The 111,526-nt window shown below is 42.9% G+C and overlaps 2 protein-coding genes and 1 long non-coding RNA gene across 7 annotated transcripts; 1 reads left to right on the top strand and 2 right to left on the bottom strand.

The window, feature by feature from the left end:
- Positions 1-32,500: 32,500 nt before the first annotated feature.
- Positions 32,501-45,690, bottom strand: BNIP1 (BCL2 interacting protein 1). The gene is made up of 6 exons (NM_001046539.5): positions 45,598-45,690; positions 43,362-43,454; positions 42,023-42,114; positions 38,534-38,635; positions 36,793-36,911; positions 32,501-33,255 (listed from the first exon to the last, which is right to left on the bottom strand). The coding sequence occupies exons 1-6, from the start codon at positions 45,679-45,681 to the stop codon at positions 33,059-33,061; spliced, it is 687 nt and encodes a 228-aa protein (NP_001040004.2). The 5' UTR covers positions 45,682-45,690; the 3' UTR covers positions 32,501-33,058.
- Positions 45,691-45,785: 95 nt separating this feature from the next.
- CREBRF (CREB3 regulatory factor) lies at positions 45,786-110,709 on the bottom strand. Of its 5 annotated transcripts, none has more exons than XM_015459046.3 (10): positions 110,582-110,709; positions 87,300-87,495; positions 85,051-85,176; positions 82,523-83,609; positions 76,044-76,238; positions 73,903-74,092; positions 72,408-72,481; positions 62,642-62,764; positions 55,459-55,594; positions 45,786-45,875 (listed from the first exon to the last, which is right to left on the bottom strand). In XM_015459046.3, the coding sequence occupies exons 2-9, from the start codon at positions 87,306-87,308 to the stop codon at positions 55,479-55,481; spliced, it is 1,920 nt and encodes a 639-aa protein (XP_015314532.1). In that variant the 5' UTR covers positions 87,309-87,495; positions 110,582-110,709; the 3' UTR covers positions 45,786-45,875; positions 55,459-55,478. The 5 variants fall into 5 exon arrangements, with proteins under 5 accessions (XP_015314532.1, XP_059734833.1, XP_002696299.1 ...); XM_059878850.1 differs by lacking the exon at positions 45,786-45,875 and adding an exon at positions 87,583-87,662 and having other exon boundaries at positions 49,927-55,594; positions 109,033-110,662; XM_002696253.6 differs by lacking the exon at positions 45,786-45,875 and having other exon boundaries at positions 49,927-55,594.
- On the top strand, positions 45,874-52,122 carry LOC112442980 (uncharacterized). Its single transcript, XR_003031208.2, has 2 exons — positions 45,874-46,921; positions 48,918-52,122. It is a non-coding gene; the product is annotated as an uncharacterized lncRNA (long non-coding RNA).
- Positions 110,710-111,526: the final 817 nt, after the last annotated feature.

Raw genomic sequence — 111,526 nt, 5'->3', positions numbered from 1 at the left:
TGTGAGCACCCACCTAGAGCCAGACATCCTGGCATGCGAAATCAAATGAGCCTTAGGAAGCATCACTATGAACAAAGCTAGTGGAGATGATGGAATTCCAGTTGAGCTATTTCAAATCCTAAAAGATGATGCTGTGAAAGTGCTGCACTCAATATGCAAGCAAATTTGGAAAACTCAGCAGTGGCCATGGGACTGGAAAAGGTCAGTTTTCATTCCAATCCCAGAGAAAGGCAATGCCAAAGAATGCTCAAACTACCACACAATTGCACTCATCCCACACGCTAGTAAAGTAATGCTCAAAATTCTCCAAGCCAGGCTTCAGCAATACGTGAACCGTGAACTTCCAGATGTTCAAGCTAGTTTTAGAAAAGGCAAAGGAACCAGAGATCAAGTTGCCAACATCTGCTGGATCATGGAAAAAGCAAGAGAGTTCCAGAAAAACATCTATTTCTGCTTTATTGACTATGCCAAAGCCTTTGACTGTGTGGATCACAATAAACTGTGGAAAATTCTGAAAGAGATGGGAATACCAGACCACCTGACCTGCCTCTTGAGGAATTTGTATGCAGGCCAGGAAGCAACAGTTAGAACTGGACATGAAACAATAGGCTGCTTCCAAATAGGAAAAAGAATACATCAAGGCTGTATATTGTCACCCTGCTTATTTAACTTACATGCAGAATACATCATGAGAAATGCTGGGCTGGATGAAGCACAAACTGGAATCAAGATTTCCGGAAGAAATATCAATAATCTCAGATATATAGATGACACCACCCTTATGGCAGAAAGTGAAGAGGAACTAAAAGCCTCTTGATGAAAGTGAAAGAGGAAAGTGAAAAAGTTGGCTTAAAGCTTAACATTCAGAAAACAAAGATTATAGCATCTGGTCCCATCACTTCATGGCAAATAGATGGAGAAACAGTGGAAACAGTGGCAGACTTTATTTTTTTGGGCTCCAAAATCACTGCAGATGGTGACTGCAGCCATGAAATTAAAAGATGCTTGCTCCTTGGAAGAAAAGTTATCACCAACCTAGGCAGCATATTCAAAAGCAGAGACATTACTTTGCCAACAAAGGTCCATCTAGTCAAGGCTATGGGTTTTCCAGTGGTCATGAATGGATATGAGAGTTGGACTGTGAAGAAAGCTGAGCTCTGAAGAATTGATGCTTTTGAACTGTGGTGTTGGAGAAGACTCTCGAGAGTCCCTTGGACTGCAAGGAGATCCAACCAGTCCATCCTAAAGGAAGTCAGTCCTGATATTCATTGGAAGGACTGATGTTCATTGGATGTTGAAGCTGAAACTCCATTACTTTGGCCACCTGATGCAAAGAGCTGACTCATTTGAAAAGACCCTCATGCTGGGAAAGATTGAGGGCAGGAGGAGAAGGGGATGACAGAGGATGAAATGGTTGGATGGCATCACTGACTCAATGGGCATGAGTTTGAGTAAACTCTGGGAATTGCTGATGGACAGGGAGGCCTTGCGTGCTGCAGTCCATGGGGTTGCAAAGAGTTGGACACAACTGAGCGACCGAACTGAACTGATCCATCTCTCCCTGAATCCATGTCCTTTACAATGTGACTTTGCTGCTCCTCTCATCAAGAAGTAGAGTCTATTTCTTTAGCCCTAGAATCTGGGCTGGGCTTGCAGCTTGCTTACTCCAGTAGGATCTCATAAAGTGGTGTGCCAGTTTTGATCTTGTCCTCAGGAGATCTTGACTGCTTCTGCTTGCTCTGTTGGAACCCTATCACTGTCATCAGGGTGAGCCAGAGGTAGCCAGCTGGAGGATGAGAGACTATAAGAGAGCCCAGTTACCGGCTCAGGTCATCCCAAACCGTCCCACAGCCAGGGGGCCCCAAACACATAGTGAGGCCAGCCATGATCACAGAGCTGATAACATTCAGTTGACATGAGTAGGCCCTGCCAAGACCAGAAAACTGGCCAGTTGACTAGTAAACTCAAGAGCAATAATACATGTTTATTGTTTGCAACCATTCTTGGGGTTGGGAGGAGGGCTGTTATGCAGAAACAGCTGGCTGACGCAGTACCGCCACCATCACTGTCTTCTACTCTAAGGAAGCGGATTGACATTAACCTTAGTTTTTCATCCTTCTGAGAACCAATTTTTTCAATGGCTAATGGGAAGGAAACTTTAAATTTAAAAACTTCAGCAGAATATTTGATTGACAAACACTGATTGATTTGTTCTAATTTTTCAAGGTTTTTTATCTTTGATGAGTGAAGCGTTTTTCAGGTGAGAAATGGCCTTCTGCTAGCTCTCTGATTCTTGTTCTGTTCCGAGTTTTCTTTTGTGCTTGTTTCTCTTTCCAGTGCACACAAGCTGTGTCATGACGGGTCTGTGGGGCTTTTCACCATGTTTCCTACCCTCCCCTTCATGGCCTTGCTTCAGTCTTTTTCTCTGTGTTTTGAGAGAATTCCTCTTTAATTCATAAATTTAGTATTTTGTAGTATTCAAATTCCTGTCGCTTCCTCCATGACATTTAAAATTTCTGATCATCATCATTTTCACCCTCTAGAATATTTTTCTGATTCTCAGATTATTTTCTTTTCATTACTGCTCAACCTTGTTTTCCAAAGGCTGTGTCCTTTCAGATCTTACTGAGAAGATAAATGACAACTTGTTACATATATCCCTGTATGAATGTAAAGATGTTACATACATCTTTCTGCTGCTGCTGCTAAGTCGCTTCAGTCGTGTCCGACTCTGTGCGACCCCATAGATGGCAGCCCACCAGGCTCCCCCGTCCCTGGGATTCTCCAGGCAAGAACACTGGAGTGGGCTGCCATTTCCTTCTCCAACGCATGAAAGTGAAAAGTGAAAGTGAAGTCGCTCAGTTGTGTCTGACTCTTAGCGACCCCACGGACGGCAGCCCACCAGGCTCCTCCGTCCATGGGATTTTCCAGGCAGGAGTACTGGAGTGGGTTGCCATTGCCTTCTTCGTACATCTTTCTGACCTTTTAGTGATTACATTTTAAGGGAGATTATTCCTTTCGGACTATAAAGAAAGCTGAGTGCCAAAGAATTGATGATTTTGAACTGTGGTTTTGGAGAAGACTCTTGAGAGTCCCTTGGACTGCAAGGAGATCCAAGCAGTCCATCCTAAAGGAAATCAGTCCTGAATATGCATTGGAAGGACCGATGCTGAAGCTAAAACTCCATTACTTTGGCCACCTGATGTGAAGAACTGATTCACTAGAAAAAACCTGATGCTGGGAAAGATTGAAGGCAGAGGAGAAGGGGACGACAGAGGGTGAGATGATTGGATGGCATCACTGACTCAATGGACATGAGTTTGAGCAAACTCTGGGAGCTGGTGATGGACAGAGAGGCCTGGCATGCTGTAGTCCATGGAGTTGCAAAGAGTCGAACATAACAGAGCGACTGAACTGAACTGATTGCTTTTGGGGTTTTTTTTTTGGCTGCATTGTGTACCTTGTGGGATGATCTTGTTCAGTCCTTACCAGGGATCGAACACGGTCCCCAGCAGTGAAAGCACCATGTTCTAACCATTGAACCAATAGAGAACTCCCAGGTGACTTTAACTTTAATTCCTCCAGGTAGACACTTTCTTTTGATCTGCTGAATCCTTTCCATAGTCTAGGTAATTCTGCTGTTTGTTCATTCTTATAGGAATGGTGGTTTTCTTAACCAGTGGAGTGGTGGTGATGATGGTGGTGGTGGTTGTAGTGGTGGTGGTGGTGGTGATGGTGGTGATGGTTGTGGTGGTGGTCGTGGTGGTGATGGGAGTGATGGTGGTGGTGGTGGTGATGGGGGTTATGGTGGTGGTAGTGGTGGTGGTGATGGTTGTGGTGGTGGTGGTGATGGTGGTGTTGATTGTGGTGGTGATGGTCGTGGTGGTGGTGATGGTGGTGGTCATGGTGGTGGTGATGGTGTGATGGTGGTGGTGATGGTGGTGTTGGTGGTGATGGTTGTGGTGGTGGTGGTGATGGTGGTGTTGGTGGTGGTGGTGGTGGTGGTGGTGATGGTCGTGGTGGCGGTGATGGTGGTGGTGGTGTTGGTGGTGGTGGTGGTGGTGGTGGTGGTGATGGTCGTGGTGGCGGTGATGGTGGTGGTGAGGGCGGTGGTCATGGTGGTGGTGGTGGTGGTGGTGATGGTGTGATGGTGGTGGTAGTGGTGATGCTGGTGGTGGTGGTGGTTATGATAGGGGTGGTGACCTCACCCCAGGGCCTTGTCAATCCTCATTGGTTATATGCAGAGCAGCTTCACCCTGAGTCTATAGGAGAGGTTCCTGAGGGCTGTGGTCACCTGGAATCCGTCTCTAACTGGTCTTGACCAGGGTGGGAGGACCAGCCACATCCTACGCCACAGGCAAGCAGAGCCTGTAACTGACCAGCCCTTAAGGAGTCCCTGTGGGACAGACAAGGACTTGGCTGAGAGAGCAGAGGGCGTTGGAGCAGGGAGGGTAGGGAGGCCTTCCATGGGAGGGCTGTGGGGTAATGGATCAAGCTCTGGTTTAGCACCCACTGCCTTATATTATTATCCCAGCTCTGCCACCGTGAGAGCTTGGGGGGTTTATTCCACCTCACTGAGCCTTGATTTTCTTGACTGTAAAATGGAGTTAATAGTGTACTATTAGTACACTAATAGTAACTCAACAAATGTTACTTCCCTTTCCCATTTTCCATGAGTCTCAGTTCAGGCAAGAGGCTAGGCCTAGATCCATCTGAGATCCCAAAGCTGAGATTCCCCACAGACAATCTCAGGCTGGTGGAATTGGAGGTGGGGTGTCATGGTTAGAGCGAAAACTTTAGCCCCAGACAGCCCTGAGCGCTGCTTCCCAGCTGCGTGACCTTGGCTAATACACGTGCCCCAGCTGCACCTTGGGTCCTTAGGCATTGTGGGGTTGATGCTGTACCACCTCACGGAGCCGCTGTGAGAGGATGCTGGGACACGAGAGCACTCTGTGAACGGTGTTTGTGAAAGGATTTGGCAATCCCTGATGTGGGTTTGTATAATGTAGTTTGAAGAGAAATATTTCAGTGTTGCTGTGTGTGCTCACTGGCCAGGAACCAGCTGGTCTGAATGTTTCTTGCGAGAGAGATTGACAAGGGCACACGTCCACTCTGCTGTCACTGTCCCCGGTCACCGTGGCTTCATTCAGAGCGGGCACGATTGGCCTGGAGAGGGACGAGTCAACAGCCCTCCCCTGGTCATATTTGACCGTCACACAGTCAGAAAGGAGGGCTCAGCAGGCGCTGCTCCCATGCTGTTCTATATTTACCCCTCCCTGGTCTATCCATGGGACCGGGTGTGTGCTGATCCCTGCCCAGCGCCTCCCTGGCTCCCAGGGGCTCGTTATCACGGGACACAGACCCCTTATCTACGTTGAAGGCTCAGGCAGCAATTTGCTTTCAGGTTGAAACCTCCTCAAATCAATTTCGGATGCTTTCTGTGTGACAGCCTGTGGCTGTGGGCACCTCCCTGGTCCCCTTGACTGGTCTCTGCCTCTCGGCAGTGGTTCAAAGGAGCTTTTGGAAACCTTTTACCCTGCCAACAAGTCATCATTCATTCATGCACTCAATCAATGCTTATTGAGACCTTGTGCTGGGGGCTGGGGATATAAGGGCTCATAAGATATATATGAAGACACGACCCTTCCTGCAGCTCATAGTGAATAAAATAATCATGTGGTAGTGAGTGCTGTCTTATGAAGAGCCAGCAGAAAGATAATAAAAAGATTGCCTTTGGATCGTGTGGTAAGCTCCCAACGCTGCTGCGTTGGGTCCCCAAGAGGCACCCCCCCAGGGGAATATCATAGGTGTTCCCCCAAACCTCCACATCCTGCTGGTTCAGAACTTTTAAAAATTATTTCTTTATTGAAGTATAGTTGATTTACCATGTTGTGTTAATTTCTGTTGTGCAACAAAAGGACTCAGTTAATTCATATATACATTCTTTTAAAAATTCTTTTCCAGTATGGTTTATCCCAAGATGGATTGGAAAGATCCCTTGGAGGAGGAAATAGCTACCCAGAATACTCCAGTATTCTTGCCTGGAGAATCCCATGGACAGAGGAGCATTGTGGGCTACAGATACAGGGTCACAAAGAGTCGGACGCAACTGAGCCGTGCACTGTGCAGTGTAGTAGGACCTTGTTGTTTATCCATTCTATATGTAATAGTTTGCATCTGCTGCTGCTGCTGCTAAGTCACTTCAGTCGTGTCTGACTCTGTGTGACCCCATAGACGGCAGCCCACCAGGCTCACCCGTCCCTGGGATTCTCCAGGCAAGAACACTGGAGTGGGTTGTCATTTCCTCTCCAATGCATGAAAGTGAAAAGTGAAAGGGAAGTCACTCAGTTGTGTCCAACTCTTCGCAACCCCATGGACTGCAGCCCACCAGGCTCCTCCGTCCATGGGATTCTCCAGGCAAAAGTACTGGAGTGGAGTACCATTGCCTTCTCCCCCCAAACTCCCAGTCCATCCCTCCCACACTGCCCTCCCCTTGGCAACCAAGAGTTTGTTCTCTATGTCTGTGAGTCTTCCTGTTTCGTAGGTAAGTTCATCTGTGCCGTATTCTAGATTCCACGTATGAGTGATACCACATGGTGTTTGTCTTTCTATCTTGTTTAGTATGGTAATGTATGGTGTCATCTATGTTGCTGTGAATGGCATCATTTTGTTCTTTCTTATGACTGAGTAGTTTTTCATCGTGTATCTGTACCATATCCTCTTTCTCCATTCATCTGTTGATGAACATTTCAGTTGTCTCCATGTCTTGGCTATTGTGAATAGTGTTGCTATGAACATAGAATATGTGTATCTTTCTGAATTAGAGTTTTGTCCAGATACATGCCCAGGAGTGGGATTGATGGATCATATAACAACTTTATTTTTAATTTTCTGAGGAACCTCCGTACTGTTTTCCATAGTGGTTGTGCCAACTGACATTTCCACCAACAGTGTAGGAGGATTCCCTTTTCTCCATACTCTCTCCAGCATTTGTTTGTAGACTTCTTAATGATGGCCATTCTGGCTCAGAAGTCTTATCAACATCCTGGGATCATATCCTTAATTCAAAGGTTGCCCACGCTATAATGGGCTGAACCGTGTCCCTATACAGATATGTTGAGGGTCTCAGCATGTGACCTTATTTGGAAATAGGGTCATTCCTGATATATGGGGTCATTAGGGTGGGCTCTATGGTATCCTTACAAGAAGAAGAAATTGGACACAGAGACAGATGTGCACCAGGGAAGATGATAGAAAGAAGCAGGCCGAGAACAGCCAAGAGACAACATAGACAAGACTGGAGCGAGGCAGCCGGGAGGCAAGGAGTGCCAAAGACCACCGGCTACCACCAGCGGCTGGGGGGCAAGGAAGGCTTCTCCCCTAGAGCCACCAGACGGAGATGGTCCTGCGACCCCTTGATTTCAGACTTCCAGCCTCCAGAGCTCCGAGAATATAGTTCTCTGTTGTTTTACGCCACCTACTCATGTACCAAGTCCTCAGTGAGCAGTTACTCTGTGCAGACACTGTGCTAGATCTAGGGACACAGCTGGGGCCTGGGCCCAGCCGAGGGGTAAGCTGGTGTAGGGCCTGGGGCAGAGGTGCCAGGTCCAGGGCACCATCACGGAAAGGCATCTACGGCTGAGACTGGAACCAGGGCCAGAGGAGGTGTGAAACCACCCTCCTTGGTGAACAGAGCTGGGAGGGGGACTGTGAGATGGGACTTCCGGGGCGACCCCTCCCATCCTCTGGGCTGTGGTCATCACCAGGTTGTGCTCTTGATGGGCCCAACACAGCAGATGAGGCTTCTACTTCAAAAACTCCAGTCTCATCCAATAGTTAGGCCTCCCTGAGACTGCCCCAGATGACACTGGATGGAGTTTGGGGGCATCCCCAAAACTCTCCATTCACATGTACCAGGGTGTTACCAGTCTAACCCACATGTCACTCAGGGCTCACTCAGGGCCGTCGTATCAGCATTCTGTCTGCAAGGCCCCGTGTGTTTGCCCCACGCCACGCCCTCCCCAGACCTGTTCTCGTGTGTTGACCGCATGCCTTGTCCAAGACAGAGCAACCAAGGTTAAGATCCCTGACTTCCTCGGACTATTGATAATGTTCCAGGTATCTGTTGCTGTGGAAGATAGCCAACCTATGCTTAGTGGCATCAAACAACCACCATTTAACTCTTCCATGGGTCAAGAATTCAGACAAGACACAGTGTGGGTCCAGACTGCATTCCACCTGCCTACTCTGGCCCTCTGGGCTCTCCCTGAACTGGCCAAATGTGTGCCAGTTCACACAAGTGTGCCACCCCCTGGCCAGCATGGGCCCGAGGACCCATGACCCTCAAAGGGTGTCACTGAGGCCACAGCTCCTGGGATTATCCCTCCAGAGGCCCTGAGTCCCCAAGGGGACACAGAAACTCACCTGGACCTCTGGATCCTCAGCCTAGAGGTGATGCCCCTCATTCCCCACTAACGACTCAGCCACCTGTCTTCCCTCCTTGAACTCTGCTCCACTTGAAGCGGCACAGATCCCCAGCTGGGGCTTCAAAGGCGTGGGGGACGGGGGGATTGAGTGGCCCTAAACACAGGAATCGGAGCTGCTTGCGATTCTCTAGAGTTCCCGCCCAAACTCATAACTATTCGCAGGCACAGACAGCTGAGCTCTGTCTGCGCTCTTGAAAGGGCTGCCTTTGAAGCTGACAGTGGAGTGCTGAATGGCTCCCCTGAGTGGGCACCACACCCAGAGAGGAGGAGACGGGGCCACCCCTGGAAGGGCCACTCTGTTAAAAGGACCCATGGCCACTTCCAGGAGGCGAGAAGAGCAACAGGAGGAATACACGTCCCTGCCAGTGACCTCTGGTCCCCAGTGATGACCATGGGATCGAAGGGGACTGAGAGCCCAGGGACAAAGCCACTTCTCTTTTCAGCTGACAAGCTCCAGCCCAGCCTTTTCCTGATGGACAGTGAAACTAGAAGAAAAAGCCCTTGCTCTTTGGAAGTGGGGGTTCTTTCCTTCCTTACTCCCTTCATTCATTCATTTGTTCTTTCATTCAGAGTGATTGAGAGCCCACTGTTTACATGGTCCTGCTGGGCTCAGCACTGGAGGCTGCCAGGTGGCCAGGCCAACTCCCCCCGCCCCCAGACTAGATGATCAGACCAGCATAAGTTTACATCCTAGTCCAGTTTCTTGCTAGCTGAGTCTCCCTGAATGGCGGCCCCTCAAAGATACATCCACCTCAAATCTCTAAACCTGTGAATGTGACCTTATTTGGGAAAGGGGCACGCAGCTGGAGCTCAGGAAATGTTGGCCATTTTTCAGTTGTTCTAAGTCCCCCACCCCACTGCCTGGCTGTAAACGGAGTCTTAGTCTCCAGTGAATTTCTAAGTCGGACCCTGAGAAAGATGCAAAACTTGATTTTGATACCATGTAGACCACCCTGAATTGCCTGCATTCCCTGGCATTTTGTGTGAAGGTCCTTGGGCTCCTGGACAAGAATGAACTCTAAGGGGATTAGACAGATCAAATTCACAAGTGTACAAGCTAAATACACTCTGCACTTGAACTCCTGCCCTTGAACACCACTGTGTGATGAAGCATGAGTGAAATGAACCCCAGCAGCCAGGGTGAAGCCTTCTTTATTTATATTCATCTTCAATAACTCCTAATGTTTGGAGGCTTTTTAAACTTTTTGTTTGGAAATCACTACAGATTCACAGGAAGTCACAACAGTGCAAACGATTCAGGGTTCTGTGGCCCCTTCGCCCAGTCTCCCTTAGTGGTGACCACTGCTTATAGAGCAGGAGTCCACTGTCAAAAGGAGACCGACCCGGGTATAATACTGTCAACTATTATTCTGTTCTTGCCAATTTTTTCCATATGTGTTCACTTTTGTGTGTGCGTCTATGTAATTTTATCCCAGGAACAGACTGGTGTCACCACCACTGAAATCAAGACCCAGACCAGATGCATCCCCACACAGGATGCTCCTCATGCTTCCCTTCACAATCACAGGTGTGCATACCTCGTACCCTGGCAACCTCTAATCTGTTCTCCATCTCACTAGCTTTGTCATTTTGAGAGTGTTATATACGTGGACTCGCAGAGTAGGCAACCTTTGAGACCAGCATCATTCTCCTGAGATCCATCCAGGGGGTTGCATCTATGAACAGTTTGATTTCTTTTACCGCTTTTCATTCTATTGTAAGGATGAACCCGATTTTGTTTAGCCATTCATTGGTTAGTCTCATAACCAATTTAAAAAGTAGAGAAGAGACAGCCACTGTACCGCCATTCCACTTACGGTGACGTTGAAACCGGTGGCTGACGTGGTTTTGGTTTCCATTCTGCCAGGCCTGAACTGTCCTAATGGACCTCCCAGGGCTTAGAGGTAGCACTGCCCCAAAAGGGGACACGTTGGCCACGGTGGTAGCAGTGTCTGTGTAGAGACGCAGCCTGGCCTGGGCCTGTCCAGACGCCCGCCTCCATCCTTCCCTCGCACCTCTGTGGGCCCCACTGTGGCCACACCCACTGTACCTGAGCACCCAGAACACAGCGCCTCCAGACACACGGCCCTTCTCACCTCATGCAGCCGGCCCTCTGCCACTGACTACAGTCCAGCATCCCAGAAGACAGCACCTCCTCGGCTGCACCCAACATCCAGCTCAGACCAGGATGTCCCATTGAGGCCTGCCCACCAGGGGCCACCATCCAGCCCACACACTGAGCTGGGCTCCCTATGTTGACTCACAGACCAGGGCCTCCTGGGGCCCAGGAAGAAAGTCAGCCAGAGAAAAAGAACCAACAAGACGAAAGCCATGGTCTTTTGCAACCGTCGCTTTTGCTGTATTTCATTCATATTTGAAGAAGCAACAGAACAGAATGTATAAGAGGACCTTGCTTTGTTTAAAAAAGAAAATAACTTGCCATATCTCATCAAACCTAAGATGCTCTGGTTTGTAAGACGACCACTGCTTTATGTACCACAAAGAAAGAAAATGTGCTTCCATTTAAACCACAACACATGACTGCAAGATGTCTTGAGTTCAGAGATGCTCACAGTAAAGCCATGTGCATCTTGGAATCAGATGAAATTCAGGATACAAAAGTTAAGAAGCACCTCCTGGAATGGCAACAGCTCTTCTCTCTTCGTGGAGCACCCCATGCCCACCCGGGTGACTGCTATTTACTCTAAGAGTTCAGCTCAGATGTCTCCTCCCAGGGAGGATGCCCCAGGACATTTGGACTCTATTCTGCGAGCACAGGAGTTGCAAAATGATGGCCTGTGTGTGTCAGTCTGATGCAGAGATGTGTTTTGTTTGGCCTGAGCAGGGTTTTGTTCTTGTTTTGCCCGTCATCAAAACTTTTTTGAAAATCTGACATCAAAATAGGAGAGAGCTGTTGTATGCCTTAAAATCTAAATATAGCTAAATTAACTACAAAATTAATTAAATACATACTTACGTTATCTTGGTAAAGTAACAAGAATTGCTGAACTGATAAGGCTTTCTGTGATGGAATATAAATTCGGGAAGTTGTGTGGATCATCAGTGTTGCTTTCTTCTAAACAAACACCCTACTGTGAATCTGGCCTTTCTTCCTGTCGGCAAGCAAAACAATGTATCAGATCAGATCAGTCGCTCAGTCGTGTCCGACTCTTTGTGACCCCATGAATTGCAGCACACCAGGCCTCCCTGTCCATCACCAACTCCCAGAGTTCACCCAGACTCACGTCCATTGAGTCAGTGATGCCATCCAGCCATCTCATCCTCTGTCGTCCCCTTCTCCTCCTGCCCACAATCCCTCCCAGCATCAGAGCCTTTTCCAATGAGTCAACTCTTCGCATGAGGTGGCCAAAGTACTGGAGTTTCAGCTTTAGCATCATTCCTTCCAAAGAAATCCCAGGGCTGATCTCCTTTAGAATGGACTGGTTGGATCTCCTTGCAGTCCAAGGGACTCTCAAGAGTCTTCTCCAACACCACATTTCAAAAGCATCAATTCTTCGGCACTCAGCCTTCTTCACAGTTCAACTCTCACATCCATACATGACCACAGGAAAAACCATAGCTTGACTAGATGGACCTTTGTTGGCAAAGTAATGTTTCTGCTTTTCAATATGCTATCTAGGTTGGTCATAACTTTCCTTCCAAGGAGTAAGCGTCTTTTAATTTCATGGCTGCAGTCACCATCTGTAGTGATTTTGGAGCCCAGAAAAATAAAGTCTGGCACTGTTTCCACTATTTCCCCATCTATTTCCCATGAAGTGGTGGGACCGGATGCCATGATCTTCGTTTTCTGAATGTTGAGCTTTAAGCCAACGTTTTCACTCTCCTCTTTCACTTTCATCAAGAGGCTTTTGAGTCCCTCTTCACTTTCTGCCATAATGGTGGTGTCATCTGCATATCTGACAACTGAAAATACTGAGCATGGCTGAAAACCATAGTGATCTTGCAGGAATCTGGACATTTTACATCCATAAGGTAAGCATTTCGGAATTTGAACCAGCCATTTCTTTTTATGTTTTTTTTTTTCTTTTCCTTTTCCAAGGAAAGATGCAGTAAATCTCTAGCCAAATGCATGTTGATCCTTTCACAGGCCTCCCCTGTCTGGATCACTAAGGTGACACCCCTAGCGAGCAGCATGTGACCCAGAGTATGGCATCAATTTCCAGGATCCATGCAGGGTGTTTTTGTTTATCTTTTGGTTTTTTGCTTGTTTGTTTTCTTCTCAATTAGTGGCTAACATTTAAGAACCAAGAGTTTCAAAAAATCCAACTATCTGGCTTTTCTAGGAAAACCTGAACGTGTGACATTCCAGAGCCGGGGTCCCTGCTTGGCCTAAAGACATTTGTGTTATGACCCCTGCCACAGGCAGTAGGAGCACAGAGGGATTCAAGGAGGGTATGGCATGAGCTTCTGAAAGAGGGGCTGATGCCTAGCACTGATTTAATGAGGAAAGACTGATTGGGATCAATCAGAAGCTGCTGGAGTGATTCAGGCAGGAGAGGGGGAGGCCTGAGCTGGCATGAGGCTGCATGTAGAAGTGGGGGCCTCTGTGACTGACCAGGGAGAAGAGCTGAAGACACGAGAAAGGGACTTCCCTGGTGGTCCAGTGGTTAAGACTCCATGCTTCCACTTCATGGGCTCGATCACTGGTCTGGGAGATAAGATTCCACATGCTACATGGCTGAAAAAAAAGGATATAGGAAACGGGTCTGGTTTCTGGCTTTGGCACTAGAGGCCAGGGAGGGTGGAGAGGCTTCCAGGTGGGGATAAAGTTGCAACCAAAATTGGCAACCCTGGGGTTGATAAAGGCTTTGACACCCAGCTTCTGCATCCTCTGTGACTGTCCTATTTAAGCAGGCATCCCTCACCTACCTTCCGCAACCTTCTGGTTTGGTCTTGGGCCAGAGCCCTGTGATGAAGCTGAGGATTGGGCTGAATTTCAAGAAGAGCCAAATCGCAGGCTTTGGGGTAATGGTAATCCCAGCTCTGGGTTAGACCAGTTCATGGTAATGGAACAACTGGTGATAAAAGGGAAAGTAAGCTGCAAAGGCCATTGAGGGGCTGCAATGGGACCTGAGGCGTTTGCAGGGAGAATTTTTGCTTTACGGCCACACTGCTCTTCTCTGAAAGCCCTGCTGGGGAGGGCACTGGCCTTCCAATGTGTGTGCATGTGTATGGGGTCAGTCATGTCCTACTGTCTGTGACCCCATGACCCCATGGACTGTAGCCCACCAGGCGCCTCTGTCCGTGGAATTTTCCAGGACAAGGTACCATTTCCTTCTCCAGGGTGGCCTGCCAATCTCATCCTCTTAATTTCACCCACTTCCAATACCTAGGGGCTGTATCATTAAGGACACTTGGAGTGCAAGTAACAGAAACCCAAAGTAGAAGAAGCTAATTTTTGGCTGACCTACCCAGGGAAGCCAGAGATACACCTGGTTTCAGGACTGTCTGGATCCAGGGACTCAAATGATACCAACAGGATGCTATCCCTCTGTCCTTCAGCTCTCCTTTTGAATAGACTGCCCACAAAGACAGTCAGCCTATAGCTTCAAAATCCCCTCCTTCAAGTTTATTGATCCCAGATGAAGGGAATGCTTCTATCTAGAGAATTCCAGCAAACATCCCAGGGCTGATGCTTGGTGGCCTGGCTTTGGTTATGTGAGCCAATCACTATGACCCCAATTGTCCAACTCTGGCATAGGGGGTTAGGTGAGTGCCACCCTGACCAAGACTGAGAGTGGGAAAGAGTGGTTCCACAGAGGAAAATCCCAGAAGAAGGGGACTGGACGCAGGGCAGGCCCACACACAGGATATCACCACAGAGCATTTGCCTTTCAACCCTGAGGTGAGAGGGAGGAGGAGCTCCTCCCCTGCCCAAGGGGAAAGGGAATTCTCCCAGACCATCTCCTACCGCAACCAAATAACCTCCTCTGTGCTCAGCTAGACCCACTCCCCCTACCCCTAAAGAAAGGGGGGAAGGACCTCTGGATAGCCAGGGAGCCCCCCTCCCCCACCATGACTCTGCTCACACCTGTTTTACATCACAGCAAAAAAACTAGGGAAGGAAACAACTTTGAGTATGTTAAAGTACATAAGGAAAAACATTAACCATGTCAGTAAAGACTTTCAAATCAGAAAGGACTGGATGTATTTGGGTCAGAGGATTGAGAACAGTAAAGACTTTCAAATCAGAAGGGACTGGATGTATTTGGGTCAGAGGATTGAGAAAATTCTGGATCACTAACGTCATCCACTCAAAAGTATCTCTGCTATTGCTTTCCAGGATTTTGGTTTGGAAAATGGTTAATAATTTGGTTTCAGCTGCTGCCACATTCCACACAGGCCTTGGGATTACACAACCCACTTTTGTTCCTGAGAAGAGCTGAGGGTGACGCCTATAACTTGCTGGATAGAAATGTTTGAAGTCAGCATGGTGTGGAGTAACATGAGCAGCAGGGCTGAAAGATGGATGTAAATATTAGCCTTGAAAGCTCACCTTCCCGAGTAAATCCATTTTCCAGAAAGATGATGTCTGAGATGTCTTTTCTGACCTGCGGTGAGTCGGCGCCCCAGGTGGGAGGGAGCTGAGGAGCCCATGAAACGCTCTGCTACCTGGGAAAGATACATGTGGAGGAGCAGCCCTTAGAATGGCTTGCCCCCATACATCACAGCAGGATCCTCTATGACCCACCTCCCAGTATATTGGAAATAAAAGCAAAAATAAACAAATGGGGCCTAATTAAACTTAAAAGCTTCTGCACAACAAAGGAAACTATAAGCAAGGTGAAAAGACAGCCTTCAGAATGGGAGAAGATAATAGCAAATGAAGTAACTGACAAACAACTATTCTCAAAAATATACAAGCAACTCCTACAGCTCAGTTCCAGAAAAATAAACGACCCAATCAAAAAATGGGCCAAAGAACTAAATAGACATTTCTCCAAAGAAGACATACAGATGGCTAACAAACACATGAAAAGATGCTCAACATCACTCATTATCAGAGAAATGCAAATCAAAACCACTATGAGGTACTATTTCACGCCAGTCAGATTGGCTGCAATCCAAAAGTCTACAAGCAATAAATGCTGGAGAGGGTGTGGAGAAAAGGGAACCCTCTTACACTGTTGGTGGGAATGCAAACTAGTACAGCCACTATGGAGAACAGTGTGGAGATTCCTTAAAAAACTGGAAATAGAACTGCCTTATGATCCAGCAATCCCACTGCTGGGCATACACACCGAGGAAACCAGAATTGAAAGAGACACGTGTACCCCAATGTTCATCGCAGCACTGTTTATAATAGCCAGGACATGGAAGCAACCTAGATGTCCATCAGCAGATGACTGGATAAGAAAGCTGTGGTACATATACACAATGGAGTATTACTCAGCCATTAAAAAGAATACATTTGAATCAGTCCTAATGAGGTGGATGAAACTGGAGCCTATTATACAGAGTGAAGTAAGCCAGAAAGAAAAACGCCAATATAGTATATTAATGCATATATATGGAATTTAGAAAGATGGTAACAATAACCCTGTATATGAGACAGCAAAAGAGACACTGATGTATAGAACAGTCTTTTGGACTCTGTGGGAGAGGGAGAGGGTGGGATGATTTGGGAGAATGGCATTGAAACATGTATAAGATCATATATGAAACGAGTCGCCCGTCCAGGTTCGATGCACAATACTGGATGCTTTGGGCTGGTGCATTGGGACGACCCAGAGGGATGGTATGGGGAGGGAGGAGGGAGGAGGGTTCAGGATGGGGAGCACATGTATACCTGTGGTGGATTCATTTTGATATATGGCAAAACCAATATAATATTGTAAAGTTAAAAAATAAAAATAAAAAATGAATGAAAAAAAAAAAAGAATGGCTTGCCCTGATCCCAGTTTGCTCAGCATGAGAACTTTAGAAGTCCAGACCCTACCACTCGAAAAACCTGAAAACCACCTAAATGCCCCCAAAAGAATGGAGGTGGGTGAAACCATCAGGTTCATTCACTTACTCAGCAAATATTCATTGAGTGCCTTTTATGTGCCAGCGATTATCTCTGGGTAAGAGGTTTCCCAATAATTTTTTTTTTCCTTCTGTAGAATTTGTCAGTGTTTTCCCAATTTTCTCAATAAGCCTGTATCACTTTTATCATCAGAAAAAAAAAAATCAATGATCTCATTCAGTAAGCACAAAATCAACAAAAGGAACTCATGCTCGGAGACCACGCTGGCAGCAGGCACCAGTTACCTATTGCCGTGTAACAAATGTGCCAAACGTAGTGGCAAAAACTAACAACACTCATTCATTCGTCGTTATTTTCTCTCATGGTCCTGGGGTTGTCCAGGCTCAGCTATACACTTCTCAGTTTCTCACGTACATTCGACATCAGATGATGGCTGATGCTGGAATCATTTTGAAAGTTTCCCCGCTCGCACGTCTGGTATTTAAGGCTGGCTGTTGCTGGGACCTCAGCCTGGCTGGAACACCAGCAAGTGGGCTCCTCGTGTGGCCTGGCCTTCTTTTTTTTATTTTTTTATTTTTATTTTTTTGGCCTGGCCTTCTTTACAGCATGGTGGCTGTGTTCCAAGGGGGAGTGTTCCAAGAGAGAGCCAGAAGGATGCGATGTTGCCTGATGACCTTGTCTCAGATGTCACACAAAAACACTTCCACTGCAGTCACAGAAGCAAAAGTCACGGAAGTCAGCCTATATTCAAGGGGAGACGACTTAGACTCCACCTTATGACGGGAGGCTTGTCAGGAAATTTGCAAATATCTTTAACAGGGATTACACCGTGTTTTCCTGAATCAAAGCTCCCAAGCACCTCTGTGATCTTTCAACACCAGCAGTCATCCTTCCCACCACTCTGTGAGTTCCTGTCTTATCTGTCTTCTCAGCATCCCTGCCCCCTACTTCAGACCCTCTACTCTCAGCAGGAGACCTGGTCCCCTCAAGAAAGGGAAACCAGACACAGCAGATGTCCCCACGCATACGTACTCTTAGGGCTGAATCTGAACCCCCTTTCCAAGGTGCCCTCTCTCCGCTCAACTCCTCCATGACCTCACCCAACCCACTGGTCCATCCTTTCTCTCCCTTTTCCTTCACATTCTTGGAATGTGCTCTGTTTCTTGACCCTAAATAAGCCAGTTCCTCAGAGCCTGGGGGAGGGAACCATTCAGAAAGTTATTGCAATCAGGCGGCCCAGGTCAGATCAGGGCAGTGGGAAAAGGCAGGAAAGGGTCGGCTGAAAGCAAGCCCCTTTGAACACGGCTTTGAGGTTTCCGGTTTTTTGTCTCATGCATCATGGTATCTTTCTTACTAAATATGTCAGACAGAGTTCCCTCTGTCCTCTTAAGTCCCAGAGCAGCGAGTAGTCATGGATCCTGCTGTGAAGAGGCTGAAAGACAAAGCCTTTCCAGAGAAGCAGAGTCAGGAGGCAGCAGGAGCAGGGTCCTGGGGCTGAGAGTGCCTTTCTCAGAGGCTGAATCAGTTATCCTAGCCTCGAGAAGGAGGGTGGCCGCTGTCACTCCCTGTCTGCAGATTCCCTATGGCGGTGTGCAAAAATGCTCTCTCCAAGCTTACTAGTTAAGTGGAAACTGGCTGTGATGAACCTGCACACAGCGCCAGAGTGACATCAACGCTGCACAGGGACCCAGGGAGAGGACGGAGAGCCTGGCAGTGGTGTTGTAAGGCTGCGGGGTCACAGTTCACACTCATCAGCATATCCAACACCCCATCCAACTGTGTGGAAACGACTTCTGAAAAAGCAGAACAGCTTTGGAAGAAACAATATCACCTAAGAAACCTAGAAGAGAAGTCATAAGTGACAAAGAAAAACAAATCAGGAAGCGGCATTTGTACTGGATACCTTATGGCATTATTTTGCGTTGAATACAAACACACTCACTGTATGTGTGAAACAGTTGTTTAAATGCTGGATATTATGCTGGAATGTCTAACAATCCCAAAATATCTGATAAGCTGTGAGGATAGGAGTCTAAGAGTGTATATTTGCCGTGATGTTTGGGGAAATCAGTTGGGATTTCTGGATGGACTGGATATCAGGATGGTTCTTCTCCTTCAAATCAAGGATGGCGCAGCCTGTTGCCTTCTGAAGTCCACAGCTCAGGATAGGGGTTCAGGACTGGGGTGATGAGCAGTGCTTGTCCCCAGTTCCCCACCCGATGCCAGACCTGGTCATCATAGGTCTTCACGGCTGCCACTCTGCTGGGCAAGACATCATATATGTCTCATTTCAGTTGTGGATCATGGATTTCCAGTTGAGGGAGAGCATTTTTTCATCCTTTATTGGTTGGTTGTATCTCTTGACTCCCATTAACTTCCTGGGCACAGAGAGACCATCTCTGGCTGGTGCCCTGAACTCCCTCCAGTCTAACCTTTAGAAATCCCCAGGGTCTCTGACAGGCTCTCCCACAAGCAGCTTTCTGAACAGGGCAGACAAGCACATTCCAAGAAGCAGGGCTGTCTGAGCTCTGCTGGGAAGGAGTGTGACTCCGGCACCTACTTCCTCTCTGGGTTCCTCTGCCTTCCTCCCAGAAGGGGAGGTTGGGGGCCTTCTAGGCTTTCCTGGGGAAGTGCCCAATTAAACACCAGCTGGTATGGCCAGAGAGTAGACACAGTGTGGGGCACGTGACCAAGGGTGTGTGCCACTCGCTGGGGCTTTGGGAGAGCCTTCCACACCACAGAGCCACTTGTCATTTGGAAATGCCGAAAGGAGCTGGGAGGCACGTTCAGCCAGATGGTCCGACTGTCCTCCATGTGCTCTAAGGCCATGCGGCTCCACACGGCCACAGGCTCCACGACCTGCAGAGTGACCTTCATTACCCAAGGGCACTGATCACCTGCATCTGTACCCTCGGGGGTCCCTGTGGGTTGGCCCTGAGCAGAGGGCTGGGGAAGGGGCCCTGAGTTTTAAACACTGCTGGCCTTCTGACTTGATCGGTAGTGGGTTAGAGAAGATAATGACATTTCAGTGTGTCTTGCTCATTAATTGTTTTTGCGTGAGAGCAAGCCCCCCAGACCACAGAACCAATCATACACAGACACGAACGACTGAGCAAAAATTTTTAAAAAACAAAACAACTGTCCCCTAGATTTACTTTTAATTTACAACATGCCCTCTTATTATTATTTTTTTTTCAATTTATCCACCCTCAAAGCCTGAGTTTTTAGTCTCTTATGGCTGAAAGAAGTTGAGCCTCAGAGAAGTCTAGGAACTTGTTCAGTATCAGAAACAGTAGAGCCGGGGAATGTAAAAACTGTCTGGAAAGCAGTCTGGCAGTTCTTTTAAAGAGTTAAATCTAGAGTTACCCCATGACTCAGCAATTCCACTTTCAGGTACATTTCCAAGAACAATGAAAACATGTGTCCATGCAAATACTGTTACAAAAATTTTTTTTTTAATTTTGAGATGATATATATATAAAAAAAAGACCCATGATAACCAATGTTTGTTCAATACATTTTTAAAATGAGAAGGGAAAAAAACTCTTTCATGAATGTTCATAACATACTCATGATAGCCAAAAAGTGGAGACAACCCTAATGTCCATCAACAGACAAAAAGATAAACCAGACTTCCGTGGTGGCCCAGTGGTTAGATTCCATGTGTCCCGTGCAGGGGGCATGAGTTTGTTTTCTGGTTGGGGAACTAAGATCCCACATGCCATGCAATACGGCCAAAAAACTTACGTTTTTTTAAAGAAACATCAACAAAATGTGGTCAGTCTATACACTGGAAGATTATTCTGCCACGGAAGGAATGAAGCTCTGATAAAACCTACTATAACAACACAGATGGGCCAAAACCATTATGCTCTGTGGAGGAAGCCAGTCCCCAGAGACCACATTTTATATGATTCCAACCACATAAAAGTCTAGAATAGGAAAATCTATAGAGATGGAAGTAGATTAGTGGCTATTTAGGGCTGGGGGTGGGATTGGGGAATGGAGGAGTAATTGCCAACAGGTACCGAGTTTCTCGTTGAGGTGATGAAATGTTCTAAAATTGTGGTGATGTTTGCACATACCTGTGAATATATTGGTACTAAAACCATTGGATTGTTCACTTTAAGTGATAAATTGTACAATATGTGAATTAAATCTAAACAAAGCTGTAAAAAAAAACAAAAACTGTCAAAGCCAAGGCTTGCCATATGAGCTTTTGAGTAATAACTTCATCTCCTCTTTCCACACATCAGGCTGAAGGTCAGTGCATGAAGTGCCTGATTGAGCCCCAGAGGCATCTGCTGGATGGTGAGTGCTGGCAAACAGCCCGATTACACAGCCTAGCCAGGAAGAAAGGATGCATGCTAATAAAAATGGAGGATTTTAACAAAGGACGTATGTTAATACAAATATTAACCAAGCGCTATTGCAGGGGGAAAGTAACTGAGACACCCTTTGAACTATGGGATGGATTAACTGTGTCACGGAGTACAATGCAATCACAAAAAATGATGTACCAAATAAAATCTCCAAGTCCATTAACAGAGAACAGAGTAAATCATTTACAGGGTGTCCCACAGTGGTGTGCCACAGAGCCGTTTGAAAGAATGCGGCAGCTCTATGAAAACTGAAATGCAAGGATCCTAAGAGATACTGATGTAGGTGCAAAACTGCGCATAGGATTCTTCCACTTGTATAATTTTATATACACACGTGTACATATATACACACACACAGACACACACATATACTTGAGTACAGGGACAATATTTAAAATATTTAGCAATTGATAGAGCAGATAAAATTGTGGTGCTGGAGAAGACTCTTGAGAGTTCCTTGGGCTGCAAGGAGATCAAACCAGTCAATCCTAAAGGAAATCAATCCTGAATAGTCATCGGAAGGACTGTTGCTGAGGCTGACGTTCCAATACTTGGACCACTTGATGTGAACAGTCAACTCACTGGAAAAGACCCTGATGCTCGGAAGGATTAGAGCAAAAGAAGAGGGTGGCAGAAGATGAGCTAGTTAGATAGGATCACCTACTTAATGGACATGAATTTGAGCAAACTCCAGGAGACAGTGGAGGACAGAGGAGCCTGGCATGCTGCAATCCATGGGGTCAGAAAGAGTTGGACATGACTGAGCAACTGAACCTAGGGTACCATCCAGTTAGCACGGATGCTGGCAGATATTGCTGCATCCACACTGAATATTAAACCCGAATTTGTGAATGATACATTAGAACATTTCTGGAAGGAGATATAAGAAGCTAATGTCAGTGATTGTGTATTAACTAAGGAGCTTTTGACTGAATGTAAGATTATACCCAATAAATACTCAACTTTTACAACTCAACAATAAGAAAACAAACAACCTAATTAAAAAATTGCCAAAATATTTGAATAAACACTTCACCAAAGAAGATTTTCAGACAGCAAATAAGCATAAAACATCATTAGTCATTGCTGGTAAGTCACCTCAGTCGTGTCCGACTCTGTGCGACCCCATAGACAGCAGCCCACCAGGCTCCCCCGTCCCTGGGATTCTCCAGGCAAGAACACTGGAGTGGGTTGCCATTTCCTTCTCCAACACATGAAAGTGAAAAGTGAAGGTGAAGTCACTCAGTCGTGTCGGACTCTGTGCGACCCCATGGACTTCAGCCTATCAGGCTCCTCCGTCCATGGGATTTTCCAGGCAAGAGTACTGGAGTGGGGTGCCATTGCCTTCTCCGTCATTAGTCATTAGGGAAATACAAATTAAAACCACAATAAATGCTTTCACACACCTACCAGAATGGCTCACGTTTAAAAGGTTGACCATACAAAGTGCGGGTGATGACATAGAATAACTGGAATTTACTCACACAGCTGGTAGGAATTTAAAATGGGGCAAACAGTTTGAAAACACCTTGACAATTCCTTAAAAATGTAAACATACACTTTTTGATTCCAACCACATAAAAGTCTAGAATAGGGAAATCTATAGAGATAGAAGTAGACTAGTGGCTATTTAGGGCTATTTAGTGGCTATATAGACTAGTGGCTATATGATCCAACCAGTGCTTTCCTAGGTATTTCACCACCTACAAATGAAAGCCTAAGTTTATACAGAGATTCTACATGAAAGTTTATAAAAACTTTACTTACAGCAAAAACTGGAAATGACTCTAATGCTCATTATTCAGTTTGGACAAACAGTGATATATTCACATGATGAAATACTACTCAGCAACAAAAAGGGATGGACAATTGATACATTCAACAAATGAATCTCAAAATACTTATCCTGAGTGAAGGAAGCCCATAGTTACACTAAGTGCAAGGAGCCACACTCCCAAAATAGTGTGATAGTGACTGGAAGCAGGTCAGTGGTTACCTGGAGAACACGCAGGGGTGGTGGAGGAACAGGGAGGGCCCATTGGCCACAAAGGGCCGCCCCGCTTCCGGGGGTAACGGGTATGCTTGTCACCGTGGTTGCTACTGTATGCATATGTCAAAGCTCAGTTGTGCAGTTTAATTATGTGCAGTTCATTAATCATCAATTTCATCTCAGTAAAATCATTTTTAAAGTAAAAAAAAAAAAAAACACAACAGTTCTTGCAATCTGAATTAATATATTTTTGAGAAAATAGAAAAGAAAAAATACACAACAATGTACTCCCAAATGTTAATGGCAATTCTCTCTAGACGGGGTTATGACTTCTTCCTATCTTTGAGGGGAGAGTTTTGTTCTGATTAAATATGTGCTCAGTCACTCTTGTTGTCCAACTCTTTGTGACCCCATGGACTGTAGCCCACCAGGCTTCTCTGTCCATGGGATTTTCCAGGCAAGAATACTGGAGTGAGTTGCCATTTCCTCCTGGAGGGGATCTTCCCAACCCAGGGATCGAACCCATGTCTCCTGCATCACAGGCAGTTTCTTTACCTGCTGAGCCATCAGGGAGGCTCCCCTGATTAAATATACTTACTAGTTGTCCTGCAAGTGGCACATCTGGCGTTGCTTTCACTCTGACGAAAGCATGCCTCCACCGACCAGAAACTTCCCACAGACAGCCTTCATTAATTGGGGTGAAACTCCTAGCTAAGGGAATCTGGACGGGGCCGGCCCTTGGGTGGTTGAACACTCAGCTGCACCCCATCACTACATCCCAAGGTTTGGAATCCGCCCTGCACTAGCTACCCCTTCTTAAGCATCCCCATGATTTCCTGGTGGGAACCGACCCCTCCTGCCTTCCATTCTGTGGTTGGTGGAAGCAGGGTTGTCTCCACCCCCGTGCTGGGCCTGACCAGTCAGGACATCTGCCCAATCAGGACATCTGGCCCCCTCGGCTGCAAGAATGAGGGCAGGGACCAACGCAGGGATTTTCGGGAACTCTTAAAGAAAAGGCCCTCTCTTCTGGGGTTCCAAGCTAAGAGGATGTAAGTCTGAAGCTGCCTGTGGAGGAAGAGGGAGACTTGCCACCTCAGGCAAGTCCCCTTGAGAATAAAGCCAACATGGAGAGAAACAGGGAGATGAGTTCCTAACATTGTAATTAGAGCACCTGAATCCAGGTGTGATTAAAGCCACTCTCCATGTTTTATGAGCCAGTGAATTCCCACCTAAGCAAAAGGTTAGGTGACTGCCCTGCTCCTAAATGCCCCTCGCCAACCCCAGGTCAGCAGGGATCCTCACCCCTCAACCCCTCCCTTTAGATCTCTGTGGTTGCTGGGTGGGGTCCGCATCAAGACAGAGCGGCGAGACCCTCTACCCATATTGTTTGGTCTCCCTTATTCTTGCTGTTGAGAGAATTCCAGAGGCCCTGGAGCCCAACTGCCTGATTTGAACCCTAGATCCATCAGTTCCTAGCTGTGTGATCTGGGGTATGTTTCTGGTCCTTTCTGGGTCTTAATCACCTCTGCTATGATAACACTACCTACCTTATAGAATTCCTGGATTAAGTGAAAAAATAAGTAAGCAGTCAGTAAGTTTATTAACATCATCACCACTGCAGAACATAAAAGTAAAAGTCAAGTCACTCAGTCGTGTCCGACTCTTTGCAGTAGCCTACCAGGCTTCTCTGTCCATGGGATTTTCCAGGCAAGAATACTGGAGTGGGTTGCCATTTCCTTCTCCAGGAGATCTTCCCAACCCAGGGATTGAACCTGGGTCTCCCGCATTGTAGGCAGACGCTTTACCGTCTAAACCACCAGGAAATTACAGAACATAAACATAAACACCTGACCAAATATTGTTTTTGGATCTCTTTATAATTGCTTACCATTAATTTTATTTTGACTGCCATTGGCTGTTTCTAAGCAGTCTAAGAGAGTTGTCACTTTGCTCCCAGGGTTTCGGGGGCCCCTTCTAGGACACTCACCACCTGCTACTCTGTCTGGCTCCAGGTCTGTCTCCGACAGGCTGCAGGCTCTGCAAGGCAGGTGGAATCCTACCCTTCAGTCCTCGGCACCCAGAAGAGTGTAGCCAGCATTCACATGCAGGAAGGTTCTGGAATCAACTGGGCGGATGAGGTCATTCAGGAAGGCAGTCAGAGCTTGCAGAGTCTAATGAGACACCTCCTTAGTCCTCAGATACCCTGGTTTCGAAACCTGTTTGGATGGAGGCAGAGAATGCCCGGAAGTGCTGTGGACTGCTAACCAGGAATACCCTTCTGAGAAGTGCTAACACTTCTGTCAGGAGCACTCTGTTTTTCATACCAGTCAAGCTGTCAGATTAAAACTGATGGGCCATTTCCTCAATTTTCAACCCATATTCATTGGCTATTCTATGGATTCATTTCATCCAGGGCAAAAAAAAAAAAAAACACCTCTTGGGGGAGGAGGTGAAGAGCAAAGACTTAATAATAAAAAAGAGAACATTTTACACTGAGTTAATTCTACCCATTGACTTTTGTTTTCTAGATGGATTAGGAAAGATGACGAATTTGCCCTGGTCTGCTCTGTCCCACTCTCAGCCCTTGCCCATTTGAGAAAATCTGCTCCATCCCTGGTCCTGAGTTCCTGTCAATCCCGGCATTCACTTCTTGGCCTAAGCGCCATTTCCCCCAAAATAAAGTCCCAAAGAGAAAAGGGAGTGGATGCAGTGGCCATTGAGGTTATGGTGTGAGCTCTTGGCTTGAGTTCTGTCTTTTAATCCTCCCAGTGCCCCTAAGAGAGGTCTGCGCTGTTGGCTGTCCCTGTGCTCCAGAGGAGGGAACCACAGACGGGCAACCACTGCCAGGGAGAGGGCAGCTCACCTTCTGACCACCCCCACTGTGGTGCACTGACACCGCAGGCCCTGGGGCTTTGCTGCTGGGTACTGAGAAGAGGGTGACAACACCCGCCTCCCCTCACCCCAGCCTGCAGCCCTTCATTCCCGACAGCATGGCTGAGACTCCCGCCTGGTATCTCTTAGATTAGCCCCCAGCTATTTTTATTCTGCCCCTTGCTGAGGGAAGAAACACAAGTTTGGACAAACCCTCAGGCCGGGCCCCAGGGGAGACCACCACTGCCAAGGAAGAAAATGGAGCTGATTTTACATGTTACCATCTTTTTAAAAACATCTCTTTTCCTTAGAAGCATCACCAAATTGAGCCACCCTGCCAGACTGCCTCCAGCAGGGCCTTTTTGACCCCCTAAACTCACTCACACAACGGATGGAGGCCGACTTTCAGAGTCATGGGGACTTGTGCCTGTTGAATTAAAGTCCCATCTCCTGGGCTAGTGGGAAGAGGTGTTCTGGAGAGGCGCTTGCTGATGGGAAAAGGAACTGGAAGGGTGTCAGAAACACAGGGAAGGCTAGAGAGAGCTAGGCTGTGCTGGGAGGGTGAGGTCAGGGCTGGGCCAAGGTGGGGACCTCAGGGACGTCTGAATGAAGGTGACGGGGTCCAGAGCTCACCTGAGTGGAGATAAAGCTTTGAAAACCTTTTTCTACTTTTGAATCTTATTTATTAAAAGTTTAACAAATGTATTTTATTGAGGTGTAGTTGATTTACAATGTGTTCATTTCTGCTGTACAGCCAAGTGACTCCGTTACACATATATTCTTCTTCATATTCCTTTCTGTTATGGTTTAATCACAGGATACTGAGCATAGTGCCCTGTGCTACACTATTTTTAAAGGTTTATTTTGTTGGGGTTGGTTGCAGTGCTGCTTCAGTTCCTGCTGTATACACGACATGTTCTTTTTCATAGTCTGTTTCCGGAATCCTTGATGATGCCCTCTAGACGACAGTGACAGCTCCGAGGACATGGGTGGATGGCCTTGCCTTTGAGAAGAGGTAGCGAACGAGCGTGAGGAAGACCCAAGCCAGCACTTTAGGCTGAATAGAAGATAAAGCAAGAGGAGGCAGGAGTGGCCAAGGAGGGACGAGGAAAATGGAGAGGGGTGTGTCACAGAGGCGGGAGGTCTCTGGGAAGATGCAAGGAGTGCTGGCCAATGCTGAGGAGGTAGGCGGGGCAACACCTTCAGACCAGCAGCCTGGAGATAACCGATGACCTTAGCAGAGCTTGTTTTGGGGAGAATGATGGCAATCAGTTCAGTTCAGTTCAGTTGCTCAGTGAAGTCTGACTCTTTGAGACCCCATGGACTGCAGCACACCAGGCCTCCCTGTCCATCACCAATTCCCAGCACTTACTCAAACTCATGTCCATTGAGTCGGTGATGGCATCCAACCATCTCATCCTCTGTCATCCCTGTCTCCTCCTGCCCTCAATCTTTCCCAGCATCAGGGTCTTTTCAAATGAGTCAGTTCTTCATATCAGGTGGCCAAAGTATTGGAGTTTCAGCTTCTGCATCAGTTCTTCCAATGAACACCCAGGACTGATCTCTTTTAGGATGGACTGGTTGGATCTCCTTGCACTCCAAGGGACTCTGAAGAGTCTTCTCCAACACCACAGTTCAAAAGCATCAATTCTTCATAATAGAAGACAGATCGAAGGAGCCTGGGGAGTGGGAGCTGAGGAGACGTGTCACAGAAGTCTGCAGAAAAGAGAAAGACAAAGCAATGGCTCAAGAGGGAAACCAACTCTTCCATGTCTTTTCCAGAGGGATGCCCTCTGCCTGCACAGGTCCCCCCAACCAGCACCCAGGACACCGGCCTCATTGCCATTCTGTGCTGTCCTGAAGGGCAGGGCCTCCACTCCTGTGCAGTCCTCGGGGCCCTAACACACGCGGGGAGCTCAACAAACAGTAGGTGCTTTGGATGATGCTGACCACAACAGTGACAACAGCAACGGAGACAGTGATGAAAATACAGATTCCCGAAGGTCGGAAGATCTCCTGTTTGGAGGATTAAAGGAATAGGTAGACTCCGAGAAATCTAGCTGGTCAGAGCACCTCCTCTGTCGCTGGTCATCTCTGTCAGTCCCTGTCTGCTGATTCCTCCTTTCTCTTCATCCTTATTTCTTCTCTGTCTGTACTTAGGTCTCTGGGTGATTTCATCCACCCTCATGGCTTTAAATTCTGTGTGCCAGAGATTTCCAAATGGAAGATTTCCAAACCTGCCATCTGTCACTTTGACCTGGGTGTCTTTATGTAGGGCACAACTTTTGAAAGAATGACCTAGTCCAAGGACACAACATGAACTGATTAGAATCAAATGGGACCATGAATGGCAGACAAGCCAAACCTTGATCCGGAATCAGCAAGTGAAATGGCACATCCAGAGGCGCCATGACAGTTCCAAGGCACTGCCAAAAGACTAAGGAGTGGGTGGTGGCCCAAATCCTGGACATCTCCACCCCTTCCCCAAAATAGTTGGAATAACCCTCCCACTCATTACCATATGAAATTACCCAGCCTATAAGAACTAACCCCCCCACATTTTCTGCCGCTCTCACCCGCTGCGATGGAGCGTGCTGTGGAGTGTGCTTCTCTCCCAATCTGAATAACTACACTTCTTACCTATCACTTTGTCCCTCACTGAATTCTTTCTATGATGAGACGTCAAGAACATGAGCTTTATTAGGCCCTGAAACCAGGTACCATGGATTTTGGCTGGGTTCAAGTCCCAGAACATGTGTTCAAGTCCCAGTCTGAGACAAACGGTTTCATTGACACATCTCAACGTGTCCATCTCCTGCCTGCCTTCCTCTTTTGGTTACTCAGGGCCAAAATCTCAGAGTTCTTTGCTCTCCTTCCTTCAAAAATGATATCCATTCCTTCAGGAAACCCTGTCCAGCTGGGTTGGTTCTCCTTTCAAAATACACCCAGAATGTGACCACCTCTCACCACCTCCATGCTGTTGGCCAGGTGCACGCCACTATCACCTGCCCCCAGGGTAGCCGCCATTGGCCACCGAACTGGTCTCCCTGCCCTGCCCGTGTCCCCTTCACTTTTGTTTTTTCAAACAAACATTTAAGATTTATTTGGTTGCAAGGTCCTAGCCGCAGCACACGGATCTTCACTCTTCATTGTAGCATGCGGGATCTTTAGTTGCGGCATGTGGACTGTTATTTGCAGCCTGTGGGATCTAGTTCCCTCATCTGGGATCCAAGGGCCCCTTGCATGGGGATCTGAATCTTAGCCACTGGACCACCAGGGAAGTCCTCAGTATCCCTTTCATTTTGTTATCAACACATAAGTCCTATGAAGCCACTCCTCTGCTCCAAGCCCCATGATGACTCCCCATGTCTCTTCGAGTACAAGGCCAATCCTTCCAGTGACCTACCAAGCAGTCACGATTGTCTCCCCCTGTCTCTCTGACCACCTTTCACTCCGGTCCCTCTCACTCTCTGTTGTAGCCATGCTGACTTCCTTGCTATAGTCACCACATTTGCCAGTCATGGTCCAATTCCGCCCCACCACCCCCCCCGCCCACCCAGATCAAGCAATTCTCCATCAGCTACCCACTCCAGTATTCTTGCCTGGAGAATCTCATGGGCAGAGGAGCCTGGAGGGCTACAGTTCATAGACTTACAAAGAGTCGGACACAACTGAGCACTAACAGTTGCACTTCTTTTTCACCTGGAGATAGCGTCAGATCTCCCGTATTAAGTCCTCTGGGACTCCTCCCGACCCCATCCCACCACCCCCACCTTGACTGCAACCACAAGCCCAGTCCGTCACCTCTGCTTCTGACCAACAGGCTACAGATGGGAGGTTCCCAGGAACCCCTCCTCCTTGGGTCTGACAGTTTGTTAGTGTGGCTCACAGAACTCAGAGAAATACTTAATTTACAAGAGCAGCACCAGTTATTATAAAAGGATGTGGCTCAGGAGCTTCCAGATGGAAGAGACGCAAAGGCCTGGGCGCACCTGAGCTGGAGCGTCCCTGCTCTCCCAAAGCGCACCTCTCCCCTCAGCCTCCAGATGCTCACCAACCTGCAAGCTCTCTGAATCCCATCCTCTGGGTTTATGGAGGCTTCGTTACATAGTCACGGTTGATTAAATCACTGGCAATGGGTGACTGAACTCAATCCCTGGCTCCTTTCCCATCCTTGAAGGTCAGGGGTGGGGCTGAGAGTTCCAACCCTCTGATCATGTGATTTGAGTTCCCTTGGTCACCAACTCCATCCTTAGTGCTTTCCCAAGTCACTTTATGAACATAACAAGACAATTTTATCACTCTCCTTCAGAACACATTCCTATGGTTTTAGGAGTTCTGTGCCAGGAACATGATGAAGATATTCAATATATTGAATATATTCAAATATATTCTGTATCTTATTAAAAATCACAATGTCACAGATGCTCTTACTGTAGTCCTTTGCTCTAGATGGTCCCTGAGTGGTGCCTTCTTCCCCCAGCTGTTCACTCTGCTCAAACCTTGCCTCCTCAGTGAGGCCAACTGTGACCCCCTTGCTTAATATTCCAAACCTTCCCTCCCTCCCCGCTTTCCAAATCTCCATTAGCTAGTGCCACATTTCCCAAAACACTTATTTTCTAACACAATGAATAACTTATCTAGTATGTTTTTTATTGAAGTATGTTCAGATATTAATACTACTAATTTCAGGTATACAGAATAGTGATTCAGTATTTTTGCAGATTACACTCCATTTTATTACAAGGTAACGGCTGTAATTCTCTGTGCTATACACGATATCCTTGTTTACCTACTTCATACACAGCAGTTTGCATGTTAATCCTATACCCCTCCTTTGTGCCCCTCCCTTACCTCTCCTCTTTGGCAACCCCATGCTACAAGTTCCAAGATGGCAGGGAACCTTTGTTTTGTTCACTGAATATCCCTAACACAGTGCCAGGGACAAAGGAGGTGTTCAGTAAATACCTGAATAAACAATCCCTTGAAGATTGTTCTAATACTTTTAATACCATGAGTATCGGCTCAGCAGAGTAAATATAAGCTTGCCTTATATTAAGGACTTTGGGATAGTTAAGGACTTTGGAAACATCATGTACTCACTGCTGTTAAAAATGGATAACCAACAAAGACCTATTGTATAGCACATGGAACCACTCAATACGTGCCAGCCTGGATGGAGGTGGGTTTGGGAGAATGGGTACAGGTATATGTGTGGCTGAGTCCCTTCGCGCTTCACCTGACACTATCACAACACTGCTAATCGGCTACACCCCAATACAAAATGTTTTTGGTGTTTTAAGTTTTTTAATTAAAAAAAAAATTAAAAATTAAAAAGTGAATTAAGGTAATGCGTGAAATGTCTTCCAAAGACTATACAGGTGAACTTTGTTCATCTGCATGTTTGTTTAAAAATATATATACAATAACATTTCATTTGGATGAATGGAAATAGTCTACAGCAAGACCGTAAGCATGAAATGTGAGCACTGCCCCCTCCTGGTTGAACATGGAGACGCGGCCTCCGGCACCGCCAGCCCCACTGGGGACAAGTTAGGCTGGCTGATGGGGGTTGCAAGACATGCTGTCGAAGGCGTTTCAAACTGGGTCAAATTCAACCCTATTTTCAGGAGGCAAGAAGAGGAATAACGTATCAAAGGCAGAATTTTAGGGAGTACACAGCCCACACATTTACATATCGTGAAGAGGATGTTGACAATTAGTGGGAAGGAGTAAAGAAAAACGTTAAGACAAGACAATCCTAAAATGATCACATCCATCTGCTGCACTTACAGCTGGAATCTGAGTGGGAATTTCCCATCTGTGCTTTAGTCTCAGCTTTAATTTGACTATAAATAAGACACACGCGTGCACAACTTACATTGAGCAGCTTCTGGGCCGGGAGCTGTTTAAGGATGATATATATAAACTGTGCACACACTGTAACTCAGAACCCACTCAGTACACTAGTCAGTCTGGGGCGTGCAGCCCATCTCTCATAACTTGGTCCCAGGATGATCTGACACTTCATAACGGAGGCCTTAACGTTGACACCCTCTGCTCAAACAGATGCAAACAGAACTTCTGACGCCCAGGCCAGCCTCCCCTGGAGAACCTAGCTGTTTGCTTCAGGAATTCTCAGGGCCCAGAGGCCTGACAGTGGCTGGATCTGGGAAGCCTGTGGCTCAGTCAGACAGAAGCGGCACTTGCTACTTTGCATTCTTGTGTGATTCTCAAATGGACTCCACAAGCATCTATATGTGGACCATCACCCCCACTGCCCAGGTAGGGAGGTTGAGGCTGAGTGGCCTAAGGCAACTTGCCATGGTCATGTGGTTTCTTAGCAGCATAACCAAGACTCAAAAGGTTCAAATGCACACGTTCTTTCCACTTTCTCCTCTGCCCCCACATTACCCTCCCAGGGCCTCTGGGGCTATAAATAGTGGGGAGGCTGGGATCTTGTGGGTGAGGTCAGCCAGGCCTTTAGCACAAGGAGACACTAACGTCTCCCAGCCGGGCCTAGCTTGGGCCCTGCTACCCGCCAGGTCTCAACAGAACTCAGGCCCAGACAGGCCCCAGCTTATCACTGGCTTCACTCTCCGGGTTATATTTAGCCCTCGCCCTCACACAGAAAGGTGTGGGCCAGCCCCTGAGACGGTGCGCACCCCCAGCCACTGTGCGCAGAGGGGGCGTCCGCCTTGGCCTCTTCAGATGCTGCCGCGAGCCGCCGCCAGCGGACGTGCACCCTCCTTGCTGAGGGCCTGCGCGATCTTGTCTGTCTTGCTCGTTGAGGGACCATGGCAGCCTCTAGAACACTCTGTCTCTGTGTGGCTGTTGCTTAAAAATTCTTTGCTGAGCAAAGAAGTGAATGATCTGAGTTCAAGTTCTAGATAGCTGGACTTCAAGAACAGGCACATGAATTCCCAGAGGAATGCCTTAGAAAACCAAGTGCATTTCATGCTATTAAATACAGTCAACTTTATTCAAGGAATGGATGTTTTCATCCTCCTTCTCCCCCTCTTCTCTTTCCTCCTCCAGATCTGGCATTAAGGCTGCAGGGGAGGGGCATGGGAGGGACACCAAATCCTGGGGGCCGCCTGGGTGTCCCACGTGGCCGCACCCACAGTGCGTGAGGGCTCCTGGTGTCCCTCAGGGTCCCGATGACAGGCTCCCTCCTCGTCCTCTGCTCAGCCCGTCCACCAGCCACCTGCAGAAACTCTCGGGGCTGTGTCTCCATCTCACCTGCTGAGCACCTGAAGCAGGCTGGGGCCAGAGTTCAGGAGTGCGGCCAGACCCTGACAGCAGAGTTCAGAGGGCAGAAGCCGGCAGCTCTCAGATCTCACAAAAACGGAAAGAGCCGTTTTTTCAAAATATAGAGGACTGTAGCAAGAAAGAGCGCCAGTGCAAGGAAAATGAGAAGCTTGTCTGTCAGCTCTCGGCGATTATATTTTGTGATGAGCTTCCGTCCCAACTGGATGGTCCCTGACATGGATTTGAATTCTTCATTTGCATCCAGGATAGTCCGTGAAGAATTAACTGAAACAAGAGGGAGGGAGCATGACTCAGAAACTGTATGGCACCAAACCCAGAGACTTTGCTGGCTGGGTTCCCAGTGTAACACTGCGCTTGGGAGCAAGTTCCCGAGCCAGAGCAAAAGATGTGAAGACAGGCAGTGCAGAGGAGCACAGAACAAGGACAGGGCAAGGAGAGGCAGCTCCCTGGGTTCCATCCAGCTCAGAGAGGGATGAGGTTTGCTGACACACATTGTCACAGGGCCCTAACTAGGGAGGACTCCTAACCTGACACCTTAAACCTCCTCCCAACGTGGACACCAACAGGGAAAAGGGCAGACACCGGTTCCTTTTCTCACCACCAACCTCCACTTTCTGGAGGAGGCAGGCACTGCTGAGAAGAAATGGTGGTCACAAAACTAACCCAGGGGACTGTGGATAGCACTGTGAGGTCTCTGTGGGGACAGGACTTTGCACCTGCGAGGTGCACCCTGCCAGGACGCCTGCTGGTCAGATCTGCTCTTCACAGGATCATGAAAGAGCTGGGGTGTCCTGGGCCCTGCCACTTGCCCTCATACAAGCCAGTCCTTTAGCCCAGGGACGCTGGCTGTAGTGTTAAACACATGATGCCTGTGCTCCAGCCCCCTGGGAAACCTGCGAAGAGGCCACAGGATGCCCATGCTCCAGCCCCTGGGAAACCTGCGAAGAGGCCACATGATGCCTGTGCTCCAGCCCCCTGGGAAACCTGCGAAGAGGTATGCACCCCTTAAGGTTCATTGTACCCATGTGACAAACGAACCGGAGTGCCGGTTACTAGGCCTGACACCTGGGGAAGGCTTACCTGGCAAGACTGCTCTATTAAGCCTAACAGGGCATCATCAGGATATCCCCGGAGTGAAACGCTGTCAAGTGAGAAGGCTGGGTGTGAAGGACAGCGTGTGAGATGTTTCCATTTATGTGACAAAGGAGGGGATAACTAACACCTGCTTGTGCTATGCACGCTGGAGAGTCTCAGAGGCTACGAGACAAACCGGGAGCAGTGGGCGCCTCTGGGGAGCAGGCCGGGAGGTCTGAAGGCAGAGCTGTTCCCGCCTGTGCCGTCCAGAGCTGTGCAGCCGGTGCTGACTGCAACAAGTCACGCGGCCCCTGAGGGAGTCAAATGTGCCCCATCCAAACCGTGATGTCCCTATAGGCAAATACCCACACGATTTCAGAGATTCCGTGTGAAAAAAGAAGAATGTAAAATCTCTCTCAATAACTTCCACTATGAATTGCATATTGAAATAAATATATTACAATCAATATATTTGTAATATATTGCAATCATATACATTTGTAATATATTGCAATATATTACAATCATATATTTGTTTTTACTTTTTTTAATGTGCCTAATGAAAATTTTAAGTATGTGGCTCCCATGATGTTTCTATGGGACAGTGCTGACCTGGAGGGTTTTTCCCTTAACTACATCATTCATATTACCTTTTACAAAATTACAAGCCAGTAAGCAAATAAATTGGAGAAGGCAATGGCACCCAACTCCAGTACTCCTGCCTGGAAAATCCCATGGATGGAAGAGCCTGGTGGGCTGCAGTCCATGGGGTCGCTGAGGGTCGGACACAACTGAGCGACTTCACTTTCACTTTTCACTTTCATGCACTGGAGAAGGAAATGGCAACCCACTCCAGTGTTCTTGCCTGGAGAATCCCAGGGACGGGAGAGCCTGGTGGGCTGCCATCTATGGGGTCACACAGAGTCGGACACGACTGAAGCGACTTAGCAGCAGCAGCAAGCAAATAAATTACGAGAGGAAAGAGAGCAGTAGCTTGACAAGCACAGGGGTACAAACAAACACTCATGCAACAGAAGTCCCCTCATCCTCTTTCTCCATGCCTGCTGCCACGCTGAAAGCCCAAGACTCTCTGAAGTAAAAATCTAACTGGCTTTTCCATTTAAACTTTCTTTACAGAAAACTTTAACCATCACAAAAGCAGACAGAATAGAATCATGAATTGCCATGTGCCACTGCCCATACCCAAGAACCATCAACTCCCTGGTAATCCTGTCCCTGCAAGACCCCCAAACAATTGTGGCCCCCCTACAATTGTGCAGCAAATTCCAGACATCATATCCTTAATGGGCTAAAAAAAAAAAAAAAAAAAAGACAAAAAACTGCAGTCCTAATAGATTTCTAAATCAAGCTGAATTTATGCGTCACAAGGCAAGGATTAATAACCGTTCTTCGATGGCCATCTCACCTATAACGTGTGCCCCAAAAACAACCCTCAACACCCCAGAAACCACCAGGATCTGTACCCCCTTCTCAGCACGTAACTCTACGGCCAGTTTCTGATCCGCCTGCTGGGCTGGGTGCCTGTTACTCACATGAGAGCAGAAAAGCCCTGCACTCCAAGGCCAGGCGGGCTCCTCCCTCTCACATTCTCCTTGGGCCGTGGCCCCAGTGCACTCTCAGAGGTGCCCAGCTGGTTCCGAGCCCAAATGCCCAGAGAAGTTTCAAACACAGGCAGTGACCTCAGGGACAAGCGCCTTGATTTTCTTTTTGCTTCTGCCTGTTAGGATAGTGCACGGAAACAAACAAAAGAGTGGTTCAAAATGCAGATAATTTCTAGGGGTGATGGTGGTATTGTTTTTTTGTTTCTTGTTTCAAAAGTCTCTTATCTTTTAGAAAGATATATGGAAGCATTTATATGGATGGCGTCTGAGATTTGCTTCAAAGTAATCGAAACGGGGGCAGGGTGAGGACAGAGTTGAGGCTGGCCAGGAGCTGGCCACAGCCACAGCTGGGTGGTGGCTCCTGGGACTCGTGTCCCCGGCTCTCTACCTTCATCTCTGTGCGACTCCTCCAAAGGCGTCTCAGAGTAAACCCTCTGCCTCTGTTTTCCTATAGGGAGGATGCTGGGAAAGCTGCTGGGGAGAACCAGATGGTCTCAAGAAGCTCAGCTTCTGACTGTATCTTTCAAAAGGAGCTCACAGGACTTCCCTGGTTGTCCAGTGGGTAAGATTCCACGCTTCCACTGCAAAGGGCGTGAGTATGATCCCCAGTAGGGAAATTAGGATCCCGCATGCTACACAGCACAGCCAAAAAGTAAAAAATATATATACAGATATATAAATAAAAGGAGCTCACAGGAAAAATAACACTGGGGAGTACAATTGTAAGTGGGTGTCCTAGTAGACCAGCAGGCAGCCAATAACTGATCATCTCTCTGCCTCGCCAGAAGGGTCCCCAGAGCCCGAAATGAAAAACAGACTGCCAAGCCCTTCCTCCAGGCCTGTTGGCACCCACTCTCCAGGAGAGCGCCTGGGAGTTCTTCCGAACATTTTGATGGGGTGTGTGGATCTTTCAGTACAACTATAAAAACCAAAAAGGGAAATGAGAGCAGTGCATCCCAAATGGGTAAGACCAAGCTGTCACAGAAGAGAGAAGCCACACAGATCAGTGAAGGCGGGGCAGATGAGGGCAGAGGTGGAGGAGCCCAGGGGTGAGGGCCATGGAGCCCGGCGGCAGCCTCCCACTGCAGGCCTGGCCTGACTTTACCCAGCGTCTGCATGGCTTCCTCGCTCTGCTGGACCTGCTGGGACATCATCCTGCTGATCCCCATGAGGCTCTCTGTGATGGCGCTGGACGTCTGGGCCAGGCTCTCTTTGGCAGTTTTCCTAGAAGTACAGAGTAGGAGGAGGAATGTCAACAAAAGCCCGGCTCAAGAAAGCCCTGGATTCAAACAAGATCCCACTTTTTAATCTATCGAATCAGCACATGTTTTTTAAATGGTCATACTTAATGGTGGCAAAGGACTTCCCCTGATGGCTCAGTGTTGAAGAACCCACTTGCAACACAGGAGACTCAGGAGAAGCGGGTTCGATCCCTGGGTTGAGAAGGCCCCCTCAAGGAGGAAATGGCAACCCACTCTAGTATTCTTGCCTGGGAGAGTCCATGGACAGAGGAGTCTGGCAGGCTATAGTGCATGGGGTCACAAAGAGCCTGATATGACTGAGTGACTCAGCACATACGCAAAATGGTGGCAAGGGCATGGCGAGAGCACGCACTTGAAGACTGCTGGTAGGAACGTCCACTGGTGCTCCTTCTGAGAGCCAACTGGCGATATGTATTAGGAGCCTTAGCGATGTTCATGCCTTTGACCCAATAATCTCATCCCTGGGAATCTCTCCAAAGGAAACATACAGAATGTGGACAAAGCTTTACGTACTGACATGTGCCCTTGTGTGTTATTCACAGTACTGACATAACAAGAAATATAAACACACACAAGCAGAGGATTAGTTATAAAGAGCTTTTTAAAAAAAACAGGCAAGTCTTTGTGAAGATAATAATACTAAGTGAAGACTAGGAGACTATATTTAATGTTCGGTTCAGTTCAGTTGCTCAGTTGTGTCCGACTCTTTGCGACCCCATGGACTGCAGCACACCAGGCAAGCTCAACATGAGTTTGAGCTCATGTCCACTGAGTCGGTGATGCCATCCAATCACCTCATTCTCTGTCATCCCTTTCTCCTCCTGCCTTCAATCTTTGCCAGCATCAGGGTCTTTCCAAATGAGTCAATTCTTTGCATCAGGTGGCCAAAGTATTGGAGCTTCAGCTTCAGCGTTAGTCCTTCCAATGAACATTCAGGACTGATTTCCTTTAGGATGGACTGGCTGGATCTCCTTGCAGTCCAAGGGACTCTCAAGAGTTCTCCAACATCACAGTTCAAAAGCATCAATTCTTCGGTGCTCAGCCTTCTTTATGGCCCAACTCTCACATCCATACATGACTACTGGAAGAACCATAGCTTTGACTATGCAGACCTTTTGACAAAGTAATGTCTCTGCTTTTTACTATGGTGTCTAGGTTGGTCACAGGTTTTCTTCCAAGCATCTTTAACTTCATGGCTGCAGTCACCTTCTACAGTGATTTTGGAGCCCAAGATAATAAAGTCCGTCACAGTTTCTGTTGTTTTCCCATCTATTTGCCATGAAGTGATGGGACCAGATAATGTATGGTACCATACTGACTTTATAAAAAATATGGAAGAAAAAATAATGAAAGGAGGCAATATATCAAAATAGTTGTGAACAACACAATTCGTGCTTTCACTTTGTGATTCACATTTTACCAATTTACTAAAAATAAGAATGTATTTCTTTTATAGTTAAAAAAAATTACTTATAAAATATCAATTTTATGCTGAAAACAAGAGAGGGCTCCCCACAGTAGCTTTTGCACCTTGCCAACTGCTGTCTATTCTGTCATCAAAACCCAGAAAGACAAGACACATACCTTTGCCGGAACAGGTCTCCTCCCTGGAGGAGTTCTGCCTTCTCTAGGTTGTCGATCGCAATTTTGCAAGTGAGGTTAGCCTTCCTCCATGAGGTCTGATTGCTGGAATTATAAAAGCCATGTGTGAGTTTCTCTTGATGCCAACAGGCTGTCAGTCAGTTCAAGTCACAGCAGTCTTCCAGCCAGGGAGTGATGGGGAGGCCACCTGTGTGTAGCCCAGAGTCCATCAGCCCTCCCACCACTTCCTCTTCTTGGTTGCCCCAGAAGCTGTTTCCATTCTCCTACCAACCATAACAGCCCCTTTCCCCCAGGGCAGCCAGAGTGAGAAGCCTGGTCATAGCATCCCTGTGTTTACAGCCTGCAACGGCTCCACTAAAGGTAACATCCAAACTGCCCAGCTGGGCGCACGCGGCCCTGTTCGGTCATCTCCTACACGTTACTGCTCTGCCCGTGCTGCGGCTTGGTTCTGCTCCTGGGGAACCATGCCTCGTTCATCTTTGTATCACCAATACCCAGGACAACAGTTATTGACCCATTAGCTGCTTGATCAATATAGGCAGTAGGAAGTAGAAAAATCAGTATAAGACAGTTTTCTTCAATATTTCTTCAAGGTTTGCTGTTCTTTACACCAGTGGTCCCCCATCTTTTTGGCACCAGGGCCTGGTTTCGTGGACGACGATTTTCCCATGGGTCAGTGGGGATGGAGGGTAGCTTTGGGATGATTCAAGTGCATTACACTAGGGTGCACCTTGCTTCTATTTTGGGGCAATCTCAGGGTACTCCACCTTGACTTTAGGGTTAAGGTTCGTGCTCTTCTAAGAAGCTAATGCTGCCACTTCTGGGACAGGAAGCAGAGCTCAGGTGGTAATGCGAGTGCTGGAGAGCAGCTGTAAATAAAGATGAAACTTTGTTCAATTGCCCACCACTCAGTGCTGTGTGGCCTGGTTCCTAACAGGTCATGCACTGGTGCTGGCCTGTGGCCTAAGGGCTGGGGACGCCTGCTTAAGAAACCACAGGCCAATAGTGGACAACACAAACACGTTGTACTAGCAGGGCCTGGTCTGACGTGATTTATTCACATTCTTTACCTGATCTTTGTGATGACTCAAATTAGTAAACAGTTTCCTGAAGTTAGAGTGGAGGGGGGTCTTTGTTTTTTGTGTGTGTAAAATATTTTATTGACATATAGTTGATATATAATGCTGTGTTAATTTCTGCTGAAAAGCAAAGTGTCTCAGTTATACATATATTCTTTTTCATATTTTTTCCATATGTATGGTTTATCACAGGATATCGAATATAGTTCCCTGTGCTAGACAGCAGGACCTTGTTGCTTATCCATCTTATATACAGTCGTTTGCATCTGCTAACCCCAAACTTTCAGTCCTTCTCTCCCCCACTTGCCCTCCTCCTTGGCCACCACAGATCTTTCTGTGAGTAAGTGTGTATCTGTTTCATAGCTATGTTCACTGGGCCGTAGCTTAGATTCCACGTATCAGATGGTGTTTGTCTTTCTCCTTCTGACTTGTCTGCTAGCGTGCTAACCTCTGGGTCCGTCCGTGTCGCTGCACATGGCATCAGCTCAGACTTTCTCATGGCTGCGTGGTGCTCTGTTACATATACGCGCCACCTCTTCTTCCTCCCTCCTCTCTTGACGGACATGTCGGGTGTTTCCATGCCTTGGCTGCTGCGAACAGTGTTGTTCTTTACCTGAACGCAGCGGTACGTGCATCTTTTTGAATTACAGCTTTGTCTGGGTATATCCCCAAGAGTGGGACTGCGGGATCATATGGTAACTCTGTGTTTAGTTTTCTGGGAAGCCTCCATACTGTTGTCCATAGTGGCTGCACCAACTTACACTACAGTGAGACCCTTGTTGATGGACTAGAGTTAACTGGGCTCCTCAGAGAAGCAAACTCATGTGCTAGAGCTCTTACACAGCTGGCTCAAATCAACTGTGCTAACCTCCAGAATATTTAGAAAGGCAAACGAGAGTCCACGAACTGATAGGCTGGAGTTTTGAATAGCACCTCTGAGCTGAGAATGTTCAAATGAGCTCTCTGATGCCTGGCCAGCATCTACGATGCTGGCTCACACGTGAATTAACTACATTTTTAACTGTTTACAAGGGCGTTCTGCTGGGCCCTGCAATGCAGAGATGAGTGAGCCTGTCCTCAGGGACTCATATTTACTGGGGAGAAAGACAAACAAAGTATTTACTGTACAGTGTGACGAGCACCATAATCCAGGTAAGCACAAGTACTGTTTCGACATGCAACTGCCCAAGTATTAATTTACTGCTTTCTCTCTTCCACCCTGGAATTAGACATCCTGAATGGCCACACTCAACTTTAAACCCATGCTGAGGTGGTTTTGCTGGTGTAACTTGATAGATATTACACAAGGAGTCCTCTTTACTCAGTCCTTATAACTGAGCCCCCATGGTGGCAAGGGAAACAAAAGCCATCATGACCCAAAGTATCACTGGTCGCCACCCACACATCTCTGCCTCCTCACAAGAGCCTCCACCGTGCCCGTGTCTTCGTCAGTCTCTGTCCTCCTGACAGCTGGGCATTATAAACAGAGCTGCTGTCAGCAAGGATGATGCTGGAGCATCACTCAAATCAGACACAAAGTGCAAGTGAAGTCGCTCAGTCATGTCTGACTCTTTGCGACCCCATGGACTGCAGCCTACCAGGCTCCTCTGTCTGTGGGATTTTCCAGGCAAGAGTACTGGAGTGGGGTGCCATTTCCTTCTCCAGGGGGTCTTCCCCACCCAGGGATCGGACCCGGGTCTCCCGCATTGTAGACAGATGCTTTACCGTCTGAGCCACCAGGGAAGTCCCAAAGCTGTAGACAAATACAGACGTGACAAAGACCAGGTAACAAGATGAAGAGAAAACCTATGAGGACGAGGACAGGACAGGGACTTCAAAAGAGAAGGATCTAGAAACGCTGATGGGGACCTCTAACATTTCTGCAGTAACAACCCTCTTTCTGACTGTCGTGGGAACAGCAACTGTGAAGGGTCAGGTACTGTTTCATGCTGTCAGACGGCTTTGCTGGAAAAGTCCCCTAATTCAACACCAAGCAATAGCATACACTTCAATTATATAATCAAGGATTAGCATGCAGCTGCAATGAAAACTTCAATTCTATTTAACATAAGCTTATTTAATTTTTCGTAGCTTCCTACGTTTTGGTCTGTCTTAAGTAGGTTCACCTCTGGTGGACTTTTTCTGCTACCAATTCTCTTTAGATTAAAAAGGACCTTATATTACAAAAGCAACCAATTTTTTGCTTTTTTAAAAATATAAAACACGGCCTAATGTTGAATACGCTTTTGCACACTATGCACAGTCCCACCTACCCAAGAGCCCTGGCTCACCCCCCAGCTTCGGCAGGTTTATTAGGCAAACTGAGGCACAAGCCTCACTGGGAGCAGGCGGCCCAGCAGCGGCCACTGGCAGGAGGCCAGGCCCCACCCACCTGAGCATCTGCTTTTTGTGATTCTCCACTTCTTGGAGCAGAACTTGCTTCTCTGACTCTTTGTCTTGCTCTTTAGCCGACTGCTCGAGCTCCTTTGGGAGGAAATCAGCTCTAAGTTAAAATGATTTTGAAAGGTAATGAAACACTGGACAGCACTTCTGTTTCTGCCAGTTATGCAGCAGCACTGGAAAGCCCGCCTAGAACAGGAGACTCATACCAACAGGAGACTGGTTCATACACAACAAACACCCTTTTACATGGATAGCTGTGTAAAAGGAAAGAAAAGACCATCCTCAAGACCTCAAAATGAGAAAGGAACTACGAGTCAGAGCAGTCTTCCTATGAGGGGTGTGAGGCTGCCCTGGAGCAGGAGATGTGTTCCTGCAATCCAGGACATGCCTGAAAGGAAAAGGGAAAAAACTACAATAACATAGGAGCCTTCTGATCCCACTCTGAGATACGATGGAAGTAACACACTGCTATCTGTTTCTACATGCTCTCAACCTTGGTACATATTTCATTTTAGACTGAGGGGCAAACACGGTTTTCAAGTCCATGTGGGGACAGAAAACGAAGCCTTGGCCACCTGAGGTTGGGAATTGGAACTAAGACCATTGCAAAGCCAGGAGCACAAAGGGATGCAAATACCCTCAGTGAAAAGGTGAGCTAGGAAAATGTCTGTCAACCAGCACAGAGAAATTGTGGAGTTTTTTGTTGTGGGATCTGGCTAGAGGGATATAAATGTCTCTCCCGATTATAACCATGGCACTCCCCTCACATGGGGCAAGGGAAGTTCATCCTCCCTGAGTGGTTCAAGAATCTCCACAAGGAGAAACGAACATAAAAAGTGCTCCCAGACCTGTGGTAATCCCAGGAGACCTGGCAAAAGCAAATGCAAAAACCTCTGAAGAGACTTACATTCAACCCAGGTCGCACAAAAGCCCCATAGGTAAGGCCTTCTGAAAAGAAAGACTCAGAGCCCAAAATAACCAAACACCAGGACACAGCCATCCGCCACAGTGAGGGACAGCAGACCTCACTTTCTTTTCATCCAGAACTCTCTCTAGTTCTCTGTGACAGAACTTCCATTTCCCCCACCTTGCCTCCCTCGCTCCCTTCTTCCCACACGCCCATTCTTCCACTCAGCGATGGTGCTCTATCTGTACATCACGAGGGATATGCAGCGAACACCAGGAGCAGTCCTGCTGTCATCGAGTTTACACTCCATTAAAGAATCTAGATTTTAAACAAATCATTAACTTAACACATTTGCAAAACCTCTCCAGTGCACATTCTCTTCTTTCCCCAGGCGCAGCATCCCAGCTCCGCACTCACTCACCTGTATTCTGTGCCGCAGTTGCTGAAACTTCTCTTTCACTTTAGTGTTCAGTTCAGTAAGTGCACTTAATGGTCCTGAACAATCTCGAATATCCTAGGAGACATTGAAGAGATGAACGGGCCTTTCTCAAGGCAATGAGAGGAAATGACACCGGCTGTACAATGTGAGAGTTGGCTTAGACCACAACTCAGTTGGACCTACTGGCTGTAATTCACCCTAATCTTTGGTGTTTACCTCTGTAACACAAGCAGAAGCATTATAATTTACATTTTTTTCATCCCTTTTTGGAGTTAAGTCAGAGCGAGTAACATTGAAGCATAAGCAGAAAGACAACAGTGCAACTTCCCTGGTGGTACAGCGGATAGCAAATCCGATGCTGTGGAGCAACTAAGCCCACACACCCCAACTGCGGAGCCTGCCTGCTGCAACTGCCGAAGCCCTGTGGGTCCTAGAGCCCATGCTCCGGAACAAGAGAAGCCACAGCAACGAGAAGCCCAGGCACTGCAACAAAGAGCAGCCCCTACTTGTACAATCAGGGAAAGCCCATGTGCAGCACCGAAGACTCCATGCAACCAGAAATTAATAAGTTTTTAAAAACAGAAACGAACTAAGGAACTAATAAGTCTTGACGTTTAACGGAACACCACCCAGCCATTATGAAAGACTTAAAGCAGCTTGCATATCTGACAAGGATGAACACCTGAGAGAGTACTATAACTTTAGGTCTTTCCAACTTAAAAATGAGCGATGCTATATTCTTGGCACATGACAAGACGAACCTCTTTAAGATAAACTGCTTGATCTAATTTTACAAACCATCTATTAATATTATAAATCAGTTTACAGACATGTTCAAATGTAGATTTAGAATTTGTTTCTGGACATTCAGAATTACCAGGGCCAGGTAAGGCAGGCCCTAGAGCCAGACCACGTGGATCCAAATTCTAGTTGCAGCAATTTATCAGATGTATAATCCTGAAAAAGTTACTGAGGCTTCTGTGTCTGTTTCCCCATCATTACCCACTTCATGACCAGGTACCCACATAAAGGGCTTAGCAGGAGTTGCCACTGTAAGGATGTGCTAAATCTAGCTATAATCAATTGTTCTCTTCAGGAGAGAGTGAATCTTAGAGAGTGCAAAATGGGGCTGAAGCAATTTAGATCACCTGAAAAGCCAATTTCATTTTTATGAATCCTAAATTAATTTTTCTAGAATTGGCCCAGATGTTTTGTAGTTTATACATGGGAAACGTGAAGTTCAAAAAGTTTAAATGTTTGTATCAAGTTGTTCTTGTTCTCTAGATTACTCATTAAATCACAGTTCCATGCAACACTTAATGGCTATTAATTTGGTTTATTTTGCACCTGATTTCCGTGGGGAGCTTACTTTCCTTCACCTTTTACCACAGCTAGATGAAGACTCTTACTTACCACCTAAGGTTGAGTAACATTGCTGGAAATGGAAACCATTTGCCCAAAAGCAAAATTTAAAACTTTCGGTTTCTTTTTGATAAACTAAAGGAACTATTTTTACATTCCCAACTCTTGCCTATGCCAATTGGTTTATTGAACTATTACCTTCAACCCTTAACTGGCTTACGCAAAGGATCTCAATCCCCCATCAGTTAAACGAAGTAGACGCCAAGAGTTTTCTCTAGGATGACTTTCATTGTCCGTGTCCCAGTTTTGCCATTATCTACTTTCTGCTCAGACAGACTCCTTCCTCATTTACAACATCACAACTCCGGTCTAGGTCACGTTCATTTCACCCAGTACCTCCTGGGCCGCGGGGCATCAGACCAGCAGGGGGCGAGGCTGATGGCCTACAGGACGCTACTAGAGGACAGGGAGGACGGGGTCAGAAGGCGGGGCCAGGCAGGATGACAGGTATGTTTTGAGGCCGGCTGGGGGTGGCGAGGTGACGGCCAGGGGTGTGTAGGGAAGCGGCCACATAGGGGAAGCCCAATTAGGAGTGGAGGTAGAGGAGGGGGTGTCCTGGAAGAGGGCGAGCTAACGGCAGTCGTACGGAATGCCAAGGCCAAGGATCAAGGGGATGGAGGGGACGGGGCCAAGGGGCGAGACAGTTGAGGGGTAGTGGGCAGGGAGCTGGGCCAGTGGCCTCGGAGACATGACCAAGTGGGGAAAGCTGGGGAGTGAGACCGCTGAGCTCACAGAAGGCCAGCTGAGCTTGGATTTAGGGCTATTGGACCCTGGCGGGGATCCTGGGCATTAGTACCTGAATAAGCGCCTTCACCTCCAGATCGAATTTGACAATCTCTTGGTTACAGATACGGACGTGGACATCTTGGGCAGCCGCCATGTTGGAAATGCCGGCTACGGGAAGCCGCGGAGCCCAAGTTCCAACGCGTTTTCGTACCGACTTCCTTTTTAGCCTCCGGGTCTTGCGGCAGCGCCCCCTAGAGACCGGGCCTGAGGGGAGAGAGGGTGGCGGCGCCAAGTCCTGTGGCCTTTGGCTGACACGTGGGAAAAATCAGCCGGCCTCTTGTCGTGGACCTAGAAGACGTAGAGAAAGAAAGGAGGGAATTGTCAGGACGCTTTAACAGGGGCGTCTCCCCATATTCTGCCCATCAGCCATTCTAATGACTGCATATTTTTTGCACAGGGAGGGGAAAGATTGGAAGAAAATTATCCATTGGTATGTCTCTGGAAGGTGGAATTAAACAATTTTTTATATTCCTTTTAACTTTCTTGTATTTTTCGTATTTTCTACAATGAATATAAGTTGTGGCGTGAAAGAAAAAAATGACAAATGTTATCATTACTTTTTAAAATGTATGAAATTCAAGGCAGTTTGCTAGGGTTAACAACTCCTGTCAGTTCAGCCCACGGTTGGAGGGATCGTTCTAAAATGTGCAACTGATCAAGTCACATTCCAACTTACACCCCTTCTCTGACTCCAGGCGTTTCCCTTTTGTGTGCAATTGGTTTTAATAAATGGACTTTGCTGGAGTAGCTTTGATGGATTAATGTAGTTTTTAATGGAAATAAAAGTGAGTCGCTTAGTCCTGTGACTCCATGGACTGACTGTAACCTGCCAGGCTCCTCTGCCCATGGGATTTTCCAGGCAAGAATACTGGAGTGGTAGCCATTTCCTTTTCCAGGTAGATCTTCCCGACCCAGGGATTGAACCTGGGTCTCCCACATTGCAGATTCTTTACCATCTTTAGAGCCACCAGGGAAGCTTAAATTACTTAATGGAAATAATTAAGAACAAACCTTCAACAGATGGAGGCTCATTGCATTTTTTATTATTAACTTGTCCAAGATTCTTAGCTGGACCTCAAGGGCATCAATCACCCCACCAGCCCTGTCTCCTTCCTGGATTCTTCAAGCTCTTTTTGGAAGTCTAGTCCTGGAGAGAACACCCTCCCTTGAAGTGTTCATCACACCACCGCATCCAATAGACTGGCTGTGCATCGCATCTTGGGCATCTGCCCTGGCTTGAATCCTGCTTGACCACCCGCTTCATCTCTCTGTGCTTCAGTCTCCTCAGAGGCTAACTGCCGGCGATCACAGCATTGACTGGAGGACTAAATGAGGTAATACATGAAAAGCACCAAGCACAGTGTAGTAATGTGGTACGTGGTAAGAATGCAACGCACATGACTGCTCTTACTGTACTGATACTTTTGAAGCACTTCCCTTGTGCCAGCCACTTTGAACTAAGTGTTGTATGTGTTATCATTCTAATGTAACTCTCATAACCACCCTGTGAGGTAGAATTATCCACTTCTTACAGATAAGGAGACAGGCACAGAGAGACTAATGACTTGCCCAGCCCAAATGGAATTGCTAGGTCAAAGGATAGATGCATTTTAAAATTTGGATACATGCTACCGAATTGCTTTTCAGAGGTTCTATCAATTTACACTCCCAAGAGCAATGCGGTACTAATGCCTGGTTTCTCACAGCCTTGCACACACGGTGTCTTTACAAACACGAGGATTTTTGCCAATTTGATCAAGTGAAAAGTGCCATCTTTTAATTTTCATTTATCTTATCATGAACTGAAAACTGTTTTTATTTTACTATCTGCTCATTTTTCTATTAGGTTGTTGGTATTTTTTTGTATCAGCTCCCAGAGCTATAGCTTTATCTTAGTCAATAGAATTTTGACTTGGCTTATGGTATTTTGGGCTTAAAATTTTATTTGAATTTTTTTGCATTTAGATCTTTACCCATTTTGAAGTATGTGTTGGCTTATGGTGTGAAATATAGAGCCAAGTTTACTTCCTCCAGAGGATTACCCAGTTGTTCCATCACTATTTTCTGAACAATCCATCTTTTTCTCACTGGTTTCAGATGCTGTATTTACCATATAAATTCTTACATCTGAATTTACTTCTGTACTTTCCATTATATTCTCTTGACCTATTCATTCATGCACCATAATGACAGCTCTAATACAGTTTAATGTGCTTTAATGTTAGGATCAGGCACCCCATTTTTTTCTCCATGTGAACTTTAGTTTTAATTGTATTATGTCTCACTGGGATGGCACTAAATTGTTACTTTAACTTAGGAAGACTGACAGCTGTATGCCATTGACTGCTCCTATTTAACAGCTTCGTCTATCTTTCCATTTGTTCAAGTCTTCTTCTGTGTCGTTCGTAGTATTTTAATGTTTTCCATAGAGCTTTAACATTTTCTGTTAGGTTCATTCTTGGCAACATCTTAAGATTAAAACCCTTAAAAGAAACTGAGGTTGATGTTTTTCAAGTCACTCAAACGTTCTGGATTCTCAAGTAGAAGCTCCCTATTTAAGACAGTGAAGAAACCCAAACTCTGCATGTAGTAGATGGGCCCACGTGATCTTGGGCCCTTTCCCATCGTGCTTCTTGAGGGAAATTCCTCTGCAACCAACGGTGGCCAACTGCATCTCCATGAGGCAGTTACAGAAGAAAACACAGCTCTTTTCTCCATGCTCCCACACACTCCCTTCTAATAAAAAAGACTCAATTCTAAGCCCTTTAGCTAGAGACCATCTTTGCAGGATAGGTATACAATTTGGTGACCTGCACTCCCCATCACCGACTACTGCCAATGCTGTTTTGCTCTCATCACCTTTACCTAATCCTGAGACTAGCTTTTGGCTACTACATCTACTAGGTTTTGGCTTTAATTCTTTCTGGTTTTCAAATCCTAAGCCCACGGTCTCCCTCCTATATAGAAAACCATCCAAATACTGCCTGTGACTTGGCCTGGTCGCTTACAGAAGAGTATGCATGGCCTCTTGAATGCTGCAAGCAGACTGCCATTTGAATTAAGAGTTCTATACCATGTAAGTTGGGTCTGGGGTGACTCCACACCAGTCTAGTCTAGGTCTAGTCTGACTTTTCTGTAAAATGGACATGATCATCTACCTGACTGGTCACAGAAAGCAGCAGGTGACTTCCCTGATGTAAAAGCACCTAGCAGCGGCTTAACAAATGCTGCCCTAGCCTTCCAGAGCTTTCTAATGCTTTCTTCCTATTCTGAACCTTTCAGCTGGGACATGAAAGTAATTCCGAACTAATGTTTTTCTCTCTGGCTAAGGTGTTCTCCTGGTTCTGAAATCAGTGTCGGCAAGGAGGAACAACTGAACCACCCATCTCACTGCACGCTACCCACAGAAGGTTCAGTTTCCTAAGAGCTCTACTTGAAGGGCTCACCTCACCCAGCTCCTTCAAATGCCCAGACCTCGACAGAGGCTCCTGTGAGGTTAAGCCTGCAAGCAGAACCAGTCCATGAGGGGCTGTGTCCACTCTGCTTCCTGACTGCCTATCACTATCACTCAAATGAAGCAAAAAGGGCTTCTTCAAGGGACCAGGGATATCATGAGCACAGCCTGTCAATCCTCTCAACACCCCCACTGGATGTGGTACCAGTGTCCTTAAGGTAATGTCCTCCGTAGTGATGTGCCTAGAACCCTTTGCGTGTGTAAAGCTCTTGTGTTGTTCTGTGGTCCTGTTCAGACCATGTGGCCTCCCTCAGCAAACTGAATATTCCTGGAGGTCTCTTAATTTCTTTCCAGCCAGTACCTAGCACAAGTCTTCACAGAGTAACTGCTAAACGAATGTTTGTCGGCTGAAGGCACATTGCTGCAGTGAGGTTCACTCAGGTCCACGGATTTAAGGGTTCTATGTACACGCTCAGCCAAGCTTGGGATTTACTGAGAATTATGAAACACACATACAAAAGCTTAAGTCAGGCAAGCCTCAAAATACTTTATTTCCCTCAAAGAACTCACGTGGCCAGAGAATCAAGAAGAAATAAGGATAAACTATGTTCTAAACTATAAAGAATGTGTTTCTGTCAATAAATACTACTACGTAGTAACAAAATTTAACTACCAAGTTGAAAAATCAGCTCTAAGTGTTAAAAAATGTTAGCTCTTTGTACACTACACCAAGAGAGGGGCAGTGCTATCAAGAGTTCACTGCTGTCTCTAGTTCAGAATTTTGTTGCAGTGGCTTACTTTGAAGGGTAGATGGTCACCTCAGACAGCAACAGAAAAGCAATGGGAAAAGGAAGGACGAAAACACGAGGCAAACAATTGAAAACCTTTTCTTTTCAGCTTTTTTTATTTTAAATTACAAAGGATGTTGCATACACTGATGAATCTGTATCTGACTAGAAGTGCTGAGGGGCTGGAAGGTGACAGAAAACAAAGGCAACGATTGTATTGCCTTTTCTTCTGAAAAGAAAAACTGCACAACTATTAACCAACATTTAATAGAATAATTTTTAAACAGCTCATGCGTCAACAAGATAAAATTCTTTCTAGACAACAGACAAGACTGAATCCAATAAAAAGTTTCATAGCTCCAGTTGGCGGGGAGGGAAACAAAACTACAGAATATTCATGATAGCATTACAAACAGGATCCTACGCGCTATGCCAAAGAGGTCGCCACATTGTATGAACAAATGCTCTGAATTCTTGCCCTTCCGCTCTTCTCTTGTGACTTCTTATGTGCGGTCAGCCCTAGTATCACTGTTAACCACAAATGCTAAGTTATAGGACAAATCCTAGGGAAAGAAGGTTAAAAAAAAAAAAAAGCAGGCAGTGGAATACAATGTCATAAAAATGTGGCGAAAAGGCAGATACAGTACACACATATACATTTCTGTTATTTGGTTCTGAAAAAAACAAAGGGCGAAGGGCAAGACACAGTAATCAGTCCCGCTCACATCCACCCAGGATTTAGTCAACTACACAATTGTGTTTACACTGTGATGAAAGAGGCAAACCCGGTTCACCCAAACTTGGCACATTGAAATACCCAACTCTGATGCTCCTCACCAGTCACCAAGTCGTCAGTTCCCAAGTACTATTCAGAAGTAGTCTTAAGGTTTTGTTCCCTTACCACTATCCCCAAACCTCTCTCTTCTAAAGGAAGATGGCAATTTGGCATAATTCAGTCCCTAGGTGTAATTTCTAGATTTCAGTCAGTTTGCTCAGCACGAGGATTATGCTTCAACACATAACCCCACTCGCCCCGGAAGGGTAAAACTGTCAGTAGTACTGTCGTCATCCTCCCCAACACGCTTATTCCTTAAAACGAAACCACCATTCCTACGGCTGACACTCATGGTTACACCCCAATGTGTTTGAAATATTAAAAAAAACATGGAGTCATCTTCTCATAATGCCCTTATTAAGATTACAAAGATTACAAAAGAGCCCACAAGTATTACGGCACTGTGTGAGACTTATTTGTCATGATCTGAGGGAAGAACAAGACTGCAGTTCTGTGCAAAGTTGTGGGAATGGCCTCAGTTCCATGGGAAATGGTATTCCACAACAGACTTCACTAGAAGGAGAATTGAAACCTTTAACACTGAAAGCATAATTCAATGCATTCTCAAAATTCAAGTTTCAAGATTTGGAGAGATGCTAACATTCTGTTACATAATTAACTAGAAAATACTTGAACAGCATTTTAGGAAGACTATATAAAGAAAGGGAACATAAGTTTGTGTTAATTCCTGCTGAAGGCAACTTGAATTCGTTTCTTAGAAAGTTAACTAAATCTTAGCAGCTAAAATATTTTTAAATGTATGGAATAAAGAAAAGCACATCCATTCTTGACATTTTGGTGAATAAACTAACAGCTTTATTAATGAAGGCAAACATCAGATAATTGTATGAATATTATATATAAAAAAAGAAATCCAAACTAACAGCATTGTATTTCAAAAGTACTGTACTTCTGTTTCTTTTAAAGAGACTTGTCATCTGTTTTATAAAACAAACAAAATGAGTACTCTTTTCCTAAAAAATTCTGGAAAAATGAAATGGTCAATTTCAAGCTGATGAACTGAACACACCTTTCTTTAAATGCAGACTATTGCTAAGGAGCAAATAAAGTCAAGCATCAGAAAGAAGATGTATGACAAATTCATGAAAGTTAGGAAAAAGGGATGTAGTGAAATTACTGCTAATCTTTCCCTCTCATATTCAAAGACCATTCAAAACTGGTCTTTCATACAAATATAAAATAACAATAAAGAGAGGGAATTTAAAACCATACTCATCTGAAATCCTTCATGATGTTTTTATAATAGCTCTGATTCTCTTACCAAAAAGTTCAAAGTGAAAGAGTTAGGAAGTAAAAGGGAATGAAGACGTTTTGTTTTAAATGTACAAGTAAGGCACAATATAAAGCCACATCATAATCTGTCATGAAGGATATAGGAAAGGACAAGAGTCGTACATGGTACAGTAGAACAAGCAATCATACTGACTGAAAAAGTGTGGCACCCAATTCAAAACTCAGACAAGATCTTAACAAGGACAACCGGACAGCATGCTTTCACATGGAGACAAACTCTATAAAGAATCCAGTGTATCTGAAACGAGGAAGAACATTTTTTGTTTTTTTAAATCATAGTAGTACTAGAGTCAAAGTTTGTAATTGCTTTGGGAACAATGGGTTTATTCGAGGTGAATTCACAATGCTTTCACTTAACGTAAGATTCTGGACTTCATTATGAGCTATCTGTATACCATGAATGAACACAGAAAACCTTTAGAGAGCTCTTCTCTAATGATCTTCACCCAAAAATACATGCCACAATTTTCAAAAACAGAACATGTACAATTGTTGGGGTTTTTACGTTACCCTTATAAGATTTGTTTGTGTGATACACTAAACGTATATATTTTAATGACAATAGAGGAAGCAGATTATTACTGGCATTAAAGTACAACCATTTCTAGACGGTTTTAAATGCCACAGAGTCCCCTGGTTAAAATGTAAAGCTGCACAGCTTGCCTATGTCATCTTTATGATAAAGTTAAAACAGCAAGAGGATTTAACTTTCACTCTACATTTTACTGCCAGGTTTTTATTTAGATCAAGTATCGCTGCAGCATTCTGACCAGCCCAGATTTAGCAGCAAATGGCAGGAATCATATAAAATGCAATTTTTTTTTAACAAAGTGCTTTTTCTAAGATATACATACATATATAAATAGGTAGGTACAAAATAAAGTGTCAACATTAAAAAGCTCAACTATTTAAAAGCTTTTAACTATTTAACTTAAGTAGTACATATAAAACACTGAAATGCAAGGATATGGAATCTACTAAACAGATTCAAAGTCTTTTTTTTTTGAAATGCAAGACCAAAAAATCAAATTCTGGTTCGCAGACAAGAAAAAGGTATAAAAAACCAGAATTCCTAACAGAGCAGCTAGAAAGGGGCAATTTTATAAACCTCATCAGCGGAGTCTCTACCAATGAAGTGATTTTCACCTGATTGCAAAACTGCCGTATTCTGGAACATATTTCAGTTTCCCAGACACACTCTGTCAAAACTTCATATACCTCCAAGATACAAACCTGTGCTTTGCCTTCTCCCACCTAAAAATGAAAACCATTGACCAATAAACTTACATTCTATTAAACCATTAAATCTGAGCTTATCTGTTTAGTGTGAATGCACTAACCATGTACAAAATTTCCACCAAGCACACAGGGTAATCTTGTGCATCACAGTTCAGCTAAGGTGTTAAGACAATCCTTCTTGGAGATTCTTCTTCATAATGTCAAAGAAGCATGAAAGCAACATTGCTCTGTTGTTACTGTGCGTATTAGAACCAAACCTTTATAAGCTATAGCTTCACATGCTATCACTTACAAATGGGAGAGGGTGGTGGGCAGGAAGAAAATAAAAGGAAACACGCTGTAGAGACAAAATATAATTAAAAATAAACTCTCCAAGGGGTATGGAGAAGTAGTTGGAGAAATAGATATCTTCCCAGCAGCTAGGTCTGAAATTTTTGGTATTTTTTTTTCTGGCTAAAGAGAATTTTTTTTAAAAAGATAGAATTTTTAAGTTATCAGTTTTCAGAGTTCAAAACACAAAATCTGAAAATAAAACAGTGAGAGAGACAGGATGGAAAGATTTGTAGGGAAGGTTTATAACGCTGCCTTGACATAAGAAATTTCTCATCAAGAGGTAAAGCTTTAACATAGTTAAAACACTGACTAATGAAGCTGTTTTGTGTGAACAAAAAGAGCACCTAAAAACTAAATGTGTTAATATTTCTCAGTTCTAGAAACTATAGAAGAAGAATAAGTCACATGTTAAGTTTGAAGAAGCTAGTTTGAAAATACCTGTACAAAAATATAAAAATCTATAAATTTTTTTTTGTTTTAAGCTTGTGTTGATCTTTGAAAATATTACATGCACAATAATACATCAATTGGAAAAGTGGCAACTAAAGAATTAGATATTTTTAGCTTTTTTCTTTCTTTACATATATATACATAATACAATAAAAATAATCTGTATTTTGGTTGTTTGGTGGAAGTATACTACAACAAGCTAAATAAACTTTTTAATTTTCAAGGTCAAAAACTATTTTACCAATAGCTTACTAAAATGAAATATATTAAAATTTCCTACAATAAGTGCAGAAATAAAAAGACTTACAGACACCTAAATGGCCACCAACTTATCTACTATGGAAGCGAACTAGAGGAACAGCAAAATAATATCTGTGTGTGTGGATGCTCCTTCTGTAGATAATTGGACCCAAACAGAAATAAAATTCACAGTTCAGTAAGATCCCTAACCCTGACCTTTTCGTTTTTCTTTTTTTTCTCCTTTTTTTTCATACATTCATACAGTATCATGTAAGCTGTGCAAAACTTTACTTAGACTGGCAGTTTGCCATATCAGTTGCATTTGTCTTTGGTACAAAAAATAAAACAATCGCAATAATGTGCAAGTATTTGTCTTCTTCCGGTCAAGTACCGAAATATGAGTTTTCTAGAGCCATCTTTTTTTTTGTTTGTTTTTTGTTTTGTTTTTTATACAATACACAGACTCTGTGGCATATATCTACATTTCAACATAGTCCTATATACATTCAAAAATTTTGAAAAAGAGTTGGAACAAAAAAACATTTAAACCCCATAATTTTTCCACCTATATATCTTGTTTTTTTTCCTCATTAGGGTTTTCATCATACAAAATATTACCAGTTTTATAGTTTCCCCAAAATACAAGGCACAAAGAATATGCTTTTTTTTCTTACTTGCACAGACATTATATATATATATTTATATATATATTTATATATACCATATAGAGCTCGGAAAATGAACATCTAATATGGCACATGGGCATGAGTGCTGGGTTGTGCCATGTACAAGTGAGAGTAACAGTTGTGGAAAATTAGAACAAAAAGCAATAATTCTAAAAACAATCAAAACTGACTGTTTAAAAAAATGCTTCCTCAATTTTTTTGTGTGTGGTTCAGAGCATAAACCTGCCACAATATTTGGCATTTACTATTATCTTCACTCTTTCTAAGTGTCTTGCTTTAACAGATTTTGTAATCTGTATCTAAACATCTATTTAAATGTATGATTTTCAACTCTGATGCCTGTAGCAGTTTTAACCATGGTTTATGCTCTGAAAAATGCAATAATCAAGTATTTTGGATCATGCTTCACTTATGCTACTTAGTTCTTAAAACAATGTAACCTAATTGTAAATGTTTACATAATGCTAAACTGACATGCAAAACAGAATGAAAATTTACAATGAATAACGTGACAAACACAGACATTTCTGACCAGTGGTCCAATGAAGCTGATTACACTTTTGATGTTGGTATCCTTAGTCCTACAAGGCCTCCAGTGGGATTGCCTTCTGCAGTCTTCTCTAACACTTGGTTAACAAATTCTGAGGTTTGCCCAGCAACTGGGAGACCTGAAGAAAAGAGTAAAAGGCACACTTAGATATATAAGGAACAGGAAAATCTGAGGGTCAGGGGTGGCCCTCAGCTTGATACGACTCCTAGATGAGTGCTTGCTGCTTGCTACTACAGCCCAGAAAATAATTCTACCCACAGTAACTAGTGCCCACAAGACTAGCAGGGTCCAACCAAGAACAGTCCAAACCCAAACCCCAAGCCTGCCAACAGACACTGTTTCCTAAAACCTGCCAACGTGTCTTTTTCCTGTTCTCTCACAGCCAGTCTCTTCCAATTGCTTTAACTTCACTATATCTCGTGGATGGGCTTCACCCATGTGACCAAAAATACATATCTACAGGATGTTTTGAGTCATTTTTTCAATAAGGATTCGATCAATCTTATGTGCATTTTTCTTCATTTTAAAGGTAAGTGGATAAATAAGCAAACTTGGAAGAGGAAAGAAAGATGGGAGATACTACAAGTATGTTTATTTTTTTTGTCTTCCTCATCCTCTATGACTGAGATTGAAAATATCTGATTTATTGATTTTCAATAACAGAGGTATATATGTTTTAAAATATAATAAAAAATAAGCAATTAAAAGGAGATGGAAGCAGAAAAATCTATTTAGTAACTGCTTATAAGGAGTCAATATACCGTAAGAGAGTACTGACACCACCCTAACCATGTGATCAAGTTCACTGGGACCAATAAGTGGACAGACTGATACTGTGTGTTTCTTCTTTTCAAGACTTTTTTTTTGATGTGGACCATTTTTAGCTCCCTAACCAGGGATGGAACCCACACCACCTGCATTGGAAGGCCAAGTTTTAACCACAGGACCATGTATGTTTCTTGACTGACATAATGAGAAGGATATAACCTACAATGTATTCTTGCCAAGAAAATTTAACTGTATCTGATTATGGGGAAACATGAATTCAGATGCTGGGACATTTTACAAGATCAACTACCTGGATTTTTTTATGGAAAGAAAAAAGACTAGGAGACTGATTTAGATTAAAGAAGAAGAACAAAAAACTAAATGCAACACATGATACTTAATTGGATCAAAAACAAACAAGTTTTTGATACAAATTGGATCAAAATTTGATACAAATTGGATCAAAAAAAAGTTATAAAGGACATTACTGAGACAACTAGGGAAATTTAAATATGAACTCCACATAGATGTTATGGCGATGTTGAACCAGGAAGTGCCAATAGTATTGTGTATAGGTAAGAAAGTGTCCCTGTTCTTGAGGAACACATGTTGAAGTAGTAGTTAGGGGATGAAAAATCATGTTGTAAGTTATTGTCAAATATTTATAGGGAAAAATGTAGATGGAGGCAGAACTAAAGCAAATGCAACAAAAATATTAACACTGGTTAATCTAGTTGAATGACATGCAAATGTTCACTGGACTATTTATTTCTACTTTTCTTGTAGGACTGATATTTTAAATGAAAAGTTGAGAAAAAATTAAGTACACATTATAATTAAAAAGTGAGCCTGCAAGACAAAAATGCAGAAGTAGAAAATAATCAGAGAACACATACAAAATGAAACTACAATAATATGGATGACAACAGAATATGAATAGAATGACAACAGAAACCAAGAAAGTCATATGAACAATCCTAACAGAGCTTTCGATGACAGAAGTTAAAACCAAACATGTATCAATAAATAAAAATGAGTGAAACACATCCATTAAACAAAAACTCCTGGGGACTCCCTTGGCAGTCAAGTGGTTAAGAATCCACCTTGTAATGCAGGGGACACGGGTTTGAGCCCTCATCCAGAAAGTAGGAGCCCACATGCCATGGGGCATGCCCATGTCCCACAGCTGCTGAGCCTGTGCTCCAGAGCCGACACCTGCAGTTACTGAAGCCACGCCCAGAACCCACGCTCTGCAAGAAGAGAAGTCACCACAGTGAGAAGCCCACGCACAACCTGAGAGCAGCCCCCGCCTGCCGCAACTAGGGAAAGCCCATGCCCGACAATGAAGAGCTTATGCACGGCAATGCCGCCAAAAGTAAACTTTTAAAAAAGAAAGAAAAACTCCTAGACTGATTAACAAAGAAAAGCCAAACTATAAGTTATATATAAAAATCCAGGAGTGAATTTATGGTATTAAAATCAAAATGAAGTCTACATTTTAGTCTAAGACCTTTTAAAAAGAGATCTCATATAAAGCAATACAGAAAGACTGAAAATTAAAGGGTAGGCAAAAAAGACAATTCTCAAAATGAGAGAAAATAATTACAAATCAAGTAACTGACAAAGGATTAATCTCCAAAATATATAAGCAGCTGATGTAGCTCAAGATCAGAAAAACAAACAAACCAATCAAAAAATGGGCAGAAGACCTAAATAGACATTTCTCCAAAGAAGACTAGATGGCTAATAAACACATGAAAAAACCCTCAACCTCACTTGTTTGTTAGAGAGATACAAATCAAAACTACAATGGGTATCACCTCCACCAATCAGAATGGTCATCATCAAAAAATCTACAAACAATAAATGCTGGAAAGGATGTGGAGAAAAAGGAATTTTCTTGCACTGCTCGTGGGAATGTAAATTGATACAGCGATTTCTTGAAAAACTAGGAATAAAACTGCCATATGACCCAGCAATCTCACTACTGAGCATATACCTTGAGAAAACCACAATTCTAAAAGACACCTAGATGTCCACTGACAGATGAATAGATAAAGAAATAATCGTACATATATACAATGGAATATTACTCAGCCATAAAAAATTTGAGTCAGTTCTGGGGAGGACCTGTTATACAGAGTGAAGTCAAAAAGAGAAAGACAACATCATATATTAATGCATATATTAATATATGGAATCCAGAAAAATGGTACTGATAAACCTATTTGCAGGGCAGTAATAAAGATGCAGATATAAAGAACAGACTTGGGACACAGCAGGGGAAGGAGAGGATGGGATGAACTGAGAAAGTAGCATGGAAACATATATATTACCATATGTAAAACAGACAGCCAGTGCGAGTGTGATGCAGCTGCAGGGAGCTTAACCCAGCTCTGTGACAACCTACAACGGTGGGGTGGGATGGAGGATGGAAGGGAGGTTCAGAAAGTAGTGGACATACGTACACCTATTGCTGATTCACGATGATATATGGCAGAAACCAACACAACATTGTAAAGCAATTCTCTTCCAATTAAAAAAAAAAAAAAAACTAATGTGGAGGTTTAAAAACTCTTTTCTATACATGTAAATTTCTGGATATCCTGATATGTTTATGTCATTGTTCCATCTGAAATTCTGTTTTTCCTTTATCTTGTCCTAATCAAAGAACAAATTATAAGTTGATTTCCTCAATAAAATCTTACCAAAAAGAAAAAAAGGGTAGGCAGAGTTACCAAGCAAATATAAATAATAAGAAAGTTGTATTCATGACTGTAATATCAGACAAGATTGAATTCAGGAAAAAAGCTGTAAACAAAACCAAAAAATATATGTTCTTAAAGATAAAGTCATCTATAATGAAGGGGATGTAACATACAGCATGGTGACCATAGTTACTTAATAATACTGTGCTGCATATTTGAAAGTAGGTAGGAGAAAGGATCTTAAAAGGTCTCATCACAAGAAAAAAATATTTTGTTAACTATGCATACTGATGGACGTTAACTGGACTTATTGTGGTGATCATTTTGTAATATATACTAATATCAAACCAGTACATTATACACCTGAAACATAAAATGTCAATCACACCTCAAAAAATTAGAAGCAAAATGAAAAAATTAATTCCTGAAGTTAAAACTAAAAGGAATGTAAGAGCTGCAAATAAACACAACAGATAATGCATCTGAGAGAACAGCAGTGAAAAAGGAAAGAATTTTAAAATTAGAAATGAAGAGATCTTCTTAAATTTGAGAAAAAGTGAATATACCTCAGAAAATACTGAAGATAGGCAAAGAAGATTCAATCCACAAATAGTAAGTATCCCCAAAGAAGAAAACCATAGCAAAGGAACAAATTAAATACTAAAAGATCTGAAGTTATTTATTGAAAGAGCACAGAGTGTATATGAGACTACCGACCTAAAATGACCAACTCCAAGACATAGTCTAGTAAAGTTACTAAGATTTAAATAAAAAGAAAAAAAAATCCTGCTGACATCTGGGCAAAAATAGCAAATGACATAAGGGGAAAAAAATCAGACAATTATTAGCTTTTCAAAAGTAATATTTTATGCCAGAATAAAAATGGACAAACATATTTAAAATACTCAAGGCAGGAGAATGTGAGTAAAGGACTGTATCTGGTAAAACTGATCATCAGGTATAAAGGGAAAAGCACAAAATTATCAATATGCTATGCTATGCTAAGTCACTTCAGTCGTGTCCGACTCTGTGCAACCCCATAGACAGCAGCCCAACAGGCTCCCCCGTCCCTGGGATTCTCCAGGCAAGAACACTGGAGTGGGTTGCCATTTCCTTCTCCAATGCATGAAAGTGAAAAGTGAAAGTGAAAGTGAAGTCGCTCAGTCGTGTTTGACTCCTAGCGACCCCACGGACTGCAGCCTACCAGGCTCCTCCGTCCATGGGATTTTCCAGGCAAGAGTACTGGAGTGGGGTGCCATTGCCTTCTCTGACTTATCAATATATAAACCTTTAAATTAAAAAATAAAAAGGCAGGAAGAATTTTTTTCTTACAAAACATTAGATTCCTCTCTCTACCTAACATAGGAAGACTATGTAGAAATAAAAGTCTTTTAGGGAAACAAACTCAAATGTTTACAATGTAATGTGGTAATATCAACAACTAATACTTACTGAGCATTGAGAATCTGTGTTCAGCAGTATGCTAAGTTCTTTATACGTACTCTTTCCATTTAATCAACACAACTGTCCACATTTTATAGATGAATAAAATTAGGTTGAGGGAAGTGAAGTTACTTCCCCACCGTCCTCAGGTAATAAGTGGCAGGGTCAGGACTTGAATCTAGAACTGATTTCAAATACTCTCTTTTTAACCATTATGCTAAATGAGCTTTTGTGTTTTTAAAACATATCTTAATTTCTGCATATGACCAGTGGATATTGCTAGAGCCAAAGAGAAACCACCAGCATTTTTGTGTGTGTGTAAAAAGATAGGGAATAAGGCATGCAGAACCTGAAGCATCTTAAAATAATAAAAATGTTTCAAGAATGAAGATAAGTGTTCAGTGGAATCCAATGTTACATAGAATGTCAAGAAAAATAAATCCTCAAGTAAGTCTATTGGACAAGGCACTTAGTGGGCCACCTGTGAGTTATACAGATATGTATTAAACTATCTAGAGATGAGTGTCAGATGACAAGGCCAAGTGATGCTACATGGTTACAGTGCAAGCACTTGCAAGTAGCAGAACTTATTTCTATTCCTAGTCCCCCTACTTGTTGGCTATAGGACTCATGGCAAGTTACTTACTACCTTGTTGGGCTTCCAATTCCTTATCTGTAAAACCAGGATAATAATACCTCCTTCACAGGACTGTGGAAGTAAATGACTAAACAACCTTAATAGTCAGATCCTGGATCACAGTAAGTACTATACAAATGCAAGCTGTTTACCCCTTTCTAGACTAACAAACTCTTTTTTCTTGTTTCTTAAGTATCTCTTTCATATCTTCTCCGTTGGCCTGCAAACATGAAAGTTGTCAAATTTCATGAAACCTTTGGGTTAAAATCTATATGCAGTGCTACTTTTACTAATGATTCCCAATTGCCATTCAGAAACACTAGTATATTTTACATTCATTATGAACACAATGCTGACAAGAGAAACTAATAGTCATTTCAAAAACCATGATAAACTTACTAAGTACATGGAAGCATTCAACATGCATTTATTTTCAATGAAATAAAATGCAGTTATTTTAGCAGCAGATTTGGTATACAGGAATATTTCTGTATAAACAGGAATAAAATAGTCTTGCTCACTCCACTCCATCTAAGAATCTTAATTTCTTCATAGCAATTACCACAATATTATTATTTCTGGTTTTCTGTTTATTCTTTATGCTCCATTTTTAGACTGCAAGCTTCTTAAGAAGAGTAGCAACAAAATCTTTGCTTAATCCCTGTGTTCCCCAACATCTGGCACATAGTAAGGCATTGAAAAAATTTTGTGGAATGAGTGAATTTATAATAACTGGGTATCAGAAAAGCTGTCTTAAATTCTAAAATATTTACAATTGAATTTTTTTTAATAATAGTGTTTGGCACTCTAAATTCAGGTAACAAATTAATGATTGAAAAGTAAGCTCTAATTCTTTTAAGTGAACTGATTCAGTATACAGTCAGCATTCTGGGTGAAAATGAACTGGAAGAAAATTTCCAGGTAAGTGAAATTTACTACTATACAGAATGACGATGTAAGAACCAGTTTTTAAGAGATAATCTTAGAAAAAACAGTTAAACAAAGAACCAATTTTACGATGCTTCAGGGTTTTCACAGATTGTGTTATGCTGTAATGCCCTTGGGATGCTACTGATCACAGGCTGATCTGACTTGCTCCTATGGCAGCTAAGCTCTTGGTTCTCTAGGGTTCGAACGTCTTTGTCTCCATTAGCTACCTCTACCCTCCCTGTCAGGTATCACTCTGCCTGACTTCTGTTTGGCCGCCTCTCTGTTCCTCCCTATGTGGCACAATCTGTTCAGGGATGGAAAACCAGGTAAGCAAGTTTGTTAGAAATCTGTGAAAGAGTAAAACAAGTAGGTAAGAATCTCTACAAGTATATACTGCAGGCTTGGCAAGGTCAAGGACCTTTATTTTCCCCAAAGAAGGTTAAAGTTGCTAGAAGTTTATCTCTCGCAAGTGTTAAAATAGTTCAGTGATGAAGTCTAAATAATAAGCTGTGGTTACCAGCAGGATATGTTTATGAATGCTAAATCTTCTTGTAAAGGAAAGTAACTACAATGAGAGCACTTGAGTTTTTCCTTAAAAGAATTTTTACTATTCCCTTGAGTCACATGCCTTACACTGAATGTTGTTATTTGTTATTAGTTTATCCAGTATTCTTCTTACCAAGAGTATCTTTAATGAGGATTTCAAGCTTCTGTCCCATGTTGGGTCCTCTCTCCTCTCTTGGACTCTGTACTCGGTTTACAATCTCTTGCTTGATGGAGTTGATTACAAACAATAAATTATCTGTAAGACAGAATAGGACACTTGGAACATGTCACTAACATGGAAAAATTTACTTTTAATTGTGTAATAACAGATAATTAAAAATGAAGAACATATAAGAAAACATTAGGCAGTGATGGCTGCAAGCTTTCTTATCCAAAGTGATTAATTTCAAATGATGTGCCACTTTTGTAACAGACTGCACACATGTATCAGTCTTCACTGTTCTGCAAGCAATTTGTCCTACTTGTCTTCACAGCTTTAAGACCTATGACAGTGTCTGATACTGACTCAGAGTTTTAGTAAATGTTTATTAAATAAATCAAAGCTCTTTAAAGACAAAGCTTTAAAAACAAAATTCTCTGCCTTTAAGAAGCTTTAAAAAAAGAGCAAATTTAACCAAAAGTAAATAAGGAGGAAAATAATAAAGATAAGAGAAATCAATAAAACAGAACACACACAATAAAGAAAGTTAACAAAGTCTAAAGCTGGTTCTTTGAAAATATCAACAAAATTGGTACTCACTCCCACTCTAATCCCCATCCCCAGCTAGACTGCTCCAACACCTATAGCTAGAATGAAAAAGGGGTTATCACTTTAAAACAAAGCCATTAAAAGGATAATAAGAAAATACTATGGTAACAAACTAAAAAACTTGGGTGAAATGGACAAATTTATTGAAAATGTCACTTAACATGAAGAAAAGGAATATCTGAACAGCCCATTTCTAACAAAGGAGTTGAATTTATCCAAAAATACTCCCAAAAGAAAACTCAGAGAGTTTTAATGTAAAATTATATCAAATATACAATAAAGAAATAAAAGCAATCTTATCAGACTTTTTCAAAAAAGAAGATCATGACTGAATTCATTCTATAAGGTAGTGTCCTTAAATACCAAAGCCTGACAAAGACATTACAAAAAAAGAAAATTAACAAACCAATATCCCTTTTGAATATAGACCTAAAAATCCTTGACAAAGTATTAGCAACAGACTCCAACTTAAAATATCAGACTGCTGCTGCTAAGTCGCTTCAGTCGTGTCTGACTCTGTGCGACCCCATAGACGGCAGCCCACCAGGCTCCCCCGTCCCTGGGATTCTCCAGGCAAGAACACTGGAGTGGGTTGCCATTTCCTTCTCCGATGCATGAAAGTGAAAAGTGAAAGTGAAGTCGCTCAGTTGTGTCCGACTCTTAGTGACCCCAAGGACTGCAGCCCACTAGGCTCCTCTATCCATGGGACTCTCCAGGCAAGAGTACTGGAGTGGGGTGCCATTGCCTTCTCCAAATATCAGATTAGAATCTGCAAAATATTTGACTAGAATCCTGCAAAATATGTGCAATAGACTCTAAGTAAAAAGTAAAATAAATCATAACCAAATACAGTTTATTCTAAGAATGCAAGGTTGGTTTAATAAAAAATTAGTTAACATCATTCACCATATTAACAGGGGAATATGTGATATATTACCAGAATAAAGGAGAACAATGATTGCTCCAATAAATGCAATTTAAAAATAAAAGAAATGACAGTATTCCCTATCTATTCATGAAAAACAAAACTAGGAAAACAAGGAAACTTCAAACAATTGAGGGCATCTCAACTACCAAAAAACCTACAGCCAACATCAACTTAAAAGTCAAAGTTTCCCCTGCAAACAAGGCGGTCACCACTTCTATTCAAATGTCCTAAACATTGCAATAAGGCAAAGAACAGAATTAAAAGGCACAGAAATCAAAAGGAGTAAATAAAGCCATTTCTATTTGCAGGTGACAACTACTTACATAGAAAATTCCAGGGCATCTACACACCTACTATTGGAACTAATAAATTTAGCAAGAAAATACGGCAGGAGTAATACACGGAATTCTTTGGTGGCCCAGTGGTTAAGAATCTGCCTGTCAATGCAGGGTACATGCGTTTGATCCCTGGTCCAGGATGACCCCATATGCCTCAGAGCAACTAAGCACAAGGGCCACGACTACTGAGCCACATGCTGCAACTACTAAAACCCGAGTGGCCGGAACCGTGGTCTCCAAGAGGGGCCAGTGCAGTGAGAAGCCCGCGCACAGGACCAAGAGCAGCCCCCGCTCACAACTAGAGAAAAGCCAGGCACAGCAATGAAGACCCGGCGCAGCCAAAAAATAAATGTTAAAAAGGGTATAAAACAAAGTTCCATTTTACATATTAGCAACAAAGAATTTGAAATTTCAATAATGAGTCCATTTACAATAACATCAAAAATATAAAATATTCAGGAATAAATCTAACAAAAGATGTTCAAGCACTGTACATTAAAAACTATAAAACAAGTCAGAGAGAAATTAAAGAAGACAACCAGATGAAAAGAGATCCTAAGTTCATGGATTGGAAGCCTCCATTTTGTTAAGATGATAATTCCCTCCAAATTGATCTACAGATTAAAGCAATTCCAATCAAAATTTCAGAAGACTTCTTTTATAAAAAGTGATAAACTGGCTCCAAGATTGATAGTGGTCATGCAAAGGACCTAGAAGAGTCAAAACAACTTTGAAAGAAGAGAACAAAACCGGAAGACCAACAAGGACGAACACTACCAAGACTTTTATGATCTACTATAAAACTACATTAAGATACTGCATATTCACATAAAGATAGAAAACAGCTCAATGGAATAGAATACAGAGTCCAGAGGTAGATCCATACATATAGGATTAACTGATTTAATAAAGATGAAAAAAAATCAATGGAAAAAGGAAGTCCTTTCAAAGAACGGTGCTTGATCAACTGGGTATTTGTTTGTGGGGATAAAAAAAACTGTAAAATCTAAAACTATATAAATCCTAGGAGAAAATATACACAAAAATACAGTTTTGAAGTTGGCAAACTTTCTAATTAGAATACACAAAAATATAAAATGAAAGACTAACACATCAGACTTCATCAAAATTTAAAATTTCTGCTCTTTGGAAGATGTCAGTGAGAAAACAAAAAGGCAATCCAAAGATTAATATAAAATATTTTCAATATATATGTCAGGTAAAGAACCTGTATCTACAATAAAGAACTTTTAGAAGACAAAATTTTTAAATGGCAAAATATTTTAAAAGACACTTCACCCACATACACACAAACAAAATATATAAACAGCCAATAAGCAAAGATGTTCAACATCATAAATTAATGAAATACAAATTAAATGATATACTGCCACATATCTATCAGGTTGGTTAAAAGTAAGAAGACTGACCTTACCAAGTGTTAGCAAGAATATGGACCAACTAGAACCCACCTATACTGTTTCTGAGAATGTAAAATGGTACAGCCACTTTGGAAAACAGCTTGGCAGTTTTTTATAAAGTTACTCACAGATATTTAACCAAGAGAGATTAAAACATATGTCCACCCAAACACCTCCCCAGGAATATTCATAGCAGCTCTACAGGCATATGTCTATAGCAGTTATAGCAACAGCAAACAATTTTCACCAACACATGAATGGATAAAGTGCAGTATATCTAATACAATGGAATACTACTCAGCAAAGAAAACCATTTAACTATTGATATAGATGGAGAAATGTTTAAATAAATATGCAGAATGAAAGTAGCCAGGCAAAAGAGAAGAATGTATGGTAGGATTCCATTAATATAAAATTTTAGAAAAAGTACACTAATTTATAGTGACAGAAAGCAGATTGTGGTTACTCAAGAGATAGGAAGAGAGAGAGGACTAGCTTACCAAGGGGCACTAGGAAACTTTTGGAGGTGATCAAAATGTTCACTATCTTGACTGATTTCATACATATGTACATATGTCCAAAGTAACCATATAATCCTCTTTAAATACGTGGAGTTATTTTACTTTAGTTATACCTCAATAAAGTTGCGGGGTGTTTGGGGGGAACACACCTCCAGTTTCAACACATGAAAGTCCTATGGTCTGAAGTAAATCTCTACTACTTCAGACACTGCTTTGAAATCAATGATTTGTTATTCCTTATCTTGTAAAACTTAGAAGAAACCAATCTAGACTAATACTGAAGAGGGAAATCAGAAATAACTGGCAGGGGGAGGGGAAGTAATTTAAAACTACATGCAGGGGGACAATATATTAAAAAATGTGTCACTAAACAAGGAAAGCACAGCTGACTCCCTAAACCACATGAAATAGGAAATTTATGCTTGTTTCTCAAATAAACAAGAGAGAAAACCATTAACTCAAATATAAATAAGGACATTTACATGCAGGCTGGACTGATGAGAAGCAAAAAGCTTCTCCATCCTCAATAGGTAAAGCAAATTACCTCACTGTTTAAAAGTGAGAAGAGCACTAAAAACTGAAACAGCAGAACAGCTCTTCCCAACCTGGGCAGTGTCCATTCCAGAACATTGGGGACAGGCGGGGCAGAGGTGAAGGGCTCTACCGTCAAAAACTTCTAGGTGAGGAGATAAAAGCATCTGGCTCAGAAAGTGAGGACCAACCTTAAATTTCTAAGTCAGTCAGTCGCTCAGTTGTGTCAGAGAGTTTCATGACTCCATGAACTTTGGCCCACCAGGCTGCTCTGTCCATGGAATTCTCCAGGCAAGAATACTAAAGAGGGTAGCCATTCCCTTCTCCAGGGGGTCTTCCCAACCCAGAGATAGAACCTGGGTTTCCTGCATGCAGGTGGATTCTTTACTGTCTGAGCCACCAGGGAAGCCCGAAGTCTCTTAAGAGATCCCTCCTGTTCTGAGTTCATGATCATCCAAGAATCTTCCAAAATTGTAACCTTACATAGCTTGTCTGGGGATAAACTATGTTAATCAGGATGAAGGTCCTGTCCTCTTCGTAGCTTTACGTCTCATTCTGAGTCAACAAATCTACATTTGACTCACAGAGCTCACAGAGTTCCTGTGAGCCTTGGTAGAAGGAATCAAGAGGAGGAGGAGGTTTGGCAGCATAGGACAGGATGAGGACCACAGTTGTGGGCCCTGAAGCCAGTCCTTGGAACAGTGCTAGTTGATGACAAATTAAAATAGGCAAGAACAATACAGTACGTTTTTCATAAACCGAACTTTAGTCTGAGAGTATGCCTGTCTTAATTTTCTAACACTAAAATATTCTTCCCTGTATGAAATGACAGTAATTGTAGATATTCTTTTTAATGTCCTCATGTGGCAAAATATAAAGTTTGCAGCCCTATGGTTCCCAAGTCCCAAAATTTGTTCCCAATGTCACTGATTTTAGAAACCATTGGGTCAATAGGTAATGGATAAAAGTGTTCCACAAAGCAGTAACAGTGACTCGCAGATATTTAGAGGAATCAAGGGCACCATCCCCTTAAGAGATATATGCATGTTCCATGGGAAGAACTTGCAAACCCCATGCAATCTGGCAGAAACCAACACAGTATTGTAAAGCAATTATCCTTCAATTAAAAATAAATAAATTTAATAAAAAATATATACATGTGGCAAAATACACAGAAGTAGTAACTACTACATTGCTTCTAACATGTCTTCTAAACCAAGTCAAGGTTGCGCTTCTCAACACTGGAAAAGAGAAGCTTGTAAGACAGATGTGGAAGACAGAAATGAATGAGAAGGTCCTTTTCCTCTGTGCTGACTAATTGAGAAGAAAATACACCTAGAGATAAGTTTTTTTTCGTACATGAAAATATCTACAGGCTTTAAGTTAGCTTTGGGAATAATAAAAATTAAAGGCCATCAAAAACTCAATTTGAAACAGAGGAATACATTCAGAAATATACATATTCCTGGCTCTTAACCAATTTCCCAATTGTTCCCCACCCCAGAACACAGAAAATATGTGCTTGTGGGCTTACACATACATATATACAAGCACAAAAATATATGGCCATACAGATGTGTATGATTATGGCTAAATTTATTAACTGAACAACACACAGTTATATGCCTACATGCATCCAGAGAAAAAGAGACCCAGAAGGGTTCCAGTGACCAACCACATCTCCCTGCATTATGAGTCAGCTGGGTTCTATTATAAAATGAAATAAGAATGCCCGTGACATTGGAATCATTATATATATACTTCAGTTAAGTTCAGTTGCTCAGTCATGTCTGACTCTTTGTGACCCCATGGACTGCAGCACGCCAGGCCTCCCTGTCCATCACCAACTCCCGGAGCTTTACTCAAACTCATGTCCATTGAGTTGGTGATGCCATCCAACCATCTCATCCTCTGTTGTCCCCTTCCCCTCCTGCCTTCAATCTTCCCCAGCATCAGGGTCTTTTCCAATGAGTTAGTTCTTCACATCAGGTGGCCAAAGTATTGAAGTTTCAGCTTCAGCATCAGTTCTTCCAATGAACATTCAGGGCTGATTTCCTTTAGGATGGACTGGTTGGATCTCCTTGCAGTCCAAGGGACTCTCAAGAGTCTTCTCCAACACTACAGTTCAAAAGCATCAATTCTTTGGTGCTCAGCTTTCTTTATAGTTCAATTCTCACATCCATACATGACTACTGGAAAAACCATAGCCTTGACTAGATGGACCTTTGTTGGCAAAGTAACGTTTCTGCTTTTTCACATGCTGTCTAAGTTGGTCTAACTTTTCTTCCAAGGAGTAAGCATCTTTTAATTTCATGGCTGCACTCACCAGCTGTAGTGATTTTGCTGCTGCTGCTAAGTCGCTTCAGTCATGTCTGACTCTGTGCGACCCCACAGACGGAAGCCCACCAGGCTCCCCCGTCCCTGGGATTCTCCAGGCAAGAACAGTGCAGTGGGTTGCCATTTCTGCCGGGAGCCGGCATATTGCATATTGAGTGCATATTGCATATTGAGTGCAGCACTTTCCACAGCATCATCTTTCAGGATCTGGAATAGCTCAACTGGAATTCTATCACTGCCGGGAGCCAGCGTGAGGAACTCTGCCCGTGGCAAATGTCATGAGGAAGGAGGCTCGGCATACGCAAAGGTGGGATCGAGCCTCAGGAGTCCCCGTGGAAATTCTCGAGCATCTACCCCCAAAACCAGAGTCTGCCTACTTTCTGCTTTGTGCTTTCACCTACACCTCTGACTTTACGGGGGACTATCCCCCACTACCTCTCTCTGAAAAAAGAGTTAGCTTACAGCTCCAGTTAATAATTCCTGGGTGTGACAGTGTTTCAACCTACAAACTCCTTTGGAAATCCTCTAGCCTGCTTGAATAGGTTTCTCCGGCCACATGTGATTGTTCAGAGCCTCCCAACTGTGAGAGGCAGGAGATGTTCTAAACCGTCTAAACACAGATTCCTTTGAGTAGTTAAAAGATTGATTAGAAATTGTATTGGTGAAGGGTTTTTCACTTGTTGGGCCAATGTTTGCTGCTAAGTTTCCATATCCCTTACCTGCTGTGTCCCTGGCAGTGTATTGATTAATATAATTGGTGTAAGTAGTAGCTTTAATGTTTGTAACCTTGGACCCTTGAGTTAATTCTTTTTTGTTGTAGCCCACCACACCTTTGCCCTATAGGAATGCAACTTTAATGCTTTTTGGAGGGTGGCGCCTGCCTAATCACCTTTGGAGAAAAATAAGTTTTCTGAAGAAAGGGTCTTAAAATGTTAACAGGCCTCCGGGCCAGAAGATGATGCAAATCACCTAAACTTTTGCATATGATTAAGTTTGCAGGAAGAAAGCCTGGCTTAATGCATGACTCTACCCCTTCCCCCATCATCCTCTATGCATAACTTAAGGTATAAAAACTACTTTGGAAAATAAAGTGCAGGCCTTGTTCACCGAAACTTGGTCTCCCCATGTAGTTCTTTCTCTCACCTTCTGGCTGAATTATTCAGCCTCTTTTCTCCACTGAATTTCCTCACTGAGCTATCCTCATTCTATTACTCTTTATATCTTTGATGAATATTTAAATAAATAGGTCGCCGATGCTGTCTCTCCTTCGAATAGCCTGGATCAGCCGGGGCTGGACCCCGGCACATTTCCTTCTCCAATGCATGAAAGTGAAAAATGAAAGTGAAGTCGCTCAGTCGTGTCCAACCCTCAGCGACCCCATGGACTGCAGCCTTCCAGGCTCCTCCATCCATGGGATTTTCCAGGCAAGAGTACTCGAGTGGGGTGCCACTGCCTTCTCCACCAAGGCAGGAGACTCAGGTTCAACCCCTCGGTCAGGAAGGTCTCCCAGAGAAGGAAATGGCAACCCACTCCAGTATTCTTGCCTGGAGAATCCCAAGGACAGAGGAGCCTGGGGGGTTACAGTCTGTGGGGTCACAAAGAGCTGGGCACGACTTAGTGACTGAGCACACATGCATGCACAACACTTACTGAACACTTATGTGCCAGACATCAAATCATGCTGGAGTTAAGAAAATCTCTGGAAACAAATAATAATCAATCATTTAGCCACTGTTGCACTTTCAGATACAGCTTAGCCCAACAGCTAACTGACAGTGAAGAGGACAATTTTAGAGGCAAAGGAACATATGAGCTCTTATGACACGAAGCATAAGGAAGAGTAACCAGGAAAGGGGGAGGGAGGGGTGGTCCTTATTATGGAAGATCAAAAGCAGAGCTTCCCCACCCTCTAGTTCACTATAAAAGGTTCCAAGTGTGAGATAATGATTTGCTTTCCCTGGTGGCTCAGCTGGTAAACAATCCGCCTGCAATGCAGGAGACCTGGGTTCGATCCCTGGGTCAGGAAGATCCCCTGGAGAAGGGAACAGCTACCCACTCCAGTATTCTGGCCTGGAGAATTCCATGGACTATATAGTCCATGGGGTTGCAAAGAGTTGGACACAACTGAACGATTTTCACTTTCATTTTCAACCCACAGGGACCTCCTCCCATGAGCAGCCTACTCCGTTATACTCCAGGATACCTTAGAGATGACACCTTTCTGCATGTGCCAGGATGTGAAATATCAGGAAGCACTGATCTAAACCAACGGATCCCAAGTAAGTACTAGAATGGCTGTGTAAGAGTAATCTGGGGTAACATTAAAAATATGGATTTGGGGGTTCTACTTGCATAGATTATAGTTCAGAGAACCTGGGGAGAAGTCTAGAAATCTGTAGTTTAATATGTACACACAGATGATTCTAATGAGCAATCACATTTGTAAAACACATTTCCAAACTATCCATTCAAAGGTTAAAATATACATTAGTCAATAAAACTGGCTAACTTCACACATAACTGTAAAATTGAAGTCAGAGTTTACCATGGTCACAAGAGGAGATCTGGCTTGGGAGCCACAGATAGACACTAAGAGAAGAACATGAATAAATAAGAGTATAGCTTACTGAATAGATGAACAAAAAACAGAGGCTGGCCTGGACTTCCCTGGAAGTACAGTAGACAAGAATCTATCTGCTAGTACGGGCAGTACAGGTTTGATCTCTGGTCCAGGGAGATTCCATATGCCACAGGGCAACTAAAGGCCGTGCAAAAGTACTGAGCCCAAGATCTGGAGGCTGCGAGTCTCAACTACGGAGCCCACCGGCTGCAAGAACAGAAGCCCGTGCACCTAGAGCCTGAGCTCCGTAACAAAAGAAAGCCCGAGGCAGCGACCAACACCCAGTGCTACCAAAGACAAAGCTTAAATCAAAGCGGCTGGCAGAAAGCTGGGCAGAATACAGGGAAAGCCAGAAACAAAACCAAAAATAATAAAAAGAGAGCAGTCAGCAAGGTAGATGGAAATTAATCAAATCCGTGTAAGTGTAGGCTTACCATATTCTGTATTGAGGCCCCATAATTTCACTTTATTAGCTTCATACTGCGCTTTTTTCTTTAACCGACAAGCCCTGGGAAAGGAAGGAGCAATTACTTCATTTGTTTTTTTAAAGTGAACATTCAGAATATGCTTTTTGCTACTGTCATTTTCTAACAGCAACCAAAAAAATCACTGTCTACTGATGTTTACATCAAGGGCCTCAATTACCCAAAACATACAGTATAATCGTTTATCTAAACTTATTTCTTAAAATTTCACCATTCAAAAAATAAAGCTATGGCTAATATACCAAAATAAACAGAAAGTGACAATCAAGTGTTGTAAAAAATGTGAAGTAAGTGAACCCTCATATGTTGCTTGAGGGAATGTAGAACAGTACATACAGCTACTTTGGAAAATAGTAAATATTTTTTTAATTTACTTCATTACTTTGGAAGCAGCTACTTTGGCATTTTCTTATAAAGTTAAACACACTAGGTATTTACCCAAGAGAAATGAAAACTTATGTTCACATAAACACCTGTAAGTGTGTGTGCGTGTGTGCTCAGCTGCTCTGTTGTGTCCAACTCTTTGAGACCCCATGGACTGCAGCCTGCCAGGCTCCTCTGTCCATGGGATTTTTCAGGCAAGAATACCAGAGTAGGTTGTCATTTCCTCCTCCTGGGGATCTTGCCAACCTAGGGAATGAACCCGCATCTCCCACACTAGCAGACAGATTCTTCACCACTAAGCCCCCTGAGAAACTCAAGGAAACATTTATGGTGACTTTATTTGTAACCGCCAATAATTAGAAACTACTCAACTATCCTTCACCTGGTGAACAGATACACTGAAGTATTAATATATCACTTCAAAGGACTAGTACCATCAATAAAGAGTATCAAACTGTTAGTCCACACAACATGGATGAATCTCAAATTCATCCTGTGTGAAATCAAAGCCAGACTCAAAGGATGCACAGAATGATTTCATCTGTATTCTAGAAAAGGCACAACTGTAGGAACAGAAAACAGATCGGTGGTTGGGAGGAGTCAGGGTGAGAAAAGGAGTTCACTTTTACAAAGAGGCAAAGGAAAATTTTTAAGGTGATAACAACATTCAGTATCTTGATTATGGTTGTGGTTACATAATTGTAACCACAAAACTCACAGAAGAATACACTATAAGGGAAGACAAGTAAATTATACTCAATTAAAAAAAACCCTGACTTGTTGCAAAACAAACAAAAAATAAAGCTATGATAAAAATTTTCATTTTTATACTACAATATAAGGCCCTTGAGTTCATTCACTTCTCCCCTTTAAAAACTTATTCCATGAAGCATAAGTACCATCATTTATTTTCAAAGGAAAAATTATAATACTCTCATTGTTCTATTTATAAAAGGATATTTCTGAAAAAAATGGCTGAAGGCCATCTCCTCTATGAAAGCTCACTGAAGTCTAACCTCACCTCCCTTCAACTACATGAGTGAACATGATTACCATTTACCTGGAAGCCAGCTTATTTTTCTCCTTCCTTGACCTTGGCCGGGCTGTTAGGGGAAGCTCACTGACTGGAGTCAGATCACTAATCACTTTATTCAGCTTCCGCAGTTCGTTGCCTATCTGGAGCAGTTTTTTAGGGTTTGGAGTCAGGTCTTCCACATCTGTTCTCCGAGACTTCTTGACTGCATATTTTCCTACAGATGATTTAAAAGAAGTTTAAGTGAGATCATTTTATTTAACAAGAGATACATTTTCTATAGACATTTAAAAATCCATCTCTCTCTTCCCTTTTCTTTTTCAGCATATGAACAATCTACGGAAGGAGGGCTGGACTCCTCTTCTTCCCACCTTGTGACAGCAAGAAATGGAGGTAATATGGCACAACTCTATCTTTTTCCCAGCCCTTCTCCATCTTAAGGTTTGCAGCCCCACTATGACAGATTCTTAATTATTTGCTGCTGCTGCTGCATCTCTTCAATCGTGTCCGACTCTATGCGACCCCATAGACAGCAGCCCACCAGGCTTCCCGTCCCTGCATGGAAGTAATAATCAAATCTCAGGACTATAGTGCAAGCTCATCTGCACATAAAAATCAGGGCTCGGATATAGTATATGGTCAGGAACAAATTTGGAAATTTTACCCAAACCAAGACGTTTATACCGCTATGACTGAAAATATGTCAGACCTATATATTCCTGTGTTGAACTCAAAAGTCCAGCAAATAAGGATTGCCTTTTCAGAAACTCTGTCTTCAGTCAGGTTGATACACAACAGTACCCAAGACTCAGAAAGACCTTCCCTACCACTGCAGGCAAGAGGGATGGCTCTGTCCTCTGACGGCAATACCCTGAACAACATTCCTAGAACTCATTACATGCTACTTGGACCTGTTTATTGGACCTGTCTTTTCATTTCTGGCAGAAAACTGATCCCAAGTCAAAAACCAGGTCTTCCATTCACTGAAAGGTAGTAGAATACAGACCTGAGTGCTATGGAAAGGGAAAATGAGGTACAAATATACTTCTGATACACCATCTGTGTCACAAACGCTTAGCAACTTAAATCTGTAGCAGGAGCAACTAATAAACTGTTTATTGAGCTTCAGACCTACTAGTGCCCTCTACCTTCTCAGTACAGACTTTGGATTAAGGTAAAAATAAAATTTGTGCAGAAGAAATTCTACTCAATTACATCCTCTTGGGTTCATAGTCGAAATCTGGCCTAAGACTATAAGCTTCTCCTGATTCCTACTGTTTAGTTTTTCCTACTCCATTCCTTCTCTCCACAATTATTCTTTCTTTTCCTTTCCATTCTCTCTTCTCCCACCACAATTTTGATTCCTATCTCCCTGTTTACATTTAGGCCTGGAGACTGGATAAGAATGAAAGACAGAGGTGCCGGAGCCCATTCTCTTCCTCCTCAATCCTTCTTTCTTGCTAACAGCAGCTGCAACAGGTCAGCAATCAGCAGGCTCCTGGTCATTTCCTGGGTAGGACAGGTAGACTAAGAAGTGACTAGAAATCATTTTTACGCAAGCTTTCCTCCTTGTTTAGGTGATGGCTGTTAAAACTGAAAAAAGCTATTCACTAATGAAGAGCAATCACAGCAAATACAGAAGCTCTATTGCTCTACTCTCCCATTTGTTAGGAGGGGTTGAACCTATATACAATGTTTAATGATTAAGTATTGTGATTTACTATCTCTATTTGAAAGTGACTTAAAATATTAGGGACAGATGGTTACTAAGACTTACCATGGTGATCATGAAATGAACTGAAAGCGACTCAGTCGTGTCTGACTCTCTGCAACCCCATGGACTATACAATCCATGGAATTCTCCAGGCCAGAATACTGGAGTGGGTAGCCTTTCTGTTCTCCAGGGGATCTTCCCAACCCAGGGACCTAACCCTGATCTCCCACATCACAGGCAGATTCTCCACCAGCTGAGACACAAGGGGACCCCTTGCGGTGTGCATGGTGCACGCAAACGTCACTACGTAATATACCTGAAACTACGATAACGTAATATTGAATGTCCACTATATTTTAAAAAGAAGAAGAAGAAATAAAGAAAGAAAAAAGAAGGAAAGGAAGGAAGGAAGGGAGGGACACACACAACACGTATGATCAAAATCCCCTCTCACCATGGTGTAAGCCGTTTTTCTGATACATGTTACTTGGCAAGGTCTCTCGGTTCCATTCAGATGGCCTCAGCATCCTCTCTTGCTGTGATGGTGTGAGTTGCTCACTGTACTCCCAGAAGTACCTTCTTTTACCTCTCTTCCGAGAGGTAACTGAAGTCATCTCCTTCAAGTCTTCCACAGAATCATTTTCATAGCCTTAAAAAAAGAAAATGCCCACCCCCCAATACTTCTTAAGTTTCACAAATTTTAATAAACTAAGCAAGAAAAACAAAAAGATTCCTTCTATTTACTACTTGACACATTTCACCTGAAAACATCATTAGCATGTCAGAGAATAAACAAAATCTGTAAAAATGACATTTAATATAGATATTTCTAACTCATAAAATATTCAGAGATTAATAAACAGAAATAACTACACTGTGTATCTTCCTTAGGTTTCTCTTTGGTTAGTACACAACACTTTTTTTGTATCATCACATAATATTGAGAGAATAATGAAATCCAGCTACAGGAAGACAATCCAATCTAAAAATGGGCAGAGACCTAAGTGTACATTTCCCCAAAGAAGACATACAGATAGCCAATAGGCACACGAAAAAGATGCTCAATGTCGCTACTTGTCAAAGAAACACAGATCAAAACCACAATGGGTAACACCTCTCACCAGTCAGAATGGCCGTCATTAAAAAGTCCACAAGCAATAAATGCTGGAGAGGATGTGCATGTTGACGGAAATGTAAGTTGGTAGAGGCACTATGGAAAACAGTATGAAGGATCCTTCAAAAACTAAAAAGAGAGTTGCCACAGGATTCAGCAATTCCACTCCCGGGCATATATCCAAAGAACACTCTAGTTCAAAAAGATACACGCACCACAATGTTCACAGCAGCACTATTTATAATAGCCAAGACTTGGAAGCAACCTAAATGCCCATCGACTGTTGAATGGGTAAAGAAGATAGAATACTACTCAGCCATAAAAAAGAACAAAACCATGCCATTTGCAACAACATGGACAAAAGTACAGATTATCATATTAAGTGAAGTCATACAAAGAAAAATAAATACCATATGATATCACTTATATGTAGAATCTAAAATATGATACAAATGAACTTATTTTACAAAAGAGACTCAGTTCAGTTCAGTGCAGTTCAGTCGCTCAGTTGTGTCCGACTCTTTGCGACCCCATGAATCGCAGCACACCAGGCCTCCCTGTCCATCACCAACTCCCGGAGTTCACTGAGACTCGCATCCATTGAGTCAGTGATGCCATCCAGCCATCTCATCCTCTGTCGTCCCCTTCTCCTCCTGCCCCCAATCCCTCCCAGCATCAGAGTCTTTTCCAATGAGTCAACTCTTCGCATGAGGTGGCCAAAGTACTGGAGTTTCAGCTTAAAACAGACTCATGGACATAGAAAATAAACCTGATTACCAAAGAGGAAAGTGGGGGGAGGAATAAATTAAGAGTTTGGGATCTGTGGACAGAAACTACTATATATAAACAAAAGATACTACTGCATAGTAGGGGACTATCTACAATATCCTATAATAGCCTATAGAGAAAAGAATATGAAAAAGATTTTATGTGTACATAACTCAGGCACTTAGCTGCATACTAGAGACTAACGCAACACTGCATGAATCAACTATGTTTCAACTTTTAGAAAAGGAAATGCAGTCTCTACCATTAGTTAATGATGGTACTTAGAGACTATACAATTTCTTTGATGTCTTTATGTATTTGAAACATTTCCAGACAGAAAGCTGTTGCATTTCTCGGATGGTAACCTACCAGGCAGAATTCTGTCAGGCAGCAGTGCAGTGGTTTTCTTCCTACTTCCCACCCTATCCTTTTTGTAAAAGTACAAGAATGACAGTTCTCACACAGGCTATTCAAATAAAAACATATGCCTATTCTAACTAATATTTTATCAGAAGCAATTTGAATTTACTTCACTTTTTAAGAACCTATCTTCCCTACTAAAAGGAAGTTTCAAAAAAAATTCTGGGCCACTGGAACTACTGGTTTGACCCAATACAGGATGATCTGTAAAACTAAAATACCCTCAGAGCACATCCATCTTACAAGTACAAATGGGCTGTGCACAGAATATGTTGTTGTTCGCTAAGTCACATCTGACTCTGTGACCTCATGGACTGTATGTAGCACACCACGCTCCTCTGTCCTCCACTATCTCCCGGAGTTAGTTCAAATCCATGTCCACTGAGTCGGTGATGCTATCTAACCATCTCATCCTCTGCTACCCTCTTCTCCTTTTGTCTCCAATCTTTCTCAGCATCAGGGTCTTTTTCAACAAGTCGACTCACTCTTCACCATCAGGTGGCCAAAGTATTAGAGCTGCAGCAACAGTCCTTCCAATGAATATTCAGGGTTAGTTCCCTCTGGGATTGACTGGTTTGATCTCCTTGCAGTTCAAGGGACTCTCAAGTCTTCTGTAGCACCACAATTTGAAAACATCAATTCTTTGGCACTCAGCCTTCTTTCTGGTACAGCTCTCACATCCATACATGACTACTGGAAAAACCATAGCTTTGACTATACCTCAACACAGACAGGTGCACCAACTGAAATACTCCCATCAGTGTCAAGAACTGGCGTCCCACATTTAAGTGTTCTTGCCCGGAGAATCCCAGGGACGGGGAAGCCTGGTGGGCTGTCGTCTATGGGGTCGCACAGAGTCGGACATGACTGAAGTGACTTAGCAGTAGCAGCAGCCCAAAGTATAAAGGAAACACTTTCACATGTAACTTTCTCAGGCAACCCATCCCCCCGACACTTTATTTGATATGTTCCTCAGGTGGCCTAGATTTCTGGGAAAACACTGTCTCTCTCATTTAAGGAATGTACTCACATATTTTGTGAGTACTCACAGGTATTTCATCTGAGGCTTCTAAGAACCTGGTAGGAAGAGGTTATTAACCCTATTTACACAAACATGCTCATGGAGGTTTAAGTGATTTGGCAAAGCTGGGACTGGCTCAGGCCCCACGACTCCAGCTCCAATTTGGCTTCCTACTTTTCCTGTATCTATCCAGTTGAGTGGTCTGAATAGAAATTTTTTCCCGTATATATTCCATGTTAAATCCAAACTGTCATTAGGATTTGGACTTCTCCTCTCCTATCCAAATTAGTTATCAGTTTTGCTTAATTCATATGTCCAGGCTTTTTCCAAAACAGTGTTTAAGGGTATCCATTTTCTTTAACCTAAAATTTTCTAAAGTATATACCATAAATTCACAATAACGTGTGTGCACACATAAATACACACACAAAGGATTTGTTAAAGTCTTTCAATTACAAGACTACTGTGATCAAGTAGCATGCAGAAAAGTTATTCAATATATTCCAAGATCACTGGTCTTGCATTTAAGATGATTAAATATTTCTCCAAGTGTGTTCATAGGAACACGATTGCTGTAAACTATGCCCTCAATCCCAAGTGAGCTCTGTGGTCAAAGAAATTTTAAGAAGCACTCATCTCGCCTCTCTCGCAAGTCACAGCGCACAGAAGAGCAGCAGACCAAGAGACCCCAGCTGCACACAGGCCCACTAAACCTCAAGCTACATGAAGACAAGAGTCGTGCCAATTCTGCTGACCTCTGCACAGCCAACAATTAGTACACATAGCCTCCAACACAAGACAGATACACCCCCCACTGTTTTTTTAAACAAATCAGTGATTTGTTTAATGTACAAATGTACATTTCCCATGGAGACTTTTCTGTTTTCTTTTCATTTGATGGATCACCATATTGATCTAATTCATTCCTTCCTGACACAATTACCAAAAGGTAGTCAAAAAGGTGACACAGACGCCTAAAAGTCTGATCACACACCTTTGATTAGTGCAGGTTACTGCCATTAAGCTGGTAAAGCCTATCATGAAAATGTTTAGTAGGAATTACAAACTAAACTCTCATTCTGGGGACCTAAATCTTAGTCTTACAACCATGTAATTCCATGACCCCAAACAGTTGTTGCTTGTCCTCAGAACAGGCTCTATTAAAACTTGGGAGCAAGTCCAGAGCAGGGACTGAAACTCCATTTTACACCTTTCCTGGGGCTTTGTAGACTCAGGCACTGTTGTAGCCAACTGCCAAGAAACAGCATCAAGGGAGCTAGTCATCACAAAAGGGCCTTTGTACACTGTCTGCTGCAAATTAAACCAATCAACCCACTCTAAAACTAGCACTCTCAAGAAACTATAACCATCCCACTTTTCTGCTTCAAAGAATTTCTTCTTGCCTCTCACCAATTCACATTTGTATTCTTAAAGTAGCCTGTTTAGCTCTTTTTTCCAAGAAGGGAAATTTTCATTAGCAAATGTGAATAAATCCCCAAAATACCACAAAATATCATTGATTTGAGGTTAAAGCATTTCATTTGTTGACATTTGTGAGACGCGTCCAAGTAATCCTAACCAAAGAGGTTTTACTTCAAGTCAACTGGAAGTGAGTGAATTAAATGCCATCCAAACATTTAGCATTGTTAAACAGCACCAAGAGGAAGGCTTCACCTTGCCAAGTGCCAGCTAATGCATCTCTGTTTTAAAGCGGTGTTGGCTGCTTAACACCAACAAACTCAAGAATCAGGGTTCTCCTACCAGGACAGGGCAAGAGAATGTGGCAGGACAGAAAAGCACCAGCTGTAACAAGGCTTGCCCTTCCCTACGAGAGTCAAAAGACAGAGAAAACGGAAATGCGAGTCAGGTTATGAAGTGGTTTCTCTTCATAGGCCTACTCATCTCTCAACACATTTATCCAGGTGAAACCAAGTCAAAAGATCAAGGATGAACTTAAACCGCAGTTAAAAGTCAAAGAAAAGTGGGAATTCCCTAGTGGTCCGGTGGTTAGGACTCCACGCTCTCAATGTCAAGGGCCCAGGTTCCATCCCTGGTCAGGGAACTAAGATCTCATCCAAAAAAAAAAAAAGTCAAAGCAAAGCAAACCTAAAACCAGAAGCAGAATAAACAGTATAGTCCTTGCCCGCCTTGACTGGTGATGGCAGAATTTACTCCCTCAGGAATATTTAAAAGGAATATTTACATACTCCTTTTAGTGTCAACTGGTAAAGAAATTTTTCTTCTCTACACTTTCCATTTCCTAGTTATTACTCCTTGTCTTGATCCTTCCCCTCCCTTCTACCCTAATTCTAAATACGGGATTCAGAACAGTAGGGCTGACCTGTCAGGCTGTAAGGACCACCAACAGCACTCTGGCCTCCCCATGGGAGGGAGCTACGTAACTACCACTAACTGCAAAGACAACTCTCCTTCAAACACCTCAAAGCAGATCCATTAACTGGCTGAGAGAAAAGTTTTCTTGCTAAGTAGAAAAGACAACTGGTTCTATCGAGACTATACTGAGTACTAAAGTAAACCAAAGAAAATGCACAAACCCTGTTCCTCCACAGCAAAGTACCTTTTCCTTACTTGAAACTCCACCCAAGTCAAACAATTTAGTTGTATCAAATGCATAAATCTAAGCATTTATGCAACAGAAAAAGTTCACTAAGACGAAAGTCTCTCAGCAATAATACGCTTCACTGGCCACAATACAGCTACTGCTGCACCTGCTATGGCTCAAAAACCTTGCTGGAGATTAAATATCAATGTTTATATTGCCCCAAATTCCAACAACAAAAGGGTTCTCTTTGACAATTCATGAAGTTTTTAATAACTTGGTCTTTTATGTAGAAGTTATAGTATTAACATTATTTTTGAAGAATAACTTTCATTTAAATGTGAAGATCTTCACCTCTTTGTGAATTTTTAACTCTATGCCACTTGGAAATACCATTTTCATAAATAAAAACTGCATGAGCCAACCGTGACAAGAGCCCAGCCATGTACATGCTGAAGTGAACCAGTTCCCCACAGATTTCATTTTCTTTTTCCCTTTTATTTATAATGTGCTGTATATAAACAGAGCAGAGACTCCTTCATGCTCATTAAATTAAAGCATGTATTTTTCTTCAATGGAAAAATACTGTGCAAATGAAAGATGCAGCAGACACAAAGAAAAAGCTGTCTTTTACATTATTCATTAAACAGGCTTCGTTGGTTATTAGGCATGAGTAATACAAACCATCATCACTTGATTCACTATTCTTGGGATTCCAAACTTACCTTAAGTCTAACAGAGGGACAAAGGCAGAAATAGGAATATTTTTAAACCAATCAAGTTTGGCATCTTGGCACAGCTGCTCAAAGAGTGACAAATCAGGTCACTTAACATAAGATAAATTAAGAAGCAGCCCTCAAGGAACCAGCATATGAACCACACATGAGCAAGAATGATTATTTTAAAACTGTTTAAATAGATAAGAACAAGTATATATCCAAGCCAAGATACTAAGTCATTTAATCTCCAAACTCAGACAAAGAAAGTCCACAGCAAAACTATTTCAAGAGAGTAGGAAACAGTTTGGTAAGCCTCCAAATAATGTAATACCTGGTTCAGAGAAAGTGTCACTAATGTCATCATCCTTGTCATCTTCATAATCCTCTTCCTCTTCTTCCTCTTCCTCGTTTTCAGAAAGTTCGTGCTCGCTGCCAAATCCTTCATCGTGGTCCTCGTCATCAACATCCTCCTCATCCTCCTCATCCTCTTCAGGACTGCATTTGGTTGGCTGTTCACCCAAGTTGTCAGAGACAAAAAGGGAATAATTGTGCTCTTCTTTTTTCTGGGATGAATCTGAGACCGATGTGCTGGCAGAAAGGCTGCTACTCTCTCCTGCTGCAACTGACCCAGGCCCCTCCTGAGGCAGGGGACTGAGTAATAGTTCCTGGGTTTCTTTAAAAGGCAAAGCTGGAGTGGCATGACCCTGCAGAGGCTCTGTCCCTTTTTTCTCTGGTCTCTTGGCTACTGCACCACAGTAGCAAGTGTTTTCCTTTGCTGCATCTGCATGAACCTGGCTCAAGAGAGGCCGGCTCTGCTGCACTGGGTTGATCTTTACCTTTGCCTTTTTCACATAGTCTTTACATTCAACATGAAAGTTCACTTTCTCATTATGATACATGTTGGTCTTCACCATGATTTGTGTGCTTGAAGTGGGTTTACTTGCTTTTTGGACACAGTCTGACAAAGGGACCTCAGCTTGAAGAGTCTTAGAAGAACACACAGGGGCAGCTGCTCTGCTTGTGATCTTTTTACCAGGGAATGAAGAGGCCAAGGGATTTTGTTTGACACTGAAAAGTGAGTCAGGGTAATAAAGGGAATCAGAAACAGACTGTGAGTCCTCGCTATTGAGCTGGGCCAGAGTTGGAGTTTTACTTATGACCTCTTCATCTTGGTAAGGGCTGGAAAAGTCATCAAGACCCAAGTAATCCACTTCTTTTGTTCCCCAGATGTCACAGCTGGTTAGTTTGGTGTACTTCGTTAAGTCTTCACAGTATGTATCCCACTGTTCCCAGTTTGAGGTTAAAGTACCCTCATTATCTAGGACATCTGTGAAAGACTCCAGATTTTCAATGTCTTTGCAGTCCTCCAAAGAAAGGAAGTTGTCTCTAGGATTCTGTTGGTAGTTCATCTCTCTATCCTGAGAAAGGTTAAAAAAAAAATTACATACCATATTTAAGGAAAACATTAATAACCTATATCCTCACTTTCATGTATTAGGTAAACAGTACTCAACCTTTGGTCTGTTTTAAGATAAAGACTACTTACATGTCACTCTACCATTCCATATAGTATCATTTCCTTGGGCAAGGAAAAAAAAAAGAGGGAAACTATGTCCCCTGAGAAACTTAGGCATGGTCAAGGGCTCTTGAACTTCACTATAAACACTCTTCCTGAAAAAGTTTACATTTCCTGATCTTTAACTCAGAAAGGATTTGGAGATCTTCTTAGAAACAAGCTTCATTTATAAAGCAAATAATAAAGGCCTTTCCTTCATCATAGAAGAATCTGTCCTCCTAAGTCAGAACTTATACACAGAGTGAAGAGCAATCCACAGAGAGCTGAAACTCAGCCACAGAAAGATGAAATCTTTGGAAAGAACCTGTACCAACTCTTGGGCTTGGGGAATAAAATACTTCTCTCATTAGTACTGTACTTCTCATGAGTAGAGATATAATTTTTAAAATGTCAGTATGACTATGCAGCCATTAACAAGAATACATGTAAGCTCTAATGTATTAAGATGAAAGGCCACTTACCATGTTATGTTAGGAGTTAAGCTACAGAATACTGTATTAATATGTCATACAATTTAAAATATTCATATATTAATTTATTATTAATTTTACATGCATAGAAAAACTCTGTTGGTCTTAATTACCTTTAGGGAGAAGGTTTGGTGGGTGGAGGCTCAGTAAGAAAATGAGGAAATTTTCTGTTTTCCAGTCTGTTTTTGTTCTGTATCAATTTTTCCATTGGTCTGTTTGCTTTGTTTTGTTTTTCCTTTTGCTTGCATATGTGTCTTTGTGTGTTTTACCAGTTTTACTGAAGTAGAGTTTACATACAACAAAATTCACCTCTACAAAGTGTACAACTCGATAATTTTTTAGTAAATTAACAGACTTGTGTCAGCTTTCCAGTTTTCATATACCTATGCTGCTTAAATTGCATGTAATTTAAATTATTCTTAAGTGTCTATTTACCTCAAGAATAAATGATAAGTATATTCAGATATTGCTTGGAATTGCTATTTTTGCCTCACATTCTCTGTAGTACATGCCTTGCTCAATGTTATCATTCCTAAATATCCTAGCTGAAAAGTCTTTTAACTGTTGGGCTAAAAGATGCCTTCTCATCCTCATTGTCAAAAACTAGATCTAAGGATGTTTAGATCTTTCCTCCTACTATTTTCAATGGCTTCATACATCCTGCCAAAATACTATGACTGATACTAATATGCATTAAGTTTGGCCTAATCACATTCTTTTTTATAAAGAAGGCTTAAAAAGGCCTTTATAAATAAAAAAACTATACCTTTACCCCAAATTGATTAAAGCAGAATCCAAGAAAATGTTACTTACCAGTTCATACATGAAATCTGGATCTGAACTGTTTGCTAAGAGATCTGTGCTCATCAGAGTCTGTTCTGAAAAGGTGTGGCTTCGAAAGGCATCCCCAAAAGGCGGATCCATTCCGCTTACACTAGGCTACAACAGAGTGATTTTAATTTTGCAAAGTTAATGACTGCTTCAAGGCCAATTACATACAAGACCCACCACCATACCTATCAAGTAATTATTTTCAGAACAATTTTGTATTTTTTTTCCGCTTAACATTAAAACAACACTAAGATGCATTAAACATGGGAAAAGGAACAGAGTGGCAATGGTTAATAGTACCTAATTTCTAAAAACTAAAGCTTATTTAGGCACCGGAGTCAGCACATCGTGCCCTAATGAGTACTTTTATTTATTAGCTATATAACGTGTCTTCAAACCCATCTCTAACACCACCAGCTGTTCTAACTCCACAAAGTAGAGGATCCCCTGCCATTTCCTGGAGTCAGCAGAGGTAGCAAGACAGTCTCACTCTACACTCCTCAATGAATTCAATGTCTTACTTCCCCAAACAACTGAAAGACCATTTGGGCATCTCTAGTCCAAAAATGCCTCCAGGAATGTGATGGAGATAGGATGAGCCAAATATCAAAAAATCTGCTGAGTGAGGCCAGTAACTGGAATATGAACTTAGTAGCCTTAATCTTGATCCCTAAGAAGGGTACAATTTCTAGGACAAAATAAGAAAGGGAGAAAATAAAAAGACTCAGCACCCAGAGTTAATGCTCCTTCTTTTTTCTTTGTCCCCCCTTTCCCATTTCAGTATCTATACAAAACACTCCAGGGTGAAGTTCAGGATAACACTCCTAAAAAGTGGCCCACACAAGTCAAACTCCTCACTTTGAAATCTAACTTGGATAAAGAAAGAAGATGGGAAAGAATAAAAATTCCCTCTTTACCTTTTTGTTATTTTCCAAGTTACTGTCAAAACTTTAAAAATTTATATTATAGTCTACTTGCTTATATTTCTCTATTCATATACATATACTTTCTACCTAACAGTGACTGACCCATTTTTATGCACTTTTTCATCATGTTTTTCTTTATGAGTATGTCCCATCCCAGGGATGGGTGGCTCAGTTGTAAAGAATCCACCTACCAATGAAGGAGATGTGGATTCGATCCCGGGGTCGCTAAGATCCCCTGGAGAAGGAAATGGCAACCCACTCCAGTATCCTTGCCTGAGAAACCCCATGGATGGAGGAGCCTGGAGGGCTACAATGTACAGCGTCGCAAACAGTCAGACACAGCTTAGTGACTAAACAACTTCCCATCCCATTCTTTTGTTCCTAATCTTCTGCAACCTGTAGGCTGCCAAGTTCAAAGTGTTTTATGGACATAACTTCAAGTATTCAATAAACAGCAAATGAAACTGTGAATGGGAAAGAACTGGAAATAGGTATCTGTAGTCCACTTGCTCTAGTGGTTGGGGTGGAAAGAGGCCACTGGTCCACAAACCCCTTTCTTCCTTCACTGCCTGCTGGACCATCTCAGCAAGTTGTTGATTTCCTGTGCTCAAGGCACAGTTCTGCCTGGCCCCACATAAAGCTACCTTATAGTCCCTGGCCTCTCATTATTTCTAGGTTTTTCACTAGCACAAAACAGGAAAGGATAAGAGCTAACCATTGGAGGGGGAAGGGAGGACGTTTGGACATGCAGAGCGGGGAATAGGAGGGTTCATTTATTCTTTCAGTGATTGCCTCAAACCAGTAATTACCATAGCATAAACAGTCATTCTTAGATATGTTTTGTGGGAGGTGTGTGTGTGTGTGTGTGTGTGTGTGTGTGTGTATCTGGGAGATATATATAGGGGTGGGTGGGTGTGTGTGTGTGAAAGAGACATTTGCAGTCCCTCACCATTTCCTCCTAATTGAATCCGATGGGCATGAAGGGAGAGGAACAATGGGAAAAAGAAGATACAGGGGAATGAAATGGGCTTTCTGTGGCAGATTAATTTTCTAGGGATTTGGTTTAGCCCCCATAAAAGTCAGCACTTCTGTCACCTTTTAACCAATCTTTCGTTCACATTGCTCCATGTGTCAAGCTCAATGAATTTCAAAGCTGTGGCAAAGGAAGGATATCTATTCAAAGCCAGCTGACAGCAGCAGCAGAATGTCTTTACATACAGCACAGAGTCGCACTAAGACCCGGAAAACCTACAGACCTGGCCGCAGCAGGACTAGAAAACCCTGCCCCTGCCCTGTGTGGTTTACCTGAGGCATTTCCAAGCCCGGATCCTGAGAGTCTGAGCCCACACTTCTCTTTGTTCTTGTTTGTAGATTCCTTTCCAGCTTTACTTTTATTTCAAGACCAAAGATGATTTTCACAACAAACAGCAGGTTTTCCAGGATGCCTTCAATTCAACTGCTTGGATCACTTGTTTTTTTTTCTTAATAATTCTGTGCGAATCTGTCAAACAACACAAAGTAACTTCACTGAAAATGCCACTAAAAACAAGTTGACCTTTCAAAAAAGACATTAACAAAGAACACTTACCAGCATTGTGATTTTAATATTAAGAATGTGGCTGTTTTTAGTACCAACTATACTGAAATTCAACATCTGTCCCTTTGTTTCTATAACAGGATTGGTCAATAACCAATTGGCACCGTTAAAAAAGAAAAAACAAACATCAACGAAATTAACATAGGCCCATTTTTCCTGTGATCTAAAAATGCATTTTACTTAATGTTAAAATAAAGCTCCCATTCACTTTATGCTTTATATGAGAAAACAATGTATCAACAATTCCATCTACTGTATAATCAATACTACTAAGTGAATCCACATTTTATATCCCTCATAAATCTACTAGAACAATGAATACATAATTTAGAATTTAACATATCCTTTACATTAAATGGGCTTCCCTGGTAGCTCAGATGGTAAAGCGTCTGCCTACAATGCTGGAGACCCGGGTTCAATCCCTGGGTCGGGAAGATCCCCTGGAGAAGGAAATGGCAACCCACTCCAGTATTCATGCCTAGAAAATCCCACAGACCAAAGAGCCTGGTGGGCTACAGTCCATGGAGTCACAAAGACTCGGACACGACAGCGACTTCACTTCACTTCACTTCTACGTTAAATAGGGTTTCCCACGTGGCTCAGTGGCAAAGAATCCGCCTGCCACAGGAGACACAGGTTCAATCCCTGGGTGGGGAAGATCCCCTGGAGTAGGAAACTGCAACCACTCCAGTATTCTTGTCTGGAAAATCCCGTGGATGGGGGAGCCTGGAGGGCTGTGTCCATGGGGTCGCAGAGTTGGGCATAACAGAGCACGCGTATCACATTCATAAAGGCATATGCAAATTACTCTTTGAGTTATAAGTGAAAGCTGTCCTTGAAGTGAGAATTATTCAAGTTTTGAATATGTGTATGTTGAGAGGGGAAACAGGAATAAGTACTACTTTGCAGAGTGGTTTCAAGGGTTAAACTAAATGACTTCAAATCACCTGGCAAAGGGTCTTGAATGTGGTAGAATCTGACAGGTTAGTTCCCTCTTCACTCCTCTGTGAAGGCTTTAATCAAGAAATAAACAGCTATACCTACTTCATCATCTCTTTCTGGATAAGTGGTCCTCAAAGTGTGATCCCAGAACCAGTAGTATCAATATCAACCTGGAAATTTGTTAGAAGTGCAATTCTTGGGCTCTAGCCCAGATCCACTAAGGCAGAAACTGTGCAAGTAGAGCCCAGGAAAGTGTTTTAACAAGCCCTCAGGATGATTCTGCTCCTCCCTAAAATGTGAGAACCTCTGTTTTAAACTGAATTCCTTACCCTCTTCAGTCTAGATGCAGTGTTATTTCTTAGATTGAAGCAGAGTGCCAATTTAAGCTATGCTGCCCTCTGTAGTTAATACATTCTCTGGCCTAGAGCTTTACAGTGGTAAATACCAACTTCAGAGACCTCTTGCTGAACAAATAAGTGAGAGTCAACAAGGACTCGATAACTATTCTACTCAGTTGGATTAGTACTTAAATTGAATTATCATCTGCATTTCCGAGATCTTTGTTGGGCTCTTCTCTCTAGCTGGCTGTCATTCCCAGGGCACTGTTCTAGCACCTTCAAGTGCTCAACCTGGGCCTAGAAACAGCATGAACTATGCATCTCAATCCAGTGCTACAGTTTAAATGGACCGATGCCTGCTCGTGCCAAAGGCTAGTTCTGGCCCAAATGCCCTTTAAGTGGCTTCATGCCTTGAACCTACTGCTGATATGCAATCTCAGTCCTAACTCTTCCCCTGACTCCTGTGTGAAACAAGGTCAGCTGTCTCTTCCAGATCTATTACTTAGATCCCCCTCCCCCCAAAACACAAAGCACTCAAGCGATGCTTTCAACAAAGTGGACTGGTTAGTATGTGTGTGTTAGCTGCTCAGCCGTGTCCAACTCTTTTGTGACCCCATGAACTGCAGCCCGCCAGACTCCTCTGTCCATGGAATTTTCCAGGCAAGAATACTGGAGTGGGTTGCCACCCCTTCTCGGGGAATCTTCCTGATCCAGGGATCAAACCTAGGTCTCCTGCATTGCAGGCAAATTCTTTACCATCTAATCCTGGTCTGGGAGAAAAGTTTGATACTCTTCTAAAACCTGGAAGTTACCCTTTCTAGCAACAGGGTTAAAGGCTCAAGAAGATGTTCAGTTCTCATCAAGATATATTTACTGGCATCTACTATAAACACTATGTACCAACAGCGTGGTTTGGCATTTACTACAGACACCATGTACCAACAGCGTGGTTTATCAGGGAAACACTGGACAAAAAAGGCTAAGTTCCAGTCACAGTTCTCACTTGAAAACTCTACAACATTGGGTAGGTCAATCTTTCTAAATTTCATTTTCTTCATCTCTAGAAAGTAAGTAATATTATTCCTGCTACCAAATTTTCTAAGCCATAAAAATCCCCCCCCTTTTTTTTAACCATCTGAGCCACCATTTGTTGGGCTCTTTTACCATCTGAGCCACCAGGGAAGCTATAAAACTTCCATACGAATACAAATATTCATTTAAAATGTTATTTTAAACACATGGCAGTAGAACAAACTTGTCCATGCATTAGCAAAAAGAGCACTTGTTTGGGAGACAAGAGGCTTGGATTCCAGTTTTGATTCCATAATTAAATAGGAGAGTAACCAAGATGTCAGAGTAGAAGGAACCTAAATTCACCATCTCTCATAGGCACACCAAAATCACAACAATCTGCAGAACAAACTGTTGAAAAAGACTGAAACCTACCAGAAAAGATCCTCAACAGCTAAAGACATAAAGACAGAAAACCACAATGAGATCAGTACAATGAGCATACTTGCAATATAATCAAATTCCATATCCCTGAGATTGGCCAACCACACACTGGAGAATGATTACATTACAGAGATTCCCCCACAGAGTGAGAGTTCTAAGCCCCACATCAGAGACCCCAGCCTTGGGATCTGGCACCAGGTAGAGCTTCTAGAGCATTTAGCTTTGAAGGCCAGCAGAGCTTAATTGTAGAAGCTTCCCAGGGAAATAGCGATTTCACTCTTAAAGGATGCACTGCTGTTATTGTTCAGTCGCTCAGCTGTATCCAACTCTTTGCCACCCCATGGACTGTAGCACGCCAGGCTTCCCTGTCCATCACCAATCCCAGAGCTTGCTCAAACTCATGTCCGTTGAGTCAGTGATGCCATCCAACCATCTCATCCTCTGTTGTCCCCTTCTCCTCCTGCCTTCCATCTTCCCCAGCATCAGGGTCTTTTCCAATGAGTCAGTTCTTCGCATCAGGTGGCCAAAGTATTGGATCTTCAGCATCAGTCCTTCCAATGAGTATTTAGGATTGACTTCCTTTAGGATTGACTGGTTTGATCTCCCTGCAGTCCAAGGGACTTCTCAAGAGTCTACTCCAACACCACAGTTCAAAAACATCAATTCTTTGGTGTTCAACTTTCTTTTTGGTCCAACTCTCACATCCATACATGACTACTGGAAAAACCATAGCTTTGACTAGATGGACTTTTGTCAGCAGAGTAATGTCTCTAGTTTTATTATGCTGTATAGGTTTGTAATAGCTTTTCTTCCAAGGAGCAAGTTTCTTTTAATTTCATGGCTGCAGTCACCATCTGCAGTGATTTTAGAGCCCAAGAAAATAAAATCTGTCCATTGTTTCCCCATCTACTATTTGCCATGAAGTGATGGGACCAGATACCATGATCTTAGTTTTCTGAATGCTGAGTTTTAAGCCAGCTTTTTCACTCTCCTCTTTCACCTTCATCAAGAGGCTCTTTAGTTCCTCCTCACTTTCTGCCATAAGGGTGGTATCATCTGCCTATCTGAGGCTGTTGATATTTCTCCCAGCAATCTAGTAGTAGAAAACTACTAGAGCTCATCCATGAATTTGGTAAAGTTGCTGAATATAAAATTAATATACAGAAATCTGTTCCATTTCTGAATACTAACAAAGAAATATCAGAAAGAGAAATTAAGGAAACAATCCCATTTACAATCATGTCAAAAAGAATTAAATACCTAGGAATAAGCCTACCTAAGGAGACAAAACACCAGTACTCCAAAAACTATAAAATGTTAATGAAAGAAACTGAAGATGACACAGATGAAAAAGATATACTATGTTCTTGGACTAGAAAAATCAATATTATTTAAACAACCATACTACCAAAGGCAATCTACAGAATTCAAAGAAATCCCTATCAAATTCACAGAACTGGAACAAAAAAATTTTTTTTAATCTGTAAGATTAAAAGACCCTGAGTAGCCAAAATAATCTTGAGAAAGAAGAATGGAGCTGGAGGAACCAAACTCTTCAGACTACTTTAAAGTCACAGTAATCAGAACAGGATGGCACTGACACAAAAACAGACACACGGATCAACGGACCAGGACAGAAGGCCCAGAAACAGACCCACACACTTACGGTCAGTCACTCTGTGACCAAGGAGGCAAGGCCATACGATGGAGAAAAGACAGTCTCTGCGTGGTGCTGTGAAAACTGTACACTTCATGCAAAAGAATGAAATTAGCACATTCTCTAACACCATATACAAAATAAAATAATCCACTCAAAATGGATTAAAGACCTAAATGTTAAGGCCAGATATTATAAACTCCCTAGAGAAAACATAGGCAGAACACTCTGAAATAAATCACAGTGATTTTTGGGGCGATTCATCTCCTAGAGTAATGGAAATAAAAACAAAAATAGAATCTGCCTATTGATGGAGGAGCTGAGGAAGAGCCTCTGGTTCGATACTTGGATTGGGAAGATCCCCTGGAAAAGGAAATGGCAACCCACTCCAGTATTCCTGTCTGGGAAATCCCATGGACAGAGGAGCCTGGCAGGCTACAGTCCATGGGGTCACAAAGACTCGAACACAACTGAACAACTGAGGGCACACACACAGCGAAATTTAAAAGCTTTTGCACAGCAAAGGGAACCATAAACAAAAAAAGACAACCGAGGAACTGGGAGAAAACATTTGGAAACAACACTATCAACAAAGGATTAATTTCCAAAATATACAAACAGCTCATACAGCTTAATATCAAAAAACAAACAACCCAATCAAAAAGTAGGCAGAAGATCTAAATGGACACTTCTCCATAGAAAACATACAGCTAGCCAAGACGCACATGAAAGATGCTCAATGTTACTAATTATTAAAGAAATGCATATCAAAACTACAATTAAGTATCACTATATGCCAGTCAGAATGAGCATCATTAAAAAAATCTACAAACAATAAATACCAAAGAGGTTATGGGGAAAAAGGAACTCTCATATATTGCTGGTGGGAATGTAAACTGGTGTAAACACTATGGTGAATAGCATGGAGGTTCCTTAAAAAACTAAAAACGGAGTAATCATATGATCCTATAATCCCATTCTTGGGCATATATCTGGAGAAAACTCTAATTTGAAATATACATGTACCACAACATTCACTGCTTCACTATTACCGTAGTCAAGACATGAAGGCAACCTAAACGTCCACTGACAAAGAGGAAGGGATAAAGATGTGGTATACAATGGAATACTACTCAGCCATAAAAAATAATGAAATGATGACATCTGCAGCAGCATCAATAGACTTAGAGATTATCATATTAAGTGAAGTATCCCAGATAGAGAAAGAAAAACTGTATAATATAGCTTATTTCTGGAATCTAAAGAAATTATACAAATGTAAATGAGCTTATTTACAAAACAGAAATGAACTCACAGACATAGAAAGCAGACTTTTGGTCACCAAAGGGAGGTGGGGGAAATGAATCAGGTGTCTGGGATTAACATATACACTATTATATATAAAGTATATAACCAACAAGGACCTACTGAAGAGCATGGGGAACCATGCTCAGTATTCATAATAACCTATAAGGGAAACGAACCTGAAAAAGAATACATATATATGTGTGTATGTGCATATACATACATATGTGTGTATAACTGAATCTCTTTGCTGTACACTTGAAACTAATATAGTACTACACATTAACTATATTTGAATTAAAAAAATAAATAAACAGCCTTATGAATTAGAATAAGTTGCTATTTCTTATCTCCCAGACTGAGGAATTACAACTATTCTCTCTTAACTATGTAATAGAGATGTTATGAGATTTAAATGATATATTAAATTAAGATGTAGTAATGAAATAGATCTGAAAGGTGATTATTATCAATAGGTATATTTTGCCAATGCATTATTTTCTCCCACAGCTAGTCCAGCTCAGAAACTCAACATCTGTGACAGCTGTTAGCAACAAGGCTGTATATTTTCAAGACACCAACTCCCAAAGACAGGGTATCCACTATGCAGAGAATGGAGCTTGTTCTCCTGGGGAAAAGGTCTTCAGTTGCTCCTCCTAGTCTCTTAAGCTAAGTTAAGTCGCTTCAGTCGTGTCTGACTCTGTGCGACCCCATAGACGGCAGCCCACCAGGCTCCCCCGTCCCTGGGATTCTCCAAGCAAGAACACTGGAGTGGGTTGCCATTGCCTTCTCCAATACATGAAAGTGAAAAGTGAAAGTGAAGTCGCTCAGTTGTGTCCGACTCAGCGACCCCAAGGACTACAGCCTACCAGGCTCCTCCATCCATGGGATTTTCCAGGCCAGAGTACTGGAGTGGGGTGCCATTAGGTGGCAGCAAAAAGGATGAGACGTGGGTCAATTCTACCCCAGGCAGCAGGGCCTTTATAGTGACAATAAACTCACCCAATCTCTAAAACTGATGACTCAAGCTCACAATACCAACTATCCTCATCCCCAGCATTTTGCACCCATTTCACAGAAATACTTGGTACTGTTCCAAACATCTACTGTGAAACAGCCAAGAAGAGACAAACTCCCTGACCAAAGCTGCAAGAGGAAAAAAAAAAAGAATAAGGGCTTCTACAGCAGTTACCATTAAACAGAATCTTCCATAATGACAACTGCTCCAAAACTATCTCCTACACAGAAGGCACATTAGATGGCCAAGTAACACTAGGAGGAAGGTGTAGTAACATGCTTCTGGGGGAAGCCTTCACACTTCTGTGGGCTCAAGAATATCCATATTCTACTCAAAGTTTTTGATATTAAAGCATGTAAAAAGTTAATGATCATTTCCACATGTCTGACCTAAGGAATATTCGTTCCTAAGAATTTTAAACGGTTACCCAACAGAAGTGTTGTAAGGTTAGGAAAATATCATGTTAAAGCTGTTACACTGCCTTTATGCAGAATCTCTTGGAAACTTTAAGATACTAGCTTCTAATGTGCATTATAAATCACCAATAGATGAACAGAGCAGATCTCATTTCTCAAACTTATTTGATCATAAAATCCCCCACCCTGCCCTCAAGCTGACCTCAAGGACTGGTGGTTACGCCAGGAAGAAACAAAAACCCAACAATGACAGCTAGGGGAAAGGCTAAATTAATTCCCCTAGTTATTACTTCCTCATTCACAGCTCTAGCTCACTAGTCCCCAGTACAGTTTTATGAGTCTTTCAAGAAAGAGGACTGTGGTCCATCAGAAGTAATATTTACCAATAGATTTTCTGTACTTGGGCTCATTCAAGACTACTCAACAAGAGCTCCTAGGTGCAGGAAGATACTTCAGTAACAGAGAACTACTTTTCTAAAGCATCATCCTAAAAGATGATGCTGTGAAAGTGCTGCACTCAGTATATCAGCAAATTTGGAAAACTCAGCAGTGGCCACAGGACTGGAAAAGGTCAGCTTTCATTCCAATCCCAAAGAAAACAATGCCAAAGAATGTTCAATTACCACACCATTGCACTCATCTCACATGCTAGCAAAGTAATGCTCAAAATTCTCCAAACAAGGCTTCCAACAGTATGTGAATGGAGAACTTCCAGATGTTCAAGCTGGATTTAGAAAACGCAGAGGAACCAGAGATCAAATTGCCAACATCTGCTGGATCATCGAAACAGCAAGAAAGTTCCAGAAAAACATCTACTTCTGTTTTATTGACTACACCAAAGCCTTTGACTGTGTGGATCACAACCAACTGTGGGAAATTCTTAAAGAGATGGGACTACCAGACCACCTGACCTGCCTCCTGAGAAATCTGCATGCAGGTCAAGAAGCAACAGTTAGAATCTGACATGGAACAACGGACTGGTTCCAGATTGGGAAAGAAGTACATCAAGGCTACATTGTCACTCTGCTTATTTAACTTCTATGCAGAGTACATCATGCAAAATACCAGGCTGGATGAATACAAGCTAGAATCAAGATTGCCAAGAGAAATATCAATAACCTCAGATATGCAGATGACACCACCCTTATGGCAGAAAGCGAAGAGGAAGTGAAGATCCTCTTGGTGAAAGTGAAAGAGGAGAGTGAAAAAACTGGCTTAAAACTCAATATTTAAAACACTAAGATCATGGCATCTGATCCCATCACTTCATGGCAAATAGATGGGGAAACAATGGAAACAGTGACAGACTTTATTTTCTTGGGCTCCAAAATCACTGCAGATGTTGACTGCAGCCATGAAATTAAAAGACACTTGCTCCTTGGAAGAAAAGCTATGACCAACATAAACAGCATATTAAAAAGCAGAGACATTACTTTGCCGACAAAGGTCCATCTAGTCAAAGCTATGATTTTTTTCCAGTAATCATGTATGGATGTGAGTTGGACCAAAAAGAAAGCTGAGCACCAAAGAATTGATGGTTTTGAACTGTAGTGTTGGAGAAGACTCTCGAGAGTCCCTTGGACTGCAAGGAGATCGAACCAGTAAATCCTAAAAGAAATGAGTCCTGAAAATTCATTGGAAGGACTGATGCTGAAGCTGAAGCTCCAATATTTTGGCCACCTGATGCGAAGAACTGACTCATTGGAAAAGACTCTGATGCTGGGAAAGACTGAAGGCAGGAGAAGGGGACAACAGAGGATGAGATGGTTGGATGGCATCACTGACTCAATGGACATAAGTTTGAGCAAGCTCTGGGAGTCGGTGATGGACAGGGAAGCCTGGTGTGCTGCAGTCCGCGGGGTCGCAAAGAATCAGACATGACTGGACAACTGAGTTGACTTCTCTAAAGCAATGAAATGGGCTGAATGATTTATTTATAAGCAGCGACAGTACCACTTGAAGACAGTCACAGCTTCAGTCGCTTTCACAGCCCTCCCCACCAGACCCTACCCTAAGTTTTTCTGGTTTTCCATTTGAATACACATTGAGGCTTACTATGTTCATTAGGCAAAGTGAAAGGTCAAGCAGGATGACAGGAAAGGTCAGAAGACTTTTAGTAAAGGTTCATTCTCGAGACTGCTCACAACACTAATCCAAACTTTAAAAGCCAAACCCCAAGAGCTGACTAGTGTGACCCAGGGAGCTCACACATATCCAAGAGCTCCTAAATTGTGCCCCTTCCCAATCTGAGGGTTCCAGCTAATTCCTAAGAGTCCATATATTAAAAAAAAGTTGACATCGAGAAAAATATTGTTGTTTAGTCACTAAGTTGCATCCGGCTCTTTGTGACCCCACAGACAGTAGCCCACTAGGCTCCTCTGTTCACGGGATTTCCCAGGCAAGAATAATGGGAGAGGGTTGCCATTTCCTTCTCCAGGCAAGAGACATAAAAATTGCTTTCTAAATGAAAATCCTTATCAATAGGCCAATACTGTATATATGATGGTTAGAGTCCCTAGAGGTCCCCTTCTATGTGGCACCAACTTAGGCCACGGCTCTTTTTTATTATCTTGTAGAAACCAGTTCCTCACAATGGTAAGCAGCATGCCTGAATCATCAGAATACATGTTAAAAAATCTGACACACCCATCCAGGATGGTTAACAGCCAAATAATGGAAAATAACAAGTGTTGGTGAGGATATGGAAAAATCAGAAACGTTGTGCACTGCTGATGGGAATGTGAAACAGTACAGCTGAGAAACAGTTCAGTGATTCCTTAAAAAGCTAAACACAGAATTACTGTCTGATCTGGAAATTCAACGTCTGGATACATACCCAAAGAAATCGAAAGCAGGAACTCAAACAAATACATGTACACCCATATTCACAGCAGCATTATTCACAAGAGCCAAAAGGAAGAACAATCCCAGTGGTCATTAACAGATGCACACAGTGGAGCATTATTCAGTCATAACAGGAATGCCGTTCTGATACATGCTACAACATGGATGAGCTTTGCAAACAGCATGCTAAGTGAGACAAATCAGACACACGAGACAAATACTATACGATTCCACTTAAATGAAGTACCAGAAAAGGCAAATTCATGGAGACAGAAAGAAGAGAGGCTACCAGAGGCTGGGAGAGTTATTGTTTACTGGGTAAAGAATTTCTGTTTGGGGTGATGAAAATATTCTAGATATTTCAGAACAGTGGTGATGGTTACCCAAAACTGTCAATGCACTTAATGCCACTGAATTATACACAATGTGGTTTAAATGGTAAAATTAATGTTTATTTTACCACAAGCCAAAATTTTATGATTATCATTATTCTGACTTGCCACACACAGCTTACAGGATCTTTGCTCCCTGACCAGGGATTGAACCTGTGCTTCCTGCAGTGGAAGCACAGAGTCTTAATGACTGCCAGCGAATTCCCCACTAGGAAAATTTTTTTAAACAACATTTGTGGTAAGAAAGGCCATCACATTTATAGTTATATAATTTATATATCATGGTTTATTTTGATCGTTCCTAAACGCTGCTAGCTTATGTTCATCATTCCTTTCATGTGGCAGAGTTCTTGGGTTCTCTCTCTGTAGGTGGTAACCATCCTGACCCCTAATTTAAATAAATCGTTTCCCCTGCGATTTAATCCCCAAGATGAAAGAAAGGGAAGGGGGAGAGGGAGGAAGGAAAGACCGCCACACATTCCATCCAAACTGCTACACTTCAAATGCCCCACTCAATAATTCTTTTCTTTTAGAAAACTACTTACCACGAGTTGAACAAAACAGACCTGCAGAGGCTTACTAAATCAAGCTGTTTTACCAGTCACCAAACCACTGAGGACGCAGAGGCTGACTATGCAAGGGATTCATTATAGAAAACGTGGGGGCTGTGTTCTCCCTTCATCACATCGTATAAACCCTATGAACCTGTCACTCCTTTCTACCCTTCAACAGCAGCTCTCTACAGTCCAACATATGGGAAACAAGCAAGCAAATTTCAAACTAGATGGTTATCCTAAACAGATGTTAATCCAGTTGGGATGTGATCCTCCAGTCGTAACACCTTGTGAACTCCTCAACCCTGGGCAGCCCAATAGTCTCCTTTTATCCTCACACTCAGGATTCTAAAAATAAGGAGGTAAATCGGGTTGGTGGCAACACTTAATTAAAACAGTTAAAACCACGTTTTCCTGAAAATCCTGAAGAGCTGAGAAAATATACTAAATCTCAAAAGTGATCTCTCCTTGGAATGCTGTCTTAGAGAAAGACACGAGCCCTCTCAGAGAATTCCTTTCCAAAATCTTTGTTGTTCAGTTGCTAAGCCATGTCTGACTCTTTGCAACCCCAGGAACTGCAGCACCCCAGGCTTCCTGGGCCTTTCCTATCTCCCAGAGCTTGCTTAGACTCATGGCCACTGAGTCAGTGACACCATCCAATCATCTCATCCTGTCACTCCCCAAACTCTGGCTCAACGATAACCAGAGACAAGACACGAGAGCTTATTTAAATCACTTTCGGAACCAATAAGAAAGACTATGAAGGCAGGTTTCTTTCAGTGTGAGTCGAATGGGAAGAGTTTTTATTTCTGAAAACCATCAGCTATTAAATACTAGGGTCTTTCTGCAGTCTTAATACCTGCCAATTAAGTTGTTTGAACCATAAGAATAAAAGACAGAACCAAAGAATGCATTTCTAACCACAGCCGCCCTTGACAGCTCATGACAAATGCTCAGTTTCTATTTGGTGCTACTGTTCACAGATTACGAAGCACACTACCATACCCTGCCACTGAATACAGCCCGGTGGAGTGATTAGGGTTAGTATCAGCATCATCAGCACCCTCACCCTCTGTCCAACCGCCGGACTCTAATTCGAAAAGTTCACCAACGATGGGTTGTCCAAGGTCATTCAGTAAATGGATGCCTCTGTGCAAACTATCAGACTGTCTCTATCGTCAACGTCTCAAAGGTCATCTCCAAAGGCCTCCCAAATCTGTGTCTTCATCCTAAACACACCAGTGAACCGTCTCTACTGAGACCCAGGTACAGGTATTTTCCTAGATCACTTACAGCCCATGACCTCAGACACAACACGCCACCTCCCCACTCAAAGGTTTATTCTGTCAACAGTACCACCATTATCAGACATTCAGGTGTGTGACACTGATCTCAGCCTTGACTCTCTTCCTCCTCCCCACTTGCTGTGTTCTAAATGACATCAGCCTCTTTATTAAAAATAAACCGACAATTTAACCTTGTACAGAGGATGCATGTACCTGTCTGACTTTGCCTTTCCCACTTTCTCAACCCCTGTTGGAACCTTATCATTTTCTATTTACTGTCCCAGTAATTGCCCTACAGATCTCTTTGCTTCCAACCTTTCCCTCTCTCCACTTCTTATGCTCCATTATCAAATTATTCTCCCTAAACTACCACATCATATTAGCAATGTGCTGGTAAGTTTTCAGCAACTAACATTATCTCCTGGATAATGTTCAAAATACTCAGACACAAGGAAACTATCTTTCAATACCCTAACTTCCACCCCTCTCTAATAAATATAACAGTATCAGCTTAATCTTACAATCTCCCCCAAGTCCTCAGTTACAATCCCACTTCACTAAGGATCTCCAGCAGTGAGACTCCGGCTTTTCATGCCTTTGCTTATGTTTTTCCTCTTTCTCCTCCCAAACGCTTGCCTTTTCTATCAGAGATTGTAAAATCTTTAAGAATGACTATTATATCTCATGTCTATTACTGCAGTGTCAAGAGTAATGCTTTGCTCAGCACGAGCATCCAGACAAGAGTTCCATGAATAGGAAACCTCCTAAGACCACGGGTCATTCTAGATAAGGAGTCAGAAGCGTGTCATTCTTCATACAGAAAGAGGACATTACAAAGAAGTCATTCAATATATATTTATTAAGCATCTTTCATGCGCTCCGAAGTATCTTGTACAAGCTTCTACAAGCTTGTTAATTTGAGTCTTGAACCACTCCTGAATTTTTTTTTTTAATTTCCAGGAAGAGTACTGTTCAAATTTCAGTCAATTTTAAAGACAGTAAATAATTTTTGTCTAGGGAGGAGAGAATAAAGGAAAGAATAGGATTAAAACTTATTTAAACCAACTGAATCCAGGCACTAGACTAATGCATGTTACACTATTCTCTCTCCTTTGCTTTCTCTATTTCACACACACACATTTGTAACTAAGACAAATATTTTATTCAGGTTCAACACTGGAGTTTTAAAGAATCATTTCACTTTCTGAACTGTTCTACAAAAATCTACAAAACATAAAAAGGAACAATACAATTAAAGGTAGCAGCACAAAAACAGCAGTGCGTGTGAGAGCACACCTGAGCCACGCAGCAGCGGGTCAGGGAGACACCCACTCGGGCCGACCCTAACAGCGCCAGTGCTCTGGCAATCAGAGATCTGGGCCCTTCCTCAAAATTTACTGTCTCCTGACTCCTTTCTCAGAGTTGATGCTTTTCAAAAGTAGCATGAATGTATATACGCTAGAGGCAATTTTTAAATTCCCTTCAAATTCCTTCCTAGTGTGAAATGGGCTATTATATGCCACTGGCTCAGGACTATACAGGTACAGAGGTTATGGCCCAAGGGCTACAGAGGTTGTGAATACAGTTGAATACACTGAGAAATGGTGGCTGCCTCTTTGGCTCTACTACTCCTGAAAGGGCTTCTCTGGTAGCTCAGCAGTGAAGAATCTACTGGCCAAGCAAGAGATATGGGTTCAATCCCTGGGAAGATTCCCTGGAGAAGGAAATGGCAACCCATTCCAGTATTCTTGTCTGGAAAATCCCTTGGACACAGGAGCCTGGCAAGATACAGTTCATGGAATTACAAGAGTCCAACATGACTGAGTGACTAAATAATCACAACAAAATGAGAAGCAAACTCTAGATTCAAGATATAAAGTTCTGCTGAGTATCTGGGATTTTGTTCCACATTCTCACCTGTTTTATCTGTAAATACAAGAATTCCCCAGGGATACTGTGATTCATGATAATATGTAAAGAATCTAGCCCTGGCACAAAACAGACACTCAATAAATGGTGGCTATTTTTTGTTTTCTGATTCCTTCCTCAGTATAAGATGTTCCTCAGATATGGCTGCTACTGAATATACAAACCTAAATTCAACATGGAATCCTAACTTGAATTCCAAACTTAATTATCACAAACCCAGCTGCCTGAATCTAGGGTGAATAGAGGATATGCAGGCAGCACAGGCCATGTGACACCCTCACTCCCGCTGTGTGAGGGTGAGATGTCCATTATGCCGGTTTAATCAGCAAAACAATCTTTGGGTTCACAAAGTAGTTCATAAAGTTGCAAACTAGTCATCTCTGTACACAATAAAGAACTGGAGAAAAAGTTACAAGGAAAAGGGCTTCTTCTGAGAGATTATTGCTCTTTTCTTCAAAAAAATCACATACATTTTACCTCTTTTTATAGTCATTTACACTGGCTTCACCAAAGAGTCTGAGTAACTGGAGGGAACAGATTTATACAAAACTTATCTTTGTACTTAAAAGACCTTACACAGTTTCTGAAGAACACACACACATACACATACAGTTTAATCTACACTATACTTGTCTCAACAAGGTTCACAATACATCAAAACAAAGGAGGTAGACTATCCCAACTGCTGAGAAAACATAGCTTGGAATAGAATCAGCGCTAACAGCAGAGAAATTCAAGGAGTAACCAGAACCTAGTCCCATTCTTCCATTAGACACTCATAATTCTTACGTCCCCCCAAGGAGAGTAAAGAAGAAAATTCATTTACAGTAACTTAATAGTTTTTAACTTGGGAGTTTGGGAAACCAGCAAGTTATTGTGCTAAGGTATAAAACAAGGTAACAAGAGCCTAATAAGGTCAATCTACTAAGAGTATGTACAATTTAAAACAAGAGACAAAAACTGCAGCTGTTTCTTTCTTTGTTCATTTTTGTTTGGCTGTGTGGCTTGTAGGTTCTTAGTTCCCCAACCAGGGACTGAACCTGGGTGTTGACAGTGAAAGTACTGAGACCTAACCATTGGACCACTGGGGAATTCTCAAAAAAACGGAAAATTTAAAGCAAAGTTCTCAAACTGAATCACAGCCATAAATCAATAAATAAATAAATCAATGCCTACCTATGGATTTTGTTCAGCCGACACAGTAGTGTCTGTAAGAAGTTAAATTTTAACTGTCAGAACTTGAATTGGAAATCTCATAAAATTTCTGTATCCTGTTATCAAATACCTCTCTCTTGAGGGGGAAAAACACACCTGACAACACTGGGGACGTACTCCCAGCACAATCACCTGAACTGGAGTTGAGAGCCATCACCTGACATTGGCCTGTGCTTTCCAGCTTGCTCCAGTCACAACTCTACCTCCAGGTGAAATGTAATGTGAAAACAGGTATTTAAAAGAACTATACAGGAATGTCTATAGCATCTTTATTCACAATAACCTAAAAGCTGAAAGCAGCCCAAATAGCCATCGACTGGTAAATGGATAGACTGTGGTACATCCATATGATAACAAGTACTCAGCTGATACTTGAAACAACATGAATAAATCTCAAAAGCATTATGTTAAGCAAAAGCAGTCAGACTCATAAGACAACAGATTCTATGACTGTACTTATATGAAATTACAAAAAAGAAAAAACTGTGGTGACAGCAAGTAAACAGTAATTGCAGCCGGAGTGAAGAGGGGCATGAGGGAACTTTCTGTGGTGATGGAAATATTCCACATCATGACTGTAGAGGAGGTTAAATAACTGCACACATTTGTCAAAACTAAAAGTTGAGTGAATTTATAAAACCTGTTCCTCAATAAAGCTAGTTCTAAAAAGAGGCATTCAAAAAATACTATAAAACTACAGAGAAGAGTACTACTATCTCTACCTGGGAAAGTTTGGGAAAATTTCAGGAAAAGGTGAGATTTGAATTGGGTCTCATCACACAAGTTTAAGGCACATAAGAAGTAAAAAACACAAAATATAAGTAGTAATATTCTGCACTGTAGCCTATGAGAAGAGGCATCTCTGAACACAAAGGAAAAATTCGTCAAAAAAGGAAATTCACAGAAATGAATAATTAGTACCTGGATAAGTATCAAAGGCAAGTTGATCACATAAGATGTCCCAAGAGGGAATCAACTCAGACATTTACTGCTGTTTATATGCAAAATTAACAGTACTGTGAAAGAATTTTTGTTTTCTTTTCAAACAAAGCAAAAAGAAAAGGAAGAAAAGGAAAAGGAACCTAAAGAGAGTAAAGGAAGGGATGGAGGCGAGGAGATGAAGGTAAGGGACACACTGCGTCAGAATCAAGGGCACCTGGTGCCCACAGATGAGAAAACAGAAAAAGGGAGGCATGTCAGGCCGTGATGAGGGGCTAAAAGGAGAACTAAAAACCAGGGGAAAAGAGCCCAAAGTCAGAGCGCCAGAGAACAGAGGCCTGGGAGTGCAAAGCAGCCCCGTGGAATCAGAGGGAAGGGAGAGCAGGAGAGTTCTTCCCCCACCCCCTCCAGTCGCACAAAGCAGCCCCTTCCCTTCCTGCCTCTGCCTCTGCCTCTGCTGAAGTCTTCCCATACCCAACCCCACTCCATACATCTTGTACACCCTTCAGACTTCTCTGATTTCTTTCACTAGTCTTCAAATCCCAGTTTAAATTCCATCTTGTCTGGGAAGCTTTTCCAGGCAGAATCCACGTTGTTCTAAATACCATAATGTTGAACTGTAATATCTGTCTCCTCTACTAGTCTATGGGCAACTCCAGCAGAGGAGTCAGTAGCGAGGATGAAACCTTTACTAAAGAGCAATTTGAAAAACTATAAAGTCCACCTAGTCTTCTACAACGATTCCCAGGTGACTCAGTGGTAAAGAATCTGCCTGCCAAGCAGGAGATGCAGGCATGATCCCTGGGTCGGGAAGATCCCCTGGAGAAGAAAATGGCAACCCACTCCAGTATTCTTGCCTAGAGAATTCCATGGACAGAGGAGCCTGGCAGGCTACAGTCCACTGGGTCGCAAAGAGTAGGACACGACTTTGAGACTAAACTAGTAAGTCTTCCACAACAAGTCTTAAAGCAGGCTTCTTGAAGCTTTTCTGTTTAAAGGGTACAGTGAGGGAATCCCCTGGTGTTCCAGGAGTTAGGACTTGGTGCTTTCACTGCCAAGGGCCCGGGTATAATCTGTGTGTGGTCAGGGAACTAAGATCCTACAAGCCACACAGTACAGCCAAAGAAAGGAGTACAGTGTATCTTTCAAACAAGAGTACATCTACCTTACCGCCAGTGTCTCCCTACACGGTCAAAGAGCATTTTAAGTTTTGTTTTCATTTCTCAGTGAATGGCACATATAAAACAGAAGGAAAATTGCACCAGGAATAGCGTATAGCAGTCAAAGTAGGAAATTTATCTACAAAATAAAAGGGGGAGCTTCAATTTGCCAAAACAAAACATTACTTGGAAGAAAGCGTTAAGTGTTACACAAGGAAACTGAAGGACAAAAAACAGCAAGCTCATGATGCTCTCACGAGAAACTTGTCAACGTCAACAATATCGAAAGATAAGTAAGTGAAAACATGACTTTGTAACAAAACATGTAAATATGGTTTGGGTGTTGTCCAAAGGACAGAATGACAGGATGATCAGAGTTGCTGGAAATTAGTGAGGAAATGAATAGCTCATAAGGCTGCTGGGGGTGAAGACTTCCAACACGAATTTTGGAAGAAATGTCATGAACAGCTGAAAAGGCTTACAAGGCTTAGCTAGCAACAGAATGAGATAGTACTGCATTCACAAAGTACCACTGCGTGTGTGCTAAGTCACTTTAGTTCTGACTCTCTGTGACCCTATGAACTATATAGTCCACCAGGCTCCTTTGTCTATGGGACTCTCTAGGCAAGACTACTGGAGTGAACTTCCATGCCCTCCTCCAAGGGATCTTCCCAACCAGGGATCAAACCCTTGTCTCTTGTGTCTCCTGCACTGGCAGGCAGGTTCCTTGCCACTGTGCCATCTGGGAAGCCCACTGCAGTCCCCTGCATCAAACTCTCTCCACATCTAACCCAAGTTATTGGGATACAACAGACTTATTAGCAAGAATGATTTTACATATTTCTCCGTAAAGGGACCCTTGCTATGTAGATGAATAATTATCCCAAACATCTAAGAAGAAATTTTGCTCACATTTGTCAAACATCTAGAGACCAAGTGTGCCAAGAGCTAATGACAAATTCACAGGACAAAGAACAAGGTTTTTGGTTGCTGTTTTCCTGGAAGGAGTACTTGAGTCTAACTAATGGAATGTACCTAACAACAGCAACAACAAAAAATAAAGGGATTTTTAAGAAATCATCAAAAAAAAAAAAATCATCGAAATAGTTTTTCTTACAAAAAAGGGTCAATTTTAACATGTAGACTTTTTGTTTGAGGAGCAGATGGGGACTAATTACTCCCTTCCAACCCCAAGGTCTCTACTAATAGTAGACTGACTTCACTGCCTTCTATCTAGAAGTTTTTAGCAATCTACTCACATGGACGGAGGAGCCTGGTAGGCTGCAGTCCATGGGGTCGCTCGAGTCGGACAGGACTGAGTGACTTCACTTTCACTTTTCACTTTCATGCACTGGAGAAGGAAATGGAAACCCACTCCAGTGTTCTTGCCTGGAGAATCCCAGGGATGGGGGAGCCTGGTGGGCTGCCGTCTCTGGGGTCACACAGAGTTGGACACGACTGAAGTGACTTAGCAGCAGCAGCAGCATTTATTTAAGCAGTTCAAAAACACTAAAAGGTGTTAGGCACTGGGGATACAGAAATAAGAGGAAGACTCTGACCTCAGGTTGCTCGCTGTTAAGTAGGTAGGGAAACACTGTAGAGTGCAGAAAGTCCTAATAAAAGAGAAACTGAGAGGCAATCACTAACAGAAAGAAAATTAAATACGTATTTGCTAGGCGGTTTCAAGCAAACCCGAAGTATTAGCATATTCAAAGTACAAGAGTTTGAGAATAATTAACAATTTCCCAATAGTCCTGTGAAATAGAAAAAAAATCACTAATCCTTACCATTAACAAATTAATAAACTGAATCACTCATAGTCACCCCGGCAAACATAGGTTAACCAGAACTAGAAACGAGACTGAAGGCCACAGGATGCGTTTTGGTTTTAAGAGGTCAATATATTCTCTTTTCTAAATTTTCATGCTCACCCTGAAATCCAGTTCGAATCAACAAGACTGGTGAAATACTACATAAAAACAAAATAGAAAGCTACACATGAAAAAAGTACTTGCCTGTGTAACATTTTTAGTTACGGCATCTCCACTTCAGTGGGCACTTAGCACTGATATTTTCCAAGGAAGGGGAGGGGCGGCAACCTACATTTTGGCGGTCTGGTTTGAAAAAGCACCCTATCCTATTTAGGGAATTCTACAAAGAGCTCAGGCAAAAACAAACAATGTGGCTCCCAAATTACATGTATGATATATATAAGATCTATGTGTGGTATCTGTTCACTCGACCAACTTCTCTCCAAATAGTTAACACACTAAAGTTCTTAGATACATTTTAAAGTCAAATTTTTTTCAAACAGAATGCATCTCTAAAATAAATAAGACTTGACATTCCCACATTTGGTTTAAACAGGTTTTCAGGAAGACATCTATTCGCAAATAAAAATGCAGAATAAAATGTAGACATGTGGTCTTAATCTAAAAGTTCTTCAAGGCATGAGATACATACATTCTGCAAGTGCTCAAATATTACCCAAAGTTCATGTTTATATACGATGCAATAACTTAACATCCAAGTACTTAAAACCCAGAGACTGATGTCTTGGAACATGGGTCGACAGACAAACTACAGCCTTCAAATATAGCCTGTTCTTATAAATAAAGTTTTATTGGATTATAGCCCCAAACATACTGTCTATGGCTGCTTTCATGCTACAATCTGCAGACCCGAGTAGGTGTGACAGACACTACATGGCCGACAAAGCATAAATATTTACTACTCCATCCTATACAGAAAGTCTGCACAGGTTACTCTATCTTAGAATCATTAGAATCAATGATCTGACAAATTTATGTCCAGTCCAAGAGTTCATCTACTCTGAAAGCTGAACTACTGAATATGGTAAAAGAGGATTTGTCCCCAAAACATCCAAGTACAAACCTACACGGAAAGAAACCTCTGCTGAATCACTGAAAGTCATGTAGTTGTCAATCTACACCAAAAATTAAATTTTAAAAGCAAACGGTGAAAAAAATAAATAAAAGCAAACAGTGAATTTAGTTCACAATCTTTTAAAACTTTGCTACAGTAACAGAATCAACATGCACACTCACTGTGCTTTCATTGTCACTTGTACTTAGCTCACCACCACCAGGAGACATACTAATTATTCCTTTATTACTTACACTTGCATCCAAGAACCTACGCACATTAAACTAGTAAACCAAGACATCGTTTCTGGAAAAGTTTGTTTCCCTGTCATGACAGAGAATGGGATGGTAAGTGGAGGTAATCTCTTCTTCTAGATATATTTAGCCCTTCTATGCTTATTAGTCTAAAAATTCCAAAGATGCATTATTAATCACATAAAAAAGTTACATCCAAATAAGTCTTGTTGAATCTATTTGTCATTCTTAGAATAAGACAAAATAGGCGAGCAAATACTTTCATTTGCCATAAAAATTATATTTAAGAACTCGAAGTCTATCAAATAATCAGGATTTATATTTTTATATATCCTTAACAGAACTGTGAGTCAATCATATCAAATACAGAAATCGATAAACCATTTATTTACCAATTATTTTTCTCCAGTTAACAAAATAGGAGATAATTGCAAATTCCTAAATACATACAGTCAACTCTTGAATAGCCCCTCACGATATACCTAAGGCATGTTCCTGAGGACAAGTGTTTAACCAAAGATGCATCAACAGCCTGGTACCCTTGAGAATACCAAGAGAGTCACAGGTTGTAAGGTGATGTTAACAAAGAACTAAATTAAGCATCTAATACGGCCGACGTGATGCCAAAATAATCATAAAACAAAGTAAAATAAGTGATTTTCTAATTACTCATACCATTCCTCTTTCATCTTTGGTGTTTCTCCTAGCTATTTTGGATTACAAGAAAATGGGAAAAAAATATTTAAAAGTACAACCAAGTGACAATCAGTTTACCATAAATCACAAGATTTATACAGACGACTCATTTTTTGCTTTTTTAAAAGCAGTCAGATCTTGATCCTATTTCTCACCTGCAGGGTATTCCCAAGACAAGAGTCCTAAAGAACCTTCAAACCTAAATAATTTTCTCAAGACTAAGTTTTCTCATGTAAGTATATTTAAGGGCTATCAATTTATGTAAGCAGGAGGGGCAAATTACTACCAGGACCAGGGCAAGCACGAAGGGCCTGATCTTTAGAAGGTATCCTGATGAAAAAAATGGAGACCCCGCCCAGCCCTTAACTTTCTCGGCTTTTCTAGTCCTGGTCTCCTCCGTGTAAAATCCAAAAAAAACAGAACTTCCTCCTCACTGCCTCCTTCTATCCGGGGCCTGGTGCACAAATTCAGACCGCTAGTTATCCAAGTACCTTCTTAAGGCACTCTTAAGGCTCAAGCTCGCTCAGAAACAGCAAAAAGGTTTGCCTTCTTGGGTTAAAGGAGGGCAATTACAGGGTTTGGCGGCCGGGTTTGTCAGGAAGCTTAAAGCCGAGAAAGAGGGAGAACCCAGAAACTGAGCTCCATCTACTCCCAGGAACCATCCCCAAGGGGCGGCTAGACTGCCCTCGGTACTTCCCTGCCTCCTCTGCTCGGGTGGGGAGAGCGGTGGGTCGGGGTGAGGCTCCCCTGAGCTACTTCATCGTCCCCTCGGACTCGCCTTCGGACACCCGAAACGCCCCCGGCCCGGTTCCCTTGCCCTTTGCCCTGTCTCCTCCCCTCTCAGTGACCCACCGCCACCGGTCCCCTCCCATCTAACATGGCCGCCCCACCCGGCCCACCCCCGACACAGCCTAACAAATGGGGGGGGGGGGGTCCCATCACACCGCCTCCCCCAAGCCCATTGGCGCGTCAGCCTCCGTCTGCCTGCTCCATTGGATGGCAGCGTCTGCCACTCTGCGCCGAAAGCTCCGCCTCCAAGCCGCTTCAAGCTGCTTTGAGAAGACATATAAACAAATCCCGGGAGGGAGGCCCCTCTCGGCAGTCACTGGGGCGGGGACGAGAAGGGGGAGCGGCTACCCCCGAGACACCCCTGCCTGGACCCCCCCAACCGCAGCCCGCGCCTCCTCGTCTCCTGCCAGCCTGGTTCCAACCTTCGTGGCCCCGGCCCTTCCTCACACGCCCCTCTCTCTCCTCCTCCCCCGCCAGCCTCGCCTCCCCTCCCTTCCCCGGCCCCTCCCACCCGCTCGCTTCTCTGACAGGCCGGTTGCCGGCTGCCACGGCCCCGGGCTCCGAGGTAGCGGTAAAGGGCCAGGAGGCCTGGCAGGGCGGACGCTCAGTACTGCCCACCCCTGGCCTAGCCTGCCGTCCGCCCGTAGGTCCCTCTACCGCTGCCCCGCGCTTTTATATAACCGTCCCGGGCCGGGGGTGGGGGAGGGGAGCCGGAGTCCCCGTGACCGGCAGGCGGCAGCCTGCAGCACGCGCGCCCCCAGACTCGGTCCTAGTCCCGGCCCCCGCCCCGTGCCGACCCGGCCCAGAGTCCCGGCGCTGCCGCCTCTTAGGCCAGCGGCCCTCCTCCGCCCCCCGCCCGGCTCGTCCACTAGCCCAGGCACCTGCGGGCTCCGGGCGGAGGGCAGCGGACCTCACCTGTGGGTGTGGGGGCGGCTCAGGCGCTGGGTCTGGTTCCACTGCAGGGGCCGCGGCCCCTCTCCATGCTGCCTCGGGTTTGTTTTGTTTATGTCCTTCCTGACGGGTTCCCGGAAATCGCGTGACTCGCCCCCCTCACGTGGGCCGCGGCGAGGAGGAGGAGAGAGGCGGGGGCCCGCCGGCCTCGGGCCAATCGCGAGGCGCCCTGCAGCTCGGCCAATCAGGAGCTCGGGCCGGCAGAGTACCCCTATCACATGACGCGGGAGGGGCGGGTTGCCGGGAAAAACCAGGAAGAGGGGGCGGAGCGGGGGCTAAGCTTGTCGCTGCCGCGTGGGCGTGGGCCGTCTCTGATACTTAGCTACATTCGCATTTGTCCGGGATGTTTTGTTTTCAAATACTTTCACGTCCAGCATTATATCTAATATTACAACTACGCGGCGAGGCCTGAAATGCCCGTATGCCCATTTTACAGTTTAAGTTCACTGAAACTTGAGGGAAGCTACGAAAACGGCATTAATTTAGGAGGGGGATTGATTGCATCCAGTGTTTTATGAATGTCCACAACAACCCCATCTGAACCACTTAATTCAGTGAGAAACTGACCTTGCCTGCAGCTGTTCGTTCATTCAACTTATTGCGCACATTTGCTCTAGACACTGGATTTCGTGCATCTTTAAAACGGCGTTATGTACACAATCGTACATACAGAATGCTACTAGAAGCGCCTAGACAAACAAGCCTATATAACACTTTGACCTGAGTGTTTATGTGTGTGTACGTTCCCTAAATCTGTTCATAATAACACTCAGTGGTAATACACAAATTTTTTTAGGCGGGGAAATTAAGGTTCAGAAAAGTTAAGTTACTTGCACAAGGTCAAGCAGCTTGTAAATGACCCAGCTGAGACTAGAACCCAGTCCTGTCATCACAGCCTGTGCTTCCAGG

Source organism: Bos taurus, chromosome 20 (assembly GCF_002263795.3).
Source record: "Bos taurus isolate L1 Dominette 01449 registration number 42190680 breed Hereford chromosome 20, ARS-UCD2.0, whole genome shotgun sequence".
Classification (NCBI taxonomy): Eukaryota; Metazoa; Chordata; class Mammalia; order Artiodactyla; family Bovidae; genus Bos; species Bos taurus.
Note: the sequence above shows the minus strand (reverse complement) of the source record. Positions and strands in the feature narration are given on the sequence as shown.

Excerpts from the sequence above, each read along its gene's own strand:
- CREBRF (XM_015459046.3), bottom strand. Across the intron at positions 74,093-76,043 it reads GAAAAACGGCTTACACCATG|GAAAATATGCAGTCAAGAAG; the intron begins GTGAGAGGGGAT and ends AATCATCTGTAG. Across the intron at positions 72,482-73,902 it reads AAAAATAAGCTGGCTTCCAG|GGCTTGTCGGTTAAAGAAAA; the intron begins GTAAATGGTAAT and ends TTCCTTTCCCAG.
- BNIP1 (NM_001046539.5), bottom strand. The coding sequence starts at position 45,681 with ATGGCGGCTGCCCAAGATGTCCACGTCCGTATCTGTAACCAAGAGATT. Across the intron at positions 36,912-38,533 it reads GGAGACCTGTTCCGGCAAAG|GAAAACTGCCAAAGAGAGCC; the intron begins GTATGTGTCTTG and ends CTGTACTTCTAG. Across the intron at positions 33,256-36,792 it reads GGAAGCCATGCAGACGCTGG|TTAATTCTTCACGGACTATC; the intron begins GTAAAGTCAGGC and ends CTCTTGTTTCAG.